The sequence below is a fragment of the Schistosoma haematobium genome, chromosome 7 (genome assembly GCF_000699445.3).
Source record: "Schistosoma haematobium chromosome 7, whole genome shotgun sequence".
Lineage (NCBI taxonomy): Eukaryota > Metazoa > Platyhelminthes > Trematoda > Strigeidida > Schistosomatidae > Schistosoma > Schistosoma haematobium.
In genome coordinates, this window is record NC_067202.1 from 10,450,725 (window position 1) to 10,594,903 (window position 144,179).

Genomic DNA, 144,179 nt, shown 5'->3' on the forward strand with positions numbered 1-144,179 from the left:
TACTCCTCTTATTTTGAAATACTTATGGCATCAAATAACATTGTTATTATGGTAGTTATTTTGACTAGACTTGATCAAATGTATGATTATGTACTGTTCTTTACAACTTTTGATTAGAAGGTTTTACCTGGTAATCAATTTACAGTTCTTGATAAAATTACTTAATTAATTGTCAACTGATACCTATAAATATTTAAAGCATTATTGTCATCCATTTGTAGTCGAGTTGAATGTGAGATAATTGTCTATATGATCTTTATCTTGCAAGCACTACTTGAAAGTGACATTGTGTTGGGATATTCAGGAAAGCAGCCCAAAAATTATTCTATTAATTCTAATGCTATTCTTGGACTTGGAGATGGTATTATTCTCTTATTGGTCAGTGCTTATTTCACGTGTCATTTTCCTACTGGTCAATATTGTACAATGTTATTTTCTATTTTATGGTACGATGTGGTCTGCTTGATTAGTATATAAACAGAGTGTGTTTGAAATATGATTCATATATCCGAGGCTGAGACTTGTGTTCTGGACTTAACTGGCTGGGCTAGACAGGGGAGCGGAACCAATCAGAACCCTAGGTTGTTCTACGTGTTTGCGCGTCTTTGGTCCGATCAATAATTCGCTGTCCTCTAATCAGCAGCATTTTCACAGTCATAACACATTGATACAATATATATATAATCATGAAATCTGATAAAATATTTTTTGCCTTAGTTGAAACCATAAATTGATATTTATCTCTGTCATAAGATACACGCATCTATTTATTGGATACATCTTACCCAGTTTGTTACAAAAGCTTTCATCCCTTGAGTCATTTATAGAGGCTGTATAGAGACTGTATATGTAAAAGGTGAGATGACCACTTCATGAGATGGCATGAAGTAAATGTCCCTCATGGTTATATGAATGAAATTCTAGGAATCGTCTGTACATTTTACCATAAAATTCTTTGAGGATTGTTTAAAATAATATAAAGGACTAACAATCTTACTTTAATAGTGTATTGTATTTTTCTTATCAAAGTAATATACTACTTTTCATTGGATGAAATCTATTCAACTTGTGTTATTTTACTTCGTTTGCATCACTTAAGAACTTTCTATCTCCTTTTATCTATGATTTATCCGTTTTATTTTCCTATAAACCACCATCTCATTTAATATGGCTTATTTTTTAGTGTTGTTCTGTTGTATCAAGTAAGGTTTTATTATTGTTTTGGTAATTCAGCTTACGTAATTCAGGCTCAAATGATGTCAGTAAGTGATACTAAGTCATATGTATTCGAATTTCAGTGGATAATATCGTCATCAGCAAAAATGTCGATATATTATGCCTATATGTAGCAACAACTGGCAAGAAACTCAAGTACGAGGATTTATGTCGATTGGTTACAATCATCTGACATCACCAAGTTTCCAAGCTCATCTAACCTTGAGATTGCGTTGTCTTTTGGTTGATAGAATTTAAAGAGTAGACAGTGTCGCTCTGGTTGGTACTGCTAGTATAGCTAGTATATAAAAATATGACAGTTAAATAGATTACGTTATCCTAGAATCACAAGAATGACTAATGCAGCACTCTATTATACATATGAATATTTCCCATGTGTTGCCACTGTCATGATTCGATCAGTATTGTTTTATTATTACTACCGATATCACAGCTTCTATTCTCATCACATTTAATGCATCGATCTTATATATAAAATTGTATTCAAAGTAATCAATTAAACTTTTCCTGCTAATAATCAATCACTGACGTTATACAACACAATGCTTAAGAATCTCATACTAGAACGAAATAGTTTCAAGCTTCTCAATAGTGATCATACATAGATCGGTTCATGATCTCAATGAAATTGGAGGATCTTCATCAATTTATAATGCTAATTACTAATCAATAATATAAAGGAAGATGAGAGTGAAATGAAAATCAATGAAAATTAAACACATACAATCAATAATCAGTTTTATTGAAATGTTTTTTGCAAAGTAAAATTTTCACATTTTAGTAAAATGTACTACTTTTTAACGGTTGAATTAGACTTTTTTGCCACGTTTTTGCTATACCATGATGTACATATTCTAAAAATAGAATTTTAATAAAAACAAAAATAAATTTAAATAAGGAATCTCTTCAAAAAAAGAAGATAAGTGTTATATCCCGATAAGAATAATGAATAGTAACTGTTGGAATCTATATCTGAACTAATACTATACGTATATTTTTATCGTATAATTAGTAAGCAGCTAAGCTATGTATATTAATGTTCCTACTATCATAAGCTTTATTTTGACCTATGAACCGTTATTATACGATTTACCATTCATGAGTTATGCCCAATCCATCAAGTACTATCTCCCACATTCACAGCCACATTTGGCTAAATCTTGTACAAACGTTGTTTCCTATTTTATGATACGATGTCGTCTGTTTGGTTGTTATATAAACCTAGTATGTTTGAAATGCACGATTCATATCGCAGAGACTGAGATTAGTGTTGTGGATTTAACAGATAGCGTTTTATGTGTCATTAGTCCAGTCGATAATTCACTATTCTCTAGTTGGTGGTAACAGAATCATGAAAATTAACAGCATGCTTATCTTTTAAAATCCTGAAGATAATCTGTTTTGTCCTATTTAATTGACATAAAAACTGGGACATAATACTTTAAACTTCCTCTTTACGACTCACTGATTCTTTCATTATTTCTCAATTGAAACTGGTAATGTTAATTAAAATACCAAAACCTTTACTTAATAATTAATCCTACAGTCGATCAAAAAAGTTTCTGAAAAATGTTTTGTGATTATTGCTGTTTATTAGTCAGATAGATCTTCAGCTTTGAAGAAACTAATAATCTTTTTAGGAGATCTGAACGCTTGTCGCTTGGAACAGAACTCGTACTACTCAAGAATAGGATATTATTGTATGATTATGGCATTTATACTGTAACATGCAATTCAGACGTATCGATGGAATGATTCCTGGAGTAAATCTCGATATGCGATTCGAATCGATTTTCCACTTTATCGAAGATCAACTAATAATAATTTAGTAGTTGAGTTCATGAGTCAATTGAAGTTAGACCACCATGGAAAACCTGCAAGCTCTAGACGACCATTTCATTCTGTTGTGAGATTCATCAGTAGTGCGCATCCGCAACCCCAACCCCTGGGATTCGAACTCAAGATTTATCAGTCTCGCACGCGAATTTTTAACCTCTAGGCCAGTGAGCTGACTGGCATCCAACAGTGTTAATGTCTAACTTCATCCAATTCACGAAATTGAGCCACCGTCCACTATTGTCTTCAGTGAGTTACTGTCTCACAACAGACCCGTGGATGTGCACATGTGAGGAGTCCCACAGAAAGATGAAACGGACATCTAGTGCTTCCAGGTTTTCCATGGTGGTCTAGCTTCAGTCGACTCATGATCTCAACTATTAAACAACTAATAATAACCAACCAACCACACATATGATTCTAACCAATTAATTTCATTCATAAAATATATCAGCTTTTTATGAATATTTTTAAAAACGTGTTCTTCAAATGAGAACTGATAATTTTAATAAAATTCAGCTATTAACGATACATTTATTATTGTCGAAAGAAATTAGCTGGATTAATAGTGTCGATTTTACAAAGAAAAGAGGAGTTAGGAGACAAAATTTCTTTCTAGTTGTTCTAATAAACGCTACAAACCCAAGAATGCTCAACGAACAAGTATACGGAAATACAAGTCACAGATCAAATATTTTATCATGATAGAGAAAACCGTTATATCAGAAGCTTCATAAAAATATTACTAATGAATTGACCGGTCATTGCAAAATGAACCCCGAAAACCACAAAATAAACAGTCCAACCATGTATGGGACATATCTCGGAAATCCCTAAAACAGTTTTGATGGGATGGAGAATAGGTATTTCCTTAAATAACGTGGTCCCCTCCTCTTCACCTAAACATACATGGATGTAAACTGGCAGTGAAACGACATGATGTATCATCATTAATATTAGTGTATTCCTACAACCATGAACATCAATTCATTTCGGTTAATGTCAAAATTCTGTGTCAACGAAATTTAAACAATTCCGAAAACGATTAGGAACATGACATGGATGTCAGTCGGTAGTTGGTAGACATACTGGTATAGATCTAGACTGTCAATGCTTATGGAGAATATCAGTCAGTTAAGTGTTACGAGGTCAACCGAACAAGACAGTAAACAGGAGTTCAAGGGAAGATGGAGATAAAAAAATCTATTTAAATATTTAAATTGCTTATCTCTGTGTGAAATAATGTCGTCCAGCAAGACTGACCTTGTCACTTGCCTATGTGCTTTGTGAGCTTTAATTTCTTTGGCATTCGGTGCAGCCAAATCCACTGTTGTTACACAATCACCATCTTTCACTGTCAACTGATCGTCCTTATCTAATACAAGCTTAAATTGTTCCAACCGAAGGAACATTTGATCTGAAATTTTTTAATGAATAAACGCAAAATTAAAATCTTCATAAAACAGATTATCTGAAATATATCTAACAGTAGATACATGATCTCCAGCATTAGCGTGGACAGGATATGTATATGGACAGGATATACTACATGAGACATTTTATTAAAACATACGATAAAGTTCTAAATAGTATATCTGTTGAAAAGTTAAATGATTTGAAATATGTGAACAGATAATAGGATCTATAAGGTGGTCAATACCAAATGGTTCATTTCATTTATCAAATGATTCTTCATTAAAGCACAAACATTCGCTACTTCTGGAATATTTGAAGCTTTTGACACTGAAGTACTTATCAATCTAAATTGAGTTTTAAAACCGTTTAAACATAGTTTCCTTCCATTTAAATATTAAAACATGATGGTAAGCAGAACTGTATAGTACTATGATCAGCCTTTAAAATAATCCGTTGAACAAGTTGTTAGAGAGTTTACTTATGATAAAAAGAAATAATCAACATATCGCATTGGCACAGTTAAACAATATTTGTCATGAAGTCTGAATATTGTTAGAAATAGTTAGTAATCTCTTTTATCCGATAATTTAATAACGATATGATAGGCAGGAATTTAAGACAAGTCTCTTTAGGGTTTAATTACAAGTAGAATAAAGTAAAGCATGTAAATTTTACCTACTGATAGACAGATAAAGTATAGAAAAAGGCATGTGTATTCCATCAACTCAACTGAGTACTTGATAATTATTCACTTTGTTAGTTACAGACCAAGGAATTCATAATAAGTTTGGAACTCACTGCAGATATAACTATCATACGGGAGAATGAAACAAAATGATATTCCAAAAGTTTGACTTTAATCATCAAAATAATGCATTGACTGTCGAATGTTGCGTTCTCAAGTGAACAGATGCATGCATATATGTCAAAATGAATTTGAATCATTTTTATGCTTGAATTAAGAGTTTGAAGTAGTTCATCAAAACTTAACAGGTTACAAACTTAAGTGTACACTAATCAATCGTAGGCCTTATTGTGCCCAATTTAACAACACACATACATTGCATCTTCATCTCCATTGTTGGAAATATCTGTAGAAGTCCTTAAAAACCAAGCTTTTTAATTATCTCATCGTTTTACATTTCTTTGTCACCACATTGTTCCACTGACGCCTCTGTTCAGATTTTGGGTAATTAGATGAAATTACTGGGGATATTGTCCATTGAAAAGCGATAATCTATAGTGATGACCGAATGACAGGTTAGAAAATCACATTCGGTCATGGTTGAATTTACAAGTGATAAAAATTCATGGAAATAGCTAACTCTTTGATTATCAGAAGAATAAAGACTTAGACAAACCACGAGTGTGAAAAGATGATATAGTATGGCATATATTTCATTGTATGAATCTTCATATTGTTTGCATAATTCAGTTTCGTTTAGATATAAACTTACTATTTTCATTAAATTCAATTGGAATATAAAGATCACTGAATTCGGTATTTACCACTGGCATAATTGATAATGATGCAATAGATAAAAATAGCAATAGACTAGTGGAGATTAAATTCATTTCTGTTCAGCGTTTATTATGACTATTTATTCAGAAAAGAAAAAGACAAAAAAATTGTGTTATATAATAAACTAACGCAAAAATTTCAAACAATAATATCAGAAAAAACATTTTGCGGATCTTATAGTAATTTAGTAGTTGAGATCATCAGTCAATTGAAGCTAAACCACCATGGAAAACCTGAAAGAACTGGATGGCCGTTTCGTCCTATTGTGGGACTCCTCATTAATAATTAACTTGAAACAGATTATTTTCTTGAAGAATGTTTAATCTTTAGCTCAAAGGAAATTTCTGTGGTAAATCATGAATATAAAAATTGGTAAACAATAGGCAATACACTATTTGTAGACACTTGAACAGGTAAGAATATGATGTTGTTGTTAACTCGTTAACATATCGAGATAATGAGAGGGAGGGGATATATGCAGATGTATTCATAAAATTAATTTTAGTAACCATTCAAGAAGAACTTATTCCATACTGATAGATAAGTTCCCGTGACAAAAATACTCAATATCAATAGAAACCAAGTGTAAACCTTGGAGAATATCTATAACATAAAAAAATCTATACATACATCCATATATGCTACTAGCTAAGTAGTAATTTTTAAAAAAATTCAAGGTTGGCTCTATGGTGTAGTTTATTCTGAAATATTTTAAACATCGATCTTATGTAATGAATAAATTCAATTTGGATAATATTTTGTTAAGTTTGTTGTGTGTGTATGCATGTTATATAAATATAGATTAGTATCCAATTGGCAGGATTAATATGAAATTGGAAATATTGATTTATTATCCAGAATGGTTTTCACATTGTTTTTGTGTACTTCTTTTTTTGTTACGGCTTACCCTTAGTTTGTCTAATTGACTTTTTTTAGTTTTCATGTCATAACGAGTATATGTGTGTGATAAGATTGTTCGAAATGTATTGCGCAAATATATCATCACATAATTCTGATAACCTTCGTCTTTTGATTGCATTAACGAAATTCGAAATTGATTAGTTCAAAGTGATAATGTAGTAAGTAAACAAAAGTGTAAACTGACATTACTGCAGTATTAAGTCATTCTGTATAACTGTCGATAAAGAAAATTTCTATTTTTTAGTTGAATTCATAATTCTATTGAAGCTAGACAACCATGGGAAACGTGGAAGCACTAGACGACCATTTCGACTAGCTGTGGGACTACTCAGCAGTGCGCATCCACGATCCCGTCTCGCGACATTCCAACCCAAGACTTATCAGTCAAGCGCGCGAACGCTTAACTTTAAACCGCTGACCTAGCATCCTATGGAGCTAATATCTAACTTCAACCAATCCACGAAGTCGCGCCTGTGAACACTAACACAGGGATGTTATAATTCAGTTTTAAAGGGGACATTAACTGTTGTTTACTTTAAAAGATCATAAATATTGTTCATAAAGCTACTCAACAGTTAAGCCAAGAAAATGGTTTACATCACTAATGTACTTTCACTAAACAGCCATTGCCAACCAACGAATACTGAACAGCAATAAGAAGTCAGTATATGAGGATAGTTGTAAGATATTTTCCTGCATAACATTAAAATCTGTTTTCTTTATTCCAATGAACTTACCATTACTACTATAAGAAGAAATAATCTTTTTTAAAATAAAATTTACATTATCCCAATTGAACTCACATGATCAAAAAGAAAATCTAAAAGTTAAATAAATATCAGTTCAAATTAGAGACTATTTATACTGAATATATTCAACATTTTAAATTGGGGTATGACAATTGATCCATAAAAAATCAATAAGAGAAACAAATCAATAATTGACAAAATTTGTTACATAATTATGAAGAATTATATGACATTATATATAGAACATTGAATATTGATAAAATGTAACATTTTTTTCCATAGAGACTAAATAAATAGAAATAGATTGACACTTATGTAATGTGAATTTATTAAAGATTTCTATATTATTACATTGAATAAATGTAGGCTAACTGGTCAAACTTTAAATTTAAAGTCTTTTGTTCAGGCATTATACACTTAAATTAGTTTATTTGATTATATTACAGTAACCAAGTGCAGATTTATACCGTTCGCTTTGAATCATAATTTATGTGTTTTTAAATATTAGTGATACTATACAGTGAACCTGATTAGAGTAAGTATTGCATTGTTTGAGTATAGATCTTATCAGCTATGAGTTGGATATTTTTACTACTAACCATATTTTTTATATACTTGGTGTATGATTGACAATGGATTCCAGGGCATGGGTCTTTTTCAGTTTGGGACCCGTCCGTTTACTATCTACCTACAGTATTCATATTCATATTGAGACTCAAACTTAGCACTTCTCATTTCAAACGCATTATCTATTGAGCTACTGAGCCCATGTAACGTATACATAGTAGATGTACTAAAACGTTTGACTTAACATTTTATCAAGCTCATCTGCTCAAGTTGCACATATGGTAATAGAGATCTTGAATATTCATAGTGTAAAATTTCACATTCTTAGTAAACGAATTTTTACATTTAAAATAATCCATAACTATTTCGCAGAATGTGTATACACACGAAACCCTATAAAGACCGTTGAATGCTACCGATATAGTTATGAACAATCATGAATAGTGTAAGTGATGTTTTTTCCAGTTGGCCGATTCATTTTGAAGTTTACAGTTTGTATATATTCGATAGATATTTGGATACTAAATAATTATTTCAGTCAGATGATTTCAATAACTCTATGAATCGGTTGGAAGATATTTTCATGTTTGTTAAAATTGAGATAAGTTAGATGTGTTCATGACCGTCCCATTTAAGGTACTGAATAATTTTAAGAAACGGAAATGAATTTATTATCATTCGACGATTGTAATTGCTGTAATCAAATGCTCTAATTATAGCAGTTTTTAAGGTTCTTTATGAGTTATATTATTAAAGTCTTCATCAGTCGAGTCATATGATCATTTATTTTAGTATCCAGTTTACTACCATTTGTAAATGTTTGCATTTTACTCACTGTTTGATTGATTACTAATAGCGAACAAGGTCATTGAACGTATCCCAAAATACTTCTCTTGTGTATAATGGTGGAATCTATGATATATATTTCATTCTGGATGTACTCACTGAGATTTGAACTCAATACCCATTAATTCAAGTCCCCATATGATAACTAATAATCTGCTGAGTTCATTTAAGGACTAATTGATCCAAAGAGGATGATAGTTACAATTATTTATGTGGGTTCATATCCTGGAATATTAATTGTTGGTGTCTGAAGTGTTGGCATAGCGTTTGAGACTCACTGTGTACTCGAAAGGATGAACATCGAACTGACAAGTTCCAAAGAGGACGTCATCTTAGATCTGTCATTAAAATTCAAATCTTAGTTTATAAAAACTACAGTGAATGGGCTTATCTGTTGTGGATTTACCATTAATCTTTGAAGTTGTAACGCAGATAGAAAACAAATAAAAATTTTGGTGTTTACCGATATTTCTCGAAGGCACACATTTACTGACTCTTATAATGATGATTTTATGCTATGATTAAGTTTCTTTTATAGAACAATTTCTTGTTGGTTCTTCATGTTGCATGGAATAGCTAGTATTTCTGTATATATCTGTTAAAAGAATAAAAGATTAAGTCCTTGAAATACCACCTATTTCTAATTAATTTGATTTACATTGGAGGATAGTTTCGCATTCAGTAATTTGGATGACTCTCACGGTCTCCTACATTGTACGACCATTCCATGTTCCTAAATTAGTGGTTGCTCTGGTTGTCAAAAGGGTCGTCAGCCACGTGACTCCCGATGGAACTCGGCTCTCACCATGAGGCGTCACAACTCGTCTAAATGAAGATCTTGCAACCCCCAGGGGAGAGTTTAAATGGTTTGAATTATCTTTTCTGGTTATCGTTGTTTTAGCGAGTTAGTTTTCTACGGGATGAAGTCGCAAACCCCATGCCCAACCCTCGTACTTTATTCCGGCCCAAGCCCGATCGCGCATGATATTAATCATATTTTTACATCTGTCCAAGTGGAAATTTGGATAAACTAAATTCATCCTTGAAAACAATTTAAAGACAAATTTCTTATGTTTTAACAGAAATTTTAGCATTTTATTTACCATTATTTCACTGTATAAGTCGGAATATCATGAGGAAATGAGAAAGAGAAAAGTCATACAGCCAAGGAATAGATGAACAAGTATAGTATTTAAAAGGAGGTATAACTCAGTCGAAAATATGGTCAATAAAGATTATTTTCCTGTTTAAAGAACTATCATAAATTATATCAGTCTTGGACACAACTATAAGAAGTCTCTACTGGATCCTATTCTGGACCAGTTCTAATGATAACTCAACCCACTGGGTTGCATGAAATCTAGCTACCCAGCCGGAAGATCTATGTGGATCGAGAGGTCCTAGTGACATACAACGTTCTGTGATAAAATGCTACTATATCATAAACTTACATCTCTATATCTTCCCCACTCAGTCCCACAGTTGATAATTAGTGGTTGTTAAAAAAGAGACTAGGACGACATTCATAAAATGTATTTAATGGTGACACGCACTAAATTGTCTTCTATGAGTCAAAACAAACATTAGCAAACCTAGTCATCACCGAAATGGTGCTTGTATCAGATGTGAGCAATTTTTGAGGATAACAAACTCGAAAACTATGAGTCAATAATCACCTTCACATTTGAATATCCAGGTCTTACGAGCGTAGACCAGAATTGTTTTAAATGACTATCCGTTTACTAGAAATTTTAGAGCCAGATTAACATCACATTGGCTCTGAAGATGGGCTAAATCGGTGTCGACTGCTCTGGCTTCCACTATACTGACATTACTGAACAAACTACATAGGTATACATGTAAACTTCCAATTATATATATATATATATATCAACAAATTCCCTTAGACAGTCTCGTTCATAAGCAAAAACGAAAAGAAATAAACATTTTATCATTCTCTTTTCACACACACACGTACACTGCATATACACAAATAATTATAAAGGATTATTAATATATTTGAAATGATACTTGAAATCCAGTTCGAAGTTAGATGAAATATGATGATCTTGTAGCTATGAGATCATTAAGTGTATACGTATAAATGTGAGAGGAGATGTTACATAACTGAAATAACTCATATATTTACCTGCTTTTTTAAAGATATTCTCTTCGCTGTAAATGTATTTATTTCTAATATTGAAGAGTAATTTATGTAGTTATTGTTTGAAAAATATTTCTTGTTTATTTTTATGTAAAATAAAGTAAAAAGTTTATTCCAAATGAGGAATGTAACAATCAAGCAATTTATTATTCTCCTCTTCTTCATGTTAGATTACATATACTACTCACTAATTTCCAAATGTTATAGGTAAGTAATAAAATTAGGAAAGATGATTATTTATCGTGCTTGTTTAGTAAATTTTCAGTATATCAGTGTTTATTGTCAATTTTGAATATTTATAATGCAACCAATTGGGCCAATACATTTAGTAACGTATATACTTCCATCAGGTATTACACATCATCCCCTCCAAATATCGATCACAATAAATGCAGATTATTTTAAGATAAACAAATTTGCTTACTTACAAGTAGTTCAATAAATAACACACAAAAAAATAGAACCATTTCAAAAATGAATTACCATTGACCAAAGATTATGGTCAGTATTAGTTTGCAAAGATAATCAATAACAGCAAACTATATTTCAGTCTAAAGGAATAAAATAATAGAGATCAAAATAAATTACTAGTGATTGAGGAAACAAAAGGAGTTTCTTCTATTTTTTCAATCGTACATTTTATGAAAGTAATTTACGAGAAGTGTTTGTGAACAAAACATACGTACATACACACAAACGAACAAATCTACATACATACATTAAAATTGGTAGAATTATGCCGAATTGAAATAAATGATAAAGCGGTACAGTAAATGATTAATTTGTGAAACAAATAAAACAACATTAAATAAAACTGCAGAAAATATTCCTCCTCAAAAAAAGTCGTACGTTTTTTGTTCCTCGTTTAAAAGTAATATTGAACTAAGAACATCACATAAAATGTTAGTTTTCATTCATTCAAATATGATTATTTGTTTATTTTGTTGAGAACTACTTTTGTTGAAATAAGTAGTTTAAAACGTTATCCAGCTTTTTTCTATCTTATTGTATTTTCATCTGGAAATGTAGAGTTTATTTGATTAAACTGAAGATGTTCATTGAATTGTAATTCTTAGGAGAATTAATCCCTTATTCATTACTATTATCGTAATTATGTGTATACAAGTATGTACACTAGACAAAATAATGAACAGGTTCTACTGAATTTCGAAAGAAAAATAAAATAGAAGAATACACTTTTAGATTTCATTCTACCATTATATTTATGATGAAAATATTTGTCCATTACTTTTTGTTCACATGTATGCATGAATTTCACCTTCACTTCCTCTTTCTTTTCCTCTCCTTCTAAACTTGTGTACATTGAATACAATTATATGGACGTGTACATTTAATTCGTAAACATAAATATACTAGGTTGTTATTAATATAGAATGTTTAAAATAATAACATCAAAGAAGATCAGAATAAAAGAAGAAAAAAGAGAATAAAAAGAGGAGAAAATAAAGTTAAAATCATATTGAACACTGTATATTATTATTATTATTATTATTATTGTAGTTTTAATTCAATATGGTTTTGTAGAATCACTTTTTGGACGTTTCAATTGAACTTTAAGACGTTTCATACCAATTTGAAAACCATTCATTGCATGTATAGCTGTTTGTGCGCTTGATGGATTATCAAAGCTAACAAAACCTAATAAAATAATATTAAAAAACAAAGAATTATAATCTATTATTACGAGACAAATAAGTAATGGTATTATGTGAATATTGATTTTTGCATCATTTATAATTTTATGTTTACTGATTGAGCATTACTTCCGGTTTCATTGAACCTGTTTAAGGATAATGATCATTGAACAAATTAAAATGTTGTTCAAACGATTGAAGATATTTTTTAAAAAACATTTCATTGTATAATAGTTGAAGTTTATTTAAACAGTAAACATGGAGATTATGAAATTGTCTAATAGTTTATCATATAATATTATGCAATATGGTTCAGGGAAACTCTGGGTATTTACAATTATTGAGCGGTGATTAATGGTCAACGTTACTTGCTTACTTACTTACTTACGTCTATTACTCCCAATGGAGCATACGCTGCCGATCAGCGTTCTCCGACCCACTCTGTTATGAGCCTTCCTTTCTAGTCCTATCCAATTTTTGATCATACTTTCCATGTCTGTCTCTCATGACGTAATGTGTTTTTTGGTTTCCCTCTTCTCCTTTGACCTTGAGGATTCCAAGTGAGAGCACGCCTTGTGACGCATTTGGGTGCTGTCCTCAATGTGTGTCCTATCCACTTTCAGTGCTTCTTCTTGATTTCTTCCTCCTCTGGTCAACGTGGTGTTTGTTTAATCTTTAGTACAGATCACATTCCATCAGTCCATTTGCAATGTGTTTACTAATCTAAGCATTTCCACATGTTTGGATGTTAAGTGGGTAGAGGCAATCATTTTAAATGTTTCAGTCAGATCTAGATGGGACAACTTATTATTAATGTCTGCAACTATGATACTGTTTGATAAGGACTCGAAAAGTCATTCCCTTAATAGTTATGATATGCTTTATAAATGAGGGCTATTTGACACGAAACTTAGATTCAGAGTTTTCTATTGGTTACCTTCAATCATGTAAATTCAAATTTAATATCTATCAAGTGTGTTTGAAGATTATTCAACTTCGTCAAGTTTTGAACAAGTAATTTTTTCATTAATATACTCATAACCAGGTAATTATATTCCTATCAAAATTTCATAAAGTATGCGTTGTCGTTCATGTTAGGATAAGTATTATACTTTGTTATCAGAATTAGAGAAGGTTTGTTATTGTAGTGCCCCCGAATGCCCTGGTACGGCCGAGAGTGGGGAGAGTCAACTCGCCCTTTCCAAATGCTTTCACATGGCCACGTGCACACAAACGCTGCCAGGGAAATCCTATTTACTACCTTCTCGTGGCGGGGGTGTTGATTACGAAATTGAGAGGACAAAAAGCGAATGTCCAGCGCTTTACCTTGGTTGGTGGATGTGGAGGATCCACCTACGGGAGTTAGAAAACCTTGATTCCAAACCAATGGTGCACATGGACTCCAGTGTCCTGAGGGAAGAAATAGAGTATGAATCAATTGTTGGTCACCGGCTACCATGGGACTGCATCTCCTGATGTTGCTCCATTTCCTTCTAGATCAGACCTTTAGGTCAAAGGCTCGGTGTATGGCCCCCTAATAAAACCACCAGTTTCGGTACCCGGTCAATATCCTAGCCCTTGCACAAATCGCACGATTTATGTGGCGCATATCTATATGGTACCTCCTTGTACCAATGTTTATGTAATCAAATAAATAAATAAAAATGTTATTTTCGTATTATAGACCAATAATACATTCAGAATAATAACTGCCTAATACGTAGTAGAATGAAAAAGTTCTCATAAGATCAAATAGACAATTGATAAAATAGCTTGTATAGAATAAAAAGTCAAGTAATTGACAACTCTCATTTCACATTTGAAGGGATAATACTTTGGAGAATTCCTTTCATTACTACAAATTGATGATAAAGTTGACTATAAAGTAACTCATTTATCAAGTAGAAATCTATAAAATTGTCTTATAACTACACTTTTTATAATGTGAGGGCTAGTGATATTATTCAACTGCTTAAATCAAAATTGGGCAAAATTAAGGAGGTGAAACCTCGTGTTTACTACTTTTTTCATTAAACTAATAACACCACAGCTTTTAAATTAAATACTATTTAAATTAATGAAAAAAAAACTTACCAAAACATTTACTTTGATTCGTTGCACGATCAACATATACTTTAGCACTGATTACTGTTCCAAATGGCATAAACATCTGAGCCAATTCTGGATCGCCAAATTCCTGTGGTAGGTGGTATATGAAAAGATTGCATCCCTCTGGCCCTATATACATACATATATATAAAGATAGATGTTGATTTGAACCTAATTCATACATATTTATTAATCATATACATAGATATAAGTTTATCATTCATTAACTTGTATACTGGTGTTGATAAGAAAGAAATACAGAGTGGATATTAAAAGAGAATTGATGTGATTTGCCGTTAAGTTCATTGCGTTGATCAAAATTTGTTGATCTAATTTTAATTTAGTCGATAATGTAAGTAACTTAACTTTACAGGATGTTTGGCCTGATCCTGGAGGTGGTGAGAAGCAATTTAGTAGGTTAGCCGTGGACTCAGAATTCGTTGATATAGTTTTAGTTTTGAGTGAACTTTTACTCCCCTACCATGTAGAATACGAACATTCGTTATTCTGTGTGATTGTCAGTTTTGGAAAGAAATCGTAACCAATTGAGTTCAGTCACGTTTGAAGTGAGACCAGTAGTATCAACGATACCGAAGGACGGTCAGGTAGTATTGTAGTGAAACGGAGACCCGCTGGCGTAAACCAATTTATTGTTGAATTGAAAAGTACAGAGTAATTTAGCAAAATATGAAGACTATACATTAAATATAGTATTTGCATATCTTTCTCCAAGTTCCCCTAACATGTTTCACGATTTTTTATTCCTGTTGTTATTGTAATTGCTTTCTGTTTACATTATTGTTCTCTTCATCTTAATTTTCTCAATCTTCTGCTGCCAGACATTCCACTTGTGATTGGTGTCACGTACTACTTATATCTGTCAGTATAAGTAGCATCTATTACAGTATCAGAAATTTATTGCGATTAACAAACTGAAACATTTTATGCCGAATACGTTGTATTAATATAGAAATGAGCCTAAACGTTATTGATGAACACTCCTGTGAAATCTGAGACTTATCCATTAACACTGTACTCCTATGAGTAAATTTGTAGGCCAGAATTATTCAGTTTGTTATGTCCGTTACTACTGCCCAATATACGTGTGTTTTGCTGTACATGTTCACTGACTGACTATATGTATTCTTCGTTTTTCTTCTGTGTACTAGTTACATTAATTTGCCAATTTACAAACAAATGAAGTAATAAAGGATACATTTTACTTGTTTTAATAATAGATATGACGCCTAGATTTTGATTAAAAAACACTATGTAAGGTACTTAAATAAGATGACTGTAGAAAAACTAAATCCTACATGTAAAGAAATGATATCTAACTTCAATCGATCCATGACCTTGCACAAAACTTCGTCTGTTGTCTGAGGTGAATAACTGTCTAACACCCGACACGGATTAGACTCTTCTGGTCACGGCTTCTCAGTAGAACTCTAGGAAATCCATCTTGAAGTTAGTCAGCAATGAGCAAATGATTACTATCAATAAGGGAATTTGTGAAGACTGTAGTATATTTAACAGTCTAATTGACGAGTTGATCTAAGCTAAACCAATAATGAAAACGCGGAAGCACTGGCCGGTCATTTCGTCCTAGTATGAGACTTCTCATCAGCGCGCATCCATGATCTCACACGCAGAACTCCAATCTAGGACTTTCAATCTCGCTTGTAAACGGTTAACCTCTAGACAACTGATGTCTTTCAGATCTTCAATGATGATCTAGCTTAGATCGACTCATAAACCTAATTATTAAATATACTACAGTCACCATAAATCCTCTTACTGAAAACAGATAATAATCACTTAAAACCATTTTTATGATAAAATCAAAATCCATAAATACAATGCGTTATTTGTTATTTAGTCAGACAATAGTCTTTTTGATTTCAAATGTATTGAGGTGGATTTCAACTGATATTTATGGTCATGGAAACAAGGAATGATGCAGGGATCTTAATAACTTGGGATGATTAGAACCAAAAAGAAAATCTGATCGGGAATGAGTTATGAACTTTATTCCACTAAAAAACTCAATAAAATTGCGAATTCAAGAATAGATTCATTGTGTATACGATTATTACATCATTTAGTAGTCGTAACAATAATAATAATAATAATAATAATAGTGAACAGACAACTGAGATGGGGAAGACCAATTTATTGTTTAATGCAAAATTACAGAAAATCTTGACGAAGTATGAAAATCATACATTCAATACTCCATTTGTATATCTTCCATCAATTGTGCCTCACAAATCTCATTGTTCCATCACTCCTGTTGTTATTACAATTACTCCATTTTTATATTCCTGTTCTTTTCATTTTGATATCAATTTTCTGTTGCCAGGCACTTTACCACTTATATCTGTTGACATCAGTAGCATACATAACAGTAGTCGTGTAGTGAACGAGAATAAAAGTGGGGATAATCAAATGCATTTGAATACAAAACTACAGAACATTTTAGCAAAATCTAAGAACCATAAAGTAAATACTGAATATGCAAAATGTCAATCAGTTGTCTCAAACTTGATTGTTCCTTTTGCAAATATAAAACAATCGTCTCAGACTTCATTGTTCCTTCATTTCCACGGCGATAATTCTCTGTTTTCATTCTCTTTTCTCTGATCTTCTTAACGTTCTACCGCCAGGTATTTCACTTTCTATTGATGATACATACTACTCATAGCTATTGACATTAGTAGCACACACCACAGTAGTATTAATAGCAGTAGTAGTGTAAAGAATGTTAGTAGTATTGGCAGTAATGAATTCCGATAACATATCTCATAGTTATAGCAGGACTTATAACTTACGGAAATAATACTGTATGTTTCCTGAAAATTACAGTCATTTACATTTAGAAAGGATGATAACAGAAATGGTGTAAATGTAATCTATCCAATAAGTATACAAACTGTGTTAAAATAAAAACTTTATTTTACAAAATTTAGTGGAAGTTGATCACTTTTATTCTGTTTCGAAATACGGTTCATTATTGGGATTGCATTTGCTCCTCAGTCATTTCTGTTGTATTAAATGTTCTTGAAAGTCTTCAGAAGTCAAACGTTTTAGCTAAATTAACATTTTGATATGATTTCTTCAGTTCCAAATTAATCACTAGAACAATGTGAACAAATGATAATGCGAAATCCAGTTCACTAGCAGAAATATGAACAATTAATGCATGATTGAAAGGATCACGAGACAGGATACATTGTCTGTTGTCATCAATATATTTCATCCCAAATCTGTCATGCACCTGTATCGTCCTTTTTATCTTCTCGGTTAACACTGAAATGTTTGATTAACTTGAAAAGAGACATTTTTCCTAGATCTATCATCTCCACAAGCAGTCATCAATACTGAATGGATGTAATGAGATATATTCTTGTTTCGATAAAAGTTAAATGCAACTCATTTCGCGTGTTTATTGTACAAATCACACATCCGTATGATCTTGATAAGTACATTACATGAATAATGATCAATGCTTGAACAAATATTTTGACAGGATACAGGCACTGACTGTACAGAAGGCATTACTTGTAATCGGGTCAATGAATATTCAATAGTTTAAGACGTTTTCTATTATATTTTTAGGAAATAAATCATCTTTAACAAGATAATGTAATTTTGAATAGTAAGAAAAGAGAAAGCGAATCAAACAATCAAGTGTACATAAACAGGTTCTGACATTCTACTATCATATCTATCATATGTAACTGTACTTGATATATGCAACGTAGTGAATATCTGTATGTGAACTCTTCTCCTCATATATTGAGGTGCTACAGCTATACTATTAAAATCATAAGTAAACTATGCAATTTCCAATCAGTTGAATTATAACAATAGTAAATAAAGCACTTCATAACAGATATTAACAAATGGAGATTATCATTGTTTGTTCAACACTCTTCATTGGAACAAAGTTTAGATTTTCTAGCTAATAACGAGACGAAGATTGTTTATATTATTAAACGTTGATATTCAATGAATCAGTCAATGAATCAGTCGATCAGTGGTACTGGAATTAACGGAAACAGCTACTCAGACTCTATTCCATTGCAGTACTATTGTCTATGTTAATCCCGATAGTTTTCGATTCTCACTTTTCTTAAATGTTGATTTCATTCCAACCGGTACAAATATTTTATTCAGTGACACGATATATTTTTTCAAGTTTTCTATCATTGCTTACTCTTTTATCATTTTGATGAATCCAACATATTTTGCTTACAATCTTATACTACTTACAAATTTCCATTAGGTGAAAAGTAAAATGAATAATTTCCTTTGTATGAATCATGTTATCAGTGATCAAGTCGATTCACTTTATGTATATTTTCTCAGGAATTAATAAATAGCTCTTGCTTATTTGTTTATTTAAACCAAATATAATACACGACAACTAATTGTCTACATTCATAATGACAATAATACGAACTACATCAAAACATTTTGTGTGCATAAGTTCACGGAACAAGGTATTGTTAAATTATATAACATCGCATTCTGCAAAATATAGCGGGGTATGTTTGTGTACTGAAATTATTCACTCTTTTCTTAAACTTAACATTTTGTACCGGTTAAATACATTATGGATACTATAAACATTTAAGACGAAACAATAATATCTTTGACTGAAATGCACAAGCACAAAATATACACGCACACGCACACACATACATTGGTACAGACGTATACTCACATTGATTCACTGAAACATTAATAAACTGACAACTGACATAAATATGAGAATACACTAAACAGTAAAGATAATCTTAATACTTCAGAGTAATCTGACCGATGTAGCAGTAGTAGTAGTAGTGATAATGTGAGTAATAGTAGCATTTAAAGTTGAACAGTTGACAACGTCAATAAATAATCATTAGAAACAAACAAAAAGCAATGTGGAATTTCGATAGCAAATTACTAAAATCAAAAATAGTTCACCATAGTTGTTATCATTATTACTATTTGTTATAGTCATCAATAACATGAAGCAATATATTGATTCAATATAAATTACTAATTAGCAACGTCAACGATAATCAATAACAATCAAGATGAACAATATTCCTATATCACATCAATAGTATAGAATGATGAACAGATAAATACGTAGACAGATAGATAGATGCACCATTTACTTTACATTATTAATAAAACCTTCATAATTCATAATTATAATAGTAATTTAAAAGGTGAACAAATGATTCAAAGAAATCATAATTAACACAATTACTATAGTTTGTGTTTGTTTGTTTTTTCCAACAATTGACAATGAAAACGGGAACAAGAAAAGTAAACACGTTTTACTACACACTAACATATAACACAATCTGGTGCAATGCCCAACAATAAAGATTATTTTCAAGGGTTAAACTAAATAATGATACTAATGATAGTAATAATAGTAATAATAACTTTCATTTAAAACAAGGTGAATAGATAAAGAACTCAATTGAACAATTCATAGCAGTCATTATCAATGAGTTGTACAAGAAGAAATAATAAAAAAACAAAATATTAGAAATAAATTTACCGTTGATCATTTGTTAAACTGTTGGCTAATGAAGAAAATTAGACAGAATAATAATAATGATAATAATATGAGTTGTGAAAGTGAATTTATAAAAGATATTGAGTCTTTAATATTCAGAGAACTTATTTCACTTAACTAAATTGAATGATTCGCCGAGACTATAATTTATGGACGATCTAATCAGAAATGTTTCAGGGAGTTCAAGGTCACGACACCAATTTCAGTACACGATGCTCACGTACGATTGGTTCACAGTGGATTTTAGAGAAAATGTGATAATTGAGCGGCTACAACAAATTGGACTATTAAGAAGTTCCTTTATTTGTGATTTTGGTAAGCACATAACATGTGGACCATGTGATGATGTTGTCTTACGATGTAATGTGTGTGCTAGGATATGACTCTGTTGGTCGATCCAAATTGAGAATAGGGCAAATTCTGACAATTGTTGCGAACTGGATAATAAAAGCACCAGTAACACTGATTGCTACCAGGTACTAAAATATATACGGATGATTGGAGAGTGTACAGATACTTACATGGACTTGGTTATTTGCATCGTGTCGTTATCCACAAGTGATATTTTTTGAGCCTGACAACCGGAGTGCACACAAACACTATTGAAGCTATGTGGTTGAGGCTGAAAGTATTTTTGCGACCTTATCATGGCTCCAGGTGCCGACTATTATGAAGTCATATGGATGATTCCCTCTATCGTATGCATTGCGATTTAAGAACTTTTGAACCTCTTTCTAGATTTGACAAATTTTTGAACCATTTAAAAGAAATGTATCCACTTTTATTCATTAGTATTGTATAATATATTTTCACTTTATACGAAGTGTTTTGTGATTGGCTAATCTTTCTCAAGGTCACTTAAGATTCGTTCAAAGCTCGTCTATAAATTATAGTCTCGCCCCAAAAAAACTGGTAACAAGCTAAAAAGAAGGCTCTTTATCGATTAAATATCTTCATTTAATAATCATTATAACTGAGATATAATGATCTGATAGATTTCTTTCTTGAGAAGACAACCATCTAAATGGTTAGCCTCTTATGCTTGAAATAGTATTTAACTGTTATAAGTTTTAGTAATAACTATTATAAAACACTTTAATAAAATTATACTGATTGTAGTATCTAATTTGATTGTAAAAGTTGTAGAATAGTAGAACTCCACCGAAATCATCCACCTGAGGTACAAATCTTCTCCACCATAGTAAAACTGAATTTGGCATAAAGATTGTAATTTATAAAACAAACAGAATAATAGTTTACAATATCTTAGTAGATAATGTTGTCTGTTTAATAAGAGGAATAAGACGTTATTGTTGTTATGTTAATTTCTGATATTGTTACTATGATATTAGACACAATGAATTTATGACAATTTTAGTTATCATGATTATCACTGACAAACTCAATTGTTGTTTTAAAGAGTTTACACTTTAATTTGTTATATTTTTACAACTATAACGACTAAGAATGAATTCTTATGAGGTAATGTTTTGTATAGAATTAAGATAATATCAAGGATGAAGGGGAATTTCAGTTGGCAATTCATTCAGTGCAAATATATTCAAAAAGAAATTATCTCAATTGTTTAAACTGTAGATTGTACTGGATCATTGATTTCAGTACTGAATAAATTTGTGTTTTGTACTATTTACTATCATACTTTCAAGTTTTAATTCATGAAATATGAAGCATCAATATTTAAGTTGAATAACAGTTGATTGTTGTCTTTATTCTATTAACATGTGTAAAACTCAATTAAATTTATGCGAATGAAATATGAATTGAATATTTGACTTTTAGAAAATTGCATATTGCCTAATCTTGAAAGTTTTATTAAGCCTGGTAGGTTGGTGACTGACGAAATCATGGAAGAGGTTCAGAATGCCAAAATGATTTTTTTCCAGATTGCTTCTCTTGTAATGTAAGCAAGTTATCAGTATGCTAGTGAAAGCCACAGTACAATTTGCAAAAGTTTGTTCTCTTTTACCTTATGGATGTAATGGGAATCAATAGGCTACTACTTTTCGATGACAGATATTATCAAAGCATTGGTACCACATCGTGGAACAAGGAAGTGGCCAATACTAAGGTATAATAAGCAAAGATGGCAATTTGGTGGATACGGTTGTGAATCTTCATCAAAAAATATGGTTAGGACATAAATTAAATATGCTGAACTACATCATATCTTAGTGCTCAGTGCTGGGTGATGTAGCAGTAGGTTAAAAGAAACTTCGTGGAGTCGAAGACAAAACATGCAATTAGTTCATGAAGTCAATGAAGACTAATCTGTGTCATGTTGGTAAGTAAACACTGTCTGTTTGGATCATATGCAAAACTCATGATCAGTGATTGGGGTGTTATCTACTGATGTAGTCTGAAATCGATCACAGAGAATATAGATCCGCTAACTCCACGTTTACCTTTGGATCTTAAGTTTCAAAACTATTTTATATCTCGTATTCTCTTATTTCTTCTAAAATCATATTCTATATTAATTCACCATAAATCGTTTGGTTTTCATTTCATAATAATCTGTTAAGTCGTATCTTACATCAATTATCTCTTTATTTTAAACAGTTTACATTATACCCAGTTGTGCTAACTATATAGAAGTACTTACGGCGAGACTATAATTTATGGACGAACAAATCATGTATAAAATAACAGGTCTTAGATTTTGGCACGAAATTCATCCACGCATTTGGCTAGATAGAGTCTTGGTATTATAGTTGATGTCAGTTCATGATGAAAACCCTAAATCGAATTCTTAAGTTTAATCATCAACTATAAATCATAATTCTAATTTCTCACACAGGTTTATAACCTTCATTTGGTCCTGGTCATTAAGTGGACACTCTCAAGGTCATTTTTGCGTCGCTCAAAGGTCATCCATAAATTATAGTCTCACTTACTCAATTATAATGTATAGTAGTACTTTTGATGTAATTTGTTAATAAAATCATTCTATTTAGGATCATTTAAATGTGATTCAATAGCTAATTACTTTGTTACAATGATATAAACAATTTGTAATATTAATTACTTCCAGTTAATTATTTTATTCAGTCTATATGGTTAGCTTAAGGTAATAGATTTGTGATCCATTTGAAATATAGTTGACTTATAGTGGTAGTCTTATGAAACTTTGAATTTTCGATTCTATAACTGGTAAATTGTGTATTTCTGGTAAGAATAACATAGTACAGAATACATAAGTATGACACAAGCTCGTGTCCTACATATTCAAGGTTACATATACATATGTAGTGAAGTCGGGAATGTGTACTATTGGGTGTCTATCTAGAGTTTTAGTGTCTTGGCTCTCGTCAACAGACCTAGATTTCCTGGGTCTGAACTCTGATGAAGCAATGATTGCTCACTTCAAAAGAGTCCTGTATTAAGTTGCATCATCTAACTGATATTATTCGATATCCTGAAGCACCCTAATGTAGAGTAGTCTGTTACAAATGTCACTCACAAACAAAACAAATATTCACAAATCTCCTTTATCAAAAACATGATTAGGATTTTTATCACAAATAGATATCTAAAAAATCACTGAAAAACAGGGAGTAATGGACAGTATTTGAATGATATTATGTTGGTAAAGAAATCTGAAGGATCGTTGATTTGATCTTTTATGGGGACATATAGATATTTCCTGCTTATCTGTTTATTATTAGAGGGAGACAATTATCCAGTACCTTTTACCATTTAGTTTGCCAATTATTAGTATCAGTTTGTAATAATCTATTTATGCAAAATCTTTATAAGATTATCTAAGCCAAGAATAAATTAAATGTACCTTTTAATGAAACTACAACTTTTCAACTTATTAGTGTATGCTAATAAAACTTGGTCAGTGGATGGAGATTAAATCTTCTTAAGAAAATAGAGCTGTGTATTTGTACAGTTTGTAAATTTATTAAACCCTATGTAAAATGTATATAGCAATAGTTTAAAAGAAGTTAAAATGGGCGGGAAGAAGTTTGGTAAAGTTAGACACTAATATTTTAGTATCAAAAGGGGTTTTTGTGGATATTATGGTAACTTTAGTAGTTGAGATCATGAGTCAGTTGAAGCTAGACCACCATGCAAAACCTGGGAGTACTGGACGCCAGTTTCGTCTTATTGTGGGACTCCTCAGCTGTGTGCATTAACGATCCCACCTCTCAAGATTCGAACCCAAGATCTGTCGGTATCTCACGTGAACACTTAACCTCTAGAGCACTAAGCAGGTCGGCACCAATAATGTTAATTTCTACCTTCCACTAGTGATTCCAGGTTTTCCATGGTGGTCTACCTTCAATTGACTCATGATCTCAACTACTGAAATTACTATTATTTTAGTTAATAACATTCAATGCAAATATTATGGCAGACAATAAAACAGATCATTGAATGAGTCAAAAAATGATCATACATATATATAAGTGTAATCAATTTAAATAAAATCATACCTGTTAATATTAGATCTTTAGTACCTTCTTTCTGTTGTATAGGCATTGTAAGTGCTTGATGTGCCATTGTAGCGAATGGATTTAAAGCAGATGTGACCGGTGAAGGATAAGCTAATCAAATTAATTTTTATCATTGAATAAATGTGTTAATAAATAAATAATCTATACATAAATTAGACTATCTGTATCAGTTTAAAGCAAAACAACGACTGAACATTCAAACAGATGTAATTGTTAGAATGTGCTAATAACTACCCACATATATATGTAAGGGTTGTAAGGATAATTATTCTACTTTTGAGAACATGCTTCGTCGTATTCACTAATTGATTTTCTGGGCTGATTAAGCGCTTATAAATGAACCAGATTGTAAATCATAATACAATTTACTATCAAATGAACAACTTTAAACTTCAGTATAACAATTTAAGGAGATTAGTCACTTGATAAAGGTTATTAAGTTAATACAGATTTAAATATTATGTACTAGTTGGTTTAATTTTCAAGGTTAGTTGTAGTAGTAGACCTTATAAAACGGTAATAACTCATAGGTTGACATGCACCCCTTTCATGTTACTGCCAACTGTATTTATAAATTTAAGAGTACCTGCCAAAGCAGCTACATTAGCCGAACAGAAAGGAGGGCATATCTTAGATTTTTCGAATATGTTCCAAAAAACCTCAGAACAAGAGAAAGAAATACTCTAAACAGTGCAATCACCAAACATCTATTGGATATAGGACATCAGGTAGATACCTTTCAATCTTTCATGGTGATTAGTAAGCTGCCAAACTTCATTGTTTTGAAGTTTGCTGAAGCCGTTGCTATCAGGCGTCAAAAATCAAACTAATGTGTTCAAAAGGAAATGGTTATTAATCTTCCCTTGTTTTGATGATAAATATTCCTTCGCTACATCCTAAAATGTTTTTTTTCTTTTCCTTTAAACTCTTTCTTACATTTATTACATCATTGGGTTTTATTTCAACTATCTTCCAAATTAATAATCTTATTTTAATTAACTGGTCTCTATTCACTATATTCCTATCAATGTTTACTCAATTTATAATCACTTGTTTCTGGCCGTTTGTACTGTTGTCACAATCAATATTGTAGAATATTCTTTCACATAAGGTATATATATTTACAACATTCAGTCTATTCAATTTATTTACACCCTTGCTATACTATACCAATGTGTCTTCAATATAACTTCCAACCAAACCGTCTCATGTAAGTAATTTAAACCCATTATGTAATTATGATTTTCTAAATATCACAGAATGTAAGCAACTGACGAGAGCCTAACGAAATAAAAATGAATTCATGCTATTCTATTAGAATCTTTGTTCTTGCTCTATTCAAAATGATAAAGGGCACCATGTGTATAAAATGATTAAAGTAATCAAACACAAACATGCAGGTACACTATCATCTTGAGATGTAAATCTCCTCTTTTAGATTGGCGAACTTTTACACATAACTCAGTTTGAGTAAAATAATTGTACATGATAAGGTTAACAAAGCTTTTGCCTTTAGTAATCAACCATGTAAAGTTTGATTGTTTGAAATTCGATTCGTTAGGAAATATATATGCAAACTTTAATACTTCATAACCTTGCACTAAAAACAACATAATTTAACTGAAGTATAAATATCACTCTGTAGAAATCTAAATGTTTAGATCACAATACGTTGATTTTCATTGCTAATTTTTGTTGAAAATCGATAGCTAAGAGAACTTGACTTGTAATATCCATTATCCATGAGTCACTGATTATGCCTCTGAATAGACTTGATTGTGAAACCATTCAGCTTTTAATTATTTGATTCGAACATAGATACATTCACCATTATACAAGGTAGTATAGCTTAAAAACAATTATTTCAATAATGCTAGAGGAGGAGGTAATATGAACTTCAACTATAGGGAAATAGCTATGTTTTAAACAATTTTCAGCGGTATTATTCCATAAAAACGACACTTACATAATCCATAAGTTGGAACACTGGGATACAAATGGGAAAGTGCATCAGTAGGAAGTCCAGTTAATGGAGATGTTAATGTATTTAAGCCAAAAGAAGTATTTGAAACTACAAAAATAAATTAATAAATAGAAATTATTAATAAAACAGAAATTTTTATAAAGACTTATTTTATTTAGATGATTCTATAACTCATTTCCCAAGGTCATATTAGGTTTTAATCCCCATTAACACAACAAGAATTACTACTTCAGATGGTGGAGATTTGTAGCTCAGGTGGATGAATTTAATGGAGTTTAGTTCGCTGAGCTGGAATTATTTCTTCTTCTATCTGAAGTTTGTTCTGATGATGTCGTTCAGAAGAACGATGAAAGTTCCACGATCAAAACGTCCAGCGCAGAGAACAAAATTCCATCAAAACAATTACTACTACTACTACCCATGTGTTACGTATACCTAGTATGTAGAATGAAGTTCGAACCTATGATCTTATAATTTTTAAATGAATATTCCAGCCCAAATGCAATTAATACACTAGCTGTTGAACTGAGATTGTTTGAAAAATAACTTGATAGCTGTTGCTTCCTATTCTAAATCTATTCACTAGTAAATGTCAACGATCTACTTTAGAATAAATTCCATATCTTCTAAGCTTCATAGCGCACATGATGAATACAATTTAGACCTCAAAGTCAGGAACCAGTGATCTGAGTTTCCGACTCCATTCAATTTAATTGATAGGTATTTTACCTTAAGTTCATAATATTTTGAAACTAACAAGTCGAAAATATTGAAAATCCATTTCACTGCTAGTCACTCGCAAATGCACCATAGTTGGATGAGATGTGAAGATTAGTTAAGCCTGGTCAAACGTAAATTCCAATGAGAAACCAAATCGGCTTTTGTAATAACTCTATCGTCGATAATAGTTCGCAACAGTAGGAAAAATTGATCATAATCGTATGGACAGAGGGATTTTTTAAATTTATCTGTTAATTAGTATCTAAATGACCCTGAGTGAGCTACTTAATCATGACATTTATACAAAAGCATACAAAATGTAAGTCTTAACTTATCTCTTGAATCGTTTACATCTGAATCATCCATACAATGTGTTCCTAATTGTTTAATTGATCAAGCATGCACTAAGAATAATTAATACTTTCTCATGGTCGGAATCACTAGTCGATCTATCCTAGACCATTATCATGAACCTCAAAACTGGACAGACGGTTCGTCATATCGAGGGACTCCTCAGAAGTGAAGATCCACGAATCCTCGTGTGGAACTCGAAATGTATTATGTGAGATGTCTGACACTTAATATAATAATAACGGTGTGATGCTGGACAGTGATAGACTTACTTGCTTGATTCAAAGGAAGAGAAACAGCGCCAAGACCACTGAGAGTTGCCGATGGTGTATGTGTCCCAGGAACTCCATGTAGAGCCAATGTATGACCACCAGTTCCGGGAGATCCTAAGCCTATTGTTTGTCCTGTCAAACCACATGTTGTTCCATTTGAATTCACATTCCCTGTCACACTCCCATTTGCCATAGCAACTACAGCTGCGGCGGCTGCAGCCATTGCTGCATTTGTACTGAGTGCAGCGGCGGCCGCTGCCGCTGTAGAGTTTCCATTATTAGTGGGGTTATTATTTCCTGTCTCTCCAGAAATACATGTACTGTTCACATTGGATAAAGCTGCCATTTGAGGTGATATTTGTGTTAGCTGAGGATTATTGCCGGACATACCAAGCACAGCGGCGGCAGCTGCTGCCGCAGCCATTGGATTTGTATGACAGTTAGGCGATAGATTAACAGTACCTGAACGTGGACTATGCAGTAGTGGAGCACAGCCTAAATGTCCACTGGAACTGTTGGTTAAAGCAGAAATCATTGCTAAATTTGTTACATTAGTCGGTAAGTTGACTGTAGCTAACTGACTGGCATGCTGAAGTTGTAATGCCAATGCAGCAACTGGATTTATATAACCTGTTGTTTGTGCCATATTCTAAATAAATCAAGACGTTTTTATAAAAATTAGTAATCAATTCTAAATTTGTTAATATAGAAAGTATTAAAATCTGTAGAAACTGTTGTAAATTAAAACAATGTTTTATTGGCTGTTTTGTGGTGTGCTACTGATGTCGACAGATATAAGTAGTATGTATCATCAGTTCAAAGTGAAATACCTGGCGGTATAAGGTTAAGAAGATCGAAGAAAAGAGAAAGAGAACAGAGAATGATTGATGTGGAAACGAAAGAACAATAAAGTCTTAGACGATTGGCTGACATTCTGCAAATGAAGTATTTATAATATGGTTCTCAGATTTTACCAAAATGTTCTGTAATTTTGTATTCAAATACATTCGATTGTTCCCACTTGTGTTCTCGTTCGCTACGATTTCATTATTGAACTATTCTGATAAAATGTAAACTGTTTAAACTCAAAATCTAATATTGTTTAATTACCGTTGTTTCACACAATCATCATTAAGGAAATGACTTTATTTGATTAAATAAACATTTCCGAATTTATAAGCAATCACTTCAAATATTTAACTTTATAATTTGCCAGAAGGGGTTTTTGCAGATATTATTGTCATTTTAATGGTTGAGATCATAAGTCAATTGAAGCTAGACCACCATGAAAGACCTGAAAGCACTGGACGGCCGTTTCGTCCCAGTATGGGACTCCTCAGTGGTGCGTATCCACCATCCCGCCTAGCGAAATTCCAACCCAGCACCTATCAATCTTGCGCGCAAATGCTTAAACGCTAGGCCCTGAGAATGCCAACCCAATAACTAGAACCAAATGTGGATTATAAAACAGTTTGAAGAATAAGGATTATGATTTACATTTGATCGTTAATGTTAGGAATTATATTTAGGGTTTTCATCACGAACTGACATCAACTATAATGCCAAAACTCTATTTACCCAAATAAATAAATGAATGTCGCTCCACAATCCGAGACCTGTTATTTTGTACGTGATTCGTTCGCCCATAAATTACAGTCTCGCCGATATATTAAATAGCACAGCTATTAAATGTCAAATAATCGGTATTATCTGTTATATCTTAGTGAAGATCAAACTACGGGTAACTTCTGAGAATTATTAATGGACTAATATTATATATATATATATATATATATATATATATATATATATATTGTATAACTGTTCAGTAGCTAGATTATGCATATCTATATTCCTGTTATTATAAGCTTCATTTTGACCTATAGATTATTATAGTTCTTAAGTTAAGTTTATTGATTACAATCTCCCACGTTCACAGCCACTTTTGCGCTTGATCTTGTATAAATGTTATTTTTTATTTTATGGTGCGATGCGGTCTGTCTTTCTGGTATATAAACCAAGTATATTTGAAATAAATGATTCGTACAGTGAAAGCTGACAATGGCGTTCTGGACTTAACTGGACGGGCTAGGCGAGCAAAAGACCAATAAGTACTCCAGGCTTCTTATACCGATAGAACGTTATTGTTTTTGGCACAGAACTAAGATTGTATAAGTCGTATTTCGATTGGCGAATAAATTACGTGATAACTAGCCAGGCTTAAAGTCACAACGTTATCAATAAATCATTTTCACAGAACTAAATATGAGAATCTTTTTGTATATAAATCATGACTACATATGCACTTACCTCTATCATTTGTGAATACATATTACCATTTAGTTGAGACAGTGCTATGGTTGGACTCAATAAACCCATTGGACCAATTAATTGTTGAATTTTTCTTGTATGACGTTCTTTTTCACTATCGGCAAATTTCACAACGATACTTGATGAAGCTCCCTGACATTATTCGTAATGTGGTTTTATATCGTTGGTGATGATGAGGTTTTAATTAACAAATAATGCCGATTCCAGAGAGGATGAATATTCAGACGTGGTAATATAAGAAAGATTAAACTTTACATTTCTATTCAAGTAAATTGAACTTCAATATATATATAGCAAGAAAGAGGCGAAAGGATCCAAAATATGAAACCTGGATAGTTATACTTGACTGAACTAGCAACTCACCAATGGCGTAGGATAATAGTTTCGCAACATCATGGATTGATTAAGATTGGAAATCCAAACAATTTTGCATTGACTCAGTGACTTAAATATCAAGCCTTATTTATGAGATTTAAAGGTCCTGGGTTCAATCCATGTGGGTGGTAGGCACGTGGTTGCCAACTGTTAAGACATTGCATACCACCATGATGAACTAGATGTACAGTGTATCCGGGTATTCGATTGTAGACCAACTAAAGTCAGTTTGTGATGCAAACAGTAATATTTTTTTCCGAATAATTTTATGTAGATCTACTGATAAACTTTAGTGATTCATTTCTTTTGATAATCTAAAATTATGGTCAACTGAATAAAATTAGATTACTCATTTTCGTAGTTATAATCCTGCTAAACTCAATGTTTTGCTATTCATTTTGTAGTCATGTGGCTTACTTGTTTATACATGTGATCTATGAATATGGATTATAAAAAGTACTACAAAACATCAAGGTGTATCGAGTTCTCATTGAATTCCTGGAAAAGTGATATTTGGGAGATGAGAAGGATGCACAAATAGCGTTCAAAGTTTTATTATTTTCGGTGTCAATAAAAAAATAACATTTACCTTACTTGGAGATATGACCCAAAAAATCGTTGAATACTGAAATCGATCTAGAAGATTTTTGGGAACGATTTTTAGGACAACCTATGTGATGTTGAATATTCTAAATTTAAACAGTTTTGTAGATTTTGAGTGCTATGTAATCATGATTGTCTTGAAAATTAGTTTCTAAATCATTGAATCAATGATCATTAATTTTCTGTCAAATGATTATGAACATTTCACGTAAGAAAGCATATTAAACCATCGTATCTTATCGGTTGGGGTTAGGGATCACAATTTTATTGATCAATTTTGTAACTTGTTAATTATAATTGTTACCATTTAATTATTAATCAAAATCTATTAGTCATGATACTTTTGGAGGACAAAATACTTTTCCATAAACACACACACACGAGTATATTGAAAACTTACCGGCATTGTTTGACTTCCATGTAGAGTAAGAATAGCGGATTGTGCTTCCTGTTGTGTAGAGAATTTTACAAACGCACACCCTTTATTTGAAAGAACAAAAGGAAATGTCAGGTTTATAATAAATTAATTGAAATTATGGTTAGTATAATAATAATATCAGAAGGGTTCTTTGTGGATATTATGGTAATTTTAATCGTTGAGATCATGAGTCGATCGAAGCTAGACCACCATGGAAAACCTGAAAGCACTGAACGACCGTTTCGTCCCAGTATGAGAATCCTCAGTGGTGCGCATCCACCATCTCGCCTAGCGAAATTCCAATTCAGGACCTATCAGTCTTGCGTGAGAGCGCTTAACCACCGGACCACTGAGCTGGCATCCAATGGTATTAATATCTAACTTCAACCAATACACGAAATCGTGCCACCGTCCACCATTATCTTCAATGAGTTACTATCTCACAGCAGACCCTGATGAACTCAACTTGTCACTGCTTAATAATAATAATAACAATAATAATAATGGTATTAATAGTACTAATAATAATATGAATGGATTTTACTAGCAGATGACAATTTTCCATGAACTCTGAATGTTTTTGTTTCGATTAGCTCGACTGAATTGTATTTTTAATTTTTGAAAAACTAGATTCCACTGCTAGCCACTATCCATCTTTTCTTATAATGCTTTAGAAATATGGCAATATCGAGGCAATACGCACAGAATACACATATGTCAATAAGAAATTGATGAATTGCAGTCCTAACCATCAACTCGAAAATTCAATTAAACAATACCAAATGAATTAAAACTCTTGGTTTTAAACTCGTCAATACTAGATACCTATGATCTTTAAACGAGATCTAACCAACGATAATTGGGTCGCTCACAAAATATGATTATTTCAGATCAATAAGCCAAAAACTATTAGTTTATATTGTCGTATTCAATCAGTTTGTGGTAAGGCTCACCGTCCTAACGCTATGTGATCGATGAGTTATTATCATACTCCTTAGACGAATTTTTTTACAAGTCAGTACGGAATTATTATTTGATAGGGTCAAGATTTATAATAATGACTGAAAAACTACTGAAAACTAAGAGTGGTAGATAATTGTTTCGTTTTAGTTTAGGGCTTTTTGGTAGTTCCCACTTACTGTCCAGCAAAGATTTTAACGTAAGATTTCTCATAATGAAAACTCACTTTGAATAATTCGATTTAACTTTTCATGGTGGTGGAATCGTGTTAACTAATAAACAATATTATTATCACGTTTGTAGTTTGCATCAATTACAAATTGTTATGATTTGAGGTATTCTTAGAAACCAAAGAGCGCTGGGTAGTTATTTCAGCTTATTATGCCACCTGAAGGAACGGGCACCCATGATCTCACCATATTATCTCTCAATCAAATAAAACCATTGTGCTGATATCTAGTGGTACAATTTCATGTACAACAAAATACACATCTAGGACTCTATGGTTTCTGATGGCATCTCAAATGAGATCAACATGTGACGAATACAATTTGCAAATTAAAAACCCAATCAACACAAAATCTCTTCAGCTATACAAAAAAACAATAATACTTTGAAAGAATTCAACTTAGCAATTAATTTGTAATGGATCATCATGAATATTTTACCTTTACTATTTCCACTTTGATCTCGAAGTATTGTACACTCTTCAATTGTACCAAATGGTTCAAATAATAATCTGACATCATCTTCATTTTGTTGTTTACTTAACATACCAACAAATAATTTACGTTCTTCTAAATAGAAATAATCAGTCAATAAAAAATAATGTAAAATGCTCATTTAAACATTAGGAAATTTACTATATATATATATTGAACGATTTGAACATTGAATATTTGTAAAATTTCAACAAAGAAAAACAATTGATATTGTTTTACTTGAATCTTCCCATTGATGTTTTTAGGACTGAAATTGATCAGTCTCTTATTGGCATATGTGCATACTGTGCGTATGCCTCAATATTACCTTAATTTACAAGCATTATAAGAAAAACAATTTTCAGGTTATTGTATTAACTATATAACATGTAACTATGGAAGCTTCTTCGACACTTCAGGGTGCCTGAAAAGATAGTCAATATCATACGGAATTCTTATGATGGATTAAACTGCAAAATAGTGAATGGATGAAAGTTTACACACTCGTTCGAAGTAAAGATCGGTGTCAGACAAGGTTGTTTACTCTCACCCTTTCTCTTTCCCCTGTGATCGACTGGAATGTAAAGACGTCAAAATCTGGAGGGAAGCATGGGATACAATGGACAGCTAGGATGCAGCTGGATGATTTAAACTACGCAGATGACCTGGCTCTTTTATCGCACACGCAACAACAAATTCAGCAGCCTCAGCAGCAGTAGGTTTCAACATACACAAAGAGAAAAGCAAGATTCTCCGATACAACACATCATGCACCAATCAAATCACACTTGATGGGGAAGCTTTGTAAGATGTAAAAACCTTTACATATCTGGGCAAAGCAGGAGCAGTATACCTACAACTGAAGGACATCTGGAACTCAAAACAACTGTCAACCAACATCACGGTTGGAATTTTCAATACAAATGTCAAGACAGTTCTACTGTATGGGGCGGAAATTTGGAGAACTACGAAAGCCATCATCCAGAAGATACAGGTTTTTATTACCAGCTGTCTACGCAAAATACGTCGGATCTATTGGTCAGACACTATCAGCAACAACCTAGTGTGGGAGAGGACAAACCAGATCCCAGTGGAGGAATAAATCAAGAAGAAGCGCTGGAAGTGGATAGGACACACATTGAGGAAAGCATCCAAATGCGTCACAAGACAAGCTCTCACATGGAATCTTCAAGTCCAAAGGAGGGGAGGGAGACCAAAGAACACATTACGCCGAGAAATGGAGACAGACATGAGAAGACTGAACAAGAATTGGATAGAGCTAGAAAGGAAGGTTCAGGGCTGTGTTGTGTTGGAGAATGCTGGTCGGCAGCCTATATTCCATTGGGAGTAAAAGGCGTAAGTAAGTAAGTAATATAACATGTTAATTTATGAAGCTTCATTAATTTCAACTTCTCAATAGAACTGCAGAAATATTATCTTGAAGTTCGACATTAAATAATTAATTATTTTTATCAGTCTAATTTCATTATATTGTGAAGCTAATGAATATTCATCATGATACCCATTATCTAAGTAACATTATTTTCACTATCAATGTATGCTAGACCACTATTGAAAATCTGGAAGCAGTGAAGGGCCGTTCCGTCTCATTTCGGGACTTCTAAGCAGTAAGGATCTATGATTCCACACGCAGGACTTGAACCCAGGGACTTCGATTTTGCGCGCGAAAGCTTAAACTCTAGATCACTGAACCAGCATTCAACGGTAATAATGTCCCATACTAGGACGAAACGGCCATTCAGTGCTTACAGGCTTTCAATTCCGGTCTAGCTTAGATCGACTCGTGAATTTAATCCTTAAAAGTACTACAATCTTTACATATCCCCATACTGATAAACACCATGAAACAAATCTATATATCATTATATGAACTCAGTGTAGTATTGAAATAAGTTTTTTAATTTCTTATTGTCCATTAAAATATCTTTATATTTTTGGTATTCAAACAATAACAGATTCTCTTATTAGTCATTAATTATAGCATATTCCATTTACATGTATTATTATTGTTATATATTTATATTCTAGATTTTATGTATTCTGATAGAAAATTGAATCATCACCGTCGTCGTCGTCGTCATCATCATCATTTTATACTTTACAATTAGCTGATAAATTGGTTGTTTGCGAGAACAAACTATGTTGTTATTCAATCTCATGTAATAATTGTGTAATAATATCAATATTTAGAGAAGGGTTTTGTGGATATTATACAAATTTAATAGTTGAATTCATGAGTTAATTGAAGATGGACAACCATGGAAAACCTGGAAGCACTAGTCCTAGTATGGGACTTCTCAGCAGTGCATACGAATGATCCCGCCTCGCGGGATTCGAACCCAAGACCCGTCAGTTTTGCGCGCCAATGTTTAACCTCTAGACCACTGAGCGTGTATCCAATGGAGTTAATGTCTAACATCAACCAATCCACGAAATTGATCCACCAACCACCATTGTCATAATATTAAGTTATAACTAAAACTCATAGATTAGGAGGTTTCTGAAGATTTCTGGCGGCTCGACATAGTTTGTGTCAAATAATCTTTATTTTTAGTTTAAACCTACTTGTCAATAATCCTTTAAAGGTATTAATTATGAAAGTTACCAAATTTCCACCGTATACTTTAACACATTTAACTTGAGATTGTTTTTACCACTAATTTTAACTACTAGCTTTAATTCAGTAAACAAATTTGTATACAAAACAATTTTTCATCTTATTACAAGGTGGAAATAGCATCGGAAATTGATGTAATAAATATTACGTAATTCCCAAAAATCATCTAATATAAAAAGACAGTACACAGTAGTGACGTCTCGTACTCTCAAACTTGGTGACATGAGTTTAAATTTCACTGGGATCATCATTTCTTTCATAGATCTGAGTGTATCACGGTGATAAGCATGTAATTTCAGTTCAGGGTTTCTTGTCGACTACCATCATCTTATTAACATCAAAGCTCTAACTACCATAAATATTCATTGTCATAGTCATGCATGTTGCCAATGAACAATAATGAAATTTCCCACATATGTTACGTCAGTTATCCAATAAACAACAACTAAATTAAATTTCGCAATCATTGAAAGTCAACTGGTAGGATTTTATTAGCCTTACATTGTATGACAAAGTATATTAAATGTTATGATAAGACTGTTATCCATACTTTTAAATGAAAATATCTTATGAACTAGTTGGTGCGTAATCCTGTTCAATATCTGTCGCCCAAAGGTATTCAACTTTATTATTCAGCATCATAATACTAAACCATGATAAAATAGAATGTGTTCGTTTTTTTAGTTTATCAGACCTCCGTCAGTCGACGCCTTTCTGATATTCGTCAGCAAAATTATAAAATTAACTTTATATAAATCAATTCTACATCATACACATTAAATTCTGTCACCTGGATCTAACAAACCTTATGTAGAACTATATGTATATTTATGTTTACTACTAACGAACTAAAAGCATTCAACATCACACTGAATAAGCTACGATTAGCTTTATACTTAGATTGAATGCTTCGGTTAACCGATTTTGTTATTAATTTAAAGTAATTGAACACAGGCTTCATTCTTGTCCTGAAGTAAATTCAAACAAATAATCCTATCTTACGTAAATTAGTTTGTGGCTTGTATATCTTATTGTTAATTTATCTGTTGAAGCTTCCGATACATCTAACTAAAGACCGAAAACAAGCATGAGACTACGGTGGTGATCAATTTCAAGCATCTTATAGAAGCGGAATACTGGTTAATGCGCTGACCGTCCAAATAGTAGGTTATAAGTTCAATACTTGGTGAATTATTGCTTTTAAAGCGTGTATCAGAAAAGTGTATTGTTAAATAAACTATTAAAGTTGTTTATCAATAACAAATTGTAGATATAACGGATAGAGCAAGACTATAATTTATGGACGAACAAATCATGTATAAAATAACAGGTCTTAGATTTTGGCACGAAATTCATCCACGCATTTGGCTAGATAGAGTCTTGGTATTATAGTTGATGTCAGTTCATGATGAAAACCCTAAATCGAATTCTTAAGTTTAATCATCAACTATAAATCATAATTCTAATTTCTCACACAGGTTTATAACCCTCATTTGGTCCTGGTCATTAAGTGGACACTCTCAAGGTCATTTTTGCGTCGCTCAAAGGTCATCCATAAATTATAGTCTTACTACGGATAGTTTTAAAATCACCGTCCACATTTGATTATTGTATTATGGATTGTGATTAGATGAATGTAGGAGCCATCTTAGAATTAATTAAATAAATGAATTCAATTTTGTTCAAAAAACGATACATAGGGAAATAATCTGAGTGTATGATTGTTTGTCAGAAAACTGAATTATTGTCATAAATTCTTAAATTAACTCAAATCAACGATAAGACTAATAGACAGACATTGTTCTTTAGTAACAGGTGAAACATGATTAAACTTCGTAAACGATTAGTTAGTAAGACGTTAATACATCACCCTAATGGAGTTACTATCTGGTTATCATATCATAAACAGTATGATCTTAGAAAACATCACTTTGTTCTATTCTTTCTACAAACTATCAATGAAACCTAGTCTTCAATCATGCAAACATTAATAAAGATTCGGTATGTTGATTATGAATTGAATGATCACATCATTTACTAAGCATTTTAGATTCATTTGGAAATAATGTGAGTTAAATACACCAATTATTTATGTTCATTAAGAGCAAAGGGAATGATATCTATCAATTTCTAAATGTCTATGGTTAAAATATTCTTTAAGTCACGTTAAACCGCTTTTAGTTTGTGAATAATATTTTAGTGAATTTTACTATATTACTGAAATCGAGTTATAATTTAAGTGAACTTGAAACTTTGTGAACAACAAACACATAGATGAATTAAATTAATAGTCTATTCAATCAGGAGAAATGAAGTGAATTGTGTACATGGTTTTTATGTTTATGAAATGTTACCAAGGGTTTTTCATCAAACCAATAAACTATCTGGAAAAAATGAAGCAATCAGATATATGAATGGATATAAAAGTTTTTCTAAGGTTGAATAACTGTGCAGGAATGAAGACAAGCTATTGTTGTCAACTAATACATATGAATAAATTCAAGCAGATAAATCCATTTCAGTGGTTGAGATCATGAGTCAATTGAAGCTAGATCATCATGGAAAACCTGGAAGCACTAAACGGCCGTTTCGTCCTATTGTGGGACTCCTCAGCAGTGCGAAATAAGACGTAACGGCCGTCCAGTGCTTCCAGGTTTTCTATGGTGATCTCGCTTCAATTGATTCATAATCAGCCATTGAAATTTTTATAATATTCACAAAAGCCTTCATTTCGGTTTAAGAAATCAAAAAAAATCGTTTTCACAAACATCAAATAGGACTGACACATCAGAATCATAAATAATGTGAAGGATAACATGTCCTTCATAAATAGTACCGTTTTACGTTATTCTTTAGTTTTTCAAGGTATCGAATAATCTTTCATTATCCGAATGATGTACACTTGTTGTTCGGCCTTAGGTTTATCAACTCAAAATTTTAAACAATTATATGTCGGCCCAATTTTCATTACTACCTCAGAACAACGAGATCAAATTAATAAGATGGACAGAAAGCGAGTCGAAATAATAACAGAATGAGTGATAAAATGAAGGACCAGAGAGACAATTTTATATGAGAAAAAAGAATAAGTTCATGGAATTACAAGTATGAAATATTGTAGTTTTACTTCACAGACTGAACTTCATTAGACGACTATTGAAAACCAAGATATAGTACTACGCATGCACTTGAATAAGAATCCTCAGTAGTAGTGCCTATTCACAACCAAACCAGGGTCCAGACTCAGGACTAATCAGGTCTGATTATGAGCATTAATCCATCAAACCACTAAGTGTGAGACAAATGACATCAATGACAATGGATAATGGTTACCAAATATCACATAGTGACTGCCGTTGGGTATGTAAACCAATCGACCCAAAGTCTGTGGTCTGAAGCTTAAGCCTACTATTCAAAGCCCTGAGGTCGTGGGTTCGACTCGCGAGGAGGTTGTGCATACTCATTGATACTGATATTGACCAGCACTCTTATTTCCACTGATACGTGAAATGAGATCATTTTATGACAAATGGAATCGATGAATGATTTCATTTATTCACATTCCTGAAATATTTACCGACAAGTTATGAATAAGAAATGACCCATTTAGTCTCAAAACAAAGGATATTATGAGAACAATGGGTGAGTGCGTGAGGAAAGTTAGAATGAATATGCTCGCCATAAACAAAACATATTGAATTCCCTCTTTCATATGACTCATCTTGTATATGATGACCTTATTTTAAGGTCATGGAAATTTCCCTAAATGGATGAATATTTCATTCTTCTTCTTATTATTATTAGAAAGGGTTTAAATTATCCCACTGTTGATATTCAAGACTAAATTTTGGTTAGCTTTAGTTGGTATATATGCATTCTAAGTGTACATAACCATTTTATCACAAGTTTTAGAATAGATAGATTATGACTAACAACAGAATCTGGTGAACTTCATTATGTACAGACGGTTCAAAGATTTTTAAGTCTAATTAACAAGTCGAACTGATATTGTAGATTTTGCTGTTAGATGTTTTATAAAAGGGCATCCATAAACTCCTCACCCTAATAATTATCATTTATTTATTTATGACTAATTATTTATATGTATCAGAGGGGGTTTTTGTGGATATTATAGTAATTTTAATAGTTGAGATCACGAGTCACTAGTGACTCGCTTCAAGAGGTATTTCCTGGAGTTCTAGTGAGAAGCAGTGACCAGTGGATTTCAACCGGGTCTGTTGTCAGATAGCAACTCACTAAAGACAATGGTAGATGTGTCGCTCAATTTCGTGGATTGGTTGAAATTAGACATTAATACCGTTGGACGCCGGCCGTCTCAGTGGTCTAAAGTCAAACGTTAGGGCACGAGATTGATAGGTCCTGGGTTGGAATCCCGCGAGGCAGAATCTTGGATCTGCACTGTTGAGGATTCCCAGCTAGGACGAAACAGCCGTCTAGTGCTTCCAGATTTTCTATGGGGGTCTAGCTTCAATTGACTCATGATCTCAACTATTAGAATTATTTATTATTGAAGAAGTTTCGAAGAAAGCCATGATTCATGGAATCGATTAAGTTTAGAGCATGGCAAAATAGCTCGCCAATGATACTAGATAAGTGAAAAATACAAATCAATACAGTTTAATTCAGTCATCTGAATAGCGTTTGTTAAATCTTTATAAAAAGGATTACGTACTGAAGTTTCAGTTAGCCTATGGTAGGTCATGTTTACGAACAAGTGAGGAATTCGAATAAACCAAAGATTGGACACAGAACAATACTTCAACATTAGTAATATACACACTAATATGAGGTTGACAAGATTGGACTTCCAGGAACGCTTTATATTTCAAACAAAATTCAAACATTGAAAAACGGATAACTGTTTAAATTGTAATATGCAATAACCTTGAAGCACATAACAAACATAACAAAAAATAAAGGACAACAACCAATCAGGTAAGAGTAACTAAACATCATCATGAATATGTGAATTAGGTAAATGTTGTCAAGGTTATCCTTTACAAATAACTAAGTTATAGTAATAAAACAAACTGGATAACCTTGATTTCGATGGAGTTTTTGTTCTCTGAGCTGGATGGTTTGGTCGTGAAGTTTTCATCGTTCTTCTGAACGACATCATCAGAACAAACTTCAGATAGTAGTAATTCAAGTACGATAAAAAGTTCAATTTCATTTAACTATTTTGTTTAGAATAGCAGTTCAAAATAGTAAACTTTTGTCACTAAAATAACTTACCGCTATTGTTGGTATTACTGCTAAAACTGTTATTACTATTCGTAATAGCATTTAAATTACGTGATTTTTGATTAGTATTGCCAATATTATTATTATTATGACTAGAACTAATATTATTACTGCTAATACTAGTACTACTACCACCAATATTACTATTATTACACATGTCCATACTGTTCAGACTAGTTTTACTTCCACGTTTAGAAGATCTTTGTGAATTCAAATTACTTGTCTCCATTGGGTGTTGTTGTTGTTCATTTATTAAATGATGATATTGTTGTTGAATGAAATCTGTATCATTTAAACTAGTTCTATCTATCAATCCACTAGTTGTATAGGTTGTTATTGTATCTGACGATGATAATGATGATGATGATGACGGTATCATAGTTGTTTTACATGATAATATCATTGATGCATTTGACTGTACTGAACTATCTTCAATTTCTTCTAATTTCAAATGTTCCGAATTTAATAAAAACTCATATGAATGACAACAATCAGTTAATGTTTTAGGTATATTTGTAATACAGACATTATTTTTTGAAATATTCACATTACTATTATTATTGTTATTATTATCGTCCTCATTACAGTTATCATTAGTTGTATGAGTTGTATCTTTCAATGATGTGGATTGTTCTATATGACATTGAAAACTATTATTCAATACTGTTAAATGTGTAATGGAACTTGAACAAGGTGGATTATTTGAAGCTTTACCATGAACATTATTTATTTGTTCTTCTTTAGTTATACCAGATATAACTTCATCATTTTCATCAACTATTGCATCAAGAATATCATCCATATGACCAGTTGTACAATCTGAATTATAAGTAGTATTTATATTAGTAGTATTAGTAGTAGTAGTAGTACTATTGGTATTTCGTGATAAAATTGAGCATATTTCATTAGTCATAGTGATTATTTATTGATTATAAACATAAACAAATACATTATATGTTATAATCCTGGGTTAAATCTTGTTTGATCGAGTTCATCTGTACAAATATGAATAATTTATGTATATATATGTATATACAAATTGGGGTATTAAGATACTCTAATCAATTTAGTTTGATACAATAGAAAATGGAATACTTATATTATCATTACTATTATTAAAATAACACAGATGTTTATATGAGAGGGAGGATTGTTTATTGATTTACTGTCTCTTTCTTCTCTCACGCCTTCTAACTCAATGAGTCTTATCTTCCCGTGGGGATATTTATATTTATTATATATCAAAACAGACCAATTGCTTATTTTATTGATATTAAAATAGAGATGAATGTAGATAAACAGACTGTCAGCCCACATATATATATTCTCCTATTTGAGCCCATTTCATCTAAACAGATTAATAGACGAATGATCTAGGCTTAATACAGACTCATCAATAAATGCTTGAGAAGAGAATTAAGAGAAAGAGTTATTCCCTTTTTTGAATCCTATTTCTATATACTCATTGATTAAAGAAAAAGGGGATAGAAGAGAATATTTCCATCGTAGATAATCTTTTTAACCAATCCAAATAGAGTTTAATATAAGCATATCAATATATATCTAGGACTACAATATACAAAATCTCCACCAGGATACATATACGTGTCTGTAAGTCTATAAAACCTGAGTAGTAAAGCATTGAATTTTTATCAAGTTAGAGTTTGGAGAATATGTGTTCACAGTTTCACCCTGCCTATAAGCATCTATACTAACTGACTTGGGTTAAAAAGTTAACGTTGTGTCCACATTTTGTCAATAATATATATATATATATATATATATATATATATATATATATCTGCGATACTAAGTTATTGATTTAATTAAGGCAACAATTGATTATTGTAGACTATTTTAAGAATACTGTTTTGTTTGTCACTCAAATCATTAGCAGATTGTTATCTGTCATTTAGTGAACTGAAAGGTCATGAATTAAATGGAAAAAAGTAAAAATAAAAATGTTTAGTGAAAAAGTATACCGTTTAAGATGAAAAATCAATTTGATACCCTAATAAAATCATGATGTTATGAGTATGTAATACAAAATGAATGTTGTTTTTTCTTTCAGTTCACTTATAAATGAACATCAACTAGAAGGTCTAATACCTCTAAATGCCCTAGTATGGCCGAGAGTGGGGAGAGTCAGCTCTTTCTCTCCACATGCTCTCACATGGCCACAGGCATACAACCACTGTCAGGGAAGTCCTAATCACTGCATTCTCGTGGCGAGTGTGTTGTTTACGAAATTGAGAGGAAGAAAAGCGAATTTCCGGTGCTTTAACAGGAATGGTGGATACAGAGTATCCACTTACAGGAATTGGAAAATCTTGCTTCCAAACCAATGGTGCAAATGGGCTTCAGGATCCTGAAGGAATAAATAGCGCATGAACCAATTGTTGGTCACCGGCTACCATGGGACTACATCTACTGTCGTTGCTCCACTGCTTTGTGAATTAGACACTTAGGTCTAAGGCTCAGGGCATGGCCCCCCTTAGAAAACTACCTGATCCGGTTTGGGCACCCAGGCAGTAATCCTAGCCCTCACACAAATCGAATGATTTATGTGGCCTTCTTCTACCAATGTTTATGTGTTTAAATAAAAATAAATAAAGAAGGTCTTATAAAAACTAGAAGATAACAATAACACATATTATGTTTGATTTCCAGACTACTTAGAAGGGTTCATCTCCAATCTAGTGGAAGAGTATCATATTTCTTAACAAATATGAAACACTTAGATCGTTGAGTAAGGGTTCATTGTTGGATATTTTAAGCAATTTATTTTGTTATGGGTTATAAAAAGCCTTATCAAGTAAACATAAACACAACTTATCTCTTCATATGAGATAATCATCAAACTCTTGTAAATGTAGTGTACTAACTTCTTTCATAAAACAGCTTAATTTCCCTATAGAAAATAAAGAAATCATATGTATCTCGACATTTAGATGATCCAATCCATCGTTTCATTATGTCAGTTTACATGAATAGTAAATAAATCATTTGTTTTAATGGGCTAAATTAAATATAACAATCAACAAAATTAAAACCAAATTAAGTCACATGTTTAAAAGAAGGATACTAACTGGATTAGTCAACCCTAATAGTTAGAGAGATAATTATATGTATTCGATATATCTTGAGCGTACTGCTATAGGATTAAGAGAAGATTTTGTAACCTGACTTTATATGCTTGAGCAGTTCTTTTTAGGAGCTAAAAAGCACACCTTCCAAAGACTTGATCACAGGTTCGAAAAATAATCTATTTACTTCAAGTTTGGTAGAGTGGGGACAATATTAAGGAACTTTTAAACAGAGCTTAATTCGAATGTAAATACATGAAATTATATTTCGTTATCACTGAAGGATTCGAACCCGCCTTAACCATTGACTTGAAAAGTTCAGATTCTGAAACCAAGTGTCTCATGTTCGAGCCTCAGCGTGGATATCAATTTCAACTCAGTACTTTAGATTCATCTTGCTAACTGTTCATGAAATCAAGCTCCTAGTCACTAAAATATATCTTAGTGAAAGTACACTTTTTCTACTAATTCTATGAGTGGTAAAATCGAAACTTCATGCATAACTTATAACCAAATAAAATAATATAATCAGTCGTGAATATTTATTTAAACACAAAACTATTATTTATCAGATATTCATAAGCACTCAGTTTCATATTTAAAGCTTTGTAAACTTGGTATAGAATAGATATATTAAGGAGTGTCAGAATTTTCGATCCATGAAAAGTATTCAGTATAAGATCATCTAATCCTTGTTCCTTACTGAATCTCATAAAATCAGTTTTGGAATTTATCCAATTGATTAACTGACTCAAAATGTCAGTGAACGTTTATTTGATGCTAAACTACTACAAGAAGTTGATGGCGAACCCTAGACCAAGGTTTCGAGCTAATTTATCGATTAGTTCAAAAAATTCACTTCTTACAGCAGGACAATGGTTACCCATTATGCTACTGTGAAAATGATTCCGATTATATCACTAAAATAATTAATTTCGGGTTTCTTATGGAGTAAAGAGCCTTCTACCATTCTAAATGAGCTTTAACGTCAAACCTACGTTACATTGGGTTATCTATTGGTTGCCTCAAACCACCTTCTAGACAAATAAATATTTGCATTAGTTGTAATAAACAGATGGATCCGAATTCAAATGATCTAAAAACTTATTACGTTTCTTATGAGGTTTCATTCTATTGAAAGATTGACCTGTAATCAATTTTATTCTACAAAAAATTCTCTCCAGTCTATTTTGAAATCAGTGATATGATTCTATCATGAGCTTAACTTATGAAAACCTAATTATGTTACTTACAAAATTGACTAGTAGCTTCTATATTTTTGAAAATATTTTTATATGTCCATTCATCTAGATCTATGATTAGAAACTCGAAACGTTTTTACAGTTTACATATGTACGGCACAGTACTAGAGCAAGGTTTTAATTATATATCTGACCTATATGGGATCTGATCATGAAAGAAATTGCAATTTTTTTAGAGATGTAGTCAAGTAATAATAAGTAAATGGTTCAGTTGTCTAGAGGTTAAGCGTTCGCTCGAGAGACTGATAGGTCCTCGGCGGGATCGTGGATGAGCATTGCTGTGGAGTCCTACAATAGGACAAAACGGCCGTCCAGTGCTTCTGGGCTTTCCATTGTGGTCTAGCTTCAATTGGCTCATGATCTCAATTATTAAAATAATAATGGTTTGTCGATTTTGAAAATTTCTTTTAATAATTTTTCCAGTGTTACAGATTCTTACCACAAACATATAAATTATAAAAACAAAGCAGAATATCAGATATGATGCATAGTTTAAAGTGAAGCAGTTAAGTGATTTACAATTAATAGTAATTTATACCATAAACTCATTAAAGCTAGACAAATCTATAAGATGAAGAGCAATGCCCGGTTGTTTTGTCCTAGTATGAAACGATTAATTGGTGTAAGCCACACACTCCGTACGAAGGATCCATCGTAACAGGTTTATACCCGCCGAAAGATTTAGTGTATACCTGGAGACTCAAAAGTTTGTTGAATAACATGTTGGTTTTTAAGACCATCGGCATTATTCGCAAATTATAGTAAGATCATCATACCAGTAAGTTGGCATGAAGAGCTGTCGAGTTCCATATAAAAACGAAGTATGAATCTTGAATTCCACTTTTAGCCTAGATCTGGAAAAAAATTGTATAACTATTTTGAAAAAAATCACGATCAACTAGGTGAGCTTTTTGTCTGAATGTAAAGACATTTCAACAACTCATATTGATAAATTCATACTGTATCAGACTAAGAAATGTTAAGTTTTGTAAAGAGCTAGATTTTGCATTGATATCCAATGGCTGATGTTCTCATTTTAAATGAATTCATGATATTATATTTGTTAATACTCAACTATCACCATCCATATATACTGTTATACCCGAATAGACCCAAGAAGACCCAAATAGTTTTGAAATAGCTATGTTCACCTCTTGGCTATCAACGAGTCTCAATCACATATCAGTCCGTGGTGAAAATAAATTCACTTGGAATCAATGACATATTTATCATGATTTTATTGATATGCTCTGGTATCCATAAAGTAGTTAGTTTATGTCTACATATTTTTTTATAGACCTAACCGAATCTGTGAAAATAACTCACTATTATCATCGTTTAAGTCTGACAAAATTCCGGCTAACAAAAAATTATAACAATAAACATTTTCACTTATTAAAGCTTATATAACGATAATGTATACGACACAATACAACATTTAACGTTTATTATGTTTGTTTGTTTTTGATAGAAAGTAAATTAAAATTACGACAATAAACAACATTCATATCAATTATTATTACAGAATATTTACAAACGGACAATCAATGTACAACAAAAGTTTTTTATAATCAAATAACAACATGTATATGAATAAGTACAACAGATGAGTAAACCACGGACCTGTACGACGTTCCATATCAGCAGTTTTTACTTGTAATGGTCTTGCCATCTAAAGAAAAAAGCAGTATACATATTGATCAATGGTCACAATATTTAAATATAGTAATTTTTATGGTTTTATAAAATATATACTACTGATATATTGTAAAGGTAGGCAAATAATTCAAACGAAATTTTTCGATCATATTGTTATGAACAAAACCCGTGTATTTCATACACAATTAGCGAGATATACTGATGAAAAATTGGTAAGTTCAGGGAAATATTTCATCTTATCAAAATATCAAAAGGATGTTGCGTCGATATTGGATTTCGGATTTTTTTTTGTAAATATAAAGTCACTAAAAAGTTTAAGTTTCCCTTTTAAGGACAGGATACATTAGAAATTAAGAATAATCATAAAGGTCAACGTTATTTACTCTAGTAGAATAATATTGTTTATATTCTACTAGAGTAAATTGAATTTCAGGTCATTTAAACAAAGATGACACAAACTATAGTTTAAAAAACAACCTGAATAGAATAAAAAATCATGGCTAAATTTCAATTCAGAGTTTAGTTAATTATAAATGAGGGATTGATATATAGCTGATGAACTTAATATAGAAATGATTTATAAAAAGCCTGTTACATTTATCTGATAATTTCTATGAGTGAATGTCACAGAGGTAAATATGAAAATAACTAGTTCATAGTTAGATAGATATATATTTGATATTTTATCATTTCATAGCGGTGAATTCCATCGCAAACAAACCGAGGTATATTCAACGCTAGATATCAACACACTGAGAATTATAGATGACAACTGACTACATTTACACGATGTAGTGAAAATGGAGAGTGAAGTTATCTGTGGCTTCGTGAAACGTCCCAACTATAAACACTGAATTTCTTCACTCTCCTTAAATTTTCTTGAAACAAGTCGATCTACGCTTATCAATCGCGAGTTTAATCATATACGTAGATTCTTACGAAATGAAATTGTACAGAGTTAACATCAGCATCGAGAACTCTGATGGTTAGAGCGTGCTAGGGAGTTAGAAATTGCATCTGCGTCTGATAACTGGTAGACTACCTCTCGACTCATCCGAAGCAATGGCCGCACGATGTCTAGTGTGAGTGAAGTAATCTATGAAGCTGATGGAACACTAATCAATAACACCCTCCATGATGGCTGACAGCTATGAATGGATAGGTCTACTTGCAGTTGCATACAAACTATTGACTCCTGTCATGCTTCACAGGCCAACATCGGTTGTGTGTCTTGATGTCAGGACCGCATTCGATTTGTTTAACAGGACCGTTCTCTGTGATTGTCTGTAGAACAAGGGTGTGTCTGGGACGTTTTGTTAACATGTAGAAGTCCCTGTAAACAAACACTCCAGATATAGTAAGGATGTGCAAGCGCAACTGTTCACTGTTCCATTCAAGCAGTGGGTCTAGACAGGGTTATCCAATCCCTCTGTTCCTCTTCAAATATACAATTGATAACATTCAGGAAACAGCTCAGATAGACGTAGTAAGTGGTGGTGTGCATCTGTTAAATGGAGACTTTTCGATTTTGAGTATGTGGATGAAGTTGTCTTATTGTGCGATGATTCCCGAGCAAAGCGATTAGCATTTAATCAGTTGACCATCAGTATCTGAGGATGTGGCATGTGCTTGCACATTCTCAGAGCACAGTACGCTAGCAAGACTGGAAGAGGTATGTGCCTAAGATCGCCCTTGTTGGTGAGCAGTTAGAAGTGGTTGAGTAGTCCGTGTATTTTGGTCGGTCTGTAAGTGATGGTGGTGGACTGTGTGCTGAGATTAATCTACGCCTAGTGAAAGCCAGAACAGCTTATATTGATCCGGAACACAGTGACTTGTGTAAGCCTGAGCCAGTTTTTTAGCCTTCGTGAGGTCCATCTGTCTGCATGAGGTTGGGTGTACAGTTCATCACTGAGATCAGTTCTGTTGCGTGTTGGTGAAATCCGACCACTCCGAGCGGAGGATGTGAATCAACTCTGTAATTGATCATCATTGTCTACGAAAGACTGTTAACATTCAGTGGTAATGCATATCAGTAATGCAGAGATTCGACTGCGTGTGTGTGTTCAGTGACAGTGACGATAATGCAATTGGTGCCACTGTCATGAAACGACGACTTCTATGACTTGGATAACTGTTGCGAACATCAGCTCACTGAATATAATATAGTGAATTTATTTAACTACAGTGGGACTGGTTAGGAAAATGATTAGATCGTCGGTGTATGACATGGCGTCATGGTATAAGGGAAAAGTGTACAGCACTGGTATCTATCTATCCTTCACAACTCCATGGTTTTGATCCTAGAGATAGTGCAACTTAGTGTCTTGAGACGTTACGAGACGTGAATCGGACTAGAAGCCAGTAGCGATCGTGTTGTAACTTTCTTCTATGTTTTTCATATAAATGAGAAGAACCTGTTTAACTGAAAAGATCCTTTCTTAACTGATCTGCTTCTGCTAGTATTTTTTAAAAAACTCTCATTCTCTGTCTCCCCACCTTCACATCTTGTTGTGATCTGCCAATACCAATACAAATTCACTAACCTACTACAGACTGAACCAACAATCATCAGAACTCATTGTGAACGCTTAATCATTAAAATCACTGTGTTGATATTCAATGGTCATTATTCATTTCACTGTAGACAACATTTTTATTTCAGACATATTAATTATTACTAAGCAGTTGATTATAGTTATTACAAAGTGTTATGAAGATCTTTAACATGAACGTCGATGACATCAATTGCATTATCGTCACTGTCGCTGAACACACACACTGTTGAATCTCTGCATTACTAACATGGCATTATCACTAAATATCAAAAGTCTTCCGGAGATAATGATGATCGAATACATAGTTCGCTCATATCATCAGCTCAGAGAGATCATATTGTAAAGTGACATAAACACGAACAGAAATGATAAGATACGGAATTTTAAATCAATGCTAAAACTATTTAAATAAATCAATCTACATTGTTTACAATGGTGAAAATATTCAATTATATGAAAAAAATGAATTTATTCCAAATTTCCTATCCATTAACCATTATCTTTTCCGCCTTTTTTTCTCTTTCTTTTAAAAAGAAAAACAATAAACAACATAAAACACCGAATTTGATATCAATGTGATGCTTTTTTATAAAAAGAAAAAGAAAAAGAAGAAAACTATTCAATATTTAAAAAAAAATTTATTTAATACTTCCGATGAATCGAATAAATTTACCTTTATATTCATTCATTTACCTTTATTTATACATATGCATTCATTCATTCCTTCATTCAAACAAACAAACAACAACACCAACAACAACCAATTATGTTTGTTTTAATGTTTTCCCCAACTATTTCCAACTATACGAAATATAGGCTTATAATGAATTATTAAACAATATGAATTAAATACATTAAAGTATATATATATAGTTAAGAGTAGTTTTTATGGAAACAATTTCAATATGTATTAGGCTAATATTTCATATGGAAACTATACATAAACATGATGTGAATACACTTGAATGAATTCAATATGAGCGTTTTTTTTATAAAAAAAATTTTTTGTATTTTTATGTTTCAGTCATTGAATTTACCGATTACGGTTTACTTAGATACTCAAATGATAAAATATATATGAAGATAAACAATATAGAACATTCATAATTTTTATAATTTTTCTCTTTCATTACTTATTGAGTTTATCATGTGGAATTTATTAGTTGTATATTATAAAACTAAAATACCCATGGAAATCATTTAGGGAAGTAGAAAATAGAAGTTGACTAAAATCCAAGGTCATAGATCTCTGGCATCATACTACTGTATTATACTCATTAAAGGGTTTTAATGTTAGCTGGGATTGGATATCTTATATGAGGCCATGCATATATATATATATATATATATATATATATGATTCTCTGGAACTATAAGCTGAAAAGAAACAGTTGACCAAAAGTTTAGTGTGCTAGGTGTTTCAGTAGCCAAAGTCATGTAACGAAAAATTGCGTAGGAACTTGACACAAAATGACTATATTATATTATTTTATAATCTGATGTAGAATGGCAATAACAGTAGTAATGTCTATGTTAATATTCTTAATTGAATTTTGATCAGTCCTTGTTGGGATATGTACATCATGTGCTGACTCTCTGTACACGCTCGTTTTTTTCCGAGCTTTTCTATAAAATAGATGAACTGTGGCTATATTTAGGATACAGGATCCTATTCCCATCGTGTGTAGGTTCCACTAGCTGGGTGTGTCTCGATCACAATGTTCATGTTTACACCAGAATTCAAATATAATAATTTTTACTTAAAACATTCCGTGTGTTATCCTTTGATTTACCGGATTCCACTACTATTAATAATCCATCTATTCTATAAAGACTTAGAAAAAGTGAATACATCAAAGGGATCCACAAAGAATAAACATATACTAATAAAGACTACTTCAAGTTCAATCGAAAATGCCAACAGTGGGATAATTTAAACGCTTTCTAACAATGACATCAAACTCAATGTATAAATAGTTATCTAGACACAGTAGCTTAGTAAATAAAGTTTTGGTAGTTTGGAGAGGAAAGTACTTCATTCGAATCTCGGTATAAATAATGATATTATGATCCAGTTGCAACCAGCTCACAAGTCCTATACGGCAATAAAAAGCGCATCTTGAATTCCACCGCTTACTACGATTCCTCTATTTTATAAACCGCATTAATCATACCAATAAGGCGATTTTTCTTAACATTTGGAGTGTTATACATAAGATAAATGTCAAAATTACTTCCAATAGACCTCTAGTGAATATATATGATCAGTCTCTTATTATCATATGTTCACCGTGTGCGGATTGCCTCGACATTGTCTTAAGTCACAAGCATTATAAGCAACGCTGGTGACTAGCAACGGAACCCAGAACTCGCGTTTTTTCCCTACTAAGGACTCGTCAGCTAGATGTGCCTGAATCTCAGAGTTGATATTCACTCTGAGAACCGAACTCACTACTGTCCGCTTCACACACCATCACGTTATCTACTCAACTACTGAGCCCTGATAATCACTAGCTTGTACAATGGGCTGACGTTAAATCCATTTTGTGTTGCTTGTTGGTATCTTCTCACTGATGTTTAGGACTGTAATTGATATATATATATATATATATATATATATATATATATATATATATATATATATATATATATATATATATATATATATATATATATAATTTTCTGTTACTCTTTGGCTATAAAAATGATCATCGATTAGATTCATGCTTTACATTTGATGAACCGGTCTGAAACTAATTTAGAAAAACCTCAATTAATCTCTCGTTAATTAAGCAGAACAATTTCTTGATGATGATTTTATGATGATATAATGATGATGGTGATGTCATTTACTTTTCTTTCTCAGTGAGATTATAAGCTTTCGCTCGTTAACTCAGTGACTGGCAATCAAAAGGTAACATGAGAATAAAAAATTGATCAAAGGTTCTCAGTTAATTATTATAAAATGAAGGTTTAAAATACAATTTTTTTAGAGATAGTTGAATATACTACTGTTACTCTCGTTATTATGTATATATGTCTGTCAGAAGAAAACATTCTTGTAGTCTTTGCAGAGTACTTTCATTTTACGTCTGTAAGAATATGACTCTGACTATATGCATATGTATGTATGATGAATATAACTAGAAGACAAGATTATAAATATACATCTTCCTTGATTGATTCTTAGGGTGACAAATTAAAATTATTTATTTATCGGTGTGATTTAATCATTTAACAGAACTATAGAATAAGTTCATTGAAGGATGTTATGAATAATTTAGATATAAAAGATTATTAGATGTACTTTCATGTTTGTTTGTATTTACACCAGGAGTGTATCCAGAAATTTAAATGATTTATTCTTATTAAGAAACCCTAAATCTTAGTTACTAAGGTTTTTAAATGAACGGGGTATTCTGTCAATGATTACTTGTCACCAAAGCTAAGTGAAGCTTATTAAATTATTGAAAAAAACTCAATCCAAAAGATATTTGGCGTAACTAAGGTGTTCGCGCACGAAAATGATAGGTCCTGGGTTGGGTACTCACTGTTGAGGATCCCCACACTAGGACGAAACGGCCGTCTAGTGCTTACATGTCTTCCATCGTGGTCTAGCTTCAATTGACTCATGAATACAACTGTAAATTTTCTGAAAACTTCTGAACAAAATTATATATATAGACTTAAATCCACCTCTTTATCATCTTCATTTAGATAAGCTCATCTGCAAGCAAAATTGAGTACAGAACTTTTTCACCTTACAGTGAATTTAATACCTTCAAAGTACTATGAAATAAAAGCCATATTCTCAACCATAGTCAACCTATGATATACTATTTACGACTTCTTATTGTAACCTTGAAAATTTATTTTGTAGTTGATTACCATTAACTAGATGATCACTATCGAAATGGAAATTCATAAACACCTTACATATATAAGGTTAGTAATTACTAAAAATATAAATATTTACAATTGATTGATTACTCAGTGGTGATCAATTTCATATATATCCATGTCCTTCTTAGTGCAGATCGAATCCTATCGACCAAGTTGCAATGTGACCACTAGTCTAAGTGACTCGATATTGCATGCACTATGTTAAGATAAGATGTAAGCATCAATTCCCTCAAGATTACAGGTACACCTTACTGACAAATGACAAATAGCACGAAACCCAAGTCCAGAGTATCCTGTTGACTACCTCCAACAATTACTCATAACAATAATGGAAATAAATAACCATTTTTGAACCTTATTTAAATATTGTTTGCTTCGTTTTTTTTTCTTCTTCTTCTTCAGAACAGCACAAATAATTATTTAATTTAACCTGGTGACAATCTTATTAACCGCTATCACGCAATAATAAATTATCCATCACAATAAATTGAACATTTCATTTTGAACATAATCACAGTTTGCTTGTTAATGTGTATATTTATGTTTATTAGTCTTTAATATTATCCTTTGATCCATTTAGATTATTTATAGTTACATTTACTAAAATGATTTTAATCATGCTTTGTCTTATTTACCTTAAGTTGAAATAATAAATGATTTAATGTGTAAGATGATATAATATTCAATGGAAAAGAACAATTCAATCAAGAATCAGTATAGAATTGTGAAGATGATTAAGTTTTTGATTGAGATCATGAATTGATCAATGTTAAATCATCATTGAAAGTATGGAAGCACTGGGTGGCTGTTTCGTCCCATTGTGGGATTCCTCAGCAGTGTGCATCCATAATCCCGCTCTCGGGATTCGAACCAAGGGCCTTCAGTTTGACTGATCTCAATCAATCAATCAACCAATCAAGAATGTAAGGTTTAATTACTCTAAGCGAAAGTCTATACTTCGGGAATAGTTTGAGCAACAATTGAATGTAATCAAAATTTATTTAAAAATTAGTAATGTGAAGACTAAAAACTACAGTTCTATCAAAGATTTCTTGTTTTCAAATATTCATAGAATAATCAATTGTATCATTGATAATAATGAATTCATGACAAATGAAGATTCAGAAAACAAAGTGTCTTCCTAATTGTTCTAATAAACAGGGTAAAAACGGAAACATTTGGAAATCGGGTATACAGGAAGCCAAGCCTTTCAGATCAGATATCAAATTATAAAAATTACAACTCAATAGTTCACAAGATGGATTGTTTAGTTATTTAGAAAATTCAAAAGCTCACTGTAACATACTCACTATACAGAACGTTGAAAAATCATGATTTGTGTTTCGTCTTATTTAAAACTTATCAGTAAAGTGTGCCTGGACTCTGGAATTTAAACCATATACGTTTATTTCCAAACACCAATGCATTACTCACTTAACTACTGGATCTTAGAGTGAATATAAACTGTGAGAAGCAGGTGAATCTATTTAGTGAACCCGAAATAAAACGAAACTTACATCCTTTAAATAGTTATAACTTAATAGTTACATTCAGGAAATCCTCATAGAATGCACATATATCAAAACATATCATTGATCAATTGTAGTCCTAGACAACAATAGGGAATTACAACTAGTACAAATCAATATTTTCTATATATATTTAATATGTACTTTATCACTATACGAGATGTGATTATTTTTGGAATATAAAATTTTCAAATACAATTTCCTTTATTCAATAAATAATTTATTTGATTATCATTAAATATACCACCTACCAACCTACCTACCCATCAACATGGATGTACACATTCAAAGCTTATGGAGATTCGAGATATATATATACTACTGACAATCTCATTTTTTCAATTAGACGAGATGGTGTGAATCTTGACAAAACTTTTTTGTTATTTCCAAGAAAAAAATAATTTTCATTTTTAATTTTATGATAAAATGTTTATGTGATTGCCTCTAGAGAGTAAGACAGACAATAGGATGAAATGCTTTAGTGATGACGGTTTAAATGAATTATGTTAACCATGTATGTAAATCGGAATGTTTGTATGATTGTAATAGATTGGATAGTCTAATGGACAAAACACCACATTCTAATCATGTTAATTTTGACCATATACTATCCATTTTATGTTATTATTATTATTATTATCATCAATCTTTGCTGTTTCGTTGTTGTTCAATTTTAAAATTTTTTTACTTAATTAGTGTGAAGTTATCTTCTCTCTCTCCCTTTACCTCTCTCTCCATCACTATATCCTTCATACACTTTCTTTGTTACCTTTCTTCTATCTTCCTCATCAACCACTTCTCACTTCACTTATTATTCAACTTTCTATTCTATCGAACGATATATATTTATCTTTATGTTCTGTTTAATTAAAACCGAATTGAAATTTTGTTGTGTTTTGTTTTTTTAAATGAGAAGACAGTATTTCAATTCATGAAAGACATGAAATAAAATTCTATTTATATCTGATAGTTAATAATCTGTGAATTTGAATGACTTTTTTTTGTTTTTCGTTCAGAAAAGTTTTTTTTTCTATCATAGCCTCCTTCATATTTACAATTGATTTCAGGGATTGAATGAAGCTAGATAACTGTTTAAAAGTTGGCGGATCACTGAGTCGATTGGTTTCATCCTAGCTTATGAAATTGCTGAATGGAATATATGCAATCTCAACTATGCCAGTGATCAAATCCTTAGTTGAAGTACTTCTAAAAACTTTCATTACTGATAATCTTCATCAATTTCTTGCTGTTGATGTCTCCTCAGAAGTGAGCGTCCATCGCCCCCCAAGTGTGAATAGAACTGAGAACCTTCAATCTTGCACGCGAAGACTTAACTTCTATATCATTGAGCCAAGGGTCTGATGGTGTATTTCAATAAGTGCAGCAATGGTTGTTACATGATTATAATTAAATCCAACAATCTTCACAATCCTATACTGACTGTTATTAATTAGTTGGATGTAATCTTATAGAGATCTTTAGTATTGGGCTAAACAGCAGTGTACACTCATGACTTTACAATGGGAATTCAGTACAGTGAAGCTGTAACTGTTACAATAAATACGATGTAGCTACTGAATATAAATCAAGTAAATCGGATTGTGATGGCTTCAGTCAATTAACAATATAGAGTAAAAATGATCTTACAATATTATTGTTTTCTTGGTGTCCTACTCTATAATTGTCCCACTCCATAGATAATAATATTCCAGCAAAACTCTTGATGGAATTTGTTTCGAACCTAGTCAATAGATGATTGTACAAGAATTTATCCAATTCTTAAAAAATATATTTGACCATTTTAAAATGATATTACCTAACTGTCATAAATGTTGACTAGGAGAGATAACACTGAATGAAGATTTCATCATCATATTATAAATATAAATAAAGTTAAAGACGTAGAACAGCGAAATCTTTAACTGGAATACATCATGATTACTGAGAGATAGAGAGAATTAGTGTGTTCAAACCTCTACATGAAGATCATGATTTTACTGAGCATCGTAATGAGACAAAATGGTGGTTGAATATAATCTGGCTGATTCGCCTCTTCAAACTATCCAAACGATTCGGCAAAACCTACTTCAAGAATTGTATATTACAATTCACATAAATAATAATTTGATTAATTGACTATCTCTTATTCTACTGAACAGTATAAATATATATGGAATAGCCTATTGATACATAATTAATAAGATAATTATTTGTTTTTGTTTTTTTTACTTTAAATCGGTACATGTTGTGTAACAACATTGGCCGACTGTTTCATTAAGAGAATTAAAATAAGTTAGGATATGTTCATAAAAATTATCAAAACATTTTCTCCCTAAGTATTATGACTAATCGATATTGTCATTAATGCATAGGCTTTGTAGACATTTTTGAATGTGATTGGCAACATCGTGCAGTGATCGTTTCGTCATGGTATGGAACTCTACAACGGTATATATTCACATCCCCATTTAAGATAAAACTCGATCAGATCATGATGGGAATTATACAATTCATCAACTTCTATAAATCTCCCATACCAATACTATTACTATTAATAATAATCATGTGCTCACTAAGCGTTAATTTCGAGAATTTTAGTGAGAAAACGTGATTGGTGAATTTCATTAGTATCAGATGTGATGTAATTTCTCAAAAATAACATTCAGAAATGGTTTCACAATATTATAAAATGACTAACGGTGAGGATTCAAACTATCGGAGCCGACTCAATAATATAAATTTAAGGCGCTCGCTGTCAAATCTAGAGTTTCTGAGTTTGATCTTCGGTGGGATTTTGGATGAACACTGCCTCTGCAGTTGTATACCAAATTGCAACAATTGTCTAGTGTTTTCTGGTAGTTTCACTGATTGTTTAGCTAACATCAGTCCGTTGAATAAATAATGTTGTTTCTTTGAAATCATTTTATTTTATGCTATATCAAACACTATTTAAGAATTTTAAAAGTTTTGCATATGAATCAAGAAAAATGAGAAAAAACACTGTGTTAAAGAGAGGAAAAGTAAACTTTTAATTATTTTACTTTCAGGATTGATCGAAACTGGAAAATTGTTGAATATTAGGAAACAGTATTTGGATGTTTCATCATAGATTAAAAACTCAGAATAATCCTCATCCAGCCACTCTGTATTGGATCATTACCAGAAACACGAGGCCTTTAACTAGTCCTCATAACCCTTTATTGACTTATTTTTATTATCTTTCATTGGAAATAAAGTTTGAAAGGTTTATCATTGATAGCATTATGCTTGTCATTAGGCTTGAAACTCATGAGTTCAAAATTATTAGGATTCGCAAACTAGGATGAATATATCAATTGACAAGTATTTTTTTATTAATTATCCACCAGTGCTAAGGTGGATATCAGTTCATGATGTAAACTATATTTTAACTGATTAAAGTTTTGTAGAAATTAGTTTGACTTATAAAAGTGTGACATCACTTGAAGTTTATTTGAAAACTGGGAGGCTACTTGTCCCTTTCTTTCTTATTTGGGGGCGTACAATCATGGTCTCTCGGAAAAAAATGAAGTTAACATAGTAAAATCTTACTAGTGAACCCTTAACCATTTAAACCACTGAGTTGGAATTTAATGGCGCGAATCACCGAATACAATGTTTACTTATTCATTCTATTATTAAAACACGTAAACATTGGTACGAGGAGCTACCAAATAGATATGCGCCACATAAATCATTCGATTAGTTCCTGAAAGAACAAGTGGCGTATGAACCAATCGCTGATCACCGGCTACCATGGAGTTGCATCTTCTGACGTTGTTCCACTGCCTTTTGGGTAGGACCTTTAGGTCAAAGTCTCCAGGCGTGACCTCCTAGGAAAACCACCTGCTTTAGTTTGGGTACCCGGGCAGTATCCCAGCATTCACACAAATCAAAACCGAATACAATGAATATGTGGTTGATTGTTAAGATCATTTATTGTCACTGGTAATATCTGTTTCACTGACGACTTGATTAAGATTATTTGTCACAAAGAATATGAAGTTAATTTCTCAAGTTTTAGTTAATTGTTATGGATGATGATTGAAAAATAACTGAAAATTATTCTTCATTTAATAAACTTCACAAAATCTTTAATTGAATAAGATATCAGTCAATAACTGTAGGCAGAGAGAAAAAACGTGTTACACGTAATTTCAAAATAATGTTAATGTAATTCGAAAACCTCATAGAATTCGTAATTATGCCACGTCTAATAACACTACTGTGGTAGAACTATTCTTAATAATAATAATAATAATAACAATTATTATTATTATCTTATAGATGAAGTATTGAAAATCATGGCAAAAAGAATTGTAACAAATCCCCTACAGTTACCCATGTTATATTATTTTAATCAAATCTTTCACGCTACATTTGAATTAATATCATTCTTTCCTAAAGTATTTGTATAAGTTATCTGAGCACATTTATCCCCTTATCCATTCATGAAATTTAAAGAAAACATCAATTTCCCATCTTACCAAACATGTGTGTCTTATTTTTTTGGTTTACCTAACAACGTATTTCAAATTATTTGTGTGTGTATGTGTGTGTAGGTGTGTAAGTGGGTATTAATTATAATAATAATTATTATTATTAATTATTGCTAAACTTACCCCAGGCAACGTCTGTTTACCATGTAAAGCATCTTGACATTTTAAAGCTGATTGTCTATGACAAAATGTAACGAAGGCACAACCTATAAATTGAAACATTGTACAGATCATTAATTGTATTATTATTATTATTATTATTATTTTGACTAAAAGCTATGGATTCAAAATACAAAAAAATAAAACAACAACTAAATAGCTTTAGAAAATATCTACATATTTTAATTGGCTTAAAATAAAGTCTCAATGAACATGTTGAGCTGTTATGATGATTATTCTTCCGGAACAAAGAAAAGACAAAAAAACTGTTATATAATCATGAAATATTTATAAATAATTACCAGGTATTAATATTACTCTATAAAACTTTGTTATTCTTTTTGACATAGAAATAATCATGTGAGATTATATTTTATATAAAATTATTATATTGAATAGAATTAAAAATATATATATAAGTGTTATACTACTTATGTTGACTAAACTTAAGTAGTTAATTGATTTAGATTATTACAGAAATATTAATGATTCATATCGATTTATCGATTTCTTCAATAATTGAATTCATCAGTTGATGTAAACTAGACCGCCATTGAAAACTTGGAAGCACTGCACGGCTTTTCCGCACTGTCGAACAGTCCCATACTAAGACGACTCATGAAATCAACTAATAAAAAATCATTACAATCTCCACCACCCTCCTATTCTAATAATTTATCAATCTTACTAATCCTGTATAGTTGGGGCTATATTATGAATGAAACTAGACAGATTTATTATGATATTTATGAATATCAATCTGTACAATTCAGTAAAGAATACAGAAGGGAAACAGGTAGTAGTTATTTTCAGTACATTCAATTAATACTTCACACTTAACTGTTACATAGGTAGTTCTTCTAAACTTATCTATGAAATTTTATCCAACTAAACCACAACTTTTAGATTTCTTGTTTTTAAATATGAAATTAGGTTATAGAAATCTATCCAATTACATTTCTGATCTCCTTACGTCCGAAAACGTTTACATGATCATTTTTTGTTTATTCTGACCATATAACTAAGTACAAAATTACGTTTACATTTTCATCATTTTATGTCATATTCAATCACTATGTAAATAGTTTTGATTAGTTTCTCATTCCCTCGTATTAATCAATTATTTTTTCATAGATATCAATACGTCTAGTTGTATATCAACACTCCTAGGTGGTTTGAGGCAGTCAGTGAGTGGAGAACTCTTCTTGATGTAGATTTCATGTTAGTTGACACTTTTCAGAAGAGCATATCCTTAAACTTGAGGGAACTTATCTTTCCTGTGTGATTAAAATCGGCTTCATACACTTTAACAGTCTGCAACATAACCACTTAGCTAATCTGAAATACTTATATTGATTGATCACTGAGCAGTGAGCAACGTCATGTTCGTCTGGTGATAGGTGCTACTGGAATTCTATTGATCAAATTGCAACGTAGCTATAATTTTTAGTGGCTTGACATCGTGTGCATTATACAATGATGTTAGGTATTTGGATTAGATCGATGAGAATTTCTGAAAAGGGGAATGTGATCTACTAAATATCAATTCAGTAGCCTGAGATTGTCGTGTTTACTGTGAGGTCGAAATACTCGGAGTTCAATTTGTTATAAGATTTTGAATGCCTACTAGTGAAAAGTCGTGAACCAAAAAGTTCATCAGTTTTTTAAGGTTTATTAAGACAGTTTCTAGACCTTATTGTTAAAATAATATTCCTACATAACCTCATTAATCCGAGTGTGAATATCTTCTCATTATTCTTATAGCAAAGAGAAATGTCATGGGAAATAGTCACGTACAAAATTTTTATTGTTGAATTCATTCAAACGTTAGTGGGATAGAGTTATGAGATGGCGATACAATGTAGCTGTTCGTAGAAAACACCTACTTTAACATACCTACACTTCAATAGCTCGTCTATTATTCAAATAGTCTCTTGGCAACTATCCTGTAAACAAAATATATTAAATCAGGAGTTAATCGATTTCGGTGGTATGCACAATCTATATAGAAAGAAGTACCGGTTTGACACGTTCAACATTATCATTGTAACTTAATGATGATGAAAACCAAAAAAAAGTTAAACAGTGTGGAGATTATATTTAAGTGTTTCCATAAGAGTTTTTAAATTATGAAAGATAAATATCACTCACTTTTTACTTTACTCTAGAATCTACAAGTCATCCATTCGAGTCTGATAGGCAGGTCCACATGTACGTCTTTCATTATGTCAACATTAATTAGGCAATTAAATTTAGAAAAGTGTCCTTAATTTCGGTAAAATTTCTCTTTGATAAACAATCTATCAATCGAATTGTACCATTATTTATTTAGTTTATAGTAAATAAAGTTAAAAACAATATTTTTTGAATAAGGGAGTGACTCAAACTTTTACCCTTCCAAAATCTACGGTTCACAAGTAAATGTTCTTTGTGTAAGTTATATTAATCACAAATTAATCTCAGGGGTCAAAGTGGAACCTGAAGTTTCTAGATGTGATACCTCATAAGGTCGTGTATGTTCACTTGCATTTGGAAGTCGTATAGTAGGACAAAATTGGTGTCCACTGACCCCTGGTTTTCAATGGCGCTCTTACTGAAAGCAGTCTACGTTGAACACAATCTACAAATAAAACCGATCTCCACGAGACCCCTTCAACCGAAATAGATTTTTTGGAAAATAAGCATAACTAAGTCGTTGCTATGTGTTCAAAGTTGTTTTAAGCAAAACTCTCGTTTAAGAAAGTTTCAATTAATGTTAGTTTATGTGTGTCCGAAATGATAAGATACAGGTTTGCATATGTATATCTATTAACATATGTGGATAATAATGTAGAATTGTTTCACTCAAACATCTAATTAATTATATTGATGTCTGCATGAGGTATATGTGTGTATGTCTCTATCATTTTGTGTTGAACAAAACAAGTAAATTAATGGATTACCGAATCAGATTACATTCAGTCAGTATAACATAGTTTTGGCTAGTTTCTTTTAAAATAATTACTTTACTTATATGTGTAACAATAACTACTACTAGAAATAATGAATATAGAGAATGTCTCTATTTCTCCGACTCTCAGTCAATTTTAATCTATTTCTTTCGACATCTTTGAGACATTAATTTTTTTGTATGACCTAAGATTTAGATATGAGAAAATACCTGATCGATGAAAACACATGTTACTAAGCAATCTAACAATTTTATTGTATTCTGATTGAAATACACTTCAACCGTCTCTCAGGGGTATCCAAAGCCTAAATGGTATCTTTTTTTAAAATTTTGTTGAGAAAATCTTATTATTATGATTGAAAGGTTTGTAATGGCTCATTTTAATCTGAAAATAGTTTAGATTGATAAAGTTACTATAACTGAGAGAGTAATTCTAAACTGAGTTCGAGGCCAGGACGCACTGAATAGTCATATTGCATTAGTCTCCAGAAATGCATATTATACCAGGGAACGAAAAAATGTTTATCAGCAGGATTGAATAATTTTCGTACTAAAACATAAATTAATTGAAGTTGGATCTGCTGTAATGTTGTCTTATAACTCAGTGGACTTGAGGGCAATTAAATGTTTGATACGTACGTCTGAGGAGCACTGTATTAGGACAAAACTGCTGTTCATTATAAACGTTTTAAAAATTTTTCTTATCCATTTGCTTACAATTTATTTATTAATTTTACAAATGGGTTTTAGTAAGTTAAGGAAAATGTCTCCTTGTCAACCAACATCATCTAGAGATAATGAAAACCAGGAGACGTGCACATATTATATATGAACTTATCAGTGGTGATAATCCACAATCGTTTATTCAGTAAGAATCAGAAACTTTAAATCTTGCAAAGTGAGTGGAATACATCTAGACCGCTTAGATAGAATTTGACATTCTTTCTCACACTTCATCTTTTGCATAGCTGGGTTGTTCAAACGTAGAAATTTGTATCAGTAACTAATTTGAGTAGAAATCGATCATTGAGAATTTAGTTCTCAATGTATGTGAGAAGCACCATATGATTAGTTAATATCATCACCATTAGACTTTTCTGTTTTCATTCATCCTTCTACTACTATTATAATTGTGTTCTTTTTAGAAAGACCATTCTTTATACACATCTTTTCAAATCGTTGTGTGTTCACGACCGGATGGAATGTGATGTCTATTTTTTTAACATGTAAAATTTATTTCAATGAACCTTCTAACTATTTGATTCACTTTATTACTAATTCAGTAATTAATCACCTAACTGATTCATTCTGTTCGCTATTTTTTTTTTGAAAAATTTTATTAATTATAAGAATGGTGAGAATTTAATAACCGGGTTGTATTATTTGTTTATTCTTTATTAGAACTACCCACTCCTATCCCCCACCATTATAGAGATCTAAAATTCTATTCTACTTTCACAAATATGACGAAACAATAAATTTGTTTTTCAATTAATTGATTAATGATTGAGAATTTCAATTATTTCTCAACAATTTTGTTGTTGTTGTTGGTAATATGAATAAGTTACCATTACTATTGTACACAATCGTTCTCATTTTCATTGTCATGTCAATCACTGGTGAGACATATATTGTAAAAAAAAAAGGAAGTAGCGCGAAATAACACTAGTTAAAACAACGAATTTACAGATAAAAACATAATTCATTAGAACTTTTGAATGAATAAATAAATAAGTAGTATCGTGTTTCCCTTCTTTAAAAAAGAAAAGTTTTTGCTAGTTTATGTTATTTGTGAGTATGAGTAAATTAAGTGAATAGAACAAAGAAAGTATTTGAAGGGAGCGAGGGAAGGAGGTGGGGGGGGGATTAAAATTATTAACTATTCATCATTTGTATATTGCATAGTAATATTCTATTTTCTTTAAATGAGTAAAGTTCACTTCTTAAAATGTTAAGTTTTCAAAAACATTTTATTAAAGAAAAATTACTCAGATAGTTGTTACTGATTTTATTAAATGATCAATACAATACATTATTCATTAACTAATGTTTAACATTGGTAACTAATCTTATGATATAACAGTTAATAACTTAACTTTTAAACTAAAAGTACTGGGTGGTCTTAACACAACTCATCATTCATTGTGAGGGTACACATTTTACTAGTTGACAAAATTGAGACGTTGTATCAAGAAGCAAAAATACAAAATGGATTTTCTAATAATACTGCCATTTATAAATTGATAACTTTTTTGGTTATCGATTTTAAAAAGACATACAGTTGACGACTTCTGATTAATATGCCTTTACTCATTAGTTCAAATTTGAATGTAGTTGCTAGTCTCAGCAATGAAATATCACGTGTACTACCTCTTGTTGTTAACTGGCTGGAAGTGATTGACTATAAGGTCTGAACTTCAGCTTTAAGCTAGTCAAGACGCCTCAGTATCAACAATCTTGATGAAAGCAATGCTTCTTTTGGGTTTTGAGGCAGTGTTGTTGAGTGTCACACTAAGTGAATGCCTACTAGCACAAAAATAAAATCTAGGACTGTTAATAGATTGCTTCTCTCCTCTTTAGATTGAAAACTAGAGACCATTTTCCAGAGAACCGCATTTAACTCATTCAGTAACCAGTGAACTTATTGAGTAAGCCACCTGTTTCCCTAAGATGCTATCTGGAAAGACAACGAATAATTTGTGGATAAAATCAATCAATTCAGCACAATACTGTTGAAATATCCTTCTTCTAAGTTTCAAGTCTTTTTCTTTGACATTTTACAACTATTCACATTCAGTTAACATCTCAATGAATTCAAGAAGATAACTATCCTTTGATCAACTTTTAAAAAGTTAAATGACAATTTAATGAAAAGAACATTCCATTTACAACATTTCTATGCATAAATTGGTGTTACATCATTTCCAATGTTTAAGGATTAAAAAACAACTTGTGTAACAATCTATATGACTATGAAAGTAATCAAGAAACATACTTTCCTATTGCAAACCAACTTGATTTGAAAGTGAAGTAATCTAAACATTATTCATTCTATACTTATAATAAATCAGGCTATTTGTATAGATAAAATAATTGATGCTAACGAGAAATCGAATATTTACTTCGTCATAAGTAAATTAGTTCCTTTCTACTCAATAGATGGTCTTCCTTTTTTTAATTTAGGAAATGAATGTACAGAAGACAAATTGGCGCTTTGTTTTACATATCTACATCCTCTCTGAGTAACTAGTTACATAATGGTCATACAAAACATGTTTCTATACACATATATACTGATCATTAATTCTGGATAACTATTAAAGAAAGACAATATAAATCCGTAAAACAGCTTATTATTTAAGCATTTCATTAATTTAATTCATATTGAGTTTTCGAAAAAAAATTAGGAAAAGAGACAGTTTGACAGTTTATACATTCTGAAATAGATGGTTAGTTTATTAATTTAGATTTCAATAGTTGAATACTAACCTAGTGGTTAAATGACACATTACGCAATATGAGAAATTTGTGTACTATCTTTAATTCATTTTAGTCAGTTTTAGTTTTAGATGATTTTACAGCTTACATCAGTACATCCTTAATAACTATCATTTGATTGAATTAATATTAATCAACATATGTTCACTAGTGACTGGCTTCAAGAGGTATTTCCTGGAGTTCTAGTGAGAAGCAGTGACTAGTGCAGTTCAACTGGGTTTGTTGTGAGATAGTAACTCACTGAAGACAACGGTAGATGTGTTGCTCAATTTCGTGGATTGGTTGAAATTAGACATTACCTCCGTTGGATGCCAGCTCAGTGGTCTAGTGGTTAGGCGCTCGTGCGCAAGACTGATAGGTCCTGGGCTGGAATCTTGCGAGGCAGGATCGTGAATGCGCACTGTCACAGAGGAGTCCCACACTAGAACAAAACGGCCGTCCAGTGCTTCCAGGTTTTCCATGGTGATCTAGCTTCAATTGACCAATGATCTCAATCATTGAAATTAATTGAATTAATTGATTTCTACAAACTACCTAATTCAATAATCATCGTCTGCTCTCTTATGAATAGATTCAATATCAAATTCCTATGTAAAAACGCCAGTGAATAGATCTCTTTATAATCGGAAGTGAGACAATTTCCATTTGATACAAAGTCACTACAAAGTAATATACAAATGAGGAGGCTGGGTTTCATCCAGAATGAATACAGTAATCATCCCGTTTTACTCACAACCTTCTCAGTAGAATATGATATTAATATATTGGAATACAATACTCCTAAAGAGATACACAAAATAACTGTGTTATAAGTTATTTAATATGTATATATAGCGTTGTAGAGAAATCCGGAGAAGTAGAAAGGATAGAAAATTATTTCTGTAAGAATAATAACTCCGCCTGGATCCTCCCTGGGACTACTGCCGGTTTCAAGCCCGGTTAGAAGAGGAGGGTTGGGCATGGGGTTAGCGATCTCATCCCATAGAAAATTAACTTGCTAAAAAAACGCTAACCAGAAAAAGAATAATTCTGAAATTTTACTACTACACTAATTATATGGTATTGAATAAATTGAAGTTCAACAGTGTCGGTCGTGAGACAGATATTATCGATAAATATAGTTAATATTTGCTCAATGTAGCAAATCGACTGAGGTTAGAAATGCAAACCAATGGAGGTTCACTATGAAACTTGAACACCTTCTCTTTGATCCATGTATAGATCATGAATGAGGATCGCAACTGAGGAATCTTACGACTGAGAAGAAAAAAAACTACCTCTGGTTTCAAATAGTGGGTTACCTTAATTCAATTTGTTATATCTAGAGCTTACTATGCCGCATATAACTTGAGCACTCGATGCTAGAACCGTACCAAGTCTCAAATGAGAATACAGAAAACAAGTAAAAGGAATGTTATTCCAAACAGTGTCAATTAATCATCATTATAGTTATTCGACCCGCACACACTGGAGGTTATTAGCATTTGCCCAATAGGGAAGCTACACTTAAAGATTTTGGAATATCTTCAACTTTTTCTGAGCTTCTTAGAGTTTCGTCGAGTTCACCTATAGATTGTTCTCACACAGTTTCTAAGGTGAACTAAATAAGTAATCCTTAATGGTTAAAATATTAACTGATTTAAGTCAGAATTTGTATCATGTATCTTATAGAAATTAAATATCAACTCTATAACTAAATGGATAACATATAAATTCTAATTTTTTCTATAAAAAAAAATAGAGATAATAATGATTTATTTATTTATCCGTTTCGTTCTTGTTGTTGATTATTTATCCTAGTTGACCTTAAGATCATCAAATGACAAAAACATAACTCATTTATTTATTTACTCAATTTTTAACCTTGATGTTTATTTTCAACATTCAATCACAAACAATCTATAAACAGTTGATGATATCCTGAAATGGAAGCCCCAACCCCTCTATTATTATTATTATTACGCTGTTTCTCTTCACTTTTAATTAATCAAACGATTAAACTGACTGATCTATCCAACTTGACCATTAATATCACTAACATAGAATGGGTTAAATGTTTTAAAGTCATTTAAAAATTGTTTACTCTTTCTCTCTCACACTGAAAGAATATGATTGTTTTTATTATGCATACATATATATGAGTGTGTGTACCAATGGTTGTAAGATACAAAGCAGAAGGAGAAAACTTAGTTGAATAATATGAATAAATAAATTGAAAATAAACAAACAATAAATCAGTCCCTTTTAAGGAATCAATGGAAATCTAACATTATTATTGATGATAGTCCAGGGTACATCATGCTGGTTAGCACTCAGTAATACCGAAAAATCTTGATGTTCATTTAACATAGTTATTTATGTTGTAAGTAATGACTGATAAATCTCAAGTCGATAAAGCAAGACTTTATGTAAATAACATCCATGACTACGATGTTAGAAAATATTAACATATTGTATGCTTAATAGTGATTAATATCTAATGGTAATTACCGGATAAACCTTGACATTTAAGGAGTAAGGCAATGACCTACCAGTGGCATTGAATAATACTTAGGAAATGTCATGAATTGAATGGAGTTGGGAATGTAACTCAATGCTGTCTCATTAATCTGAAGGTTAAACAATCGTATTAAGAACTGAAAGCCCTCAGTTCAATCACTGGTACGATCATAAGCGCGTACTTTTGAAAAATCGCCTAATAGGATGAGACAGTTATCTAATATTACCTGGTTTTCAATCGTTGTCCAACGAAAGTCGATTCGTGGTGTAAACTATAATATATTTAGTAAACAGTTGTTTTTGTGCTAATTTTTTATAGACCTACTGGTAATTTTTTGACTAATCCTTTACAAATTAAGAAGGCTGTATAAATAAGTTGTTCTATGAGGGATTGTCCCATTTGAAATTAGCTTTTATCAGGGACTGAATTTAATTTTATAAACAGTAATACTCATGAAGGAATAGACAATTATTTCGTCCTAGTGTGTAATTACTCAGTAGTAGTATTCAACTTCAATCCTAAGAAGGATGTAACCCACTATGTTTATATCTCAAATTCAGAGCCACTTCTGTAGAATACTGAGTTTGTAACCAATGATTTACATTACCAAAATAAATTATTTTATAGCATTTTTATTCTGTGATCTATTTTTACCTGCCCGAACCGGAATATTAGCTTAATATGCTGTGGGAGAGTTACCTCAATAAGTGAATGAAACAGAAGATACTTCCCAGCCGAACTTTCACCATGCTTCCAGAAACTCTTGGCACTACTCCTGATTAGAAATAAAATGTAAGAATGTAAGAGGTCCATTTTCATTCCAGTGAAAACTAAGTTGGTATTTCTGGAAGCTTATAGTGTGTCCTAAAAAATCAACCATTCAAGAGATAAGATTCATGCCATCTGATTAAACAGTATTAGGGGTCTGAAACCTTATAACTTCAAATGTTAGAAATCCTTCTTTAATGATTGGGATTGAATTTTTGCAACATCGTTTGAATAACTAACATTCAATTACATACTATTCACATTAGTTAGGATTTTGATCATAATAACTTTCCAATTGAAACAAACGTCTAATCGACCACTGTTAAACAAATGTCTAATAATGTTGAAAATTATTACTATTTAATCAGTCTCCCAACAATCACACTGTGTAATCCTCCTCATGGTTTAGATTTAAAACTCTTAAAATTGTCTATTTTTTACTCATGGGTTTGATACTTTATTCACTTAATACTTTTTAGTATTGAGTTTTGCACGCTTATGCAATGGCAAGTTATCATGATAGATTATTCTATCTATGAACTAGATAATCGATCCACTTGTTCTGGATGTTTTAATCCCTTCCAGACTTAATCTACAGTTAATTAGTTTATCACTTGCGGTTTAGTTGGCATCTGTTCATCTGTGTTAGAGATAGAGTAATAATTTCGTGAATACTTCAACCATTTTTCTTGGAATTTACAGTTTGAATTACATATTACTGAAACGTGAACTAATAATGGGTTTTAGAATGAAATATTTATAAATATTGTTCATTTTAATGATTGTCTAGATCACTAATTGATTTCTGTAAAATAATATAGTATTGAACTAAAGTTTTGTCATCTTATATAACTTCGTAATATTAGTGTGAATTCATGAACACAAGGTCTCATAACTACACAACCATTGAAATGTTTACTATCTTTCTTAACGGTACTCTTTCCTTTCTTCCCTCTAATTCAGCTGAATTCATCCAACAATCTATGGTGAAATCAGTCTAATCTTCACAAACCCTCTGTGTTCAATATTGTATCGAATATAACTAAAGTAACAAGAGATAATTATACCACAATTTCAATGAATAAATTCAATTCCCTGTTGGTCATTCTATTGAAGTGATTGTTAGTGTAGTAGGTTTTTTTTGTCTGAATAAATTTTATTTTAATGTCATAAAATTAACTTCAACAGTCATTTCAAGTTGTCTGCACTAAATGTAAATATTTCAACATTTTCATTTATCATTGAAAGAAGAAACAAAAAAAAGAAAAGTAAAGATGAATATGAATTATTTTTATCGGTTACAATCTTCCAAACACTATGTGGTTTAAATGTAAATAAATAATTGATTTTTAAGCAAAGATAGATAGTGGTTAACAGTATAATCCAGTTTGATGTGCGTTTCGTCCTATTTGGGACTCGTCAGCTGGATGTACTTGCATCTCACAGTTGACATCCACTCCGGGACTCAAACCCATTACCTTTCTCTTCAAACGCTATTGCGTTATCCACTTAGCTAGGAAACGCGCGTTCTGCATCCCACTGCTAGCCACTATCCATCTTTGCCTAAAAAGCTTGTGACTTAAGGTAATATCGAGGCAGTCCGCACAGGATACACATATGCCAATAGGAGACTGATCAATTGAGGTCTTAAATAACAATTTGAAGATACAAGTAGAACAACACCAAGTGAGTTTAAATTATTGATTTGTTCGTTTGTCTGTTGAATACAGGCAGTTGAATACGGTCATATGGTAACGATCTAAGTTTCATGGTACTTGACTTCCACTAACAAAATATGTGATCAATTTTAAAGGTCGAATCTGAAGTGGTTGGTTTCTCCTTGAAGGTATCGTCTTTATAAGCTCCTTAGTCTGTGCCCCATACTAGAACAAAACATCTATTCAGTGATCACAATTGGTTGATCACTAGGTGATGATCAATGTCAACAAGCTTTTCTGTTGACTACCTCCAACCACCATCTAATATCAATTCAATTATCTCTGGTATTCTGAATGACGTCAGTTTGTAAAGAATATTACACGATTACTATTTATTTGTTGAGTAATGATCTTTAAAATTATTGGATGGAAAAGTCCTGATCAAATACTATCGGTCAAGTTGGAATACAGCCGCTAGTTTAAGTGCCTCGACAAAATGTCAGTCAACTCTGGAATAGCTTCCTTTAGAGTCTCGAACTATAAACTTGAGTAGTATGGGTTAGAATCCCATGAGGGGCGTAAGCCACCTCAAGATCTTAGGTATATGTCCAAGCATGTGATTTCTATTTACTGGCTTTTAAAGACGAAATAGCTTAAAATTGCATTAGTCGTTTAGTTTCAATTCAGTGGCTTTTATTCACCTATGCATTAAAAATTTGTAAACATTTCAGCTTCATACGAAATTTAACATTATTTCGCCTTCCAGGAACTTGGTCTAAGATGTAGGTAAGCCTGTATATTGGTATGATAATTAATAAAAACAATTTCGGAAAAATAGAATAGAAAGTTGAGAAATTTTCTAGGGTTTGATCAGTTTGAAGTTAGGTTATTTCATGAACCCGATTCAGTTAAACAAACATAGAAAAACAGAGAACTAGACAGTTGTTTCATACTCATAATAGACTCTGAAGCTAATATGATGAAAGAACAAATATAGAAAATTCAGACCTGACAACTAGAGTACTATCTTTAGATCACTAAGCTAGTATCCAGTGATATGTACTGACAAAAGTTGGAAATATAAACCATTGGATAACAAGTCACGAATCATCTCATCTCATCTTACGCCTGTTACTCCTCGTGAAGGAGCATAAGCTGCTCACCAGCATTCACTATCCAACCCTATCGTGGGCAATCCTTCCCAGCTCTTTCCAGTTCTTATTCATCTTTTTCATATCTGGTTCTATTTCCCGAAGCAATGTGTTCTTTGGCCTTCCTTTTTTCCGCTTTCCTTCAGGATTCCAAGTTAAGGCTTGCCTAGTGATGCCGTTTTGATGATTTGCGTAATTTATGTCCTATCCATTTCCATCATCTTTTCCGAATTTCCTCTTCAGCTGGAAGCTGATTTGTTCTCTCCCACAGGAGGCTGTTGCTAATGGTATCCGGACAATGGATGTTGAGTATCTTGCGTAGACATCTGTCTATAAACACTTGTACCTTCTTGATGGAGGCTGTATAGTTCTCCAAGTTTCAGCTCCGTACAGTAGAACTAACTGTGTTGACGTTCGTATTGAAGATTCTCACTTCGATATTGGTTGAAAGTTGTTTAGAGTTCCAATCAGATCCCTGGAAAATTCAAACATTCACATAGTTTCCCAGTGCTTCTTGATATAACTTGACTATCTAACTAAATGAAGTTCCAAATCATAGAAATTATAATTCAATATTTGATTTTCTGTTTAATTGTTAATGATTGTCTAGTATTGTCTAAAGTGTTTTTTTTCTGGTTTTCTTTCTTACATTACCTAATAACAATTAATCTATACAACGAAAAAGGAAAAGATTATTCTCAAATTAATTATTATTTTTTCTTCATAAATCATTTGAATTATTCTTATTTGTGTGTGTGTGTGTGTGTTTGTATGTGATTTTTTTTCTCCTTTTTTTCAACGCCCACATATACTACTTTATTAAATTTCTATAAATAATTCCAGACATGATTCAATCATTCTTTACTGTTCTATAAACGTGTTATTATGAACGTGATTATTTTATCAGTAGTATTATGATTATGATTAAATAGAAAATAATCTGTTAATTGTATTTTTCAAATGTTTTTTTTCCTCTTTTCTCATTTCTCACAAGTTTTTTTCACGTTATTAATCTGTATGAAGCCTGCACAGACTATGGGTAATGTAGAACACTCAAACATGCACGCACTCACTCACGCACGCATACACGTGCACACATACACATGCACACAGAGAGTGTATTATAGAGATTGAAACAAAAAAGAACCGGAGAAAATAGACAGGATAACAATTATGAATTTTTGTTATTTCTTCAAGGATTAACTTGTTATTTGTCTTTTTTTTTATTTCACTTCATTATGTTTGTCCTATTAGATGTGTGTTTTATTTTATGTGTGCGTTTAAATGCGTAAATATATGCTACTTTATTAATCGACATATTTTGCCTAATTCCCCATAGATTATCTAGGAAAATTCTATCGTTTTTTTATTCTACTTAAAGAAAATGTATGAATGAATACACTACTTCTCATCGAAAGATGTAATCTTGTATGTGTACTTGACTGTGCTTGTATTTATGTTTGCATGTATATGTGAATCTGTATGTATGTATGGGTGTGTGGTGCAGAACCGGATAAAAGTATCATTATAAGAAACAACAATCTCTTATCAAATGAAAAAATTCAATAAACTGATATGTTGTAGAATAGCTGTCATGTAGAAATGAAAAACATGATCCAATTAGTAATTCAATTTGAAATTAGTTCAATTCTTTCATGAACAAATTTATGCACAAGTAATCAACACACAGATACATTTAGTTCTTAGATTCAACGAATAATTGAATTCATATCAGGCGGTCACTGAAAACTAATTAATGTCATATCTAGAGATGGTATTCTTATCACAGATTGATCTCAGTTGAGGTACTATTGAAAACCAAGGAGTATTAGATAAATAGTTAATCCCAGAATGGTGTACCTTGGATGTAGGCTCCCATGATCCAACTCGGAGTCGGACCCAGGACGTTTGAGTCTAACTGCAATGATTAAAACATCAGAACCAGTAGGCTGTGGTCGGCAGTCTAATATCAGCTGGTCTTCGATAGGACCTCAACCAAGGTCAATCTGTGACTAATATAACCTACAAATTAAGCCGATTTCTAAGTAACCCCGACTTTTATCATTATTTATTGCCTAATGTTGATTGGACGGTGTCAATCAAGTTATATTACTCCAAATTGTTCTGCTGAGACGATAATGTGCTTTAATGTAGAACATGAATGACGAGAACTTTTGATTTTGTGTCAGTTGTTTATGAGTAATATCAGTCAGTAAGAGATGTTTGTAATTTGAAGGCAATCTATGCTGTCTTCAAGACTGGAACACTCACTGGTCTACTGTATCGAAATTACAGATATTACTGTCAAGCTACTCAGGTTACAGCAAACTTTATATACAAAAGACATGTTTGTATACGGTGATGATAATAATGGTGGTGGTTGAGGTAACTATTGTCATATCTAGTTTTTAAGATTGACTGGGCTCTTAATTAAGTGTTATAACTAAAACAACTTACAGATTAACGAAAGCATAGTCACCCCCTCTTATAACTAGTCAATTACTGATGACCTATTCTTCAGCAGACCAGTTCATTAAAATAAAACAATTATTATGTGGTTCATTTAATGAGTATAAGTTTCTCATACTCTAATCCGAACCACACTCTCTTTTATTTAACGCCTGGAGACTATTGATATGATTCGATTTATTAAACTGAAGTTTACAAAACTAGATTACGAATCTCTAACCTGCTCATTGTAAGTTGACATTTTTACCCATCAAGCTGTATATTGTGATATGAATCAAAACTAATCTACTCTTTTTATAAATCAATTCATGCAGACCACACCACCTGTAAATTAATAAAAAAATGTACATTATCGAAAATAGGAACACTTTGAACATACCAGTAAATGTTCACCACTGAGTTTGGTAACTTGGTTTGCTTTAATAATTAAAGAGCATGTGTCAAGAGAACAAAAATATATAAAACCTAATAACGATTGTCACAAGCAGCAATAAAACCTCTGGCAATGATGGGCGCAGTAGTATATGAGATTGTGTGAGAAGTAAGAGTAATGTTCTGACTTAGTGTAGTCATTAGAGACTAGTGTGTTCAATGAGGACTTGGTTCGATGAGAATTTATTCAAGTTCGAGTAAGAAATGCTGACTTATGGAGTCATTTAACTTGATAACAAAGTAATTACTGAAGACCTAACCATACAAGGAATGAATTAATGTTTATGACGTCCATCACTGCATGCTATATCGGTGTTCTGTAAGGTCACGGGCTTGCTAAGGTACCTGAGTACCCTAGGTTCGATTCATGGTGAGATAATCGATGGGTGGTTTTCCGGAGTCCAATAAGAGGAAAAAATCATTGATTCAGTGCATTTGATTATTAATAATTTTTTAGTTCATGCCAGAAAATTATATAACACTTCAAAATTAGTACGTGTTCAAAATATCCTTGGTAACAAATAAATCTTGTTTAATTTACTGTTCATACCATTTACTTTATTGTTCCACTACTCAAAAATGACATTTTAATATGTAAAACACCAGGTTTTTAACCGGATAGGTACTAGATTTGCAGCTCACACTTAAATAGTGTAGGTTAAAATCATATACTTTTTGTTATCTACTTAATGATAATCGGGAATTCGTGAGATTGTTGATTTCGAAGTTTTACACTGCAGATTGATTTTAATCAGACAGATAACGAAAACCAAGAAGCGTTGAATGACCTTCCATTACTATTATGTAATTTTTCAACAGTGTACACTAGAGATCGAACCTACGACCCTTACATCTTATAGGGAGTGTACAGTCATCAGACCATTGAGTCGGTATCCAGTTGTTTAGATTTGTGACCTCAATCAATACGTGACATTTTCTAACCATCAGGCGATGCTATTGGTAGATTGTTGTCTCAAACCTGACAAGGTTGTTTCCATTCTTAACGTAACATTAAAATGTTTTTGTATGTTGTTGATTTATTTATATCATTGTAAATAACTTACTTTGTATTACAGTATAATCATATTTTTGGTTAATAAACAAGAGTTTGTTTTATTTACATTAATACTCAGTAACAATGAAATATCCGAAGGTATGTGGCTGGTCATCAGTAAACAAATATTGAGAATGTTTTGTTTGCGTTTGTGTTTACTTAATGTACGGTTATTGTTATTGTTTACGTTATTGTTTAAATATTAATGGGAAACAGTCAGTAAATTATAGGGAAGATAGCTAGGTAGGATTTTATACTCTTATAAACAAATAACTGTGTACTTTTAACAAAACAATTTACTAATAACATATAACATAGAAGTTTCACGGAGACGTTTAATTTGTAGATCGTATTTACAATGAATTGACCTCAATGAGATGAAATCGAAGATATGTACCGTTTGATGCCAACCCAGTGGTCTACTGTTAAGCATTCACAGAGAAATCTGAAGGTTTTGGGTTAGATATACAGCGATTTCTTACGTATGTACTACTGAAAAATCATATACATAGGCGTAACTACTGTCCTGAACTTCCTTGCTTTTAATGGTAATCAAATTGTGGTCATTCTGTGACAAATTTCACCCAAGTATTAATAATAGATGGGTGAGTGAATTTTTAGTAAAAATGAACTTCCCCTCTTGTCTGATTGTCATTTTTCAAAAATGTAAATATTTTTGTTGTGGGAGAATTCAGAAAATAAAATTCATTCTTCCATTTCCCTCAAGTTTTATCGTGAATTTAACCACTGCACAGTCAATAAAGGTGATTGATAGGAAGGTCAATATTTAAGTTTTTTATTCGTTAGAACTTACTAAGAATGCACATCTGCAATTTTGTCATAATTACTGTCCTAGTATAGTTTCACAGTCAGAGAAAGTACCATTGAACTATTCATGTTTTTATTGGTTACCTGTAAGGTTGAGATGTCTACGCTGATTTATCAATAACTAACAACCAATGTCATGTTTGTCCGATCATTTAGTTCTTTCTATGGATTGGCTCCAATCATCAATGATATCACTTGGTATACAGATTATAATCAGTACTGTTGACTAAAGAACATGACATTTGTTTTTACTAAGTAAACAATTAACGTAAATCAGTTAGTGTCGAATGGTATGGTTGTCAGACAGTAATAATAATGAGCATTACTTCTAATTGACGTTTAGGATACCGAAACTTGTTTAATAGTATTTTCTTAAATGTTGTACAGTTGACTTTCATCAAAAATTGGCATCATATTGAAACTTCTTAATAGTACTCTGAGTCACAGCTACCCCATTTAAGATAAAATTCAGTTCTTTCAAGTCACATAACAAGCGTAATAAAATTTGATTACTATTTGGGAAATCTGATTGTCTAAAGCTTTAACATCACTCAGTTTCCAATTATACGATGGCATTCTAAAATTATTGGACTGGTTTCTATCTAATCTAACTATATGCCCACTATCATGGTTACAGTGATCCTCAGCGGTAATATCCAATAAAAGAACACTATCTATAGTCTTTTCGCAAATCAGTTAAAAACAACTGTACACTAAATCCACAAGCTTACTAGGGATTGCACCCATGAATGCGTACTGTCACCGAGGAGTTGGATACTGAGACGAAACGTCAGTCTAATGCTTTCTGGTTTTCAGTAGTTACCTAAGGTCATTTTATTTTAAAGGCCACGAAATTTATCGATTTCCACAAACTCATCACAACAATGTCTATTCAATTATCTCTCTTACTCTCTCTCTCTCTCGGAATTCCAATAGTTTTTCTAGTTATCATTACCATAATTCGCATTACTATCTGACGTTCAATTATCAGTATTGATTATTATTTTTCTATTTGCTCTGCTATTATGTAACATTATTGATGTTTCCATCATATCGTTAGAACTTTTACGTAGTTTTTGTCGTCAGAAAATTAAAAAAAGTACACCCTTTTCTTTTTCTTCTTTCTAACATGAACACCCACCACTAATAATGACCTTGATATATTATCTATGCTTCCACTTTTTTTAAAATTATAAATAATTCATTCACATACAGCATTACGTTATTGTATCTTAATCGCCTTTAGCCCTTTCCTCTCTACATCCATATATCCACCTATATAGTTATAAATGTTGTTTCTTATATATTTCTACTTATTTGATATGCCAAATAAATTAATATATGTGTACATATTGTTTAATATTTGATTCAAAAGATCTTACAATTACTGTAATCAACTTTATTGAATTCCTTTTTATTTAGTCTGAAAATGAATTTGCTTAGAGATTTTTCATAGTTTCAATGTATGTAGGTTCCAATGCAAGTTACGGACATTAAGAGATGGTATATTTCCCTTCGAATTTAATAAAACAGTTGATGTGTTTAGAGATAGATAGAACAATTAATATACATCAATATCTCTGGGAAGTCAATCAAAGGTGATGAATATGAAGAACGAATAAGACAGGATTACACAAAAAAGTGTTTGTTATCCTTTGAATAAGATTTAGTGAAATAAAAATCACCAAGTTATATATCTAGTATTTTAGAAGATATAATAAACAATCGGAATGGATATCAGCGAAATGAAACTATCACATTGCAAAGATCGCCAATTGGTCGTTATTATGACAGCAATCTCAGTAAATTCGAAGGTGGTTTTTATCACGGACTGATATCCATTGACCATAGCCTGTGATTAGGAATTATTTTAGTGTTATAACATCCATTTAGGCCGCTCTACATTATGTGAAACAGTTTACCTGGATTATTATTCAATAACGCTATCTCATTGATAAAGTACAAACAGTACAGAGGCATGTTTGTCAGTCGACCGAACTCTGTTTGTGGTTGCCATCCCAGACAGAGCTTACAAGTTACATTCATTTCATAACGGTTGTTATCGTTTTGTTATTTATTATACCATTTGTTACATTTTTCTTATTCAAAGACAGTTATTACGGTTTATAGTGTTAGTATCTTTTGGTACATTATTAGTAACTTTGCGCAATGTTACATCATGAATAAGTTTTTTTTACTAGGGTCGACTACAAGTCTGATCAACTGAGAAAGATAGATAGGGTACAGAGAAAGAGGAGAAAAAGAAATCTGATTCTTAAGTTCAATACAAACTCCTTTATCTAACCTCTTATTTTTACTATTGAGTCAAAAAAATATATACTGAAACTGAACACAAATTTTGGATCCCTTACATTTTATAAAATATATTACTCATTTAAATAGTTACTAGCAGTAGGATAGAAGATCTAATGAGATAACATGAAGGTAACTCTGTTTCATGGAAAAAATGGGGTGGGTAAAGTTAGTTTTCGAATAACCATTAATTTTAATAATAATAATAATAATAATAATAATAATAATTATTATTATTATTATTATTATGCAAATAAACACTGGAACATGGTCTAATTAAACATTGATTTTTATTGGAAAAAAACTTTTATCTAAAAAGAAAATAAAAGTTTTATTTTGTTTTGAAGTGAATAACAACAAAACCAGTGAGTTATGATGATCAAGTATCCAATGTCAATTGAGTCATGTCCCAATAATAAAATTTGTTTCCATGTGACTTCTTTGTTTTGTTTGTTTGTTTTCTTTTTTTTGAAAAAAAAGGAAACACAAACCTAAATTATTGTAATAAAATAAGTTGTATAATAAATACATGAAATGAGACTAATTTTCGTATCATTGTTTATATTATTCAAAAAATCTCTCCAAAATGAATAATATTGTCCGACCGGCCATTTTTTTTAAAAAAAATTTTCCAACCCCAAATTACAATATTTTTCATCCCGTGTTTCGTCCAATGAAATGGCTAGTTCCAAAAATTAGATTTAATTGGTTAGTTATGTCTTGAAAATTGTTATAAATTATCAGTACTTGTCGACGAAGCACAATCTCAATCGTCATTATGGAGCAGAGTAACGTGCCGAGTACGAGCGCTGGTGTTTCTCACGTAACGGAAATGGAGGAAGTCTTTTTGACTACCTTGTTTCTGGTTGCGTTTCCATCGGTTGAAGCGTTAAAGACCACTATCACAAATTTTGAAAGATCGACTTACAGTCATTATGTAGTGAGAGATTCGCATATTGGCAGAGATCAAAAATCCTACATTAAATTTGTGTGTTGGCGAAATGGGCGTATAAGATCTAGCGGTTCGTCACAACGTATTAGACGGAGGAGGTAATTTGGTAAATTGTTTTATAATTTTTTTTAATGAAGGGCTTCTATGAACACCCAATGTCCAGCATTTATGTTTTGTAAGATTATAGACGGCTATTGGACTGTTGTACGTGGGAATGTACATCACAATCACGAGTGCAATTCCCTGAGGTACCAGGGTAATTCATGGATGCGCAGGTTAACGGATGGGGAGTTTGAAACTGTGAGACCGCTGCTGATTTCCGGTACCGCTGCATTCCACATCAGGAATTTTGCTTACCAATCTTATGGGAAATGTCTGACCGCTCAAGATGTCTGCAATATGCGGTACAAAGTGTTCTCACACGCGAACCTTCCTGGTACGGAATTTGCCAATTTATAATGTACACTATAGGTGATTACGGGAAATTGAAAGCTCACATAACATCCTTGGGTGGGCTTTGCGAATACGAATTGGACGATGAGAACTGTCTATCGTATTTCTTCTTCATGACTGCTGAGCAAGTGAATTTGGCCGGTCACTTTTGTGACGTAATTGGTTTTGACGGGACGTACAAAACTAATAACGAGAACGTCCATTTATATCAAGTCGTTGCCATGGATATGAATTTTAAGGCAATACCCATGTGCATTGCCTTTTAAGTCGCGAAACGTCGGCCTTGATTTCTCGATTCCTCTTCTTTTTCCAACGGTGTACCAACAGTCGACAACTGGTAGGCATTGTGACCGATGATTCACCTGCAATTGCTGCTGCTATTACGCAGGTGTATCCGGATGCACACCATATTCTGTGTCGCGTACACCTTGTTCGGAATGTGATAAAGAGGGTAAGTGTTTCGTTCATTAACATTAACCCAGTAACCGTTATTGTAGAGGGTGCGATCAGAAATTGTACAACTGTTCTTTCGCCTCATGTTCACTCGAACGGTTGAAAGGTAAATCAAAATCTACATAACATGATTTTGTAGTTTTAACAACGTACTTTCGTTAATCGAAATGTCGGACGGAACATTTGGCAGATACGTCAGAGACCACCTTCTACCACGGAAACACAAATGGTCCACTGCTTTTCGACCGCCATCCACTCTCTTTGAACTGAATAATACGAACTTCGTCGAGACCAGCCACCGAGTCTTGAAGATGTATCACCTTAATCGAAAAACACCGGTTCTCAGATCCATTTTCAATGTGCTGCTTCGTACTGGATATTGGATGGAAGCAAGATTACATAAATATTCAATGGATTGTCGGGGAAAGCCGGTATTGGTGAGGAGCCGGAAGTACGTCGACTTCAGGAACGACTGACACCAGTTGCCTGTCAACTACTGAAGCGACACCTTCGCATTCCTATAACGCAGTCTGCATTGACGGAAGATTTATTCACCGCTATGGACGCCACGGGGACGTACTACGTACACGTCGACACTAGCCGGTGCTCGTGTCCATTCTTCATTGAAAACGGATTACCATGCCGTCACATATTGGCTTACTGCATACACAGTAACACCGAAGTGAACGTACAGTCAATTTGTGACAGGTGGTTACACTATGATGGTTATCTGACTCATATTGCAGTTGAAAATTATTTCCCAATGCAACTGAGTCAGCCAAGCATGAAGAATGCGGTGATAGCGTTAATCAGGCGAATGTCGGAGGAACAATGCAGTTCACTTCATGACTTCATAGTTCACGGTAGACTACCAACAACGCCAGTAAACTTACATGGAGAACAGCATTCGTACACCCTTTCAAGAACCTCGACTAACGTAGCAGTGCCGTTTATACAACGAGGAACTGTTGATTTGGATGAAACGCTCAGTAACGATGAGGAGGAAGTAATTTCTATTAACTCGGAAGAGTTAACTGAACGGGACATCGAAAATGAAGAAGAGCATGACGAGAATCGACTCTGCGACATCTGTAATCTTGCGCAGCCTCCGTGTGAAACCGGTGATGCGGTTGGTTGGGTTTTCTGTAGATGTGAAGCAATGTTTCATACCTTCTGTGCCTACGACCCATCGCCGAACGTACGAGCAGTGCACTGTCCTATCTGTGGCGCCATTACAAACTAATAGTGATGACGTTCGACCGCGAGAACGAGTAAAGGCCCTTTTCAGGGCCACCCACAATTTGATTTCCATTATTTTTTATCTACTACTTTTCCGCCGCAAAGGTCAAGTGATTAAGCACTTATTAGTGTCTCATGAATTTAGATATCCCTTAGAGATTAATAGTGGAAAAGCGATTATCGTTCATGTATTCGTAAACTTGTTTCTAACGTTTATTAGATATAAAGGTTAAGAAAACTTAGACAAGATTTTGTCATCTAATGAAGACTAATCTAGTAATTTTATATTGAAAATAATGTGATTAGCGTTCATGTTTTAGTAACACATTTGTAAACTATCTAATAAAAGTACATTTTGAGTACATTTTAATAGGAATATTTTAAATGAGTGAAAATCGTAATTTTGTCGTTAGGTCAATAAACTTATGATGACATTTATTAGTGAATGTAATAAGATAATTACAAAGATGAATGTGATTAAAGCTCATAGAGAAGTAAACGAAATTGAGAAAATTAACTTATTTAGGAATAAAATAATGACATTTGAAAACAAGTTGAAACCATCATCATTTCAATGATGATGGTGATAAAAGGTCATACAGTAAGTGTAAAAAGAAATAAGAATATTATCCGTTTCATAGATACACAAAACAAGAACTTCATATTCTTGTTTTATATTAAAATTTCCTGAAACCAGAACTATGCGTACGTAAGAAGTACGTCTGATCGTAAACTAAGCCTCCATAGTTATTCATAACTACTGATTATATCACCGTATTCATTTGCACACCTCATCAACTATTTATGACTGGTACAATCTCGTTGTACCAGTTAAATATTCCCTTAAAATATTCAAAAATCAAAAATAATTTAGGAAACAATCGTTTTCCTTAACTTCATCATCACACTATACAGTTATTAGTCCATAATTTTATTATTTTATAAAGTCCAAAAATAAGGCATGACATTTATGAATTTGACAATGTAATGTGTTAACAATGGTTAACGTTTACATCTGTAACGATATATATATTTACAAATTAAAAAGGTCATTCACTAAAGGTCGGGATGATTTGCAGTAAAGTGTTCAGTCACAATAAGTGACTAAGCATTATAGGAAAATTGAAAATGCAAAAATTTTGTGTCAATGAAATACATAGTACAAGAATTGAATCTTGTCAATTGACATAATAATAATAATAATAATAATAATAATAATAATAATAATAATAATAATAATAATAATAATAATAATAATAATAATAATAAGGAAAATAAATAATACTAATAGCATTGTAAATGTTCATTGATACAGTTGACCTTACTCATATTTATACGTTTAAAGTCGATAAATATTTGTTGAGTCAGTCAGACGACGTAGGCTTGTTCATTTACACTTCATGAAACTGATATTTCAAATGCTTGTCAAAAATGGTTACATTCATAATGTCTAGATAATTCAGGTTTCATATTACGGCGGTTAACAATATTCACACATGACTGATTAAACAAACTAGTTTTTATTACGACCAAAAATTAATTTTAAAATACAGAACTACAAATAATTTACAAGTGAACACAATAAGCCGTTTCAATGGACTTTTACAATTTAACCACATTTAAATCTAACGTTGTCTAATTCTCATTATGAATGAACATTTACAAAATAATCCTTTACTAAATATTAAGTGTCTTTTTCGGAAAATTTATTACTACTTTCATATACTGTCAAAGTCAGTTCATTAAATGATCGTCTACGGTTGGTTCACCTGAATTATACATATTGCAACCAGTAATTTATCATGATGATTTATTGATATGTTGATTTCTTTTTCCCATTAACACACCGTGTGTTACAAAAAAGCCTATGCACACACTTTGGTGATAATTTGTTTATTAATTTGGTATTAAATATTTGACTACCGACCTCATTCAGTAATCACTATTATCAAATATTCAAACCGGTTTACAGATGCTTTTTCCCAAAAACTTTCTTTTACTGAGATACATATGATTATTCCTGTTCCGATAACTAACGACTTCAATTCAAGGTATACTTGATCGGAAAACAAAAATTGATCCCAATACACATTCACTAACAGTAGGATTGCATGGTAATGCAATTAAGTTGGTGTCTTTTTCTTCAAAAGTCTAAATTTTTTTCAAGACTAAGATTACACAAAAAAAATTATTCATTATCATTAAATTTCAAATGTAAAAAATGAAAATTCTGGTATCCAATCACAGCTCCAGATGTGATTTCGATTTCAACTAATCAGATTACAAAGATGAACAGTTTACGACCAATCACAAAATTATTAAAGGTAACAAAATGTTTGTTCATTATCACTTGAGCACACACTTGCAAAACAAGTCCACCAATCAATGATACCTAAATTTTTCATTCACACCCCACAATTTTTTTAAAAGGGGTGGTAGGGAATCATATAGGCCGGTTACTTAATGTCAACCCTCCAAAATCATAGAAGTTATCGTTTTACATGTTATTTGTTCAGTGTGCATAGATGACTTTTTTGAATTCGGGTTATCAATAATCACTTAGTGTAATTGAAGGGGATTCGTAGAGATTGTAGTATTTTCAAAGTTAAATTCATAGGTCAATCTAAACTAGACCACCATTGAAAACCTGGAATCATGTGCTCACTTGTAACTAGCTTCAAGATGGATTTTCTAGAGTTCTATTGAGAAGCCGTGACTGGTGGAATCCTATCCGTGTCGAGTGTGAATGGTTGCGTAAGATCATGGATCGATTGGTGTTTCACACAGAACCTTGAGATGCCAGCTCATTAGTCTAGATGTTAAGTGTTCACGCAAGAGACCGAACGTTCTGGGTTCGAGTCCCTTTGGTGCGGGATCGTGTATGCGCATTACTGAGTAGTCCTATACTAAAACGAAACACTCGTCCAGTGATTTCAGGTTTTCAACGGTGGTCTAGCTTAGAGTGACCCGTGAACTCAACCTTAGAAACTTTTTTCTTCGATTTGTGATCTTGATAAAAATCACTTAAGTTTTGATCCATATCCTGAGAGATTTGGACGAGTTCCAACTAAAATAGGTATACAGTCAGGTCAGAATATTAATTGGGTGAATTCTGCAGACGGATATAGGCAGCTTAGACGTCAGAAAATAATGTTTACCTTCGGTTAGATCTGTCACATTTTAGATCAGCACAGATAAATGATAGATTATAAAGGCAAAGAACGAAGTTAGAATCGTAATAAAATCTGTGGTATTGTACAAGTCGACATAAGAAGAAATAAAGGGACTTATACTGTGTTCTATGTTGAAGTCAATAAGTAGGTTTAAATCACTGTAATTATTTATGGACTAGAGATTACGTCTATCATACGATCTCTGAAAAAGATAGTTTCGATAGGTGTTAACTGCTAAGTGAATCAGTCAATGATCTGAAGATTGATATCACGATTTTTGTTTGATCTCCTCCTGACTTTCTTCCAAACTACGCCAATTCTGACTTGCGAGGCATATCAGAGTGAGCAGGTTTTAAGCATGTGCAATACATTTTCATATATCGTAATTTACAATTTGAACTACTTTTATCCCATCCATACACTTATAACTTTAGTGTAACTCATCTTACAGTTTCACAATATGTTAAAAAGAAATGGTTTCCAAATTAAATATCACCGAATTTCAATAATTCACATCTGTCTCATCAATTCAGAAATCAATCACTAACCTAACAGAGTTACTAAGATTCTGTTGATAGAAAAAACTAGACGATAAGCTCAAATAATTCAATACACGTATCGACCAATTCCGAGGTAATATCTCTTTAAAATCATATTAACTAACTTATACTAAGAAAAATCAATGAGTATGTATTTGTACATTTTGAACATTTAGATAATAAACTAATGTTCATTTATCTATTGTATATCTAAATCTACTAGCGACTACTTACTAAAGGGGAAGTTATGTAACCATTGTTACCTAGGTAATAGTTATGCAACATTCAGAAGAGTAAAATTGTCTTATTAAATTTCTGATGTTACTACACATTAGAGTGTTAGATTAAATAACAGATGACGTTAAGTCTTTCAACTGTAACATGATGATATGGTCTAAATTCTAGTTCAAATAAATTCTAATTATATTTCAATAACTTACCGACATGTGTGAATATGCAAAGATATTCATGGAATTTAATGTCCTAAATAATTAATTGGTCAGTGAATACAATAAAGCCTATTAATACAAGAATAATAATAAATAAATTGTATCTAAACGCAAATCATTACTGTTAGTTGGTTATAGGTAGTTGGCAGAAATCACAGGTTGACTTAAGTTTCAGTCTAGTTGGGACTTGTCAACAAGGTGTACCTACAATATTGATCGAATTGATGCTCCCTGTACTATTTGATTGCAGATCATCCAGTCTTAGACGGCAATAATCAGTATTTAAATTACGTGTGCTCCTAGATAATTTTTACTATGTTAGTATTTTTATCTCTATCACTAATATTTTTAAGTGAATTCTCTGAAATCACTAACTAGTTATGTAATCTGGTAGTCTGTTAACTCCATGATTAAATTCATTCAACTGATAATTGATTAAGTCTGATCAGTAATAAAGTCTAGACGGAAAAATAACATTGATTACTTATTTAGTAAGTGAGAGAGTAATTCATATTTTATGTTCTGTGAATTCCTTACTTTTAATTAAACTAATGTCACAAAAGTAAATATGAAAATAACTAGTTCATAGTTAGATAGATATATATTTGATATTTTATCATTTCATAGCGGTGAATTCCATCGCAAACAAACCGAGGTATATTCAACGCTAGATATCAACACACTGAGAATTATAGATGACAACTGACTACATTTACACGATGTAGTGAAAATGGAGAGTGAAGTTATCTGTGGCTTCGTGAAACGTCCCAACTATAAACACTGAATTTCTTCACTCTCCTTAAATTTTCTTGAAACAAGTCGATCTACGCTTATCAATCGCGAGTTTAATCATATACGTAGATTCTTACGAAATGAAATTGTACAGAGTTAACATCAGCATCGAGAACTCTGATGGTTAGAGCGTGCTAGGGAGTTAGAAATTGCATCTGCGTCTGATAACTGGTAGACTACCTCTCGACTCATCCGAAGCAATGGCCGCACGATGTCTAGTGTGAGTGAAGTAATCTATGAAGCTGATGGAACACTAATCAATAACACCCTCCATGATGGCTGACAGCTATGAATGGATAGGTCTACTTGCAGTTGCATACAAACTATTGACTCCTGTCATGCTTCACAGGCCAACATCGGTTGTGTGTCTTGATGTCAGGACCGCATTCGATTTGTTTAACAGGACCGTTCTCTGTGATTGTCTGTAGAACAAGGGTGTGTCTGGGACGTTTTGTTAACATGTAGAAGTCCCTGTAAACAAACACTCCAGATATAGTAAGGATGTGCAAGCGCAACTGTTCACTGTTCCATTCAAGCAGTGGGTCTAGACAGGGTTATCCAATCCCTCTGTTCCTCTTCAAATATACCACCAATGATATTTTTGAAGCGTCTCATACTAGGACAGAATAGCTTCCAAACTCTTGTGTTTTTTATGGCTTTCTAACTAAAGTTAGCCTGTGATGTAAAGTTAAAAAATGCATTTATCACCACAACCTTATGTATGAAGTAAACTATGAATCGATTATTCTTATTACTGTGTAGTAGGCGCTGAAGTTATTTATCTAGAAAAACAATTTAATCTTCATGTTTTTAAATCGTTATCAATACCGCAAATTAGGGGATATAAAACCTTCAAAATTGAGCCACACCTAAACTAAAGAAAAAATTACTACATCACTATGATTATACTTTAAAATGGAACTACTAAAATTAAAATCGACGTTTCTATTTATCAATACTGTTATATCCGAGCGAAGATTAAATCACGAGTAACTTCTGAGACATATTAATTGACTAATATCATCTATATATTCTTATGGTATAACTATTCAGTAATTACATTGTGTATATTTATGCTCATCTTATTATAAGCTTCAATTTTGACCTATAATTTACTATTATACCATTTACTGTTCCTAAATTATGTTCAGTTTATTAACTACCGTCTCGCAAGTTCACAGCCACTTTTTGGCTTATTTGTGTATGAATGTTACTTTCTATTTTATGGTGTGTTGCGGTCTGTTTGGTTGATATGTAAACCCGGTATGTCTGAAATAAATCATTCGATTCGATTCGCATAGTGGGAGCTGGTATTGGTGTTCTGGACTCAGGTGGACGGGCTAGGCGGATATAGGAACAATACGGATGCTAGGCTTCTCATACCGGTCAAACGTCATCGGTTCAGCACAGTGTGAAGATCGTATAGTTGTATTTCGATTGGTGGATAAACCAAATGATGACTAGCCGGACATAATGTCATAACAAATACCATGTTGAGAAAAATATTTTCAAATATTTTTGGACTGAGATCATGAACCGACTGATGTTAGACCATCATGGAAAACCTGGAAAAATTGGACAGTCATTTCGTCCTGTTGTGGGGCGCCTCAGCAGTGCTCATCCACGATCCCACCTCGCCAGATTCGAACCCATGGCCTTCAGTCTCGTGCGTGAACGCCTAACCTCTAAACCATTGAGCCGGCCGGGATCCGATGATGTTAATGTGTAACCTCAACCAATCCACGAAATTGCACGACCATCTTCCATTGTACCGATGTAATTACCTGTCTCTACCCGACACGGATTAGCTCCACTGGTCACGGGTTCTTACTAGAACTCTGAGAATTTCCTCACGAAGCTAGTCACTAGTGAGCACATGGTAATTATCAGTTTGGAGTTTGTGGAGATTATCAAATATATGAGTTCAACGAAAAACTAACTACCAAACAAACAAACAAACATACATACATACATACAAATAAACAAGAAAGATAGTTAATCATAGAAAATGAACTAAAACATGATTTTCACAATCTGAAACATAATTCTTTAGTGAATTATACCATGCTTGCAATCCATTTACATTTATTTATTTTCAGAGATTGAAATCATGAGTCAGTTGAAGCTAGACCACCATGGAAAACCTAGAAGCACTGAACGGCCGTTCCGTCCTAGTATGGGACTCCTCCGTGGCAGTGCTCATCCACGATCCCGCACCCCGCGGGATCCGAACTCAGGACCTACTGGCTTCGCGCGCGAGCACTTAACTATTAGACCACTGAGCGGGCATCCAGTGGTGTTAATGTCTAACTTCAACCAATCATCTGCTCACTAGTGACTGACTGCAAGAGATACTCCTGGAGTTCTAGTGGGAAGCCGTTACCAGTGGAGTTCAACTAGGTCTGTTGTGAGATATCAGCTCACTGAAGACAATGGTGGACGGTGGCACAACTTCGTGGATTGGTTGAAGTTAGACATTAACACCGTTGGATGCCGGCTCAGTGGTCTAATAGTTAAGTGCTCGCGCACGAAGCTAGTAGGTCCTGAGTTCGATCCCGCGGGGTGCGGGATAGTAGATAAGCACTGCCACGGAGGAGTCCTATACTAGGACGAAACGGCCGTCCAGTGCTCCCAGGTTTTCCATGGTGGTCTAGCTTCAACTGTCTCATGATTTCAATCTGTGAAAATTTCTAAAATCTCCACAAACCCCTTCTGATTTATTTATTTATTTATTTATTTATTCAAGTTATATATATAGATGAACGGTATTAATAATAATAATAATAACAATAATAATAATAGATTTATAGGTAAATTTATATGTGAATTCAACTAAATCCATATAACCGTTTTCATACTAATTATGAAATAATAATAATGATAATAATAATAAATAGACATTTTGTTCACCCACGCATAATTTATTTTAAGCGCATATACGACTGCACAGAAACTAACTTATTTTAAAAATACTTTACTCGTATATCTATCACACACAGACATAAGTTATATATATATATAAATGCACAAATATACACACACACACTTGCCAACATACAATAACATACAACAGGTAAATCGCGCATATCCAATGTTTTAAATTATTGACTGTAAATAAATATTTCGGTAATTTGTAAATAATCTATTCCCCATGTGTAATTGTTCTGTTTGGTTTGGTTTGTTCGTTTTTTTCTTTGGTATCTAAATGAATGTAAAACTTGTTTATCATGTTAAATAAACAAACTATATGAAAAGATTAAAATGTGAATTACGTGTTTCCAATATATTTTATCTATACCATTACCATTACTATTATTGTTATAATGTAGGCAGTTTTATGAATTATATATTATCTCTTTCTACCTAAATAGGTAGATGGCAATAAAGTATAATTGGAATAAATAAATACAATATCACTGCCTTTTTCTCTTCTTCATTTATGCTGTTAAACTCATCAGATCAAACCAATGAAAACAAATATTCTTGTATTATATAGTCAGTTTTATTAAACTTAATGACTTAAATACGCTTATCATTGCACTTTTCCTTTTTTTTCTTTTTTTTGTGAAAGCAAAAAACAACCAAATAGTCTATTGTAATATTGTTCTTTTAAAAAGTTCCTATTGAATATTATCTAACTCATAAGTCAACTTTGATATTTTATTGATTACAGTGAAAACCAATCGGAATTCATATTAATAAACATTTAACTTTTCAGTATAATAGTTTGGTAGTCATAATCATTATAGAGCCTAGCACAAGTGTGTATTAGTTCAAGTCACCATAGTACATAAACAAGATGAAATTGATAAGATGAGGAGCAAATGAATTAAAATAATACGGTAGTGATGATGATAAGAATGACAAAACATTGAGAATATGGTTGGAATAGACAAAAGATATGTGATGGATTATTGAGACTAATGATCTAGAGAACGATGAAGAGTGATTACATCTAAGGTATTCATACAAATCCTGGGGCATGTCACTCAACGTCTCTAAATCTTTGTGAGGATCACAAATAGATAATTTAACTAGAACAGACTAACGTTCAGTGGTTTAATGGACTGTTCCCTGTTTTAGCTTAATCGTCCCTAGTTATCTTTTAAACTATTCCGGTGGCAATCAGTATCGTACTTTGAGATTTATATGTGGCTGGTCATACTCAATACATACTTGAACTACTTTAATCGATGAAGATTCACATACTTATAAGCTAATTTGCCATTTCGCCAAGTACTTTGGATCTAACCACAGTTTTACTCAGTCTTCTATTCTCATACTTACATAATCACTGCTTACACAAATGTAAAAATAACAATAACTGAAGGATGTAAAATACATTCGTGTTGTATTTTATTGTTTACTTTCTTCAGTTAAATGCACATTTATCAAGTTTAAATTAATTTAAACAATAAACATAAAATCCTTTACCATGATTGAGTTATCATAAAAAAATAATAAAAATTATTTTAAAAAAACTAAAGGAATATTGTAATTTAGCTTATGAAGTTATAAGTAACTAAAGAATGCACTTGATCAGATACATTATTCAATCATTCTGCATTTGGAAATACTACTGACTTTGCTTTTTTATTTAATTTTACATGGAAACTAATTGTATGAAGTAAAGGGTTCTGAATTATTAGTACTTTTCAATATTTTTTCAAAATAAATATCTCGCGATTTAGTTTAGACATTAACACCATTGGATGCCGACTCGGTGGTCTGGAGATTAGACGTTCGCGTGCGAGACCGATAGGACTTGAGTTCGAATCTCGTGAGGCCGGATCGTAGCTGCGCAGTGCTGAGGAGTCTCACAATAGGGCGAAACGGCCATCCGGTACCTCCAGATTTTCCATGGTGGTCTAACATCAATCGGTTCATGATCTCAATGAAAAACTTGATAATCTCCACAATTCCATACTGATACTTTGATAACATTAAAAGATCTAAGACAAGCAATCATAAAATACAGTCTTAAATACTACAAAATTTAGGCGCATTTAAGCACACATGTTATTAACTCTTGAACATCTAGCAGAAAAAATACATTCATTACATACACAAAGAATCAAATGACAATGAACTAATTAAACAAAAGACTTTTTATGTGTATGCAGAATAAAATCAGGTGAGTTATTGATGAGGTCTGGGAATACTCAATAATGTGATTGTTTGGATGAGTTGTTTGCTATAGATTAATCTAAATTTGGCTATGACTGGCATTAAACCATAAAAAGTGTCAAATACTTCAAGATGGATTAATAAAGTCCGAGTGTTCAATAGTAACCTATGGAATTGAGATACCTCAATAATGAAACAGTAGTCAATAATGCCACTAGATAGTGGTCATACTACACTGATAATCGACCGATGTTGGAACTGTTCACTGGTGAACATTATTCCAATGATTCTAACTGCTAAGTATTCGATTTGAGACTGAAAAGTCCTAGGTTCAGTATCTAACAAAACAAATGATGGACACTGGTGAAGAACCCCATACTACAACAAAACAACTATCCAGTGCTCCTGAATGAGCTATTTAAAAACTCTTACCTGAGTATAGCAATGAATTTTAGTTTTGGAAGATGAAAAATGAAATAAGAAAACTGTTTTGCGTAAAAGTAATGAACAGTCTGTTAAAAATAAAAATAAAGAAAATTCCATTTCGGTCTTGTTTCAAAGTAATTCTTCCTAATGTTTACATGTTATAAAAAACGTTAATACTATTTTGTAGAGAAAATTATTAGGTATAATAAGAAGAGGTAGGTGAGTTTGTTTTCCAAAGTTTGTTAACAATAGTAACAAAATGGTGGCTCAATTTCATGGATTAGTTGAAGTTAGACATTAATACCGTTGGATGCCGGCCGGTTCAGTGGCCTAGTGGTTAAGTGCCTGGCGCGAGACTAATAGGTCCTGGGTTCGAATCCCGCGTGGCGGGCTTATGAATGAGCACTGCTGAAGAGTCGCACAATAGGACAAAACGGCCCTTCAGTGCTGCCACGTTTTCTATGGTTGTCTAGCTTCAAGTGACTGATGAACTCAACTATTGAAAATGGTTTTTGTTTAAATTTTATTCATGTTACAGTGTAACTTCGTCTAGAAAACTATGAAGCATTAAATAGTAACTGTGTCATCATTGTTTTAAGACTTTTTTTTAACAATATACAGACATGATTTAATGTATAGCAGATTAATATTTCTTTTTGAGTATCAGACATCGCTACTGTGGTGTGTGCTACTTATGTTGACATAAGTAGTGTATAACGCTAGTCACTAATAGAATGTTTGGCAGCAGAAGGTTGAGAAGATCGAGGAGGGAAGAACGGGAACAGAAAGCAATTCGTGCAGAAATGAAGGAACAATGAAGTCTGAGACAATTAATGAACATTTTACAAATGAAGTATTGAAGTATGATTATATATATATACTCCAATATACTAATGAAGTAATAATTATATATCGAAGACGATGGCTATTTACAATAGAAACAAGCAATTCAGTAATGATAGTGAACACTGAAAATTTAATGTGAGGTCATTGTTGAATATCAACCTTATATGTTGATGTGAACACATTGAACTTGTGTTGTTTCTTGTCAATTATTCACTATACAGATGATTAATTTTTTACTGAATTTATGATAAACGTCTGTGGATGCGGTTCTAATAAAACCAACGATGAGAACACTCTGAATATTAGAAGAAGCAATGTGATGTGAATATCGGTTAGGTTGATCAATATACCCTAAATTTTATGAAATCAGTTTTCTTCTGACGTCAGTTCGTGTGTTTTTAGAATTGACTACGCCTTGTTCATGATTTTTCTTGTCTTTTGACATTAATTATTACAATAGTGGTGTTAGATAGTCTTTTCATAGTTGAAAATGACATTATTAAATATCTCATATCTTCTCATTTCACCAATATTCTTTGATAAATTAACCGTTATTGTTTCTTACTTATCCATACATTGACACTATTATGTAAGCTAAAATATTAACTATTCATCAACTCATCCATAAAACACGCTTCGATAAAATTCTGATGTTTGCTATGAATTATATTGAATGATATATAAATCAATGAGTGTAAACACTGAATCAATTAAATATTAGTTAGCCAAAAGAAGACATAATTATAAGACCAGTAAAAATCAAGTTGTATAGAATGAAACGGGATAAATAAGAGTACCAATTAGTTCCTAACAGTTTCAGATAGAATTCTTTATAGCTTATAGTGGAAATGGCTATTGATTATAATAAGATTAATCATTTTGAATTTTATTCGTAATGAAATTTTCAAATATTCAGCTTTAAATAACAAGGTATTGTCAGTCATCCAGATCAATCGATCAGAAAATGAACTCAGTCCAACTGAGGAGGAGATAAAGAAGGACGAAATTCGTTGAAATTGAGAAGAAAAAGTGAAATTAATCCGTGGAGATATATAAAATGATAAGTTAAATTAAGAGGATAACGAATTTGTTCAATGAGCAAACTGATATATTTCATTTAGTTAATCGATCAAAGATTGGTCTCTGTCGGAGTGTCAATAGAAACTGTTGTGCGCACTCAAGATTCCACCATCAATCAGACCTAGGACCTTGAGTCTCGCAATGAACTCAATGATCTAATGGCGTCGATGATGAATACAATCTACAAATGTAACTAATCTTCACAAGGTCGCCTCAGAAAAAAAGAATTTATTAGAGTACTGTATATATTCCAAGCATTAGAGAATGGGACTTTCTTTCAATAAAGTATACATAGAGTCCGAATTCTTCTTCATAGATATCGATAGGTAGTGTCACAGTGTCGCAGAACAAAGAATGATTATGACAAAACACTCAATAATCAAATGGATTTATATATACTGAGTATATACACAACAAGAATCTTACACACATACCTACATAAAGTATATTAAATAGTTATGTGAAGAAAAATAAACATAATAAGCCAATCTCACTATTCTATCCGAACATAATGGTTTTGCACAAAAAGATATCATAAATATATTCACTGCCCTTATTTCTCTTAACTCCGCCTGTAGTTCTTGTAGAGTTACTGCCGGTTACAAGCCAGGGTAAAGGATGAGGGTTGGGCACGCGATCGGCAACCCCATCCTGTAGAAAAAAATCTCTCTAAAAATAAACGCCAATCTTATTTCTGATGATAGTGATCAATTTATTACAGATATGTATGCACACATAAACATAACATCTTATACATGTGTATATTTACATACTTAACAATAGAGCAAAGATACATTGCAATGATAATGTAATTTAACAGTTCAAATATTATCATAATGAGAAAAAATGTTCCTTTTTTAAAAAAAAATAACTTAACCAAGTACTTATTCAAACAATTCATTCCAACATTGATAAATATTTCACAGGAAAATGCTGAACAAATATTCTTAAAGCACTAATTTCCTTTTAAGATTTAATCGTTAATTAGTTGGTGATTAGTGGGTAGTGGTGATGGGGGGGGGCGTAGAAGTGAATAACATTGAATTGATTTAATGAAAATGAAAAGTCACTTAATTTTTGTGCAGTTAATTAAACATGGATACTAAATAAAGTTAATAAGTGAATAATGAGTATGTTATCTTTAGTAAACAAAGAATAAATTCAGCATGTTTAAGTCTTTATGTGTAATTAATTAAGTTCATAATGAAAAAAACAAACAATGATTGACAAGATTTCGAAGAAGAGATTGTGGTAATGAACGAATGGATAAATCTTGATGATCAGATTGAATATAAACAACAGAGTGAGCTATTTTCACAAACGTTGCTAAATATTACATCATGAACATCTATGGGGGTTATTTAATTAGTGAATTTTTAATAAGTTTAAAACTGATATGTTCTGGGTTCGAATCTCGGGGGGGGGCGGGTCGTGGATGTGCACTGCTAAGGAGTCCCATAATAGGATGAAACGGCCGTCCAGTGCTTCCAGGTATTTCATTGTGATCTAGCTTCAATTGACTCGTTAATTCAATCATTAAATTTAAAACTCTCAAACATTCTCGTTATTCATAACTATGCTGATTATTATAAGTCAAGATTTCTATATTTTCCATAGATTAGTTCTGATTCTATATGTTCATAGTTAATATTTTGACGTATTTCAGAGTGCTGCTGGTGTGACGTGTATTTGATCACAGGGTTTGTATACCTCCATGTATGCCAAGTGATACTCAGATGAAAGTTGGTGTGTTAACTAGTATGAATGTAGACTATACATATTCAGGGCAAGTAAGTCTCAAACTTCTTTACTTGTTTTTTAGATGCGATACCATTATGTAAGCAAAGACCCGTGGGGCTGCAGTCCCCAATAAATCACATTCAAGCGGTGAGTTTGTGAGCCTCAAAAAAACGGAATCCGTTCCAGTAGAATCACTAGGTTTCCCCAGTAGACTTCACCAGCTATTCTCTGGTTGAACATCACACCTATCGAGCAACTTGGTCAATGTGACCATTAATGTCGAACTCTTAGTTTCAACCTCATCGACTTCAATGTCATCTCAATCAAAAATATCTGATAATCGATTGCTAATAAATAGTTGTTTATTTGAAAGTAATAACTTAACAAGTTCTTATGAGCATTAGAACATATAAAGTAATGGACAAATCGCATGATTTAACTAACATAGAAACTCATTGATTTTATATAGCTAACAAATTAAGTTTATGTTGACGATACTGATGTTGATAAGTATTATTATTTCACATTTTATCCTTAAATGTTACTTTTTAGTGGCCCGGGATCTGACTCTAGTGAGATTGTTTCTGAGTGTTATTGGGATATTCATATCATCAATCCTCGTATATTATCACCGACTTAAATAGCGTCAGTGAATAACGGAATTAAATAAGCCAAATACGAGAATGGATTTTGAATATGTATATTTCGTGCACCCATTGATTTGAACAGGCAATCAGGGAATGAAGCCAAATGACTCACAATGGGAAAGGCATGTGAGCCAACTCCCATTTAGCGTTAATCAATATTTATAGTCACACAAAATTAAGCTGAAGACATGTAATGAATGGGATAAAAAGGGTACACACATATGCGCTCGTATAAAAACAATCAAGATTGATAAGCAAATGTGACTCGAGTAGAATGAATAGACTGACCTGTCCGAAAGCTAGAATAAGGTATATGAACTTAACGTAATAACCGACACTACAGCTTATATTTCATACATACAATGTCACTTTATCTTACTGAAGAAATACAGTTTTGTTTCATGTTGAATTCAATGAGAATACTTCCATTTTGTTTCAAGTAAGCAAACAAACAAACAAACATTTCTTTTGTTAATTGTATACTTTTAGGAAAAGAAGAAACAACGCATAAATTGTCTCACATCACTTTGATTTTACATTGATCTTTCTATTTAACTAATTTCTTGATTGTTTTTCTAAAAAAAACCCAGTAAATAACGCTATAGCTTAACCTTCATGGCACAAGGAAAAAGAACAAACAAACGAACAACATGTTAGTGTACTATATAATCAGTTGTTTTAATGAATTATTTAGTTAATGAAGATAGAATTAGATGAACAAACAGATAAGCGACAAAACTGAAACTAAAGAATTAAAGAAGATTCTTTCCTTTCTTGGTTCTTTTGTTAAGATATTGAATTGTGAACATTATAAGTTTTGAATAACTATTGCTCAATAACCATCTCGTCAATACTAATGGTTTATGTCTGATTCAGTCGAAATAGGTAGTACTATTTAAAGTATCAGAATTGTGGTTAACAATATTTTGGGTAGATTATTTTTGAGTCGGCTTTCCGAGAACTGCAACGGAGCCTCCAGAGGTCCTAAAGGAGCCGAAGAGTCCTAGTCAATCAGAGCATGATGGAGCTTTCTAGAATATCAACGTGGCGTACTACTATTGATCAGTAGCATAATATGTCTTTTAGCAGATTGGCTAAAATATGGTGTTGATTTAACAAATGTTAAGATCTATAAATACCCGTGTTTTTACTGTACAAAAATGAACCTTTGGAGTAAAGTGTTTTTCGCTTATTTTGCGCCTTTTCTCTCGAGTTCAGGTCGCTGCGTAGTTCTAGCTTGCGGGTTACCAGAATAGCTTAGTAACCGAATAAAGCGTTCAAATTAATAAGACTTACCAATTATATTGATGATAAACCTTTTATTCATAAAAATCTAAATGATTGTGTAGATATGACTTAAAGAAATTTGAGTAGATTGGTAATGAGCTCATTTAAAATCTAGTGAACTGACTATTCAGTGTTTACATAGTATTTATCAACATACAACAATGTTAACTGTTTTGGACGAAGTTATTCGACTTCATTCGGCACAGCCGTTCCGGAGTTTCGACATTATTATTATTATTGCTATTATTATTATTATCAGTATGAAGGATATCATTGTTCACTTTCGTTCACAGTGTGAAATAATGATGAACTTTCAAACTTTTGCCAGAAATAGCCGTCAGCGAATAGTAAATTTCTCAGTGAGATGGTTACGTGCTCAAAGTTTGGCCCGTCGACCCAAGAGTCAATCGCTGATAGTATCATGATTATTTTAGAAGTTCTGAATGACGACGAAACAGCTGCAAAGAACCAACTACTTTTTAAAAATTACCTTTAGCTTACGTTAATCAATAGAAAAATTCACATTTACTTTAATGTATCAATTACGCATTAAAAATGTGAGTTTAGCAAATAGTTGTTTAAATCCTTCAATTGAATAAACGTCTAATCTTGACTTTACTCCCTCATCAAGTTTAAATTACATACCGTTAACTAGTTCGATGTGAGGTTTTTTTACCATAGATTTTAGTTAAACATAATAACTGTCACATTCCAAATGTAAGAATGGTCACAGTTGTCATTATCACTAACAGGTAAATGTGAGTAAATAAGTCAATTATTTGATCTGTTTATGAATAAGTAGCTTAAAATTTCCTAGAGAATTTATTAATCTTTTGGTAAATTTTACGTTAAGAAATTACAATTATGGTGGTTTCCAGTAGTGAATTAGCTTTTTCTGGCCTCTTCAGTATTGCTCATCCATAATTATGTATGCACTTACACACCATATCGAATCAAGAGTGTTCAGGCATCAAAATGAAGTATCTCCACAAACTCATGGTAAAAATAATCAGCTGATAAAAAACTAGATCCTAGAATAACTCTAAGAAAGAAGTCATGACCTATAAAGTTAAATCATGTATTGATTTACATTTCATAACAATTAAATATATCTCGTCAATTGACTGTTATAAAAAGATGAACTATATTGATTCACTAATCTATAAATAACACATTTATTTTGAAAATGAAAAACCTTAAGTTAGATTTCCGGTGACATTATGGGTGGATACAACTTAAGATGTTCAAAGTCTCATTATATCTATATATAAAGATATTTATTCAGCTTAAATGAAAAGTGATTCCCCGATCAAGATCATTTTTTTTGTAAACATAAATCAATTAAAATTAAAATAACAAATATACATATAGAAGGTATAACTAAACTGAATAAAGTAATTTGATAAGATCAAATAATACGTCTGTATAATGAAAATATTAATGATTGAAATTTTTCAGGTAAATGATACATTTACATTGTATGTGCATACATGTACATTTACTTATTTAAATGAAAAGAAGGTAGTGAAGAGTAAAACAGAATGGTCAGTAGAGAAGAGAAGAGAAGAGAAGTGAGTAAAAAGGAATAGGGAAAAAAAGGGAGGGGGTGGGATGGGGAACAAAACGAACAAGTTATGTTAATTAACATGATTTCTATGAATAATATTATATTCATTTATGAAAATTAATCTATCATTGGATTTCTGAAAATAAAATATAAAGAAAAAATAGCCTGTTCTTTTTTTCCTGTCCGTTCGTTCGTTCGTTCGTTTAAAAACAATTCTTATCTAATTTTTGGCCAAAAATATACCATGGCCTAATTTCCGGTCTTTGAAAAAGACATGAATCTCTATACAATATTGATATGATTATGTAATTTTCTGTATGTAACTAACTCATTTACCATGTGTAAATTATTATTTAACTCTTTATAAACTAAATTGTACATATAAGGATTAGTGATATTTAAGAGAACAAAATTGACTGTCTGAATCGAAGTAGGTGAAGGGGAGCTTGAACTTGAAACTCACTATTTAAAAATTGATTAGTTAAATCATCAGGTTACTATATAGTTAATACAACTATTCTGTGCATACTTTTCATGTGTTTTTTCTATTTGTTTATTAATAGGTAAACATCTAAATTACAGGTTGAGGTGTTAGTTCGAGCGCAAACTCGTAGTTACAGCATATACATACATATGTATGATACTGTTTTGTTTAGCTGACTGTAGAGATTTCCATTATGAAATAACTTTACCTAGTAAACCAAAAAAGCCAGTGAGAACTGGTAGCCTATGTAACTTTCATAGAACGAGTTCATTGTGATGTTCAAATTACCCTGTAATCAGCTATATATGTATATTAATGAGCTGTTCTACATCATTAAATCATACGTATCATGAAATGCTCTATAGTATTTAAATGGTTAACTAGTTGGTTAGTTCATCACGGAAATCATTTCAAAAACATTAGTCATTTTTAATTGGTTATATACTTAAAAAATCAAGTGACAACTAATCCGTCATAAAAATCCAAGTCCAAGTATAAAGCGTCATTTTGTTTAAAACAAATCTTGTATAAGAAGCATCAATAGTTACGTAATCATGTCTTACTATTTTGATTCATGGTAACAATAAATTAAGAACTCACAGATTTAATTGTTCTACAGAATAATTTTTATTTGCAATATACAACAATATTACTGTATTTTCTGTGTAAATGTACTAATTTTGTTTAATCGATACACTTCGTATTTAAATTTCAAGTATTGAGATTATTGAGTTAAACCTCATTCAAAACTCCACTCCATCTGGAGCACTTCTGAGGCTACTGCCAATCCCAAGTCCGGATAAAGGAGGAGGGTTGAGTATGGGGTTAGCGACCCCATCCCCTAGAAAACTAACTCGCTAAAAAAACGATAACCAGAAAAAGTAATTCAAACTATTTAAATTCTGCCCTGGGAGTTAGAAGGTCTTCATTTAGAAGAGTTATAGTGCCTCATGGTGAAAGTCGAGTTCCTTCGGAAATCACGAAACTGATGACTCTTCTGACAACCAGAGCAACCATTAATTTAAGTACATAGGATGCTCGTACAATGTGGGAGACCGGAAGAGTAATCTTAATTGCTTCGGAAATAAAAGATACAACTTGGAGATGCTTGACATTAGTAAAACATATCGGACGCTGGTTGGACAACAAAGACTAGCTTCGGGGGAGCTGGTGTCATACTTCAATCAAAACTTATCAAAAATATAACTCTATGTGGTTTTGAATGATTCAATATCCCCTCCGCCCCGCATGTTAACAAATTCTAACAGTTTCCTGTATAACATACAAATACGTATATACATTTATTTTTACGATGATGAAATTATACGATTTATAACTTAAATTAGATCGATTTCATTGTTACTTTTTCAACAAGACATTGTTCCGTGTTCCATTGTTAAACAACTGTTGAATGCTTAGCATCCTATTCACTCATTCAGTTATATTGTTCTCTCCCAAATATTTAAAATATTTAAAATATTCTAACTAATGATATCAGACAACAAGTGTAAGCAAATGTACTACAATCTCTAGAAATCTTCGTTCTAACAATAAACATGTGCTCACTAGTGACTAGCTTGAAGATTTATTTCATGGAGTTCTGTTTTACTACGACTATTACCACCAAGTACTTTCAGCCTGACTTATGGATGGAGTAGGATAGTATGCTTAACTTCTCATTATTATGGTAAATTAATTATAGCTGTATAATCCATTTTTAAATTATCCATTGACGTTTATTCATGATATACTATTTACCCTGATTACATAATCTCTTATTGACTAACTTTTCATTCTTTCTCTGAATGAACTTTTATGACATCAACAAGCACATATAAATGTTCATCAATCTTAACCATTGTATTTAATATATATATATATATACCGTCTCGATCAACCATCTCAACTTTATTGTATCTATACCAATATTACTAGTTATGATTTTACTCCGTTTATGCAGCTGATGACCAACCGTGAGAACAGAGGAAGAATAACTCGTTGTGTACTCCAAAAAAATTTTTGTGTTATTGTTTTCTTCACAATTACCAAAAAAAGCAAATAAATTTAATGAAGTAATAATCATTATAACAACATAAATACATATAGATTCCAGACTTAGAAAAAACATTTGACTTATTTCTAATAACTTCGTTTAATCGTGTAACCCTTCACTATGTGTAAAATTGCCTATACATACAATTGCATAGCTCAAGAAAATGTCAATATTAAAAAAAAATTCTCCCCTGGTTATGCAATCCAAACAAGTTTAAAATAGAATTATTAATAATAATATTTGTACTAACTCCGCCTGGTGCCATTCTAGGGCTACTGCCGATCCCGGATAAAGGAGGACGGTTGAACATGGGGTTAGTGATCACATTGCGTAGAAAACTAACTAGCTAAAAAAAACGCTACTATTTGTACTGTTTAGTAACAAAATTATGTCTGGGATTGTCTCTACCTTCTGAATAAAAATATGTTACACTTAAATAATGATATCATAAACAATTTGCACAATATTTCCAAATGCAAACAATTCATGATATAATATGGGGAAACAGTACCCTACTTTCATCATGAGTGAACTTTATTAATAACAATTCTAAATTGGATTTTATAAATTTATTCATTAGTATATGACAAACGGTTCATTTTACTGCTTAATAATTTGAAGTCATTACCAAAACTCCTACTATTAACAGTTTGATAGAAATTTAATTAGAATAGTAGGGAATCTGAGAAAATCCGGTTTTAATGATCTTGTGTGTGGGGGGGGAGGGTGGTGTTGGAACAGTTGTGATTGTATATTATTGAAGAGTTTAAAATAACGCTATTCGGTTTGATTTTTATGTTTTAGATTACATTTTTCCAGTGAATATAAATCTACTCTGAATATGTATACATTGACTTAGATATAATTAGACATTATTTTTAGATAGTGACCAATAATAGAATCCAACAAATGTCTTCCATCATAATATATACATCAAACAATAAGTATTGAGTACTGGGTTTTATTATATTAGGCTAGGAATAAAATCTACGATAACATCTTCGTTTCATTTAGAGTCCGTCAACTGATTATTTCTGATTCGCATTGTTGATGTTCACATTGAGATTCAAACACAGTACTTATCTCTTTAAACCCTAGCATGAATGAAGTGAAAGATACACGCGCCGTATTTTGTTCCTAGTTACTATCCTTAAAGATAATTGATTAAATTATCGTTTTTTTTCGATGATTTTTATGCCGTTTCCGAATTGATCTCTTTTTTGTTACCTTCAATCATTAATCATTTACTGCATTGGTGTCAGTGAAATGTTGTAGATAATTAACTAGTTCGATTTTGTTTTTGAGATTTCTCACTGGTTTCCGCTTTCTATGAGGTCAAACTGAAAAAAATTTATTGTACTATAATCAATAGCTAAATATGATGACAGTTTTCATTGTACGTTTTTTACCGTTTAACTAGAAAAACTTCTGTTAAACTAAATAATAATTTGATTACAAAATATTTTATTAAACATTCAATTCTATAGATCATTCATTTTTCTACTAATTTCAATGATTATCAAGCAATAGATTAAGTTGATTTCCACATCATTTTCTTTGATTAAGTTGAAAAGATCAACAAAAAAGTGACCGATAGGTTCTGGGTTCGTATCCCGCGTGGCGGGATCGTAGATGCGAACTCTCCCATGATAAGACAAAATGACTGTCCAATGTTTCCAGGTTTTCCACGGAAGTCTAGCTTTAATTGACTCATGATCTCAACTACTGAAATTACTATACTATCCACCGAAATCTCTTCTAATAAAGCAGCAATTGTTTAATCAGTAAAATAACATGAACTCTTTTAGTTACATTCAACTTGTTAGATCAGCTATGGCTAACAACCTTGAATATTTTAAAAGTGAATAGAAATATTCCCACTTCTTTTTTCATTATTCAAAACCATGAGAATGATAAGTCCCACCATTTTAAACCAACGATATTATTCGATGTTCAAATTAATAATAGAGAGTACATTAAATTATCCAGTTATTTATAAAGAAATTATTTGTCCAAAACATCATTTTACGAAATAGATAGGCACATATCAGTTAATAGATATATCCCAAAGAAACATTGAGAGAATAGTTAAACTGAGAATAAAAATAATTTCACTTAATCTCAACATTATAGGTGATGATAATATTGAGAGCCTCAGTGATCTAGTGGTTCAGATTTCGCGCGCGAGACTAAAAGGTCCTGGTTTCAATTCTCGTTGGTGCGGGACATATGGATGTGCACTACTGAGGAGCCCCGTACTAGAATGAGACAGCCGTCCAGTGATTCCAGGTTTTCAATGGTGTTCTAACTTAGATTGATTCATGAATCGAACTATTAGAATTACTACAATCTCCGCAAACCCCCTTTCTTATCATAATTATACATCAATTAAATAGAATGTATTCTGTATACAGATTCTTTGCATTTCTTAAGTTTATACGAATATACAATATCTGTTTAATTAACAAAATTCTTAAACTAATTCGTATTTTTTTAATGGAATTTCTGGCCAACTTTCCATGGGATCATTTTAAATTACATAATGACCAGTATTTAAGTAAATATTTGTCTAAATCTACATTACATAATAGAAACTTCGGGGAACGAGAATAGTTACGTGTATAAAAGTACACTATTATATCCATCTGTTCATTATGGACCTAACTCTTTCCTATCTTGTTCATTTATTTATAAAATTTTTATCTTATTCTTGGTTGTAAAGCTTATTCTACTCAGAACTATTACTCATAATTTATATACACTTCATTACTGGCTATCTTTCGTTAAACAACCATCGAAAGTCAATACGATTTGAACAGATATTTCGACTCAAGATTGAATTTCATAGTTTCAGAGCACATTCGCTATTCCATTGAAAATCGAACTTGGGAGGTTCAAGCTTCTAAAAGTGAGTGTTTAACCCTCAAACCACTGACTTAACATTTATTACCAATATCACTGGTAATATTTATTTCATGTTCAACATGGTCATAAACCAGCGGATTGACATTTATTTTATTTATTATGATGATAATAAATGTATTCCTTATATTTCATAGATAACTTTCGTCAGATTGAAGACTTTGTTAATTGCATATCAGATAAAAATATCATTTAATCCCGACAAATATATAATTTCCTTCTAGAGATATAATTTATCACAAGTTTACACAAACGGTTTCTTTTAACAGATCGAAAATAGACTTGTTTTGATAGATTACTTCATTGGTATAGATAACCTATTCAAACTTATTGATTAAGCATTTACTAAAAATATGCAAGTATCACAAAAAATATTTGTAGATTTCATAGTTGGATTCATGAGTTAATTGAAACTAGACCACCATGGAAAACCTGGAAGGATTGGACGGCCATTTCGTTCTAGTATGAGACTCCTCAGAAGTGTACATCCACGATCTCGCCCCGCGAGATTCGAACCTAGGACCTATCAGTCTCGCGTGCGAACGCTTCACCTCTAGACCACTGAGCCGACCAGTATCCAACAGTGTTAATGTCTAACTTCAATCAATCCACAATTTTAACCATCGGATATACTCATGTGATCTTATAAAAAAGATTAATAAAAATTTTTTAATTACAATTAATCATCACAAAATTCAGGTGGAATTATCATCATCACGTCTATCCACACAGCCATCACCATATAGGTTGATGTTTATTTTCTAATTCATCTGAACACTGGAAGAGCAGGCGGTTATTACAATGGAATTCATGTATCAAATTAATATAATACAACGATATGTATCGTAGGATTAAGTAAAATCAATAACACTTAAGAGTAAATATAAACAACAGTCAGCCCATTGTTCAAGAGCATTTTACAAATAATTCACAAGTTAAACCGATATTCAACAGAATTTTTCTTACGATAAGAACTTTCATCTAAATTTGATCGAATAGTTTTACAGTGTTTGGGCACCGAGTTAATGTGAGACTTTAAAGAGGAAGAATGTAATTGTAAAATCTTAGCGAATGAATTTGAAGTTAATGCAACATTTCGCCCGGCAATCTGGTCCAAGCTTTTTCAAGGAAATATACATTCTTCCTCTATAATATTGAGAGTTTGTGCTATGAATTCATTATCGTAATCAAATATTTAGAGTAATGAATAAACAGACAAATTATTAACGTTATCTTGATGCTTACTAAATAGGGTTATAACTGTCAGTATTTTATTGTTAGTGATCATGAGTGGGGTGTATCATCATACAATCAGAAGATAATCATTGTGTAAATTAACCAGTTAATTGTAATTTGTAGAAAATTCAGTGAAAGTCTTAATGAAATTCATTAATATATCCACTCATCAGTCATATAACCAGTTTATATACAGAAACATTCAGTGATAAGCGTCATTTACTTTCAACATTGATGAAATGCAAAAGAAAAGGTAATGAAATGAAAAACTTAAGTGTAGAAAAAATTCAATGAAATAAATAAAATTGATTTATCATGTGAAATTCATTAGTTTTGAGATGGTGGACAATATTTGGAGCTCAGGTGGATTATTTGGTCGTGGAGCTTTCATCGTTCTTCTGAACGACATCAGCAGTACAAACTTCAGGTAGAAGACTTCTAGTTTTAATAATATGTTGATAACATTTCATTGGCAGTTCCATAAAACAACGTATAAATTCATACTTGCAGAAAATATTTCTGTTTTAATCAATCAAATTATGTTTTTAGTTCTGAGGAGTTAAACAATTCTTACTGTTTGTAACGCTTACAAGAAAGGATAAATCAACTAAGTCGCTCTCCTCTGATATATATGTATGAGTTATTGATATCAGTTGGGATAGAATGATTTCCCCAAGCTTTAGTGAAAATCCCGACTAGTTGAATTCAAGTTTGTTGATAGTGAGACAGTTATCCTCAGTGTTAATGAAGGATCTTCGCCCAATATCTACACATCGAGTGGTCCTTTTTTCCTATGGTACCACAACTGACATAAATCAACAATCAATACAACCTACAAACTGAATAAATGCCCACTGAATCATTTTATCATTAATTACAATCAAGTGAATTTGCCCTATGTAACCAACTTTTGTCTGTTGAACACCAATGATTATGATTGAAAAGTGATAGTAAAAAAATTTCGAAAAACGATCACAATAAAAGATAACCACTCAAGCAGATACTTGTGTTTGTGTAGGTGAGTCAAACGGATACCATCTAAAATGTTACGCAAACAGCTACCGTATATATTTATAGCAGATTATGAAGTTGATTCTTTCTTTAAAAATTGACGTAATTTAGCTCATTTATATTTAAAACTATTCCAGAATCAAATTTTATCATCGAACCATGCTGGAAATTGATTACATACTGAAAATGCTTAACGTTATCCAACAGAGATCCAACAACAACAAGTCTGTATTGATTTATAGAGTGAGTCAAGTTAGCACAGAAGAACATTAAGTTATTGCAATTAGCTAACAAAGATTATAGACCAATAAAAACTGTGACTCGAACGAAGAAAAAATTAAACTACTGATTCGTACTAATCAAATAAACTTAATGTTATAAGGTTACATTATTGAAGTTTCAACTTTTATCATTTAATCAATCAATAAGTTAATAATTCATTAATTCTAAAGTTATAACTCACCTTTATGCATCCCAGTAATTTTATCTCTTAAGATTAACAGATCATAAATTGGTCCAAATTCTTCAAATATTACCCGTAAATCATTTTCTTGCATACTTCTTGGTATTTGTCCAACAAATAATTTTGTATTTTTCGTATTCCAACGAAAATCATTCGACTCTCTATTCTTGAAGGTAGATATTTGATGACGCTCCAATATTGATGATGATGACGATGATGATGGAGACGAAGACGACGATGGCGATGTATGCATTATAGAATGTGTACTGTTATTCTTAGTGTTGGTGTTGGCGTTGTTGTTGTTGTTTGTATTAGTCATAATATTCTCACTAGTTGCCATGGTAACACTTGCATTGGTCATTGGTGAATTACTGCCTGAGTTAGTTTCATGTTCATCCATTATAAGTGAACTGTTACATGATGATAACATCGCATCATCACAGTTGTCTAGTAATAAATGTGATTCAACAACATTTAGATCGTTATTATCACTGCAATGACCACTGCTGCTACTACTTGTTATACCATTATGAGTAGTGATATCACTCCCATTGTTATGATTATTGTTGTTACTAGTAGTTATTTTCGTATTTAGCATAGTTAAATCTGTATAATTCGATGTAACCGTCATAACTGGTTGATTTGGTATATGATGTAAAGGTTCTTTAATATTATTTAACAATGTCGTCATCATAATGATCAGTGAAGCGGTTCAAAGAAATCGGTTCATCATTACATCAGTGTTTTTTTTTTGAGAAACAATGGAAACAATACTTATAATGATTCAATTTGTGATAAGTGAACAAAAGTTATCACAGTATTAATGTTTTTGAGGTAGTCCTCGTTTCTTTTTAGATTTCGAAGATGATTGTCAACATTAAAAAAAATCAGACTATCTTATGTTCGTTTTATTCACAAAAATATGATACTAATAATGGTCATGATAACGATTTTCTTTACATAAAAATATTATACACCTTAGAGTTTATAGGTAAAGCAAAATGTTCACTGTTATTTCCTCACTCCGCTAACTCCTAATTAATTTACTCATCTGTCGAATACCCTCAGAGATGATTAACAAACACACGGAGAGATAGTGGAGGGACACACACTCATGTAAGTCAATATATTATTATTATTATTATTGAATAGACAAACACACGAATACATGTAATGATGTGAAACTACGTTTAGGTAAGGTACTAATTCATATACCTCTCCTCTCTCTCTCTCTCTCTCTCGCTTCATGTTTGCTCATGTGAGTATATAATATGATATATATATATTTTACGATAACGTACATATATTCTGTCTGTATACCAAATGGACAGTGTCCAGTTTGTTAATATTATTATCAACATTTTCATTAAAAAAATTCTCAACTAGAACATGGATTTACACACATCCACACCATATGAGAAATATTTCAATAGATGAACAGAGATGAATTCACGTATCAAGGATGGTTTGAACTAAGTATTGTAGTAGTTTAATACAAAATGGATAAGCCAGTTAGGGTTAAATGTGTATGCAAAAATATACACACATACGTACGTGTGTACACACACACATACATACATATACCCACATTTGTAGGTAAACATACATACATATTTATTCAGCTCTAGTGAGATAATAATAATAATAGTGAATATTAGTAATTAAATTCTCTGAAATGGTGCCTACATGCCACTATCACTACTGCTACTACTCTACTGTAACATCTACAATTGTTACCAATGATGTCTTCACCTTCAAAGTTATACTTACTTCTTTCTTATCCTCACTGTTGTGTGTTGACAAAATGGTAGAGAGGTGAATTTCACCTGACGAAAGAACAGAGAGGCCAGTCATTGTATTTTATGTTATTATTATTATTTTAACTAATCAGAGAATAAGATTACCATATTTACTGCATTCACAAAAAAAATGAGAAGAAAATGTGTATTGTTGTATATCTGATTTTCATTTTTATTTATTTATTTTGTAAATTACCACTTGGTTATGTAACGGATTAATAACAAATTACAATGGAATAAAGAAGTTTGTTGTCAAAACCAAATTAACACGATAGAATAAACTTACGATTTTTTAAAATTATTATTATAAGCTTTATTCAATATTATATTTTTAGTACAATATAGAATTCTCAGCACAAAGTATTTCAACAAGTTTCCGTTTCTTACTTCTTGGTCGGTCCTGACGATAAATAATGAGTGATCGCCAGTTAAATGTTAGCAGTCCAGTAAATGAACATCTGAATAATGCATATTCTTTTTGCTGCATATTGCTAGCGACCACATTATCTCTTATTGGGCTTTTTGTAACTTTGACAACGAAAAGTTGTACACTTTTTCAGAAATACACCAGGATATGTTATGCGAATAATAGACATAATGATATATCGAAACAAACAAAAATAGATAACTTGTTGAAATATCTAGATGGAAGGAACGGGTAGCCCAGATACTCAAGCAGGCCGCCTATTATTATTAGTCAGTGTATATGGCAATTTATAAACTGTTTCAAATTGTGATCATTAGTTGCTTTGTAATTTTTATTAGAAGTGATTTTGTGGAGATTTTAGTAATTTCAATAGTTGAAATCATGAGTCAATTGAAGCTAGATCACCATGGAAAATCTGGAAGTTCCGTTAATTAATTGTGCTGGAATTGAATTTTAATGATAAAAACACCACTTATAAAGGAATACGAGTTCCAAATAGGATGAAACTCACGTCCTGGATTCCACTGCTAGCCACTATCTATCTTTGCTTATAATACATTTACTAGTTTAAATTAATTCGTGTATGTATTTGTTAACGTGTATGTGGGTACGAATCCATGGGTTTAGATATGACAAGTTGTAGAAATCAGACACGATTTTTTTATGTTATATTAATAATGTTCTCTAAATATCTTCCCATTTAAGGAATGAGTATTGAATACTTGAGTGTAATTTTGATGTGCAATTTGATTTTGAAGGGGATCGGAGTTGTTCGCTATTGTTATGCACATATTCAGTGCAACGCAGGCCAATATTCAGGATGAATAACAACGATATATTATAAGTTAGGACTTGAGATGAAACTTTAAATAAACATTCCAGTTTAATATACAGGACTCAGTAAATAAACAGAGAAATGACCATTTAGCGAACAATGAAAATGCTTCAGATCATCTTATCCGAACAACAGTGTCATCGATGATTGAAAATTTCAAGTTTCTTCGTAAGTAGTCTACTAATTATTAACTGTATAGTAATTAATAACATGGTATTCATTCAGTCAATTTAAATAACTTAATCTTGACAAGAAGTCAGTTATACATTGAATACTTTAGTGGTTACATTTCTAACTGCGGATACTGGTTGACTCTAATTCATATATTATAAAGAGTGTTGTTTTTATAAAAAATGATGATATTCTTTCACTGGCAAGTATTAGGTGATAACTAATCATCAGCACAGGGTTGTGGAGATTATTAAGTTTTCGATTGAGAAGCACTGAACGGTCGTTTCGTCCTACTGCGGGACGCCTCAGCAGTGCGCATTCACGACCCCACTCGCAGGATTCCAACACAGGGCCTTCAGTCTCGCACGCGAACGTTTAACCTCTAGACCACTGAGCCAGCTGACATCCAACGGTGATAATGTCTAGCCTCAATCAATCCACACAATAGGACGAAACAGCCGTCCAGTGCTTCCAGCTTTTCACTGGTGGTCTCACATTAATCGGTTCATGATCTCAATCAAAATCCTAACAATCTCCATAACCCCATACTGATAATTACCATTACCATGTGCTCACTAGCGACTAGCATCGTGAGGGAATTCTCAGAGTTCTAGTGAGAAGCCGTGACCAGTCGAGCTAATCCATGTCGGGTGGAGACAGGTGTCTACCTCGGTCCGATGGAAGATAGTCGCGCAATTTGTGGATTGGTTGAGGCTAGACATTAACATCTTTGGATACCGGCTGGTTCATTGGTTTGGAGGTTAGGCGTTCGCGTACGAGACCGAAGATCCTGGGTTGGAGTCCCTCTAGCAGGATCGTGGATGAGCACTGTTGAGGAGTCCCACAATAGGACGAAACGACGTCCAGTGCTTCTAGGTTTTTCATGGTAGTCTAACATCAATCGGTTCATGATCTCAATCAATTTGAAATGGTGTTAATGTCTGACTTTAACCAATCCACAGAAGTGTGCGACCATCTTCTATTGTAACGAGGTAGATACCTATCTCTACCCAACATGGATTAGCTCCATTGGTCACGGCTTCTCACTAGAACTCCGAGAAATACTTCACGAAGCTAGTCACTTGTGAGAACATGGTAATTATCAGTACAGGGTTGTGGAGCTTACAGATTTCGATCAATTATTCCATTAACTTGTATTCAGAAAAAATTGAATAATGTACCGTACTTTAATTTCTATTTGAATCAATGTCTTTTTAACAACATTTCAAAATATCCATGTTTATTCATTTATTCTTCTGTTCCTTCAGACGTTTTCCAATGTACAATGAAGAAAAAGAGAACAAAAAGTATTGCGGGATAAAAGCATAATAGGAAACATAACGATACAACTTACAATCTCTTTTCAACTTATCTTTCAAGAAATATTTTTCCTTCATAACAAAATAACAAACAATAAAATTCGCCATATTTTTTTGTTTTTTGTTTTGAAAAGAAACAATTGTTTTTCATCTTATTAAAAGAATAAAATTTAAAAAAAATTCAAACAAATTCACTTAGTAACGAATCATCTCTTATTCCTTGTGTGTACGTACATCAATGTCCTACTTCAATATTCATGTTTTCCACTCTGTTTTATTCTTTAACAACTTCAGTTTATCAGCCTTTCTCTTACTTTCTCAAAGTTTTTTTTCTTTAAAATTTGTATAGAAGAAAAATAATAATAATTTACATGTAATTACTATTTGTTAGTGTAGAGACAGTAATTTTCAACAGTTTAGTAATCGTGAAGTAAAAGGGTGGTTGCGTATATGCTGGAAAGAAAAGATTAAAACAAACCAGTTTTCTCTCTCATTTAGAAGGGTTTCTGTCCGTTTATTTTATTTATTTATTGCAATAATAAATCTTGTATATACACTGCTCTTGTTCAAAATACACTTAGTTGTTAATTTTATTGTTTTCATTTCATGGATTATACTGTTGTAAGAAACTTGATTTTCTAGTTATCTAGTTATCTCTTGATAGTATTTGTTGCAGACTGGTCTCAATTAAGGTACCAATCAAAACCACTAGGGATGAGACAGTTTTTATGTTTTAATGCACGGCTACTTAAGATTCTGTACTAACAACCAGAATCACAGGGATCATGTTCGTGACCAACGAATCAGACGACAAATCCTTAACTATTGAAAACACTGGATTGATGTCCATTAGTAAGATTTTAACTTCAATCAATGTGCGTGATAATCACTCGATATTACTGATGACAACTGCCTTACTCTCAACGTATTTGACCCCCAATAGTCATGGCTTTCAATTAGAGCTTTAGAGTATGGATGAAGCGATTTTGTGGCGATCTGTGAAAGGCACTTGGGACTGGTTGGTGACAACTTAGTGATATTAATATTTAAGTGCTCACCATAACACCTGAGGATACTAAATTCGATGCCTGGAGAGGTTATGGATAAGCAATGCTGATGGGTGACATACTGGAGTGAAACATATGTCCAGTACTAACTGTACCAGCACTCTAAATGAAATCAATAACTAAATAATATCTACAAATTATTTTATTTGGTATTATGATAAGACATTTAGTAAGTTGATTCCATTCAATAAAATCTATAGGAACAGTCAACACACTGACAGAATGTCCTTGACTAATTTTTAATGTAAACAAACTTTAAATCTACTCATTTACATTCTGCTCAATTATAGTTGAGTTAAACGTGTCAGTGTATTTGATTGCTTAGTGGAAACATTGTGTTAAAAAATAGTCAAGGGGAATTTAATTCAGCATATTAAATACAACTAAGTAGTAGAAGTTGTCAACGAACTTGCGAAGTGGGATAGAATATTCTCAGTTAACTTAGTAATAGGTAATATGACTTGTTGTTTTTGAAATCATTGTATTTAGCTGATTGTTTCAACAGTATTTTGATTGACACGTATTCTGAAGTTCAGTTAACCAATTTATTCGAATATCTGTAATATTTTAACGTGATTTAACTGTTTCTGCATCATTTACAAAAACACATCTACTTTAATTCCTAGCGTAGCCGACGACAATCTATGTGGCACTATTCCTCAGATACATCGTAGTTAACCATATAACTATACTGTGTAACCAACCACTAAGTGAATGAATTATGACAGGTTGTGCATTTATTAGTCCATAAATTTTTAATTTTCATATTCTTTGGTTTTGATCACAGGTCTTAGAGAGTACGATGGGTTTTCTTTCTGTCAAATGAATTAGAGGAATATATTTTCGGTCACCGCATTGCAATAAGTATGGTGAATCTGATCACTCTACAATCCTATACAGAAAATTGCTTTCTGTATTCTTATATTATTTCTAACAGAATAAAGTCTGTTTTAGTACAGATGGTTACAGAGAATGCTGAATTTTGTAATTTTCCATTACAGACTGATATTAGTTTGATAATTATTTGAAGCCAGGCAACACTGAACAACTATCTCTACTTTGTATAGGATCAATAAGAAGCACTGATGAATAAAGCCCAACGACGTCAGGAGTGAGATAAACATCACTAATAGAACCGGATTTTAATCGCTCAATGTTAAGAATTGAGTGAGTTTATGTATGTAAATCTTCAGGTGTCAACCCAATGGTTTGAGTCTTAAGCGCCATCGTAGAGGCCAGAAACTCCTGATTTTGATCCTCAACAGTTTTGTGGGTAAGCAATGATTCTAAAAAACTGCACCCCAAGAAAAAACAGCTGTTAAGTACTGCCTTGTTTTCAGTGATCGGCAAATTATAGACATCCAGTGATGTATAACCGCCAATACTGTTTTCATCACCTTCAATAATTGACTGCTAATGTTTCAAATATTTGGTCGTTATAAATTTAGCGAAACCATTAATCTTCCTTATCGGTGAAAATATTAAAAACCGTGTCTAATGTTCGGTGCTTTCCGAACACTGATACACAGTCAGCTTGGTTATCAATGGACTAAATGTTCAGAAGATAAAACTAGAAGCACCAATGCAGCAGAAGATAATGATTTTGTTGGGTCAGCTTCCGGAGAACTTCAACGGAGCCTCCAGAGACCCAAAAAGGAGCCGAAGGGCCCTAGCCAATCAGAGTATGATGGAACGTTCGAGAATTCCAGCGTGGCGTGCTACCATTGGTCGGTAGCATAATATGACGTTAACGGATTGGCTGAAATATGATGTTGATTTAACAGACGCCAACATCTATAAATACCCTTGATTTTCTGTACTAAAATGAACCTTGGGATAAAGTGTTCTCTCTCATACTTGTGTCTTCTCTCTGGAGTTCAAGTCGCTGTGTAGTTCTAGTCTGCGGGTTACGGGAATAGCTTAGGAATCGTATATAGCGTTCAACCTACACGACTTATCAGATTTCTTAGGACTTTTCTGGGAAATTTTTAACATAATTTGAACAGAGATGGCAAAGTGTATTGCCACAATGTAGCGTACGTGGAAAGTTACAAGATCTATTGATATGCATTAAATACTATGAATATTTTTAAAACGAGAGTATCCTATACAGCTGACTACTCCTAGTTTGTAGCTAAACCAGAATATATATGCACTGACGAAATTAAATCAACTCACACTAAATTTCCATTGTCAACATAGCAATATTACATGACTATGAGCCAGTAGTTCAATTATTTACCAGTAGGATGTTCTTGAATGGTAAGGGTCAATTTAAAGTTTACAATCAGTATGAAGATGATAATAAAGAAGCATCATCTGTAATTTGCCCGAACTCCAGAAAGATCAATCATGTAAAAAAAAAATTACATATTATGAACAACAATCAAATATAACATTTCGAAAAATAGAAAACAGGGACACTAATTTGTATATGTGAGGTTTTCAAATAGTTAGAGGTGGTTGACTGTGAGCCATGGAATCAGGTTTCTTGGCAGTTGCCACTTGTCATTACGACAAGTCTGTAGTTTTAAAGAAACTGATGTCTGTCTGTCCAGTTTCTTATTGTTGAAGACTCTACAATTTAAATATTCGGAGCTAGATTGTCACCGTGTAGGAGTGATGTGTTCACAAAAACAGACCACTGGTCAGTTGCCAGTATGATATTCCACTGCTTGATGCAGACAAAATTCTATCTATAATAATGAATTTCAGGAATAAGTCCAAGTGACTTGAAATCTCATGGGAACTCACTTAAGATGTTTTAGTTACCTCAAGATCGTATATAAACACGTGCACATGAACACCAAAATTATGTCCAAGGCTTCCTGGGAACTTCCGCTATTCACGTAGCATTCAAATTTACGGCACATTTTATCATCTAAAGCAGTTTACTGAATGAAGAGTCAGCTTGTGAAAGCAATATCCATATACGTTACAATATTATTATTTTGGAAGTCACTCGTAGTTTACAATTTTCTTAAAACTAATTATGATTTTTGATGAGTTCATAATATTAAAACTTGTGAATAAAGGTTATATTGAGGGAGTCTGAATAGGATGAATATATTTCAACAGAGACTGATCAGTTGCATTCCTTGAATACCATCAACGAGAAATTATAAAACCTCACTAATACTTTCATACGTGTTTAACAAACTATTGGCTATCTGCGCTCAGTATCTAGTTCAGTGGATGACACGTCGGGCGTTTAGAGCCAATGGTATTGGGTTGGCCTTTTCAACGATCGGATGCATGTATGTCAAGCTGAAAAGTCCCTGATAGGACAAAAGATGCATCATGAATTTCAATGTTAGCTACATGTCAAATATACTGACTATATTACCACTGCACCAACACTTGTTTTGATCAAATTATCCAACACAAAAATCCCTATCATGCATCATCAGTCTCTTGAACTAAAAATCGTCTCTATTCAACTTGTCATTATTTTATTGTTCCATAAGTTCATTGGTTAAAATGATGAGCAAACTACCGTCTAATTGATCAGTCAGGATGCAACAAATCACTACTTTCAACCTTAATTTATAATTTTGAGTATTATTGTCATATTATTATTATTACTAGTAGTAGTAAAGTGTCATTTATTGATATTCAGCTTCCTACTGACTTCTCTAATTCTATGGATCATGTTTTCACTACATACAAGCCTTTTCAAATTTATCTTAAAATAAATAAATAATTATCACTGTATCATTATTTTCGGTAAGGTGATCTGTTTAATGACTTTTTCAACTATCGAGGCGATTCTCTTCACAAATAGGTATCAACCAAATGTAACTAAACAGAACTATTCAATATAACCTGTCTTCACAGATTGAATATAAATTACCTTAAATAAATAAGTTTTCTTCACAAAATATGAAAAATCCATTTGGCTTTTATCTTAATTTGTAATTCTATTCTTTCTTAAGACTAATAGTGTTATAAATGCTGTGTCCCTCATCTCATTTAGGATGCCGCTGAAAGTCAAGTAGCGACAAATAGCTGTTCCGCTCTAGTTTGGGACTCTTCAGGTGTACTCATTCAAGACCCTACCAGGGATCGAGCCAAGAAAATTTAGACCTCGTGGAGAACATTTCACTGTCATAAACATCGAGTCGGCGACCAGTAAAACAATTTCAACTACAGTTAATTTATGATGTAGCATGGTAATCATCCCATGTCGTTGTTGACGTTTGTCTCACTCTTGATGTTTCTGAACCCTACCAACCATCGATTTCACTTTTCAGTTTCAATTACATACTGAATTTAGCCACTCGTGAAATAAGTACCATAGATTATTTGTAGAAGTTTTGGTGAAATTAACATAAGTAGCATATTATATATGTCAAGAATAGTCCCAGATAAGGTGCTATTGAAATCTGTGATGAATACCACCTATAAATCGAGTGATTCTCTACAAATTTTCTTCAAATAGATATATAGTATTAATGTTAATCTCTGATCTTTATTGTATTTCATCAGCAGCATTTGATCTAGTTGTTAATCAGTCATCGATTATTTCATAGATAACTTCAATATTACAATGAAGTAGGCGTTTACATTTATATGTCCCTAGTATTCGTGAATTATTTGCTTGAAATGTAATAAGTATGAAATGATTGTTGCATACAACCACATTCCTTGATAAATGTAAACTTATCAAGAACAATAACGTTTGTAGAGTTCATTCTATTTCACTGTTTCTCATCAGGTGCACACAACCTAAAATGCATAACGTATTCTAAACAGTTATTCATAGTTATATTATTAATTCTAATTTTAGGTTATATACAGCTGATAAGAAACTGTGTGATAAAATAAGTTCACTATATTCTATAAATGGTGTTGTTCTTACTGTGTTTAAGCGATTAGGATAAAGACGTTACAAAGAGAATACTTATTTTGAAGATGATTTTTATCCATCTCTGATATCACCAAGAGAATTATTGGAAACAAGAAAAAACCTCAAAATATAGTTGTTTCACTTTTGTGTAGAACAGTTCATTGACAAAACAAAACACAGTACATATCTCATAAATTCATGTCTCATGGTCAGCATTACATCTTTATGGACTGGTGAGTTTAAAAATCCGTCTGGAGCCCTCTGGGGCTACTGCTGGTTCAAAGCCCAGATAAAGGACGAGGGTTGGGCATAGGGTTAGCGACCCTATCCCGTAGAAAACTAACTCGCCAAAAAAAGCTAACCAGAGTTTAAAACTAGCTATTCATATTTCTAACCACAGTTAACTCGTTGTATTGCGTGATGATCATCTAACGCCATTCAATGATGTCTGTTTCATTTCGGACATATATGAACTCTAGTAACTTTTATTCAGTATTGCACCGTAGGGAATCCGGATAACCGGTCTTAATGTGAAGTGCTCATTGCATTAAATGAGTGTATTGGAATCAATTTTAGATAAGAAAGTAATGAGTAAGTATCACTGAATATTTCCAAACTCTACAGCTGGTATATATATACCCCTCTGAGCCTTAAGAAATCAATCCATTTTTTAGCCAATGAAATGCGCTTGTCCTTCACGTCACTTCTGATTGCCATCGACGGACCATCTCATTAGGCTACTTCTGGTTGGCTCACCATATCACTTTTTACCTTATCTCAGATGATAGAAAAAAACAACATGAGATTATGTGTTGTTCACATTAAGGACTGTTTTAAATAGACAATCATTTAAAACTAGTAAGCACTTGACAAATATTTCGTCTTAGCACGTATTTCATCAGAAGTATACAGTTGCAATCCCACTAGGTGTCGAACCTTGAACCTCGAAGCTCTGTAGCAAGTGATTAAAGTTCAGAATGATGAGATGAAAATCAATAATTTATATTTCATAATATTGAGTAACTATCATTTATTGGTACTGATAAAATACGTTTAATGTTTAGCGAGAGTGAGCTCTATTAGTTTTATTATTTCAAGAGAACTTAGTAATACTTAATCATCAGAGATCGCAAATCTAACTTCTAAAACGTTTAGATTCTCCGATCGATCATGTTATCGTTTTTTACGATCATGATAGATATCAGGTGAATCATTAAAAATATTCGCAAGAATTAATTTGTTAATGTTCCTTAAATTTTTTTTCTTTCTATGAATATTAAAGCATCCATGATTTCTTTTTTGGTCACATATTTATTTCTCCGTAATAATTCACATCAGTTACTTTGTTGTTCAGTGTAAAAAAAACTTGAAATAAATAAAAGAAGGGGTTTTATGGATATTATAGTCTGACATTATAGACTGATAGATCCTGGTTCCGAATCTCGCGAGGTGAGATCGTAGATGCGCGCTGCTGAGTAGTCCCACAGTAGAACGAAACGGCCGTTCAGTGCTTCCAGGTTTTCTATGGTGGTCCAGCTTCAACTGACTCCTGATCTCAACCATTATGATAAATAAAAGTTAACAAAGTGTTTAGTGTTTTGTAGAAAAAATAAAGGAATGTGATGTAAACTTTTCAATTTCTTGATATCAATAACAACCAGAACAAACAGACGAACTAACAAATAATCATAATTAGTAGTAATAGGATACGTAAATGTATAGTAAATAAATAAGTTTACAGAAGACACCACACGAAAAGAATATTGACTGATTTTATTGTTTACTCAGCTGTCATTATGATATACTCTTTATCATGATTATATATATAGCTGAATACATGCATGTAGATAAGCAATTATTGTTCAGTAGTAGTATTGGTATCAGCAACAGTAGTATAGCAACAATGACATGGTTATTTAAATAATATTCCCTACACATACTGATATAAACTAACTAGGTTAATAGTCCTTTTGAAAAAAATATATTTGGCTACTACTATAAGTAGCATCATCATCGTTATCTTTGTAATAATAATAATAATAATGATTATTATTATTATTATTATTATAACTAATCGAGTATTATGTACAGATGTTTTGATGATAAGACTGTTTTCATGTAGTTTACATAAGTGAGAAGATGTACTCACACAAACACACAGAAGGATGTTGAACGAGGCAAGGCTTAAACTTTTACAAGTCGACTTTGAGAAAAATCATGACCTAATTTAAAGAAATCTAACGATAACTTAAGATGATTTATAGCATAAATATATAGATATATTTTAAATTACCTGAATTGACAGATAATAAGACATCGATTCGTAATTCATAATATGAATGTTCTACATATGTAATCCAAGTTAACTTAAGACTTTCCACTTCATATGTAGGCCTCGTCACTGGATAAGTTCAATGAATCGATAATGAAAGTAACTGAGGAGTAGTAGTCTAAGACTCGTCACTTTGTGCACATTGTTGACGCTAAGAAGAATGTTAATCTTTTTTTATATTTCATAACCAATTAGTCCTATAATAATACTGTGTGCTTGGAGAGTAATGAAATATTCACTAATAACTTGTTTGAAGAAGTGAATTCAGTCAAATTAGGAAAGTGAATATCTTTTTACTGATGCTTCTGTATGATAACTGTGTTGCATTGATAGCAATGAGAAAAGTAAACGCATATATTTCAAGTTAATCTAAGCACAGTATTTCAATTTCGTTAGAGTTTACAGATCTTTTATTAGCACAAATGTAACGAAATTCCCTAATACTAGAGACTCATATCTATGCTTAAGGATACAATAATTTATTCTAAAACAACAATGTTACAAGTTAAAAGTTTTTATTTCAGTTATTAATTCAGGTTAACAAGAGTTAAAAATGTAAAAGATACTTCGGTACAGAACAATTGAACGATACGAGTATCGAGCTCTTCCCAGCTTGTTACTTGGAAGACGAACAAGGTAGACGATAATATTAGTTTAAAAGAATGATTAAATTGATCATAGGAAAAGGTAAATGAATTTGAAGCAGTTAGGTTGATTATATGGGGGGGGAAATAATTCACATGGGCTGGGGAGATGTGTGGCTACCAGTGCTTGATCAAGAGATTCCATCTAATAGTGTCTCTCAAAAACTAGAGTTATTTGAAGCTACACGGGTAATTCATGCAGTGAATAAAACAAGTTAATGAGAAAAGTATGAATTTCATACTAACCATGGATCTCATTTTTTTCAAAGTGTTATGAAGTAATGTTTAACTGCAAAATCATTATACGTCAAAGAAAATCATGAACTTCTACTTCTTTTGAGTTTTATTAAGCTCCAGTTAATCGATACATGTAGTCTTATATAATATTCAGGTCATAACTTTTATGTTTCAGTAATGAACGCAGTAAGTATAGACTAACAGGTTGGTAGCCAGTTCAGATCAGAATCAAACTATTTTGCATGCTTTACTTTTACCACCTTCAAATTCGAAGATCATAGTTTTATCAGGACATCAGGAGAATTATCACCGTCAATTTCTACACGATTTCAGATATTCACTGTTCACGAAAGACAACTAGCAAGAAATTTAGTTCTGGCGTTTCTTGCCGTTGTCTCTAAACAACCTATAGTTTAACATAGTGTACACGATGTCCAGTTATCTAAAACACTGGTTGTATTGCAATTTGATCGATAGAATTCATTCACCACTCAATGATATAAAAACATCAAGTCAATCTGACTGACTGGTTCACCACTTAGTGATCAACCAAAATTATTCTCAGTTTAAATTAATTATTACAAATCTCCGAACCAAAAGTATCAATATACGTACATTCATTTAAAAGTTAGGTATCAAATGCTACAAAGTAACAATTAACTTTGTGAAATATATGATGGTCATAAAACCAACAATAAGATTTCATTTCTATACACTTTATCATCAATATAATTTACAGAAGTTGATTTTAAATAAAGCAGATATATATATGAGCTTGGGAAGTACAAAGAAATAAACTGATTTACACTGAATTCAATGCACTTCTTCACTAGAAATGCTTTAATTCAAAAACTAAACAAACTGATCACTGGGACTTGAGAATCTCATAAACTATGTAAAAAGCAATTTAAACAATTTAAGTTATTTTAATTTTTAAGGTGAAAATTGATAGTTTCTGGGTTTGAATCTCGCGATGCGGGGTCGTGGATAAGCATTGCTGAGGAGTCCCACAATAGGACGAAACGGTCGTCCAGTGCTTCTAGGTTTCCCATGACAGTCTAGATTCAACTGACCCATGATCTCAATTATTGAAAAATTTTCAATTGGATTTCAGTTTGTATACCAATAGTTTAGTAATATTTAATATTTCTTTATTTAAACACGTAAATATTGGTACAAAGAGACACCGAATACATATACGCCACACAAGTCACTTCATTTGTGCGTGAGTTGTGATACTACCCGGGTATGCAAACCAAAGCACGGGGTTTTCTTAGGGAGGCCACGTCCGTAGCCTTCGACCTAAAAGTCTGATCCATAAGGCAGTGAAGAAACGTAAGGATATTCAGTCTGATGGTAGCCAGTGACCAACGGTCGGTTCATATACCATTTGTTCCTTCAGAATACTGGAGCCCATATACACCATCGGTTTGGAATAATGATTTTCCAACTCCCCTAGGTTGATATTCATGTCCACCAACCCCGTTAAAGCGCTGGACATTCGCTTTTCATCCTCTGAATTTCGTAAAGAACATTAATGCCACGAGAAGGCAGTGAGTAGTACTTCCCTGTCAGTGGCTGTATACGCGGGGCCATATGAGAGCTAACTCTGGCCACCCTTGGCTGTACCAGAAGATGTAGTAACCAGTATAAAATCTTTAAAGTTAATTTTAACGTTACTCAACTTCACTGGTATGGTGTAATTCTACACTGTCAACTGCTGTTTTACTGTACTAATAAATTTATTTGTAGCATGAAACATGAGATGATCTGCATATCATAATTTAGAATCAAATTCAACTGGTTACTCTTTTTTAATGAGACATAATCAAATTAACCAAAACGATTTATAAGAAAAAATGGATAGTGGGTAGCAGTGGAATCCAGGACACACGTTTCGTCCCATTTGAGTCTCGTCATCTGGATGTACCTACATGTCACAGTTGACGTTCAGTCCGGCATTCCGTTATCCACATAGTTACTGAGTCCTGACAGCCACCTGCTTGTGCAGTTGGGTGAAGTGAATTTAACCAAAATGATATTCACACAAATAATGATTACTAACAAGGTAGGAATAATCTACAGGTTGATGATATATTATTTGTCTTTTTGTATATTCTATGTGTTGTTAAGAAATGAAAATTCAACAGCATTTCTGAAAATAAATTGAAAACAGTTGACGAACTACTTAAAACCAGGGAGTATTGAATAATTATGTTATTTAAGACTCTTCAGTGTAATTCACTAACAAATCTACCATGGATCAAAGCCATGAACTTCTGGTTTATGAGTAAGCATGTTGTCAGAATCCACATTTTCAAAAAATGCTAATGTCGTAGTGAATGCGAACACAAGTGGGAATAATCAAATGTATTTGAACACAAAATTACAGAATCTCTCAGTAAAATCTGAGAAATACACAGTAAATACTTAATTTGCAAAATATCAATCAATTGTCACAAACTTGACTGTTCCTATGCAAATGTCAATAAATCGTCCAAGACTTCACTGTTCCTTCACTTTCATATCAATTGCCTTCTATCCCCATTCTTTCTTTCTTGATCTTCTGAACTTTCTGCTGTCAGATATTCTGTTCCTAACTATCGATATGTACTACTTATGTCGAGATAAGTAGCCCACACCAAAATATTTGTTTGAACTGTATTTAAGACATTTAACTCCCCATATTTTTGTATGAAATTGAATAAATATTGTTTTACTTGAACATACCTTATAAGTACACTCAAATATTTTTATTGTCTTATTATTTCATATAAATTAAGTTGATATATTATATGACATTAGAAAGCGTTATCTAATGAACTCTCTATAACAAATCATTATTCAATTCATCGGCTAATAACAATTACGTGAAAGAAATGTAAGTAAATACAGCTTTTAGATATAAACAACAACAAAAAAGCCCATTTAATAATTTTGTCTACTATTCTAAATGATTACCAGTTGCTATTAGTTACAATCAGGAATCTGAATGACGGTTAAAAAGTAGTATCCTTTTAAAATTCATGCCCGATTGTGACACTTTTGTATAAACTTAATTAGCATTTTTTTTTCATTTGTGCACATTCATATTTACACCAAACAAAAAAAAGAAAAAAAACCGATTTTTTTCTTTTTCAAAATGACTGATTTTTCATGACAGAAACCAAATTAATATTTTTTTTCAATTATAAATACTTCTAATATAAGTTAAAATAATAATTTCATATTGAAGATAAGTGTCCAGGATCTTCATACAACTAACTGACAAAGTTACACTTTAGGGTTTAATTGTTCAGATCTTCATTTCAGTATTCTGTTGATGTAACCTAATTGTTGATCAGTGAAAACTTTGTCATTTTCAATGTGATTGAATTCACTAAGTTTCAATTAGAATTATAAATGCACACATCAGATAGATATCATTAGTGATATTGGTATATTGAGAATACGTTGAAATTGGAAATGAGAATAATTAGATCTTGATCCAGAAGTTCTCGGTGGAATCATGCTTAAGGTGATAAAATCTTATATGGTGTCATGTGAGTTCTCATTAGTTTTGCAGTTTAAAAGCTATTACTCAAAATTTGTTTACAGTATTCTTTGATTTCCAGGTTGATATAATGAAAACAATCTTCAAATTGAATTATTAATCACGAAAATCACCCAATAACCGATGATTCTCCAAATACATTTGAATGTGTGTATTAAATGATGGTAATAACCTTTTTACTTGACGTGCGCAACATAATTAGTGTAATTAGTGTTTATAGTCATTTCAGTACAGTATTTTACTGGGTTTTAACTAAAATCAGTAACTTACGATTAGAACACCTAATTAACCAACTTCTTGTTTTCTAGTGTCATGACTGTCATTCAAAATGTTGATGCCAAGTGAACCTATTTATACAATAGGTTTATGAACATATGTAAAACGAACGGTTGATCTTCGATGTACACTATTGAGGAGTCAGATGTTGAGACGAAGGAGATTTCCAGGACTTCCTGGTTTTTAATGTCTGTCTTACTAAATTCAATATGTGATATGAGACTTCAGATTTAACAATATCCATAGCATCCTATAATAATAGTAATCCAGAATAATATCAGTTCTTTTTACTCAATGAATTCTTATCAGATTATTACAATCGTATTCGTGTTGAAAGATAATAATATTAAATAATTAACAACAATGACTGAATAAATGAAGTAACAAGGTTTATCGGTGCTACATATAAACACATGTGATGTCTGGGTCTATAAAAATAATGTTAACACAGTGAGTGAACTAAAAATGAACTGAGACAAAATTACCCAATATAAATTTAACATTTGGAAAGAAGTAAATAAAAGAATATCACTTCACCATGACAATTACAAATTGACGACTGTTTCTTTCTGGGAGAGCAAGTTTATTTCGAGTTTTTTTTAAAATGGGAACTACTTTAACAATCCATGATAAAACTGTGCTGTTTTCTCTATTAATTATTTATAAAGATATAACAAGGATACCAATATGGTGACCATCCCTTAAGTGTTAAGCTTTTCCAGTGTTGAATCATGTATTCTTTAGAACATATTCAGAAATGAGAGCATTTACCTTTCTCCCGTTTGTGCTATTGTGTTTACCTTAGCATGTACATTTAAATTGATATTTACATTTAACGGTATCGAGAAAAGATGTACAGTCGATATTTATTTGTTTCATACAACAATTAACTTCCTGCACTAAAAATGTCATTAGCACCAGATAAGTAATATTTAGTGTAGTACTCGTTCATCAACTTTGTTAATATACTGAAAGGAATTTAATCCCAGAAAACTATTTTTGCCTTGTCATCTTGAGTATTCTTATATTTTAAAAAAAAATCTAAATTTACTACTCTATTTTAAAGATCAAACCTTTAAACAGTCAAAAGTTTCAGATTTTCACTCTACTCTACCTTGTAACGTTTCAGAGCTCATTATTTTTTAAAAAAATTTTTATATTTTCGCCAGAGTACTTCTATTCACTGTCAACTGTCTTATAGTTTTATCTAAAAATTATTTTTTCTAAAAACTCTATTAACGAACAGTTTATTTGGAATTAGCTGTTTGTAACTGATAATAATGTTATACTCTAAGTATCTGTCATTGAAAGATACGTAAGTCTATAATATACAGTATGTTGGGAGTCTTAGGTGATTTTTTGAAGAAATCCTCAGGGGATAGAGAAACCTTACAGACAATTCGGTTAGACAGAGATCTTTAGAAACGTTCTGAAGGTGATTGATTATATTGTCGTTTTACTGATTGGAAAACTACGGAATCCGTTACCAACTTTGGCATTTTTTTTCCAAAAACTTTTAGAACACTAATGTGATGTAATAATCTATACTTTAATGCAAGAAGTAAAGTTTCTCCTAAACTTTCCGCCTTCTGTTTTCTATTCAGGGTTAACAAGTATAAGACTGCTGAGGAGTAGGAAACGGTTTCGAAATCGGTGTCTAAGCATTCATTTACAAGATGTATCCAATTGCTAATTAGTTTCCTCAAAAAATGGATAAATGTTAACATGGATCATATGTGTCATGAAAATGTGAACTAGTGAGAGCTATAAAATGTAAAAGTGCAACATATGAGTTAAAACATTCATTAAAAAGATCATAATAAAAAGATTCGAACCAAGCACAACATAACAATAATATGAACTGAAGAATTTTACAATTCTAATAAAGCTATATTAATATAATATAAATAGTAGAGCACTAGTAGCGAAACATTTGGGAAGGCTACTGATTTCCGTTGCTGCTAAGTAAGAAACTCTGTTAAAATAAATTTCTGAGGAGTCTCATACTAGGATGAAACGGCCATCTAATGCTTCCAGACTTTCAATGGTAGTCTAACATTGATCAGCTCATAATCTCAATTAGAATGTTTGATAGTTTTTGAATGTAAATTGATCTATCGCTAATTTACAATGAATCTCTTCAAATTGAATAATATTCACTAATCTATTATGTTGATCAGGAAAACATGTACATTTACTCAAATACAGTTGCCAGTTTTACTCCAAATATTCTCGTTATTTAATTTCACTACCTAATAAGAACCATTTTACTATTTAATTGAATAATAATTTTTATGTAAACACACATATACATATTCGTATGTATGTAAGCATGTGTGTATGTATGTTTGGATGCATTATTCGTGTATAATTGTTAAGAGAGTTAGTAGTATGATCAGCAGTAATAGTAATAATAGTGTTTAAAAAGAAGTAATAATTATTCCATTAAACTCCATTTAAACAAGTTTTATCCATCAGGATAATTCAAAAGCATATTAATGGTAATAATAGTAATGATAATAGTAATAATACTGTAATGAACGAGAACACAGGCGAGGATAACTAATTGTATCTGTTAAGTTCGCTACTTGAAGAACGCAGAATACGGTTTACGAATATGACACTTGAACGTTGGAACTTCACTGTCGTAAATCAGAAGACAGAAGAAAAATTTGAGAAGTGTTTTTTGATAAGAATCGAAATGTACAGAAAATCACGGATATTTATAGATATTAGAATTTGTTAAATCAACATTGTAATTCGGTCAATCCGCGACGAGACATATTATGCTACTGTACAATAGTAGCATGCCACGGTGATATTCTAGAAAGCTCCATTATGTTCGGATTGAATGGAAACTCTTCGGCTCCTTTAGGGCCTCTGGTGACTCCTTTATAGTTCTTAGAAGCTAACTCAACAGTATCTAAATACAAAATTATAGAATCCCTTGGTCAAATATAAAAACCATATACTGAATACTCCATTTGAAAATTTCCATCCTTCGTCTTTCATATTCTGTATAATTCTTCCAGTCTTTAATTAATTTCAATTTTCCATTCTATTCTCTTCAACTCGATCTTCTTAGCTCTCTGCAACCAGGTTTTCCACTTCTAATTGAAGTTACATACCACTTATATGTATTGATATAAGTAGCATACACCACAATACTAGAGACAGAAGCGTGTATATCTATATTGTCTACTTACCAATATATACACTTTATTAATTATTTTCACATACAAACGAATATGTCATTCAATGATTTTCAGTAAATCATTGTAGATATTTTCTTTCGTAAAAACAAAAATTATGAGTCGATTTTAATAGGACTATACGTATAGTATGGATAGTAATTTAGGATAAAAATCACTAAATCACAACTAAATCACTCTTTGGAATTATTATTATTATTATAGGAATGATTATGACTTCCTGATGAAATGACCTCCGCATTTTGAGTAATCACTTATATGTTCATTGATGAGTGCTTGTATGTGTGTGAGTGTGTGTATTCAACGATTAATTTACCACACCGATTTTCTTTTTTTCCTTTTTCATCATTAAGATAAAGAAAAACATTCCCTTTTTTCTCATAGTAACTAAAATTTGAATTTTATTTACTCTTTTTTTCTTCTAAATTCTTCCTTACATGTTATCACTTTATTTTTTAAAATAAAACAATAAGAAATTCTTTTATATTTCTGTGGCTAAAAATAATAAAACAAGAAGAGAAAAATATTGATGATTAAAATGGTAATGATAAACTGGTTGAGATGAGAAAAGTGAAAGAAAGAATTTTTAAAAAAATGAAATCAATGGTGTTGACTATGTATTCGTATAATCAATCATGATTGTTTTGAATATCTTAGCGATAGAGTTTCCGGCAATTTATGTCAGTAGGACACTCGTTAATTATCTATCTGTCTATCTACCTATATGTGCTTTCTGGTAATAATTTTGTGTTTACAGAGTATTTGATAGTAACTGCAAAGATACTCCACATTCTCTTCAGTAAGATTTGGAATGAAGAACAAGTACTAAGAGACTGAAAAGAGGATACCTCATCAAGATACCAAAGAAAGGAGATTTCAGTAAATGTGAGAGCTAAAGAAGCATCACTCTTCTTTCAATACTAGGAAAAATCTTCAACAGGGTACTGTTAAACAGGATGAAGGACTCCGTAGACGTCCAACTTTGAGACCAACAGGCTGGACTCCATTAGGATCGATCGTGTACCGACCAAATCTCAACATTATGGATCGTTGTGGAACAATCAATTGTGTGGAATTCATCACTCTACATCAACTCCATTGACTACGAGAAAGCATTTGATAGCATGGACAGAACAACACTATGGAGGCTTCTTCGACGCTACGACATTCCTGAGAAAATAGTCAATATCATACGGAATTCTTATGATGGATTAAACTGCAAAATCGTGCGTGGAGGACAATTGACAAAGTCGTTCGAAGTAAAGACCGGTGTCAGGCAAGGTTGCTTACTCTCACCCTTTCTCTTTCTCCTGGTGATCGACTGGATCATGAAGATGTCAACGTCTGAAGGGAAGCGCGGGATTCAATGGACATCTAAGATGCAGTTGGATGATCTAGACTTCGCAGATGATCTGGCCCTTCTATCCCAAACGCAACAACAGATGCAGGAGAAGACGAACAGTGTGGCAGCAGCCTCAGCAGCAGTAGGTCTCAATGTATACAAAGGGAAAAGCAGGATTCTCCGATACAACACAGAATGCACCAATCCAATCACAATTGACGGAGAAGATTTGGAAGATGTAAAAACCTTTACATATTTGGGCAGCATCATTGATGAACAGGGTGGATCTGATGCAGATGTGAAGGCGCGGATCGGCAAAGCAAGAGCAGCATATTTACAACTGAAGAACATCTGGAACTCAAAGCAACTGTCAACCAAAATCACGGTCAGAATTTTCAACACAAATGTCAAGACAGTTCTACTGTATGGGGCGGAAATTTGGAGAACTACGAAATCCATCATCCAGAGGATACAAGTGTTCATTACCAGCTGTCTACTCAAAATACGTCGGATCTATTGGTCAGACACTATCAGCAACAACCTAGTGTGGGAGAGGACAAACCAGATTCCAGTGGAGGAATAAATCAAGAAGAAGCGCTGGAAGTGGATAGGACACACATTCAGGAAAGCATCCAAATGCGTCACAAGACAAGCTCTCACATGGAATCCTTAAGGCCAAAGGAGGGGAGGGAGACCAAAGAACACATTACGCCGAGAAATGGAGACAGATATGAGAAGAATGAACAAGAATTGGATAGAGCTTGAAAGGATGGCCCAGGACAGAGTAAGTTGGAGAATGGTGGTAGGTGGCCTATATTCCATTGGGAGTAACAGGCGTAAGTAAGTAAGAGTATTTGGTACGATAATGAACTTACGTAGTGCACTAAGTGTCAGGGTCTGTTTTGGAACTCAACTAATCATTACGATTTCGTAATATTCTATACATTGGGATCTCATAACGTTAAATGGTCGTGAATAAGTGTTTTGTATGAATTGCTCTCAACTCAGGCAAACTATAATCGACTCAGATCTAAACTGCTCATCAGTGTATTCAAGAAAAGTTACCTTAGTTATGATTTTTTAATTGTGTGTATTACAAACGAAATTTTTTATGTAATTTAAATAGAAATTACTTTCTATGGCTTTTGTAAAATATCTGTTGAAGGGTTAACATTAAATTTACTTGATGTTGTTTTACTTATATCATCTCATTGTTATTTAGGACTGCAATTGATCAGTCTCATGTTGGCATATGTGCATACTGTGTGGATTGCCTCGATATAGCCTTAAGTCACAAGATTTTTAAGCAAAGATGAATAGTGGCTAGCAGTGGATAACGCGATGGCGTTTGAAGCAAACGATAATGGGTTAGAGTCCCAGAGTGAACATCAACTCTGAGATTCAGGTACACCCAGCTGACGAGTCCCAAATAGGACGAAAGGCGCATCCTGGATTCCACTACTAGCCACTATCCATCTTTGCTTAAAAAGGTTAACATTAGCCATAAGATTTAAGTTATGTGTGAAATAATGTTGAATTATTATTTATTTAATTGGTCCTAATTGATATCGTATTGCATACTCATTTACACGTATATTTAGTCATCTAACCAACTCGCTAATTTGTCTTATTGATAAATCCCTTGCAAGTTTAGTTAAAAGTAGTTATCAAACTGATTTTGTAGTCAGTAATGCCCTCAAATGTCCTGGTACGGTCGAGAGTAAGGAGAATCCGCTCTCCCTTTCAAAATGCTCTCACATGGCCACGCGTATACAGCCACTGACAGGGAAGTACTACTCACTGCCTTCTCGTGGCATTAATGTTCTTTACGAAATTCAGAGGATGAAAAGCGAATGTCCAGCGCTTTGACAGGGTTGGTGGACATGAATGTCAACCTAGGGGAGTTGGAAAACCCTCATTTCAAACCAATGGTGAATATGGCCTCCAGTATCCTGAAGGAACAAATGGTATATGAACCGACCGTTGGTCACTGGCTACTATCAGACTGAATTTCCTTACGTTTCTTCACTGCGTTATTTATCAGACCTTTAGGTTGAAAGCTCCGGATGTGGCCACTAAGAAAAGCACGTGCTTCGGTTTGGGAACCCGGAAAGTATCACAGCCCTCAAACAAATCTAATGAGATTTGTGTGGCGCATATGTATTCGGTGCCCCCTTATACCAATATCTGTGTGTTCAAATAAATAAATAAATAAGTCAGTAGTCTACTAATAATTTAAGAGGACGATAACAGTATAAAGTTAATCGATTGGTGTCAAAAATGAGAATCAGTGAATTTTCAACTAACCAACAAACTCTATTATGCTCACATATGATTGAAGTGAGTTGAACTAGAAATAAACATTTCAGGTCATCAATTACATGGGTAGAAAACTTTCTACTACAGATTTTAATTCATGCTGTGAAAAATAGAATAAATAATTTTCTTTATTCTTGAATTGTGGTAAAATCATTTTATTAGTATTTTTCTGAGATTTCAGTTGTTTAGATCTATATTTCAGATAAATAACAGTTCCTGATAATTAAAATCTAATGGCTTGTCAAATATAAGGTGTTGTGAGTAGACATTAGACGAAGTCTCTATTATCGATAGAATGATCTCCTATAGTTGTGTCAGTTTGCCCAGTATTTCAACATTATGAGATACTGTGAAATACTCGTCTATGTTACACTAGTATTAACTAAATATGTTGTATACCTATTTATGTTTCATACTGTTTTAAGAATATACATATATACATACTAACTGTATTGTTTATGATGTACATTAGTTATGAACTGATGCCACTTTGTGAATCGTAGCAAATCGTCAGAAAACACTGGATAATTGTTTTATCCAAAATAATAAATAACAGTTGTATATTCTCTAGTGACTGGTATGAAGATAAATTTATAAACTTTGAGAGTGAACAACGGATACAATATTGATGATACTGGGTGAAGTCGTTGTACAATGTCGAAAAATGACAGGTTTAATAATTATATACCATACAATCATATATTAGTGGTCTGAATGTAACATTTTTGCTACTGTGGGATTCTTTTAAAGATTATCGGTTAAATTCTCGTGGACAGTAACTGATATCCAGTGATAAAGAATAAGGAATTGAGGTAAATTAATATTATTGATAAAACAATCCGGCGAGACTATAACTTATCGATGAACCAATCACGTATAAGATAACAGGTCTCGGATTTTGGCGCGAAATTCACTCATCGATTTGGCAAAATAGAGTTTTGGCATTATAACTAATGTCAGTTCGTGATGAAAACCTTAAATATAATTCTTAACCTTAATCGTCAACTGTAAATCATAATTCGAATTCCTCACACTAATTTATAACCCTCATTTGGTCCTAGATATTAGGCGAACACTCTCAAGGTCATTCCAGCGTCGCTCACATGTCGTCCATAAATTATAGTCTCCCCAACAATCCTTGGTAAAACCGGTTTTATTATATATGTATATTTTATTCTAACATAGAAAGTCAGTCTACAGGAACTTGTATTGTTTAAATACTTATATATATATATATATATATATATATATATATATATATATATATACATTTCCATTTGCTGTATTCTATGACCTGAAGTAATCTTTTCAAACAAAAATAACTGATGAAACGATCCATGACGAAACTAATACATGTGACAGAAAAGGATAGAAAGAATATATAAATAAATGATAATTTCCTCCTGTTTTATCCTAATTTTTCTTAGATAATTATTGTGTTATAAACATATACATGTATATATCATAATACTGATTTGGAATTCATACAAACTAAAACTAATTTCCTTTCCAAACTCAACTGTCCTTCTATAATTTTGTATTCAATGACCGATAGATCAGTCAACGTGTATGAAATGAATCAAAGTTGATGAAATCAAATTTTTGTTTTATTTGAAGAAGATAAGAAAATGAATTATGAAATTCTATTCAAAATTAATGAAATGTAGGATATGCCCCATTTTATCCAACGTCATACACTCTCTACTACTACTACTACTACTACTACTACTACTACTACTACTACTACTACTACTACTACTAATACTACTACTACTACTACTACTACTACTATCAATAATAATAATAATGACAATGATGCATAGAACGAATATTGGGACATGTGTCTCCAAGTTCATTAATGATAATAATTATCGTGTCATGATTATATTATTGATATATATATATATATATATATATATATATATATATATATATATATATATATATCAGCAGAGAAACTCAATCATCTCACCTTTTTCAACCTTTTCTTTTTATTTAATTATTTCACTTCATTTTATAGATGAACTAATTCTCTGTTAAGAGGTACAAACAATTCGTAGAATATTTTCTTCTTATTGAATATCAACTATTATAATCTTTATTAATTGAATAGTTATGGATAATAGTAAATATTCATAATACAGAAGAATGATTTAAAGTGATATTATAGTATTTAATGATGAAATTTAAAATTGTCACCCGTTGAATTGACTATTCAAACAGATTATTAGCGTAAGACATGATTGACTAAATTATAATATATAATGCAATTTGAGATATCAGTATGGGGGTGTGGAGATTGATGTTAAACCACCATGGAAAACCTAGAAGCACTGGATGGTCGTTTTGTCCTATTGTGGGACGCCTCAGCAGTGCGCATCCAGGACCCCACTCGCAGGATTCCAACACAGGGCCTTCAGTCTCGCCCGCGAACGCTTAACCTCTAGACCACTGAGCCAGCTGGCATCCAACGATGATAATGTCTAGCCTCAATCAATCCACACAATATGACGAAACACCCGTCCAGTGCCTCCAGGTTTTCACCGGTGGTCTCACATCAATCTGTTCATGATCTCAATCAAAAACTTAATAATCTCCACATCCGCATACTGATATCTCAAATTACATTATATATTATAATTTAGTCGGTCATGTCTTACGCTAATGATTTGTTTGAATAGTCAATTCAACGGGTGACAATTTTAAATTTCATCATTAAAATATCCAACTTAAATACTATAATATCACTTTAAATCATTCTTCTGTATTATGAATTTTTACAATTATCCATCCACCGACAAAATCTTATCTGATAGAGAAGCTGTGGAAGAGATGGACTCTTTCATGTACCTAAACAGCATAATTGGTGAATAAGGAGAATCTGACGCAGACGTAAGGATAAGGACTGGCAAAGCAAGGACAGCATTTCTACAATTAAGGAATATGAGGAACTTAAAACAACTGTCAACCAATATCAAAGTCACACTCATCAATACGAACGTCAAGACAGTTGGTTTTATTGTACGGAGCTGAAAATTGGAGAACAACCATAACCATCATAAAAAAATAACGGGTATTCATAAACAATTGTTTACACAAGATACTCAATGTCTGTTGACCGGATACCATCAGCAACAGCCCACTATGGGAAAGAATAAACCAGCTTTCAGCTGGAGAGGAAATTATGAAGAGAAGATGGAGGCGGATAAGACATACATTACGGAAATCCTCGGACTGCATCACAAAGCAAGTGTCAACTTGGAATCCTGAAGGGAAACGAAAAAGAGGAAGGCCAAATAACACACTATGTTGGGAATTGGAAGTAGACATGAAAAGGATGAGTAGCAGCCGGAAACGACTGAAAAGAATTTCTTAGTACAGAGTAGAATGGGAGACACTAGTGAGAGGCCTATGCTTCTTCTAGAGGGGTAAATAACATGAGTAAGTTGTGTCAAAATGGTTATATCAATGGTATCGACACAGGTTGCCCTTATGACAACCAAGAATGATCGAATTTCCGTTAAAAATATCAATATAGAAATAATCCAAACCATTTCAAATTAAATTAAGTTTGATGCCCATTGCACAAGTGAGCCGCTATCTGGACACAGTAACTAAATGGATAACTTGATGGCCTTTAAAGTAAATGGCCTTAGAGTGAACATCAACTCTGGTATGTAGGCAAATACAGATGATGTGTCCCGAATTGGATGATAAGCTCTTCCTGAATTCCACTACTAGTCACATTCAATCTTTTATATATCAAATTGAAGTGTATATATTCAGCATTAAGTTTATGGTGGTTTTTATTGTATTCTAATTGTAAGCCCTTCTCATTTGATCCGATGATTACCATTAATGAAACATAAATGTATTACTCAGTATTTTCGTACCACAAATATCTTAGTTGTGAATACAGTGAAAGTATTTATGTTTTTATCACAGGTTGTGGTCTGATATCTGATGTCTTCAATAAAATGATCTTCTAGGTCTAACATAATATAAATGATAAAAGAATATGATGTATTTGGCTGTTTTTTTCTAGTGTTCTGTTTCATGTTTTTTAGACTGGATTGGATTTACGCAGAATATCAATCGGTGGAGTATAAAGTAACGGTGTTAATGAACTCATTATCAATTTGTTTTAGTTCAAATCACAACAAAGAGCTATGGGACTTTGTATGTAGGCGTCTAATAGCTTATTTATTCGACAAAAATTCTATTAATTATTATCATTATATACATATTTACTTTGACTACCTATGTGTTTCTGATAATATTGTTATTGTTTAGAAAGACAATGATAGTTTTACAATTGAACTACCTATTCGGCTACGAAATATTAACTCTATCAAAATCACATTTAATACAAAGCTATGATGTGAATAATTTCTTTGAACTATGTAATTTATGATTAAGTTACATAAAAGGGAAATAAGAGATTTATTCGACAGTGATCACAAAATTGATCCATGTGCAATTCATTTAAAGTTATCTATTGAATTCCATCTAGCCTAACTTCTGCTTCCAAATTTCTTATTTTTACATATAACGTAAGTTCTAGGAATTCACAAACAAAAATTTCCAACCTTGATATCCAAAAATGTTCATACGACCAATTTTTTGTCTATACTGACCGTATGCTTAATTTTAAGCTTGATTTATACTTAGTGGTTGTTATCTATGTCTGTCATTTTTGCTAGATAGAATAGATCTATCGAAGTTTTTATATGTAAATTGAGGTATTTAAGAAGTGGAACACAAGTAGTTTTTGGTAAGCATTATTTCAAGAATTCCATGTTAACATAGTTGGTATAGTCAGCAAGATGTCCTTTCAATCATGATCACCCGGTATCATGGTCAGTCACGATTCTAATACCTCAGTGACAACACCTCAGTTTGTTTATTTTATTTAAACACATAAATATTAGTACGAAGGGACACCGAATACATATGCACCATACAAGTCACTTCATTTGTGTGTGAACTGTGATACTATCTGGGTGCCCAGACCAAAGCACGTGGTTTTCTTAGGGGCCACAACCGTAACCATCAACCTAAAAATCTGATCTACAAGGCAGTGCAGCAACGTAAGGAGATGCAGTCACATGATAGCCAGTGACCAACGGTTGGTTCATATACCATTTGTTCCTTCAGGATACTGGAGGCCATATTCACCATTGGTTTGAAATGAGGGTTTTCCAACTCCCCTAGGTTGACATTCATGTCCACCAACCCTGTCAAAGCGCTGGACATTCGCTTTTCATCCTCTGAATTTCGTAAAGAACATTAATGCCACGAGAAGGCAGTGAGTAGTACTTCCCTGTCAGTGGCTGTATACGCGTGACCATCTGAGAGCATTTCGAGAGGGAGAGTGAACTTTAATACCTTAGTGATAACACCTCAGTTCATTCAAGTCGTTATATATGACTTGCTGTTAAGCATCAGCTAGAACAGAATCTAAAGTAACGGCCTCTTGGAGATTTCCTCCAACAATCCAACATAAAAATAGAGACTTCACATATTTTAAAATCATTTTCATAGATAGAGTTCGACGGAAAAAATATATATACCGAAGATGTTGAAATTGTTTTTCTTCATATGTGATATAACCATTTAATAAAGCATAAGTAAATAGTTTATATCACGCGAATTGATCCGCTTGATTGAATAAGTATATTTCTAAATGCAATCAACGATTGTTTATTAGGAACGATGAGAATATTTTTGGTTTCTGTTATTGTTGTTTTTGAATGAAATTTATTTCATTCTTAATCAATGCAACATTTAAATACGTGGTTTAAAATAGAATACTGTACATAGATACACACTTGGTTAACTTAATGTTCGTGCTTGTTGATGCTCAAAAGTAGAATATATAAATAAGTTACCTATGAAGCAGAGTATCTAAAATCCTCTGCTCAATACCACAGTTAAAGGTATTACTAGTTAGTTGTACTTTGTGAAAAACCGAATTCCGATTGTGAAAAGTCATCACTAGATCAGTAGTTTAAAAGTTAAATGATTGTTGCGAGGTCTCTTACAAAGATAAAACGGATGCCCAATGGTCCCATGGGTCTCAACAATTCTTAGAACCATTTTTTAAAGTTCTTTAAGACTACCACTTACACAAATTTAAACTAAATATTTACAATACATACATGACAGTAAGTCGTATATTTTAGTCGATCTGAATGACTAATATGAATCGTCATGACTCATTCCTTCATTCATTGTGATATATATAACTTATCAGTTAATAATTAGGCATTTTAACTACGGTCTTCCGGTTATTTTACTCAATCATTAAACAGACTACAATCAGTAAACATTGTGTTGAAATTGACCGGTTACATGGTCTAAAAGGTGGTTATTTTCTAAAAGGAAATTCAGAAATATTATGATATGAAAGTTATCTACGGCCTATGATCTATTGGGAATAACAGGCGTAAGGAAGTAAGTAAGTAAGGAAGTTATCTAGCATAAACCTACCATTTACCGGCAGTTTTCGTCATGAACCTACATAGATTGAGGAACCATTAATTGTAAGACTGTATTAATCAGTGTAATGAAAATGTCATGGTCATTGCAAGATTTAAAGATCTTTGGTTTCGATTCTTTGTAGACTCATAAATTTTCAGTAATGAAGAATCTTAAACTCGACAAAATGTTTTTGCAGATATATTATGGATCTCAGAGACTTTTCAACTTATGTCATTCTTCAGTAGATGACTTTTAATCCCTAAGATTTGAACAGCCAAGCATTGTCTAGTTATACATATTTCATGTATTTTATTTTTAAACAAGAAACTCTAATTATGATTGACAATAATAATGATATGATTTATATTGTTAACAACTGCTGGCGAGACTATAATTTATGGACGAACTAATCAAATTTACGATAACATGTCTTAGACTTTGGCACAAAATGCATTCACTCATTTGGTTAAATAGAGTCTTGGCATCATATCTGATATCAGTTCGTGATGAAAACCTTAAATCTAACTCCTAACCCTAACCATCAACTGTAAATCATAATCCTTATTCTTTAAACTGCTTTATAACCCTCATTTAGCCCTAGTAAGTAGGTAGACACTCTCAATGTCACTTTAGTGTCACTCAAAGGTCGTCTATAAACTATAATCTCACCAAAAATTATTATTAAGTAAAATATACAGCTATTAGTCAGATGATTTGTTATTCATAAACTGTGGTATAACATAAATGATTAGTACACAAGACATCACTGAGATCAACGGATTAAGTTAACAATTAAGTGGGAGTAAAATCTTAGAACAGTATCTTAATAGACTGAAGTTTGTGCTGATGATGTCGTTCAGAAGAACAATGGAAGCTCCACGATGAAACTATCCAGTTCAGAGAACAAAACTTCAAAATAACTATCCATCTATCTATCTATCTAATCAAATAAGTGACTTCAAACAATAAGCTAACGTACACTTGATCAGCGCTTCAAATCAATTACAAAAAATTAATACTCAAACCATGTTTATTCTTATGACCCCGTATTAATTTTCAATCGAGAATAGTTTGGAAAATAAGTTAATAAAATAAATTAATCTTTTGTGCATAGATTTTGTTAGGAATACCAAGCGCTATTTGAGTACAGTACTACGACAAGGTTGAAGTTGGGAAACTTTTACCTTAATAGTTTCATACATTTGTTTATAAGCTACCTTCCATTGTGTGTTGAGAATTCATCATATTATTTCTAATTTAGACTTACTACTGTAACTCCGAATATGGATAGGCGTTCATACTACTTATTTAACTTTTCAGTAACACGAATATACAAATTATTAACTTGTAATTAACTGATGAAAGCAATTCTGATAACGAGTAACATAAGTTTCGTTTGATAAACAATAACATTGGATAATTTGTCATCACATTCCATACACATTACTGCTATTACATAATATTCCGTTTACCTTAAATTCCAGTTCAATAAACATTAGATTGTCACTTAAACGACTAACAGTCATATGTCACATAGATTTTCTTCTATCCACAAATTTCACTATCAATCTAGTTAAGCCAAAGAGATTCTACCTTTCAAGTAGATGAAGTGAGGCATTTTCATGGATACTCAATTAAATTTCATCAAATATCTGGCATTAAAAGTGAATAGTCCTTTGTTAATTCTTATTTATGGTATAAACATTTAAAAGACAAAATTCGGAAATAAGCCTAATCAACTACACTCATTCTACTTAACCCATTCTGGTTTATTATGATTATTTTTCTCTTTTCAATATTTTAGTATATCCATATCTAAGGTCAACAAACAAACACATAGTTGACGTGACTTATTTAATAATTAAATGAAATAGACCAAATGTTGTTTATATTATCATTTCATTTCACAGACATCATATTTGACCTAACTAACAAAATATCTAATTACAATGTTATGTTCCATTTAACGACAGTAATACAATAAAAGATAACTATTCACATCTAATGTTGAATAATGAAATGAAAACTAAAACAATTATCTAATGAGTGTATTCAAAATACGTCTTATGCTTCCAAAATGACAATTATTATTAATATAAGAATGATGAATGAAGGAAACAGGTAAAAGTTGAAGTAGTGAATGACTGATCTAGGACGTTGTAAACATTAAATATTTTTGACAACTGAACTTATCCAAAGAAAAAATTTTTTAATTTTTCATAACGAAATGAATGAAATATTCACTTGGTGTTGTTTTACTTGTATCTTCCCATTGTTGTTTAGGACTGCAATTGATCAGTCTCTTGTTGGCACATTTGCATCCTGTACGGACTGCCTCGATATTACCTGAAGTCACAAGCTTTATAAGCAAAGATCAATAGTGGCTAACAGTGGGATGCAGGACGCGTGTTTCTTGTTATTTGGGACTCGTCAGCTAGACGTACCTCCATCTGAGTTGATGTTCCCTCCGGAACTCGAACCCATCAACATTAGCTTCAAACGCCATTGCGTTATCCATTTAGCTACTGGGTCCTGATAGCCGCCTGCTGGTGCGATGGGGCGAATTTTAATTCACTTGGTGTTGTTTACTTGTTTACTGAATGAAACTCCAGAATTCGTTGAAAAGCAAGACTAATTCTATAGATAGATAGATAAGTAAATGGACAGATATTTCAATTCATTTTTAAGATTACCTAACATAAGTATTTCACAATGAATTTAAAGTTTTATGGCAACAACTAAGCGCTTGGCCTACTGATTGTGTATCTAAGAATTTATGCTCATTAATTGAGTCAACTATGGTCTGACGTGATGATCGTCCACTGTCATCGAATAATGACCAACTCATTCATGACAATTCATTAATTTAAAAAATCAACACAGCTCCTCAATAGTGTTTCGAGAACTTTATTTAAAACTTAGTCGCTTATAAAGATATCAAGAACTGGTGGGATCTAGTATTAAAGTTGATCTCACTGACCTTAAAGATATTTAGTAATTTCTCACTTGATCCTTGTTTGATATTGTTGATGTATATTGTTGGTAAAAACAAACAACTATCCACAACTCACTGATTTTCAATAATTCTCTTCAATTCACAATGTAAATATCATCTGCCAATTGTGTACAATATTCACTTGATCCAATGAATGTATGTAACAATATTAAATGTTCATAATATGCTATGCCAATTTTTCTAATGTAAAATGAGAAATAATTGAAAACAATAATCATTTTGTTAAGTAAGTAGAACTAAGATTTAAAATAATGATTACTAGATTCAATTAAATGGATTGTTTATACAATAATAATAAAGCAACTTATAAAAACACGTTTAAACTAATGATATTTTCCCATGGAAATTATCTTCGAATATGTTATCTGATTGGATCAGGCAAACAACAACAAAAACAACAAAAAACAGTTAATGAATTGTTTTTATTGAGGTGTAATGCTATGCTTTTTTTAAAAAAATTTCTTGTCACCATCATAAAATACTATTTTGTCAATTACCATATATACTACTATGGTGTGAACTACTTATATCCACATAAGTAGTATATGACGATAGACAGGAATAGAATGGATTTCAGTAGAAGATTGAGAAGGAAAGAATGGGAACGGAAAGCAATTGGTATGAAAATGCAGGAACAATGAAATTTGAGACGACGGATTGATATTTACAAGAGAAACGGTCAAGTTTGAGACAATGGATTGATATTTTGCAAATGTAGTATTTACTGTATGGTTCTCAAATTTTAGTGAGATATTTTGTAATTTCGTGTTCAAATGCATTCGATTGTCCCCAGTCGTGTTCTTGTTCACTACGCTACTACTACTATTATTGTTTAAAGTGAACAATAAGCAGGATTCATAATCGTTAATGTAATTACTAGCCAGACTAGTTTGCGTTAAACGATCCGATTTGTGAAATGACTGGAGATTGATAAGTCCTCAAATTCTATTGCTTCCAACTGTGTATAAAAATTTACTTTTATGTGCAAAAGCACATACATTTGAAGAAAATAAAGTAGGACGAATATTTGAATTTCAAGAACAAGTTTTTTTAAAAAAAGCTCGAAACTTGAAGACATCACACTTCTCAGCAGCACAGTAGTTGGATATTTGATCAATAGTGGTTGTATTGTCAGTATTTCCAAATTGTTTAAAGCAGTGTATTGTATATCCACTTTGAATTCTACACTGGCTGATCATTAAGTAGTAACTATTATCATATTCATCTAGTTCTTAGTACTGATAAAATCCTCAGAGACCAAGATACAATATCACTTATTAGTCTAAATGACTTCAAATCACGTGCACTGTATTTTGATGCTACATGATTGGATGCAATCGGAAGGAAACCCTGATTCACTG

The 144,179-nt window shown here is 32.2% G+C and overlaps 1 protein-coding gene across 2 annotated transcripts; it reads right to left on the minus strand.

Moving 5' to 3' along the window:
- Positions 1-1,957: 1,957 nt before the first annotated feature.
- Positions 1,958-110,259, minus strand: CELF5 (CUGBP Elav-like member 5). Of its 2 annotated transcripts, XM_051217962.1 has the most exons (11): positions 108,938-110,259; positions 60,342-60,424; positions 47,679-47,727; positions 33,772-33,900; positions 32,126-32,205; positions 30,727-30,879; positions 28,417-29,065; positions 27,056-27,160; positions 25,069-25,179; positions 15,007-20,612; positions 8,070-12,916 (listed from the first exon to the last, which is right to left on the minus strand). In XM_051217962.1, the coding sequence occupies exons 1-10, from the start codon at positions 109,629-109,631 to the stop codon at positions 20,584-20,586; spliced, it is 2,082 nt and encodes a 693-aa protein (XP_051064397.1). In that variant the 5' UTR covers positions 109,632-110,259; the 3' UTR covers positions 8,070-12,916; positions 15,007-20,583. The 2 variants fall into 2 exon arrangements, with proteins under 2 accessions (XP_051064396.1, XP_051064397.1); XM_051217963.1 differs by lacking the exons at positions 8,070-12,916; positions 15,007-20,612; positions 25,069-25,179; ... (6 more) ...; positions 60,342-60,424; positions 108,938-110,259 and adding exons at positions 1,958-2,090; positions 4,336-4,489; positions 5,946-6,085; positions 6,641-6,674.
- Positions 110,260-144,179: the final 33,920 nt, after the last annotated feature.

Bases quoted from the DNA above. Each gene is read 5' to 3' on its own strand.
- CELF5 (XM_051217962.1), bottom strand. From the start codon at position 109,631: ATGATGACGACATTGTTAAATAATATTAAAGAACCTTTACATCATATA. The intron at 47,728-60,341 runs GTAAGTTTAGCA...TTTTTTCTTTAG, and splicing joins GTAAACAGACGTTGCCTGGG to ATGGCAAGACCATTACAAGT. The intron at 29,066-30,726 runs GTAAGTGCATAT...TGATTTATTTAG, and splicing joins TGTATTCACAAATGATAGAG to AATATGGCACAAACAACAGG.